At 40.3% G+C, this 128300-nt stretch overlaps 1 protein-coding gene across 3 annotated transcripts; it reads right to left on the bottom strand.

Moving 5' to 3' along the window:
* Window positions 1–32925: 32925 nt before the first annotated feature.
* On the bottom strand, window positions 32926–112544 carry PANK1 (pantothenate kinase 1). Of its 3 annotated transcripts, none has more exons than XM_036734370.1 (7): window positions 112179–112544; window positions 66191–66543; window positions 51311–51564; window positions 47351–47527; window positions 46519–46642; window positions 40581–40706; window positions 32926–35004 (listed from the first exon to the last, which is right to left on the bottom strand). In XM_036734370.1, exons 1-7 carry the CDS (start codon window positions 112240–112242, stop codon window positions 34945–34947), a joined length of 1158 nt encoding a protein of 385 aa, XP_036590265.1. In that variant the 5' UTR covers window positions 112243–112544; the 3' UTR covers window positions 32926–34944. The 3 variants fall into 3 exon arrangements, with proteins under 3 accessions (XP_036590265.1, XP_036590264.1, XP_036590266.1); XM_036734369.1 differs by lacking the exon at window positions 112179–112544 and adding an exon at window positions 104146–104638; XM_036734371.1 differs by lacking the exon at window positions 112179–112544 and adding an exon at window positions 103349–103567.
* Between the last annotated feature and the right edge of the window lie 15756 nt (window positions 112545–128300).

The raw sequence follows: 128300 nt of genomic DNA, 5'->3' as shown, positions 1-128300 counted from the left end.
CCCATCATTCTTTCTCAGTCTTCTTTGCTGGCTCCTCACCTATCATGCCCTCTAACTGCTGGTATTCCCCAAGATTCTGTCCTTAACCCTCTCCTCTTCTCTCTTCACATCCTCTGCTGGTAACTTCATCAACTCCCATACATTTACCTATCATCTCTATGCAGATGACTACCAGATCTATACATCCTACATTACCAACTACCTATTGGACATTTCAAACTGGATGCCTCAGAGATATCTTAAACTCAGTATGCCTAAAACTGAACTCTTTTATCTTTCCCCCTAAACTTTCCATTCTTCCAAACTTCCCTCTTTTTATTGAAGGCCCCACCATCCTTCCAGTGACTCAGCTTTGAAATTTTGGCATTATATTGGAGTCCTCATTCTCCTACATCTCACAAATCCAATGAGTTGCCAAATCTGGCCATTTCTACCTTCACAACATCTCACAACATCTTACCCCTTTTCTCCAATCACATGGCTACCACCTTAATTCAGGCCTTCATCACCTCTTAACTAGATTTTTGCCATAGACTCCTACTTGGTCTCCCTGTCTCAAGTCTCTCATTACTAAAGTCCATCTATACATTGCTGCCAAAGAAATATTCCTTAAGTACAGATCTAACCACGTGACTCTGCCACTCAATCAACCCCAGTGACTTCCAATTACCTCTAAGAGCAAATATAAACTCTTCTGCTTAGTGTTTAAAAGCCCTAAACAACCTGGCTCTCACCTATCTTTCCAACCTCATGGAATATGACTTCTCCTACCATACTCGGTAATCCATTCAAACTGGTCTCTTCCTCACACATAACACTCTACCTTCTGCTCCCATGCCTTTAAACTAGCTGTCCCACAAGTCTGGAATATACTCCTTTCTTTTCTCCTCATCATGGGGTCACAACGTTCTTTAAGATGCAGCTCAAACATGAAACTATGCCTGATACCCCCAAACTGCTAGTGTCCTTCCTCCCAAACTACCTTGTATTTAGCTATTTTACCTATGTTTGTATTTATTAACTTTCTACTTATGCTACATGTGTTTTTACATTTACATTTTTACATTTGTCTCCTCCATTACAAAGTGGCTTGCCACCAAGGGTTATTTCAATCTTTGTATTGTAATGTAATCCCTGTCCTCAAGGAGCTTACCAGCTAACAGGAAAGGGAAGTATTTGCAAAATGAATACAGGCATACTTCAGAGATATTGAAGGTTTGGTTCCAGACCATCCCAATAAAGTGAGTCACAAAAGTCCTTTGGTTTTCCAATGCATACAAAAGTTATATTTATACTATATTGTAGTGTATTAAGTGTACAATAGTATATGTCTAAAAAAACAATGTACATAATTTAATTAAAAAAATACTTTATTGCTAAAAAATGCTAACCATCATCTGACCCTTCAGCAAGTTGCAACCTTTTCGCTGGAGGACAGTCTTTCCTCAATGTTGACGGCTACTCAATGATCAGGGTGGTGGTTGCTACAGGTTGGAGTCACTGTGGCAACTTCTTAAAAATAAGATAACAATGAAGTTTACTGCAATGATCGACTCTTCCTTTCATGAAAGATTCCTCTGTAGCATGCAATGCTGTTTAATAGCATTTTACCCACAGCAAAAATTCTTTCAAAATTGGGGTCAGTCCTCTCAAACCCTGTTGATGCTTTGTCAAATAAGTTAATGTAATATCCCTCAATATTGTAGTGTTTCAGGGAATAGAGAGGCCTGAGGAGAGGGAGAGAGATGGGGAACAGCCAGTCTATGGAGCAGTCAGAACATACACGGCATTTATTAAGTTCACCATGTTATATGGGTGCAGTTCATGGCTCCCCAAAACAATTACATAGTAACATCAAAGATCACTGATCATAGAACACCATAAAAGATATAAAAGTAATGAAAAAGTTTGAAATATTGTGAGAATTACCAAAATGTGATATGGAGACAACATGTGAGCCCATGCTGTTGGAAAAATGGCACAGATAGACTTGCTTGAGGCAGGGTTGCCACAAACCTTCAATTTGTTAAAAAAACAAAAAAACAAAAAATGCACAATATCTGCAAAGCACAATAAAATGAGATATGTCTATATACAGCAGTTTGGAAAGGAAGGCACTAGTAAATGGTGAGATCATGAAAAGCTTCATGTAAAAGCTGGAGCCTTAGCTGTTTTCATTTATGCAACTACATTCACTCATTCATTCATTTGTTCGTTTGTTTAGATCTAAGCTGGCAGGTAGTACCTGGGTTCTTTCTAAATACTGTTGTGGGGGGTGGGGAGCAAAAGAATACCTTTTCTCTTGGGCTTTTTTTGCCTTCATTATCATCTTCCTTACTAAGGCACAGAAAGCTGTTTCTCTGGAAATAATTAAGGAAAATATGACCAAGTGGGGAGAAAATGTTAAGCGAGGACATTGTGCAAATAAACAAAATGCATTTTTAATAACCTGAATTTTAATATGATTACAGATTTTGCTGGGTAATGAGCTTTTAGGAAATATTAGGTTTCAATATGATTTTTTGAAGAAGTCTAAACTAACCCTAGGAGAATGAAAATATTGTCATATGTTCATTCCTAATTTCTATTCTCCTTGTCCAAAGGATTTCAAGACGTATTAAATGGCTCCCTCCTCCATTACCCCTGACTAAAGTACTATATAGTGTATGTTTTATTTTGTTTTTAAACTGAAGCTTGGTGGAAATAGCATGGAACTGGGAATCTGAAGACCTAATTCTTTTGTTAAGTAGTTGAATGATCTTGGGCAAGTCACTCAACTCCTTTAAAAGCCAGTTACCACACCTGTTAAAGGAAGGGGTTGGATTAAATAATCTCAACATTTCCTTTCAGATTTAACAGTCTCTGATTCTTCACCTCATCCCCTATTGCCCTCTCTAATGCTGACTATTCTTTCCTCATGTCTCCCCAAAACATTGGGCCAAGAGGACAAGTTGGAACACTTCTTGCTCACTACTGCTGTCCACAAATACTTCCTCTCCCACTATCATTCAAAATCTCTCTTTCTTTGACTTCTACTTCATCTGTCTATATCCAAATCCTTATCTTAGGCATTTACCAGTCTCTTAGGCACTTTCTTATTTCAAGGAGTTTAGTGCCTTACTCACAGCCTTCCTCTTCACCCCAAGTATTGTTCTTCCTTGGTGGCAAAAACATTTATGTTGATATCTTTTCAAATAATCTACGCTACCTCCCTGTTCACTACTCTCTTCATCTCCTCAATCTAAGGGGAAATGTGTGGTAATGGAGGGAAAACTGACTTTGAAATAGATTCAAATCCTGACTTTGTTACCAGGATACATGTGATCTTGGGCAGGACATGAATTCAAATCTCAACTCTGCTACTTACTGCCCATGTGACCTTGGACAAGTCATTTAACTTCTAGGGTCCTCAGTTTCCTCATCTTTGAAATAAGGGGGTTGGACCCAGGACCACCCAAGCTGGCTGAGACTCTTTCAGGAGATGCAGGAGGTCCACCAAGCCTTCTTCCTATGCCTTCTCTTCCCTCCTTCTGAGTCTCTCTACCCAGAACTCATCCGGGCTGTTTAAATGTTCACACCATTCAGAAGAAATGAGAGGCAGCAACTATATTCTCACCCAGTGAGAGAGACTACTACTCTTACCATCTCTACTGCCTCTGCGCCCACCTGTTCTCTTGCCTGCTAATGTGACCTAAGGACTTTTGGCAGCTGAACGTTCTTTTACATTCTCATCTCACCAAATTAGAGCTAGAGCTCCTAAAGAGCACAGACTGACTGTTTTTCTTCTGTATCCCCAGCACCTGGCACAGTATCTGGCATTTCATAAGTGCTATTTCATTCATTCATACAAAGTCTACTTTCACCTCTAGGATCACAGATTTAGAAATATGGCCTTAGAGGTAAATAAATTCAACCCCCTTTATTTTATGGATGAGGAAATGGAGTAATTCTAAATCACTTAACGTCACTGGGGCTCAGTTTCCTCATTGGTAAAATGAGAGAGCTAACTATATAATTTCTCAGGTTCATTCTAACTCATAGGCTCAGAGGTTCTCAAATATTTTGTCTCAGGATCCCTTTACATTTCTAAAAAACTACTGAGGACTCCCCCAAAGAGCTTTCGTTTATGTGAGTTACATCTATTGATGATTATGATAATAGAACTTAAAACATCTCATTAAAAAATCTTAGCATTATTATGAAAATATTTTGGACCTTTTGGACCTCCTGCAAGGGTCTCAGGGATCCCCGGGGGTCCATTCTTTTTTTTTCTTTTTTAAATTTAATTTTATTTTAGACTCAAAGGCCAGAACACAAATCCAGAATAGAGAAAAGGAACAAAACAAATCATAAGCTTAAATATTGAAACTTAAATACAAAGTAAGAAAGAAAAAAAAGCATGTAATGTGCATAGCAGAATATAAGAAATGATTCACAATATATAACAGAGTTTCACTTCAAGAAAGCCTATATGATAAATAATACACGTTGTGTTGAGAATTGTCCATCTTTGCTTCCTTGTGAGTTTTCTTTTGTTCTCTGCTGTGCACATTTTTACTTTGTTCTTTCTCCCCCCTCCCTTTACCCTCCCCAGACTATAATAAAGTTTAAATATGTTTCTCTATAGCTATAGATATATACATACACATATATATATACATACATATATAGACATATACTTTCCCAAACATACTCCACTCCTGAGCTTTGTTTTTATATTCATGCATATCTCTTATTTCCTATCCTTCCTGATTCCTCTACTTTACTTCTACAAACTACCTTGCCCTCCTATTTCTTGCCTACCCCCCTCCAAGGATCCCTCCCCTATTGTCCCATTCCCATAAATCTAGATATCCTTCTACATTGCCCTTTTGCCTATTCCCTCATTCTCCCTTCTAAAAATCCCTCCCTTCTCCTCTCCCCCCCTCTATACCCTTACCATTTTATTTCTTCTAAATTTAGAAGACTTTTATACTCTCCTAAATATATATGTATTGTTCCCTCTTAAACCCATTCCCAATGAAAGTAGGTTACCAGAACTACCAGCACTCCTCCCCCATCTAATTCCTCTGTATCCTTTCTTCCTCTTGCACCTTACTCTTTTTATCTGTTGCTAAATGGTTTTATTTTTTTAATATTTTTTTTAAATTTATTTAATATATTTAGTTTTCAGCTTTGATTTTCACAAAAGTTTGAATTACAAATTTTTTTCCCATTTCTACCCTCCCCCCACTCCAAGATGGCGTATATTCTGGTTGCCCCGTTCCCCAGTCAGCACTCCCATCTGTCACCCCACTCCCCTCCCATCCCCCTTTCCCTTCTTCTCTTGTAGGGTAAGATAGATTTCTATGCCTCATTGCCTGTGTATCTTATTTCCTAGTTGCATGCAAAAACTTTTTTGTTGTTGTTTTTGAATGTCTGCTTTTAAAACTTTGAGTTCCAAATTCTCTCCCCTCTTCCCTCCCCACCCACCCTCCCTAAGAAGGCAAGCAATTCAACATAGGCCACATGCTTATCATTATGTAAAACCCTTCCACAATACTCATGTTGTGAAGGATTAACAATGTTTTGCTCCTTCCTAACCTATCCCCCTTTATTGAATTTTCTCCCTTGACCCTGTCCCTTTTCGAAAGTGTTTGTTTTCGATTACCTCCTCCCCCCATCTGCCCTCCCTTCTATCATCCCCCCTTTTTTATCTTCTTCCTGCTTCTTTCCTGTGGGGTAAGATACCCAATTGAGTGTGTATGGTATTCCCTCATCAGGTCAAATCTGATGAGAGCGAGATTTACTCATTCCCCCTCACCTGCCCCCTCTTCCCTTCCTACAGAACCACTTATTCTTGCCACTTTTATGCGAGATAATTTACCCCATTCTATCTCTCCCTTTCTCCCTCTCTCAATATATTCGTCTCTTATCCCTTAAATTGATTTTATTTTTTTAGATATCATCCCTTCATATTCAACTCACCCTGTGCCCCTTGTGTGTGTATATATGTATATATACACACACATATATACATATATACCTACATATATACATACATAGACACACACATATGTATATATATATATATGTATACACATATATATATGCATATTCCTTTCAGCTACTATGATATTGAGGTCTCATGAATCATACACATCATCTTTCCATGTAGGAATGTAAACAAAACAGTTCAACTTTAGTAAATCCCTTATGATTTCTCTTTCTTGTTTACCTTTCCATGCTTCTCTTGATTCTTGTGTTTGAAAGTCAGATTTTCTATTCAGCTCTGGTCTTTTCACTAAGAAAGCTTGAAACTCCTCTATTTTATTGAAAATCCATATTTTGCCTTGGAGCATGATACTCAGTTTTGCTGGGTAGGTGATTCTTGGTTTTAATCCTAGCTCCATTGACCTTTGGAATATTGTATTCCAAGTCCTTCAGTCCCTTACTGTGGAAGCTGCCAGATCCTGTGTTATCCTGATTATTTTTCCACAATATTCAAATTGTTTCTTTCTGGCTGCTTGCAGTATTTTCTCCTTGACCTGGGAGCTCTGGAATTTGGCAACAATGTTCCTAGGAGTTTTCTTTTGGGGATCTATTTGAGGAGGCGATCTGTGGATTCTTTCAATTTCTATTTTACCCTCTGGCTCTAGAATATCAGGGCAATTCTCCTTGATAATTTCTTGAAAGATGATATCTAGGCTCTTTTTTTGATCATGGCTTTCAGGTAGTCCATTAATTTTTAAATTATCTCTCTTGGATCTATTTTCTAGGTCAGTGGTTTTTCCAATGAAATATTTGACATTGTCTTCCATTTTTTCATTCCTTTGGTTCTGTTTTATAATATCTTGATTTCTCAAGTCACTAGCTTCCACTTGCTCCAATCTCATTTTTAAGGTAGTATTTTCTTCAGTGGTCTTTTGGACCTCCTTTTCCATTTGGCTAATTCTACCTTTCAAGGCATTCTTCTCTTCATTGGCTTTTTGGAGCTCTTTTGCCATTTGAGTTAGTCTATTTTTTAAAGTGTTGTTTTCTTCAATTTTTTTTTCAGCATTTTTTGGGCCTCCTTTAGCAAGTCATTGACTTGTTTTTCATGGTTTTCTCGCATCCTTCTCATTTCTCTTCCCAATTTTTCCTCTACTTCTCTAACTTGCTTTTCCAACTCCTTTTTGAGCTCTTCCATGGCCTGAGACCAGTTCATGTTTTTCTTGGAGGCTTTTGGTGTAGGCTCTTGCACTTTGTTGACTTCTTCAGGCCATATGTTTTGGTCTTCTTTGTCACCAAAGAAAGATTCCAAAGTCTGAGACTGCATCTGGGTGCGTTTTCGCTGCCTGGCCATGTTCCCAGCCAACTTACTTGACCCTTGAGTTTTTCATCGGGGTATGACTGCTTGTAGAGCAAAGAGTACTTTTTTCCAAGCTGGAGGGGATGCGCCATTGATTTCAGAGCTATTTCTATATAGCCAGCTCTGCCACCCCAGCACTCCTCCTTCCTCAAGAACCACCAACCTGGACCTGACGCATATCTTCAACAGGCTCTTCATTCCTGCTCTGATCCGCCACTTAATTCCTCCCACCACGTGGGCCTGGGGCTGGAAGTAACTGCAGCTGTAGATCTGTATCTGCACCTCCCCTGCTGCCCCTGGGGCGGTGGCCGAACCATGAACTCTGTCCCCCACAGCTTTTCTCACTAACCTTCTCTGTTGTCTTTGGTGTTTGTGGGTCGAGAAGTCTGGTAACTGCCACAACTCACTGATTCAGGGCACTAGGGCCTGTTCCACCTGGCTCCTGGTCTGGCTGGTCCTGCTGCCTCCCACGCTGAGGTCCGCCCTCCACTCCATGAGCGATAGACCAAATCCAGCGACCATCCAGGCTGTCTTGGGCTGGATCCCTGCTTCCCTCTGCTATTTTGTGTGTTCTGCAGTTCTAGAATTTGTTCAGAGCCATTTTTTATAGGTTTTTGGAGGGACGTGGTGGGGAGTTCACATAAGTCCCTGCTTTCCAGCCACCATCTTGGCTCCACCCCCTGGTTTTATTTTATAAATTCATATCATACTCAGGTTTACCCCCCTCTTTCTTATGAGCTCTCCAGTTATTAATAGGAATCTTAGACATACATTTTACATTACATAAAAGGTAAACAGTCTGTCCTTATGAATCCCTTATAGTCAGTCTTTGGTATGTACCTTATGTTTCTCTTGGTTCTTGTATGTCAGATATTCTATTAAGTTCAGGATTTTTTTTTACAAAGTCTGGAAAGTCTGAGACTTTATCAAATGTCTTTTCCTCTTCAATATATTGTTCTCTAAGACCTGTGGTCCTTTAATGTCTCTGTTGCTAGGTCTTGTGTAATTCTAATTGTGGCACCATCATATTTAAATCATTTTAATCTTGATGCTTTTAATATTTTATCTCTGAGCTGAAGGTTTCAGAATTTTACTATGATATTCCTGTGAGCTTTCCTCCTAGGACCTCTTTTAAGTGGCGTTCGATGGATTTTTTCTATTTCTACTTCCCTGCCTTGTTCTAATGCTTTAAGACAATTTTCCTTAATTGTTTCTTGTATTATTATATAAAGATTTCTTTTTTTGATCATAACTTTCAGTTCGTCCAATTATTTTTATTTTTTCTCTTCTTGATCTATTCTCCAAATCTGTTGTTTTTCTTATAACATGTTTCACTTTCTCTTCTATTTTTTAATTTTCATGTTTTGTTTAATTCTTGATCTCTTATAATTTCACTGGCTTCACTTTGCCCAATTCTAATTTTCAAGGTGTCACTTTCCTCCTTTTCTGGATCTTCTTATCTAATTGATTGACTTTCCTTTCATAACCTTCTCATTTTTCTTGGATTATTTTTATTTTTTTCTTTTAGTTTTTCCTCCATCTCTGTCATTTGATTTTTAAAGTCTTTTCTAAGATCTTCCATAAAGGGAACTGAGCCAAATTTATAGGAATCCAAGTCATTCCCCAATTGATAAATGGTCAAAGTATATAAACAGAGAGTTTTCAGAGGAAGAAATTAAAGATATCTATTGTCATATGAAAAAACGCTCTGAATCACTACTGATTAGGGAAATGCAAATCAAAACAACTCTCAGGTACCACATCTCTGCTGTAAGATTGGCTAACATGTCAAAACAGGAAAATAATAAATGCTGGAGAAGATGTGGGAAAATTGGAATATGATTGCATTGTTGGCAGAGTTGCAAACTGATCCAACCATTCTGGAGAGCAATATAGCCCTCAAAGGGCTGTAAAAATGTGCATACCCTTTGACCCAGTGATACCATTTCTAGGGCTGTATCCCAAAGAGATTATACAAGGGGAGAAAAGGACCCATATGTACAAAAATATTTATAGCAGCTCCTTTTGTGGTGGCAAAGAATTGGAAATCAAGGGGATGCCCATCAAATGGGGAATGGCTAAACAAATTGTGGTATATGAATGCAATGGGATATGATTGTACTATAAGAAATGAGGAGCAGATGGACTTCATAAGAACCTGGAGAGTCTTCTATGATCTGATGATGAGTGAAGGGAGCAGAGCCAGGAGAACATTGTACACAACCACAGACACATTGCTTCTGTGATGACTAACTTTGATAGACTTGGCTCTTCTCAACAATGCAAGTTTCTAAGACAGCTCCAAAAGACTCATGATGGAAAAGGCTATCCACATTGAGAAAGAATTACAGAATCTGAGTGCAGACTGAAGCAGACTATTTGCTCTCTCAATTTTTATTTTATTTTATTTTTGGTCTTGTTATATCTTTCTCATTGTTCATTAGTTATAAGTCTTCTTTACAACTTGATTATTGGGAAATAAGTTTAATGTGAAGGTATATGTAAAACTCATATCAGATTACATGCCATCTGAGGGGGGAGGGAGAAAATTTGGAACTCAAAAACTTGTGGAACTGAGTGTTGTAAACTATAATTAATTAATTTAAAAAAAGAAAAAGAAAAGAAAATGCTCCTGGGAGGAAAAAAAAGATCTTCCATAAATTCTTTTGGGGCAGGTGACCACTTGACGTTACTCTTTGAGGGTTTCAATATCTCCCTCTGAAAAATGAACACTGGTCATCTCTATTCCCATATTAGCTTTCTATGTTTGGATTCTTTCTCCTTTGTCTGTGCATTTTTTGTGGTAATAGCTTGATTTTTGTAATCACCTCTAGTCCTGGGATATGGGAAATGGTGCCTCTTGCCCCAGATCTTCAGTTCTGCCCTCTAGCCTGGAACTAAAGCCAAACCTCCAACCTCCTGTAAGTGTCCCACAGCCAGGGGCTTTCTGCCCCACTGCTTCCACACTTGCCGGGCCTGTGCTGGTTCCCTCTGGCCCCCACCTGCTCTTCGCAGCACAACTGGGTCTGATGTCCCTCATCACCAGAGTTTCTCTTAATCTCCCTGGGTTCAAATGCCCAACTCTCCTCACTATCCCAGGGTGAAAAGTTCCTGTGGCTGGGCTGAGGCAGTCACTCATACCAACTAACCCCAGGACTTGCTGCTAGTTGTTTAAGTGGCTTGCCCGCTTGTTGTTAAAACAGAACCTAGCCTGGAGGTGTTTACTCTTCACAGGGACCAAACTTCATCCTGGGATTTTTCTTCTGATCTTCTCAAATTGTCCCAGGAAGATCCCCATTGTGCCCCTATTCTTCTTTGTCTCCACTGCACTTTGTCCGCCCTAAAGTACTATTTTATCTTTTGCGGGGGGGAAAATCTTGAGAGCTTGGAATTTTCTGACCTACTCCACCAGTCTTCCCAGAATCCTCTCCCCTGGCTCATTCTTTGAGAATTGCTGCTCTAAGTCATTGATCTCTGATCCTATTATGATCTCTGTTCTACCACAGCCATTTTGACAAGGATGGTCAGACTTTATGCTTCACCATCATCTAAACCCCACCTCCATGATCTCCAACTCTGAATTCTACTTCTCTGATTCACTTCTATGCTTCAACCTCCCCCTGCATCTCATTCCTCTTCAAACTATTCTTCACCCTCATTTCAAGCTCCAGCCTGACTATTCCTCCATTTTCTCCCAGATTATCAGTGCTCCTCTGGGCTCCCTTTTTTCCCTTCAGGGTCTTGACCTTGTATTTAACCATTTCGGCCATACATTATCCTCTACCCTTGAATCTTTTCTTCTGGTCCTATCACTTATTCTTTCTGTCCTTGAACGTGGGTCACCCCCATTTCTACTTCTAAGCTTCTGGGCACTGTTGGAAAAAGTAAAGAAACTATATGACTGGGTCCATTACAAAATCAAGTTATCTAATCTTCATTGACCTTCACTGCTAAACAGTAATCTTTTTTTTTTTTAATCATTTTCTAATTGGCTCTCTATCATGTTTCCAGAAATGGCAATCCCAAACTTTTCTTCTAGTTTTAAGCCCCCTGTATGACACTTCTTTCAGCAGAAGACCCTGTTTCCTATTTTACTGACATAATAGAGGCCATTCACCATGGCCTCCCTCTTTCTCCTACTTTGCATCTTAAAACTCTCTTATATATTAATTTCTCCTCTCTCTCTTTACACTAATATCTAAGAAAGTATTATCCCAGGAGCAGCTAGGTGGTGTAGTGGATAGAGCACCAGCCCTAGAGTCAGAAGGACCTGAGTTCAAGTCTGCCCTCAGACACTTGAATTTATTAGCTGTGTGACCTTGGGCAAGACACTTAACCCCAATTACCTTGCAAAAAAAAAGTATTGTCCCTTCTTTTTTTCTAGTTCCAGTATTACTACCTCCACCACTCTTGATTTCATCTCCTCTTATCACCTCTTGGAACATGCCCCAACAATCAACCATTTTTCTTTTCTTCAATACCTCTTTATCTACAGGTTCCTGATCTGCTCCACATAGCACATACATGTAGCCCCTGATATATCCCTTGATACATTGGTTCCCAGAATAGCTACCCCTAGTTAAAGGCATTTTGTGAACAACTCAAAACCATAGCTCACAAGACTCTACCAATGTATTTTTACTTGCTAGCCAAAAGACATATTAGTTTGGTTTTTTTTTAAAAAGTCCATAAAAAAGCACAGCAAATAAAGTGACAAGAAATTATTTTCCCTTTGCTCACACACCATACAATCTCCCACAGGTTACCACCACATCACAACTGTCCAGTCCAAAATTATATTCAGAAAAGAGGAAGAAAAGGGGGAAATGGAAGTTGTCTTATCCTTTAAAGTCTGAGTGGCCAGTTTTTTCTGTTCAGTAACCAATAGTCTTTGGTGCAGGCCCCATCATGGGGGAGAGGGTGTGGGTGGAGGGAAAAGATGGAACATAGTAACCCACCATAGAGGCCTTTGGTTGTTTATGTCTTTTATCAAAGAATCCACAAGAAAGGACCAGGGAAAATGTGTCACTGGAAGGGGACAAATTCCAGATTTGCTCCACAGAAAAGAGAGCCTCTATATACAATACTGTGAGGACATGTTATTATTCCCCATCCCTATAGTATACAAGTCCCTTGAAAAAAAGGATTGTGTCATTTTGTACATAATTAAAACTTAATAAATGTTTGTTGATGAGTACACACTGATAATTTGGGGTAACATTCTAAAAAAAATTCTTGGAACATGCCCAGATATTCCTTGCCTGGATTCCCTGCCTGGTTTTCATCCAAATGACCAGGTAGAAATTGGTAGAAGCTGATTTCTGACCATTTATGACTGAAGAGCTTATAGTTTGTGATGGCAAAAACTCTTCTAAGTGACTGCAAAGGAACTAATGATTCAGGTCTTGCTAAGCTGGACTTGAGTAGACATATAAAAGGGGCAACACAACCCTTCATCCTTCTCTTTTCCTTTGTGGCTTTGAGGAAACAGATCTTCTTGGATTAGATCCTAAGAGTTAGGTGGAAGAGAAGGGGCATACTGTCTCCCACCCTGACATAGTAGCTATGAACATGCCTCCACTTCTGTATCTTTGAGTTTCTTCTTTCTTATTCTTAGATGAATAAGTATTCTGAGACAGAAATGCCCAGGAGACTTTGTGAGTTTGGGAGTTCCAAAGTCTCCATCAGAGTTTCCATCTGGAGCTGGAGCTGGAGCTAGAGCTGGAACTGAATAGTGGCAATGGCAGTTAGAAGAGTCTGGCTATCAGTTGAGGAAAATTTCCTGAGCAGCTTTGAGGAATCACTCCTCATGTCAGAAAGAAGAGATGACTATGGACTCTATAAAGGCACAGGTCCTCAGAGGTCAGCTGAAAATTACACCTAAGAGAAGTTCATGAGGACTCCATAAGGAAGAAAAAGACTTCCAGACCCAAGAGTGAAAGATATCCCTTAGCTACATATATTCTTAACCATTATACTTTAAATCTAGGTCCATTTTCCTCATGAAAGTTGTGTGTATTTGTGGGAAAATGTGCTCTAGGTTTGGGGAGTAAATACCTCTTTAAAAATCTAATAGAGTCAAATGTTTACTAATATAATCACACCAGTGGGGGCTCATGAGTGACAGCACTAGAAACCTACCCCTTCATGGTCACCACTAGAACCCTGAGAAAGTAGTCACCTACATTCTGGGGACCCAATGAGAGGCAGTGCAGGTTGGGGGAGTACCCCCATAAGGCATGCCACATATATATCATTCTATGAATGCTTCATGTGATCTTAGCCTGAACAGACTGACAAGTGAGTGAGCATGGTGTGTATAGAGTGGTGGATTTGGAGTAGAGGACCTGAGTTCATATCCCAAATTTACCCTTACTCCCTATATGACTTTAGGCAAGCCATACTTAACCTCTCTAGGCATAAGTGTCCTCTTCTATAAAATGAGGATGTTGGACTAGATGACCTCTAAGAGCATTCCTATATCTATCATTATTCCAGGGCAGCTAGATGACACAGTGGATAGAGTGCCAGGTTTGGAGTCAGGAAGACCTGAGTTCCAATCCTGCCTCAAACACGTACTAGCTTGTCACCCTGAGCAAGTCACTTAATCCTGTTTGCCTCAGTTACCTCATCTGTAAAATGAACTGGAGAATGAAATAGCAAACCACTCCACTATTTTTGCCAAGAAAACCCCAAGTGGGGTCACAAAGAGTCAAACACAAGTAAACAACAACAAAAATGATTATTCCAAAATTTTGTTATAATGTTTCAGTGTAGGTCCAGAATATATGGCACCCTCTAGTCCTTTTTAAATACATAATAGAAAAGCCCCAAAAGACTCTTTTTTGGATAAAAATCAAATTTCAAGTATTCATACAAATAGCCAAGAAAGATTCCCCTTCTCATATAACCTTAGAGCACTTTGAAAAGGTACACTGTTTATGACAATCACCAACAAAAACTACATAAAGAAGTGCTTGCTGACTTTCGGAAAGCATCTTTATCAGTCCCTAACTTAGGAATGGGTAATGACTCACCCTAGCTGAACTCAAGATAGCCCCAAGCTGAGTTTTGATGAAGTTCATAGATTCCTTCTTCCTACAAACTGAGATCAGAACATTCTCTTCCCCACTCCAAGGGAGTTGTAAGAAAAACATGCCAAAAGCACAGAAATTGAGAGTAGATAGCAAAAAAGGGAGCACCAACTTCAAACTGTAAATATACCAAAAAAAAAAAAGCCCCTCAGTCCTATACAGTTTCCATCATCTTCGCAGCTTCTCTGTGGCTGCTGAATGGGACCCGCTCCATCTGCCTATTGGAGAGTTGGTTTCAAGAAGTGGAGGCTTTTGGAACATATGGATGGCGATCTGTGTTTCCTCTGTCAGCAGCTCCACCTCGTATGGGTCTGCTCCCCTGAAATTCAAAGGCACTCTGCCAATAATCACTAAGGTTTTTTTTAAGTATGGTTATGCTTTTTGATGCTGCCAACAACCTAACCCACAAGACAGTCAAGACGTCCGAGTGCTAATAATAGCAAAACAGTTTAAGTAAAGCCTATGCTAAGGTATTGAGTGTTACGGGCCGAGTTAGAGCTGAGCCCTGTCCTCCTCGGACCTCCAGGCCAAGGGACCTGCTGAGATAGACTCAGGGCTTTGGGATGTGGGTGGAGCCAGGAGGAGGGGTCTCGCCTTTGTTGAGTTGTGGTTATGAAGCTGAGTTGTCCGCGGAGACGACAAGATAAAGCATTTCTCGCTGAGTTGAACCTGGACCAAGGCTGTGCGTGCACGCGTAGTCTTCCCTCCTGATCGTCTCCTTCTTGTTCCCCGAAGGAGGCACCTTGGGTACCGCGGGAACACACAGGCGTGGCCAAATCTGTGTCACCATCCCGCATGGGACGCCACTTGTCACGGGCTTCCGAAGCCTCGTAACTACGCTCGGGGTTCCCCCCAAGCCCCAGGCCTCTGCCTAAGCAAAGGACCTGATCTCGCGGACAATGTACGGGGCGGGAGCCGAAAAGATGGTGAATGACTCCGTTTATTATTTCAGCAAGCAGCACATTTATACCTTTAGTGATGTAGGTACATTCTTTGGTTATGTGGGTGAAAGACAGGTAAAGCTAATACACCTGGGTCCTAGGACTGCCCTGACTCCACCTACTCTCCTCCCCTTCTCTTCCCGCACTACCCAAAGCTCCCTGCGGGCAGGCAGTCCAGGCAAAGACCGGAAACTCCACGTGGTCAGGCAGCCGGAAGTTCCACATGCTCTGCCAGAGAGCCGGAAGTTCCACGTGGTCAGGCAGGTCCGACCTGGAATCTCTAGGGAGGCAACAAAGGCGAGACCCCTCCTCCTGGCTCCACCCACATCCCAAAGCCCTGAGTCTATCTCAGCAGGCCCCTTGGCCTGGAGGTCCGAGGAGGACAGGGCTCAGCTCTAACTCAGCCCGTAACAATTGAGCATGAAGAATTATTCTGTAAAGAACATGTAACCCAACACAATTCTACAAAAACAAGTTTTTATTCTCAGGAATAAGAGGACTCCACATGAAACTTTTGCTAGCTTTGGGCAGCAAATATCTTCTTAATAGAAAAAAAAAAAGTCAAACTAATCATAGGGACATAAGATGTTAGAGCTGAAGGGACATAGAAAACACCAGATTACCTTTTTCTCATTTTAAGATATGGAAGGGACTTGATGATGTTGAATGTGAAGGCTAGATGGGACCTTTGGAATCCATCTAGTCCATCTGACAGAGGAGGAAATGAGGCCTTGAAAGGTAATGTGATTTGTCCAGTCACTTAGTGAGTCAATGGCAGATCTCCAGCATCCTTGAGTATCACCATGCTATCTCTAGTGGATCACTTTTTATTGCTATATAACTTTTATTTTGTTAATATTTAAGTTGCTGTTAAAGGGGCTGTTATTTAGCAAAGTCAAGAATTTGAACTTCTCTAAAATTATAACCTTTGAAAAATTATCCCAGTGTCTATCAATAAGGGAAAAAAATTTTAATCAAATGGGGTTAAGAAGTTACATTAGATACCAATATTCATGTAATTACATCAGCTCTTAGAAAAATAGCACATCATAGAAAGTATAATAAATTTATTTCAAATCAACATGAAACAAATTCATACAGCAATTAAAAACTTTTTCTTTTAAAAAATTGTTTGGCATTGATTTTAAATATACTTTAAAATAATTACACAGAAACTATATTTTCATTTGTACCTTGGCATAAATGAATTTCTTAATAAGAGTAAATATTTTATAAAATAAATTCTACCAATTGGTAGCCTTTCCTTTTTTATCTTAGCATCTTTTTGGACAGAAAGAAGTAGCTCATATCTTACCATATGGGATATTTCCACCTGAGGGATCAGAGTTTATAGCTTTAATAATTCCTTTATGAGACTTCAAAATCAGCCTTCACATAGCTGCCAAACTAATCTTCCTGTTGACTAAATCTTACCATTTAATTCTCCTGCTCAGGGTATCTATTTCAATAGCCTATAGAGAAGAAAAAAAATACAAACCCCTTAATCTGAAAATTTTTCTAGATTCCATCTACCTTTCCATACAGTTCCATTTCCTATCCTATACGTCTTAGTCAAATTGGACTACTATCTACTCCTTGAATTCTACAAGCTGTCTCTTCCCTGTGAATCTACTCAAATCATGCCAGAGTAATGGGAGAGGGGGAGGAAAAAAAATGAAGAAAATCCCCCATATACACCAAGGCACTGCCCCAAAGGTTCCCATGCTACCAGGGGAAGAAAGAACATACTTAGTCTGGAAAACTCAATTCCTAAGGATGTATCCCAGGCTAAAATTCTTGGAAACCCCTAGAGATTTAATAGGGGGAAAATCAAAATAATTAATATTTTAGTACAGTAGCAGGATATAAAATTAAGCCTTTCTACAATTTCACTAAGAAAACCAAGAAAGAGATAGAAAATAGGTATTTCAGATAGAAAAAGTATGTATTAAGTGAAGGCTTGAAAAGTATTTTAGCTAACAATCAATAGACAGAAATAATTTTGCCTCTTCTTAAGTTCATACTCATTCCTTCAATTTCTTTTTCTTGTCTTATACTTAACATTTAGAGCATCATGTCAAATAATAGCATTTAATAGACATCCTTTTTTTTGTAGCCTTGATCTTATTGGGAAAACTTGTAGTGCTTCTCCATTACAAATAAATCTAGTCTTGATTTTAAATAGATACTTGTGATCACATTAAGAAAATATCCTTTTATTCCTATTTTTTTTAGTGTTTTTAACATAAATGGAAGACATAAATAGCCCCTGTTAGAGGAGCTGTGAGCAGAGAAGGATACTAATATATTGTTGGTAGAATGGCACATTGGTTCAATTATTCTGAAAAAGTTTACAGTTTAACTAAACTTTTCCTACCACTTGACCCCAGTAATCCCATAATTAAGCATATATCCCCTCCCCTCCAAAAAATTAGTCCAAAGTAGAAAAAAGTTCCCAAATCTAGCAAAATATTCATAACAGTATTTTTGTTGTAAAGAAACAATGTATGAAATAGGTACCTATCAACTGTGGAATGGCTGGATAAACTGGCATGTGAATATAATGGAATATTATTGTGCCATAAAAAGTGGTAATATGAAGAATTCATTTATGAAATGATACTGAACAAAACATAGTCAAGAGAACAATATACATGACAACTACAATAATTTAAATAAAATGGGAGAAAGCATTTATATGGCTCTTATGTGCCAGGCACTATGCTAAACGAATACTAAAAGGAAGCCAAACTCTAATTTGCCATGCTCAATCTTGATCACAGGGTACAGAGGAAGAAATGTACCCCTACTCATTGCAGGAGAGAGATGAGACCACACAGATATGACATGCTGAATATCACATCAAATACAAATCAATATGTTCATTGGCATTGCTTAACTTTTTTTCTCCATTGTTAAACAGGGACATGTCAGTGAAGTCACACAGAAGTTTGAGTAGCTCCTTTTAGTGCCAGTAGGCAAGAGATGTGGGACTACTTATGACTGAGCTAAAGATATACTGAATAGTCTAAGGTTTGTGGCTTTGGTTGTCTTACCCTTAAGAACAATACAATTTCCCCAAGGAGGCTAAAACCCCCAAAGAGCAAAAGCAGAGTTGCAAAGGACATACAACAATTTAATGTTCTATGTTCTAGGACAAAGGATGGAACCCCTACCTTCACCCCTACTCAGTCCTAACGAAAGAAAGTCAAATGAGCCATGCAGTGGAGAGGCATATCGGTTGAGAGACAAGTCTGGCAAGCCAGGTTGAAAAGCAACCTTTCTTTTTAAAAAATCTTTTTGAAATTAAATACATAAACCCCCAAAAAGAATAATTCCATGTACACAGCACAACATAAAAGAAGATTCACTATAAAAATATTAATTTACATTTCACACTGTTTACTTTTCTTTTTTAACTATATAATAAGAACATCAGAGAGGCAAACCTTTGGAGCAATGCATGAGAGGTTACATTTTGCTTTAGACCTTTAGCTTCCTCTGAATGGACAGCTGAATGCTGTAACCACTGAGGAACAGATGTAGATCGGTGTTAGTCATGTTGTGTGGATTAAAACATGCTATTATAAAGACCTGTTTCTGGTCTGTCTGAATCTTTTGTGAAACTTCTCTAAGCTACTGGGTCAACCTTGAAGCTACAGAAATATGAGCTATTATTAGCGCAACAAATTTAAAAAAAAACACCTCTTGAGGTTAATTTCCAGTTATGTTACTGGGACTCTGGGTGAAGAGAAATGAAGAATCAGGAAATTCCTCCTCCAATAGTTCTCAACAATCAAGCTAGATCATTCAGAGTAACCAAAAATACTTTTTCCATTAGAAACAGAAAGCTTCATTAAATATTTCATTTGGCACACCTGCATGTAAGATGAATAACTGATAACTATTTAAATTTTTCTCAGCTACCACCTCCACCAGGAAGCCTTCCCTGATTCTCTCCTCACCTCCATCCACTAGGTAATGAACTTAAGCCAGTTTACTTTCCCTTCCTCTTTGAAACAATCAAGCTATGTTTTGTGGTGCTGAGAGTCAAGTGCTGTGGGTTCTAGTCCAGATTCTGCAACTACTTAGCTGCCCCACTCCTATCCATCCTCCAAATAGCTGCCAGTGTGACTTTGTTTACATTCAGGTCCAATGATGTCCCTTCTCTAGTCAATAAACTCTGACATCTTATTGCCTCTTTGATATTCGTGTGGCTTTTACAGCCTTTTCACAACCTAAACTTTACAGATTAGTTATATGTTGCTTCCCTTCTCACACTCAGCACTTAGCAAAGTTCCTGGCACACAGTAGACACTTAATAAATGCTTATTGACTGACTGGCTCTACGGTGCAGCCAGACTGGTCTCTCTGTTCTTTACATATGATATGCCATTTTCTATCTTTCTTGCCAGTATACTGACCATCCTTCAGGCATAAATGCACTGCCCCCTCACCTCTGTCTTGCAGTTTCCCTTACCTCACTTAACTTCTATCTACCTCAGTGTCAACCATAAAATGAGATTAATAAGAACACCTACTTTAGCAGGATTGTTAAGGGGATCAAATGAGATATTGTAAAATGCACGTAGCACGCACAGTGCCTGACACATACTAGGTGTTATAGAAATGTTTATTCCTCCTATTCAATAAACTCCAGTGGTTCCCTATTGCCTCTAGGAGCAAATACAAACTGCTATTTGGCATTCAAAGGCCTACATATCCAATTCACCTTCTACCTTTCCAGTCTCCTTACACCTTACTTCCCCATTAGGTATTCTTCAATCCAATGATACTGACCCCCTGGCTATTCCACAAACAAGATACTCCATCTCTCAGTTCCAGGAATTTTCTCTGTCTGTCCCCCATCCCTGGATGTTCTCTTCCCTCCACTCCAACCACAGACCAAACTGGCTACGAGTTCCAATTAAAATTCCTTCTTTTACTGAAAGTCTTCCCAAACCTTCTTAATTCTAATGTCTTCCCTCTGTTAATTATTTACTATTTATCTTGTATGGAGTTTGCTTTATCTATATTGTTTTCATGCTGTCTCCTCTATTAGATTATAAGCTCCTTGAGAGTAGGGTCTTTTACCGCTTTTTGTATCCCCAACAATTAGCACGGTTCCTGGCGTATAGGAAGCACTTAATAAATGTTTATTCATTGATTCCCCTATTCTGTGTATACTTGTATAATAAGTGCAAACAGGGGTGCCTCACCCTGACTGTAGCTAGAGTAAAGCCCAGTGACCGTTCCTGGAGCTGGGCCCTTTCCAATGACCCAAGAATTAGTCTCCTTGTTCTTTCTAATAGGCCATGTGCGTAGGCTCAGTGATAAAACACTTGTTACTTTGACAGGATGTAGCAAAGCCTGGGAGCTCCCTCTCCCCAGCGCTACCCAACAGAAGTAGGAACAAAACAGTAAGCCAGTTTAAAAAGGGAGACAGCTTCAGAGTTTTTCTTTCTTTCTTCCTCTCTCTGGATGTGTAGCATGTAAGATTCCCATTCTAGGATTTCCCATGAGGAGCAAAGTAATGATGAGTGCTTCCACGCCAACACAAAAGTCCCTGCTCCTGCACAGCAATTAGAATTCCTGAGGCTAGGCAAGCAGATCTGGGTCTTTTCTGTAACTTTTTCTTTTCCTGAATATAGGTGACTAAACTTCAATCCTGAAACTGATGTTTCCAGCCTTATAAACAAATTTGTGAGTTCAAGAAGTCTGAGCAACTTTGGTGTCTCAGTGAACTGTCAGCAGGAGTTTCTGTGTTAGAGATGATGACTCCTGGCAGGAAAAGGAGCAATCTCTGACTGGGCTTGCCAGAAGACATGGACCTTGAAGCACACAGTGCAGAGCCTAGGCAAAGATGAAATGCTGATTCAGTGGCCCCACAAATGCTTGATGTTTCTGTGTTTTAAGTATCACCCTCCCAGTATGGTACAACAGTCATTATAAGTTAATAACTTCTGTTGAAATCTTTATCTAGACAGCTGATGAGTCTTTTTTGCTAAGCAGTCTTTTGTGTGGATGAAATAGCTGTCCTATACTTGATTGATAGCATACATTCTATTATTCTCTTTGAAAGAGAATCTAGAGTCAAACCTATGTCAAACTTAATATTCAAGTGATTCTGTCTGGGAATCCTAAATGGGGCTATAAAGAGCCAGAAGAGAACCAGATTGAACCTGCTCTATACAAAGAGCCTTAGTAGGAAAGGAATAGGATAAATGCTCCAGCTTATTACATGCTATTCCTCACCCTACTCCCCTTCCCTGATTGAATGTAACCTCCATGAGAGCAAGAGTTATTTCTTTTTTAATCATATTTCCAATACATGCTTAATAAATATTGATTGATTGATGTATCTGAACATCAAATTTCTTACAACTGAATTGCTGCTGGGAATTAATTTGGACAGTGGTACTGGGGTATGCTTGGGATTTGAGTTGGTAATGAAAGCCAGTTGCTTTTATTGTGGTGTGGAAATGGCCCTGAGTTCTCAAAGTACAATTGTGGCAGACTCTACCAAGTTGGAAAAGCTTTGAGTTTTGACCTAGTGACAAACTCTCCATCTCGTATCTGAAGACTTAACCTGGCCACTCACAAAGAAGTCCATTATCTATAAGTTCACTACTAAGTGAGTGGCTATGGCAACTCATAAAATAAGGAAAACTACAAAGTGGTCGTAAATCCTAAATTCTGTTTCCAAAGTAATGGGGGGGGGGGGATGGTAGGAAAGGGAATTGAGGATAACTACTAAGAATCCCACAGTTTTTAGCCCATCTGTATACACATATTTAACTGTTAGAGTTCTATACATGAACCCTTTATCCAATGATGAATGATTACACCATTGGAAGAAATAAACAACATCAATACGGACGTTCTTACTTTAAACTGAAACCAGAAGATTCCAGGAAGCTATACTCAAAGGAGGAAGGTTTCACAAAGTCTCCTTAGAGAGGAAAAAAACAAGCATTGGTTTCTTCCTATATCAAAGATAATAGGAAACCTAATTTCACAGGATGCTTAGGCATCTCATCTTGCTCTTGAAGAATAAGTGAAGAGACCAATGTCAAGATAATTACACCTTCTACAACACCATCTGCTGATGCCTTGAGACTAAGGGTGTTAAGCTTGACGGAAAAAAGAAGACTTAGCAGGAAATGGTACTTGCCTTAACTATAAGAAAGACTGTCATCGGGAAGGTGAATTAGACTTCTTTGGCATAGCCCCTGGGAGAAGAATGAGGATCAGTGGATAAAAGTTGCAGAGAGGCAGACTTAGGCTTGATGTTAATATAAGTCTTGAATCAGAGGGTCCCTCTTGATACAAAAGGTCTAGGTAAACTTTGGGGATCTATCATTTCTCTGGTTCCTTGCCTCTGTGCAGGTGAAACCTGGAAATTTCTATGTGTCACCATCCCCATGGGTAGCCACTGGCTCCTCTCAAGATCACTTGATCTTACAAGGTTTCAAAATAATGATTGCCCCTACCATTTACATTGTACTTTACAGTTTGAAAAGGACTTTGCACACATTGCATTTAAGCTCTACAATAAACCTGTGAGATAAGTACACTATTATTATCATCTTTATTTTACAGAAGAGGGTTAAGTAACAGCCCCATAGTTGCCCAGCTAACACGTGATGGAAGTTACATCTAACAACAAGCTGAGTACTCTACCCACTACACCAAGCTCCATCCAGCAGCTTTCCTGATACAGTAAAGGATACAGGGCACTCACATAAGAGCCTATAGAGATACTTCCCACCTAGTAGAACAGCCTTATTCAAAGATTTGTACTCCTTCCGTGACTTACAGTGTTAGCCTGGGTGGGGCCACAATAAAGAAAGAAGCTGAGGTCCATTCCTCCATGGTGGTGCTCTCTACCTGCCACTCAATTTTGTTCTACTACTCTCTTCTATCAGCTTTCTCCCAGCAGATGGTGCTAAGCAGCAGGATGGTTTCACAATTCAGTCATTGTTTAATGACTACACTATTCTGACAGCTGATATTTAAACAAGTCTTTCACCACTCTAGGGTTAGTATCTCTGGACTATTTAAACCTTCTTCTGGTTTTACATCTGGATTCTACAGTCCTCATCCTCCACACAAAAGGTTCAGATAGCTGTGAGAATGCCTCTTTCTTGGATCACTCAAATGGGTGACCCTGTTTCCCACTCCAGGTTGTCTTGCAGTGAATCCATTGCTGTTTATCTCTTCTCTGTCCCAGTGCCAAGATTATAGACCTCCTACTAGTACCAGAATCTATGAGTCTGGGGGTTTGAACAGGTACCACCACTCTTGTTTTTCATTCTGTCTCTTGTCATTCTTCTGGGAAAGCTGGCCTAGGTTACGCAAATTGCCCTGGACTTTCTTGATGAGCAGAAGATGGATTTACAAAGGGATAAAACCAACAATTGCTAGTAGCTGCTCCCTACCCTGGTGTCCATGACTCAGAAAAAGAGAGTATCGCCCCATGACTATATAAGAAAATGCTTCTTAAAAATTAGAGCTGTTTAAGACTTTAGTTGACTATTGCAAGAGGTTGTAAGTTTTCTCTCACTGGAGGTTTTCAAACAGACTGCATGACAACTTTTTGGAGATGTTGTAAAAAGGTCAATTATGTGACCTATGAGACCCTTTCAAACTCAGATTCTGCCATAGAGGATGAAGATATAGGGAGGGTTTATGATGAACTTGAAAAGAGTTTCTGAACCAAGTCAACAATAACTTGAAAATGAGAGACTTCAATATAAAGGTTGTGCTGGGAAGGATCACAAAAAATGCATAGTAAACATGGCTCAGGATTAAAACATTGAAAGAAGCCAAAGGTGTTTAGTCTCAGAAATCTCAAGCCATCTTTCTTGCATATTACCTTCTAGGAGGAAGTTAGAAAGGACTAAAGATGATGACCACAAGATTCCTTCAACACTTTAATGGACCTGTGATCTCTTCCATGTGGGTACTCCCTTCAGTGGTACAGATGACAGATGCATCCACATTTTCTCATCCCGTGCAATTTGTATCTATGTTCCCACAGAGGATCAATCTCAAGGGCTTTGTCTAAATCTTTCAACATTCCATCGATACCAATGAAGCATTTGGAATATCCATCAGTTATCCCTTGCTCTTACTATATTACTGGCCCTCTTCCTTTTCAGATCAAAATTTCCTGAAATACGTACTACACCACTGCTTCTTAAATGAAAGTAATCTTTCATTGCACTGAAAATGTTACAGCTTATTTAGACTGCTATATATCTCTTCTTTAGACTTTGGACCCATCACAGTTTTGATTCTTCAGAGATTGTGGTGTTGTTCTGTGATTCAATCATACAGAAACACATTTATTGATGTTTAAAAGACAACGACATCATTACCAAAAAAAAATGAAATTGACTATCTTAATAGATAAGGGGGAAATGAATACTAATATGGAATGCATTTCTAAATTAGCTATGTGTGTGCAGTCAAATCAGGAACTAGTAAGTCAAAATCAATACTGAGGTAGGAGAACAGACAAGATAAAAAGACGCTACCTGGGAATACAATTCCAAGCCAACCTATTTAAATAAGATGTTGAATCTGAAAAATGAGAAGCAGATAAAAAGAAAGGACATCAACATGGATTATCATTATTTCAAATGGAAATATAACTGGCATAATGTAGGATAATAACAAAGAGGCCAAGAGACACCTCAGCATATCCTTGAATCCTTGAAGGGAAATATAGGAGCCGATAGCATATCCCTTTAGAATATAAGCAAAACATTATGGAAGATGGTAGAAGATTATGAAAAAAAATTGCCTTCTAAAACAGCTGATAAACAGAATAGAAAAAGTATCTGTGGAAAGCAAGGCTAGAAACAAATTAATCTATGTTTTCCCAAGAACATTAACAGAAAAAAAAACTGGAAGGAGGGCCACAAAAGTACAAAATAATAAAGCATTTCTGTCAGAATTTTTAAAATGAATCATTTCCATAATTGATGAGAGTAGAACCATAATATTTAGATTCCAATATCTCAGTGACCAATGTGTCATATGAGAAAGTAGAAATTACACTAAAAGAAGATAAAGCTGAGTAAGTTGAACTAGAACAACTATACGTTGAAGAAATCCACTCTAAAGGTGATAGAATTCTGAAATTATTTAGAGACTGAATTCCACAATATCTGAAAGAGGCAAAAACAGAAAACTAAAATCACAAATAGTTGAAAACAAAAGAGGTGACTAAAAGGACAACAGAATCCACATGCCTACTTTCACAACTCTATAAATTCCTTATGAAAAGCAATCTGAGGAAAAAGAAGAGATGCTTAACTCTTTTCAGGATAATGCAGAACAGGGAAGTATTACATGGAGAAGTGAGGGAAGGAAAAAGGATATATATACAATCAGAGACTAAAAACAAATATGATGATCTTCCTGAAGAGAAGAAAGTTGGTTGCTCTAAAGAAAAAGAAACATCTATTTCTCCCAAGAATGATTTAGTAAGTCATAGATATCATATTAGAGATCATCTAATGGTGGGTAGAGGAAGAGGAGTACTTTAGACGGTGATTCCATGTAAAAGTATACTGAGTCAGCTGTTTATTGGCCCGATAACATGAAAGAGATTTATTGTCTTTCTGGGGCACAAAATTAATACATAAGAGAAAATCTCGCAAGGCATATCAAAATGGAAGGCAACTTCCTTCTTCTACCTCCTTCTACTGATTTACATGGGCACAAATGACCTACTAGGACCCTAAAAAAATATTGCCAATGATTATGAAGTCTTAAGCAAGAAACTGAAGACCATATGGGCATAAGTTATGGAGGTCAGAGGGGCAGAGAGAAAAATTAACTTGTAAAGTAAATACCTAGCTAAATATAATTTAGATTTCTAGATCACAGCATATAATGCAGTGTTGACAGATACATGGCCAAAGATGGAGGGCACAATAAAAGCTGATACTTTTTTGCCAAAGAATTGGGAATTGAGGGAATGGACATCAATTGGGGAATGGCTGAACAAATTGTAGTATATGAATGGAATGGAATACTGTTGTGCTATAAGAAATGATGAGCAGAGTTCAGAAAAACCTGGAAAGACTTACATGAACTGAGGCTGAGTGAAGTAAGTAGAACCAGAGAACATTGTACATGGTAACAACAATATTGTATGATGATCAGCTGTGATAGACTTAGCTCTTCTCAGCAATACAATGATCTAAGACAATTCCAAAAGACTTATGATGGAAAATGCTATCCATATCCAGAGAAAGAACTATGGAATCTGAATGCAGATAAAAGCATACTATTTTCATCTTGGGAGGGGGTTTGTGGGTTTTTTCTCTTTTGTTCTGTTTCTTCTTTCACAACATGACTAATGTGGAAATACATTTTACATGATTGCACATGTATAATCTACATCAGATTGCCTGCTGCCTTGGGGAGTGGGGAGGGAAGAAAAGGAGGGAGAAAAATTTGGAAATCAAAATCTTATAAAAAATGAATGTTGAAAACTATCTTTACATGTAATTAGAGAAAATAAAATACTGTTTACAAAAAAAGGGAAGGTATTTGCCAAGTGTCTAGAAAATCTGATCAAAAAGGCTTTAAAATAATGATGGAGGAAAAAGAATGACTATGTATATCCTTCAATTGGATCCTATAGATAAAAGCCACAAAGAAGGAATAATAGCATTTGAGATACCCAGAAAGTAATGAGACAAAATAAAAAAGGCTTAGACAATATCTTGGCTACATTTTTTAATTTCCTGCAGAGCCTAAGGAAGTGTTCTGCAAACGACAATACTTAAGAAAGATGTTTGTAGAAATGAATTAGTGCATGAGCAGCCTGACAGAAAACTGGCTTTGCCCATTAAAAATAATATCTGAGTCATAAGAGTAATTCAAATTAATTTAAAATTTAATTTGAAAATCGAAGATTATAAATACCAATCCAATGGAAAAAAGGACAACCATCCAGTGTTTTCTGTCAAAAATTCTGTATTAAAAAAATTCATGTGGTCATTTGACTAACTCATTGACTAAATCGGTTGGAATAAAGGTTGTGATTTCTCTCTAGATTCAGCTTATATAAAATCTTGAATGCAGCCTAAGACTCAGGGGTTCTTAGCATGGGATTCATAAACTTTTTTTTAAATATTGTGAAAGTTGTATTTCAATATAACTGGCTTCCTTTATGATCCTATTTTATTTTATGCATTTAAAAACATTATAAAAAAAGTCCATAGGCTTCATCAGACTCCCAAATGCATGAAAAAAGGTAAGAGCCCCCAGTGTAATCAATGCTATTTTTCAGGGTATACTCATATACATTAAAATGCAAGCTTTTTATGACTGAAGATTAATTCATCGTATTTGTAGTAACAACACCCAGCCCAGGACTTGTTACATAGTGGATGCCTAAGAAATAAATGTTGGTTGATCGATTTCTAAAAATGGAAAGAAGCATCAAAAGATCAATGAGGAAACAAAGCAGATGTCCATCTATTGGGAAGTGTTTATATAAATTATAGTACATGAATATAATGGAATATTATCAGGTAGTACAGAGTAACAAGAAAATGACAGAGACATGGGACATGTTGCACGCATTAATGCAAAGTAAAGCAGAAAGCAGGAAAATAAGATACATAATGACTACAACAATGTAAATGGGAAGAATAGATCAAATCAGAACTGAAAAATGTGTGATTATGATGACCAAGCTTGGTCTGGAAGAAGAGATGGGAGATACCTCTCCCTTCTTTGCAAGACTAGGGTCTATGGGCATGGGAACACCTCATATACTGTTGAATTTGGTTGACATGTTAGTTAGTGATGGAGTAGCAGGAAGAAGTATCATTTAGCTTCCCTCAAACATAGTTTCTCCACAATGATCTAGAAAATGCACCAGACTGAATCCTGATAAGAAAATCCAAGAAAAAAAAAATCAGTTAATCATATTTCTAGCCCAGGTCAGTAGAAGGAAGCCAGTGGACACTGGGGAAAGGGTCTGGTCAGGGGTATACTTCACAAGGAACATTCTGGCACATAGGAATTGAAAGAGGAACAAGACTGTGCACCAGAGGAAGAGATCCCAGACTCACACAGGAGGATCTCAACCTTGTTCTGGCTGTGGGAACAGGTGCAATGGGTAGCTCTGTCATACACTATCCAATTCTGGGACACATTGAGAGTGAACTGAGAGGGGACCTGTGCCTAGGGATGGGATTCCAGGTTGAGGAGTAGTCGTTGAATTGGCTAGGAACAGGTTCAGAAATAAACAGTTGCTGTCTGGCTCTGACCCCAAGAGTGGATCAGGGTCTTAGTTCCAGCCTCCCTCCAGTCCAGACTGAAACTTGAAACAGGACAAACCAGGGCGGGAATTTGAGACCAAAGGGGACTTCACAATTCTGTCTCTCTGAACCTGTAAAGCCTTCTAGCTCGCTGATAGTAGCTGAGTCTAGAGGTTATTGGAATTTCCTACCAGAGGCAAGCCAACTGAAGTGTTACACAGACCTAAACCCAGTTAAGAAACTTGTAGAACTCAGGCCAGGAGACCAGTGATCAGACTTTGCCCTGGATCATACCACTCTTGGAGCACTGAAAGTGTTTAGCTCCCCAGGCTGAGCTATTCCTAAGATCCTAGAATAACACAACATTTGATATGTTGATGGGTTTTTCTGAACTGCCTCATCCTTTTCTTTCTTTTTTATTAAAAAGGATAAATCTTTGGGTAGAGAAGGGAGGGACATATTGGGATATGCAGGTGCCATAAAGATAAAAAGATATCCATTTTTAAAATATATATCATTCTAGCGGTACCACCCATATTTAGGGTGGCCTGTTTGGACCAACATAATAATTTAAATCAATATATATATGGTTGTAACAGCAAGTAATTATTTATAGACAAACCCTCAAGGCTAATATTTCAAAGCATATGCCATTTGCATAGTCAGATCTTAAAGTAGTGAATCAGTTTTCATCAAATTTATTTTTATGTTAGGTACATATAGGGTATGGTTCCATTATTTCCACTAATGATCTATTTTTAGCAATAACTTGGCCATGTATATAAAACATAGAATACCAGGAAAAAAATTGCTAGTGGGATGTCTGACCCACTATGGGGAAATCAGTGGAAAACTGTGGTTTCAGAATGTTGAGATAAACTGTTTAGATTACAGCCAGACCACTTGCCTCTCTTTCAATCCATTTCAATTCAACAAACTTTCAATAAGTGCCTACTATGTGCCAGGCACTGTGCTAAGAGCTGAGGACACAAAAAGAACCAAAAGACAGACCCTGCCCTCAAGGAGCTCACAATCTAACAGGGGAGATAACATGCAAACCAATATATACAAAGACAGACAGACAGAGAGAGAAAGGAAATAAGAAAGAGTAAGCACTGAATTAAAAGGTGTTATGGAAGACACCCATAGGTGGGATTTTTTTGTAACATTCTTTGTAACATACGGAAATAGCCAGCTATCTATAAATATATCATTGCCCCCACATGGCACAGATTCCTAAGAAGCTGCTTTAACTTAAAACAGAAATAGCAAATTGGATGAAATGAGGACAGTGGGAGAAGGAGGTGAACAAAAGTGCCAGATTAGTTTTGATGAATTTGTCACAACTTCAAAATAAATGAAGTCTCTTCTGAGTTTCCAAACTATGCAAATTAAAACCAAAATCTCTTCTATAATCAGTTTTCAAAGGGAGGGGGCGGAGCAACAGGGGCAGGGGTGAGATACAAGATTTCTAAGGTTCCTTCCAGGCCATAAGCCTAGGAGCAGCTAATGCTAAAGGAAATAGTAGTCATTAGGGTACAGTGTCCCCTACTGTATAATTAGGTGCACATTCCAATCATCTACAAAAATAGTCGGCGACTAAATATGTTTATGATTTGCTAAGTAATAATAAAGTTGAAATGATAAAAACAAATCATGTTACAGTTGGGATCATTTAAATTGCACCACACTGGAAGCCTGGCAAAAATGAAGATCTTGCAGACAGTACTACCAACAACGTAGTGGGAAAGAGTTCTGGATTTAGAATCAGCAGGTACTAGTAATAAATCTCAACTTCACACTTTACTACCTGTTACCTGGGATAAGTAACCTGCCCTCTCTGAGCCTCAGTTTCTTCATCTATAAAATAAGGAAGTTAGACTAAGGTTCCTTCCCACCCTAAAATGCCCCAGCCCTATGAATTATTTCCAGCCCCAAAATTCTGTGTACAAAAGCTTTGTGTACTAAATTGGCTATAGATTAGATATAGTTAATCAATTCTTGTTATTGAATCATGTCTGACTCTTTGTGACCTCATTTGGGGGTTTCTTGACAAAGATACTGGAGTGGTTTGCCATTTCCTTGTCTAGTTCATTTCATAGATGAGGAAACTAAAGCAAATAGGGTTAAGTGACTTGCCCAGGATCACACAGCTAGTAAGTGTCTGAATCCAGACTGGAACTCAGGTCTTCCTGACTCCAGGTCTGGCACTCTATCCACTGAACTACCTAACTGCCCAGCTCAATAAATATTTATTAAGCCTCTATTATGGAGAACTCACACAGGGCATGCATTCACACGGTGGTCAGAAGCGATACAAGGACACTCTCGAGGTCTATCTCAAGAACTTTGGAATTGATTGTGTGACATGGGAGACATTGGCACAGGATGGCTCAGCATGGCATGCCCACATCAGAAAAGGTGCTGTGTTCTATGAGCAAAGCAGAATTGAAACAGCTCAAAGGAAACACAGGATGCACAAGTTTAGAGTATCCACCCCAAATGTTCACACAGACTATTTGTGCCTGACCCATAGTAGAGCATTCCAAGCTCGTACTGGTTTGATCAGCCACAGCTGGACACTTTGAATCTTGACTCAAGCATCATGATGTCATTTTGGTCCTCTTCAAGAACGAAGGACAACAACCATTATGTGACAGGTACTGTGCTAAAACCTGGGGATACAAAAAGAGGCAAAAGACAAATCCCTGTCCTCAAGGACATTAGAGATTGATAGAAGTTAGAGAAAGATGATTAGGGAGGGATTACAGATGAGAGAGAGAGAAAGAGAGAGTGAGAGAGAGAGAGAGAGACAGAGAGACAGAGAAAGAGACAGAGAGGGACAGCACTGAAAAGGAAGATCAATTCTGGTTTCACTTTCCAAGGCCAAGAGTTGATATAATCTGACCACCCAAAAGTATGACCACAGTAGAAATCTAGGAGTCATAGGAAAGCAAACGCTTTGCATAATAACTCTAAGACAGATGCAAAACCCAGTGTTTGTCTGATGTGGACATGACTTCTGCCTCAGGTCAGGTGACATTTAGAGACTGCCATACTGCTTTTTATCTCAACAAAAAGAGTCGACCACATACACGCAATATCTCACTGGCAATATTTTATTATTTAATAAAATTTCCCATTAGTCAGACCTAACCAACTTAAAGGGCTCGATAAGAGTCATCAAGTAATTTCAGATGCATACTCTGGACAAGCAAGAACATTTCTTTATAGGATGCGAACTCAATGGATGATTTTACATGATAGACTTTTTGCAATGGAAAAAACAGTGGCTCTGGATTCAGAGGTCCGGGGTTCAAATCCTAACTGACACTACTTGTGTGACCTTGGACAAGTCACTTAACTTTCCTGGCCCTCAGTTCCCTTATCTGTAAAAAGAAAAAATAAGAGGGTTAGACTAGATGATCTCAGAGGTCCCTTCTAGCTCCTATGGCTTATAACAAAAATAGCACAACTGACGTGGTCACTGGACCTCACTTTGAGCTTTGTGATTGGTTCCAGGGAGGGACTCAAGGAAGCATGGTGCAGTGGGAAGAACACTGGATTTAGAGTGAGAAGAACTGGATTCAAATCCTTGTTCTGCCCCTTACGACCAGCTTGACCATGAACATCACTTTGTTCATTTATAAAAAGAGGGCACCGAACTTGATGAGTGGTCAATGCAACACTATCACTCCAAGAAAGCTTTGCTATTTCTTCATATATGGAATTGAGAATGATACACCTCTCACCCAACTTAGTCCAATGAGTATAGGAACCACAAGTGGTAAGGCCATTCAGTTAGCTGGTGCGAATTTGTACCCTTGCATAGAAGACTGACCAAGTTGACTGTATTTTTAATGGTTGCAGTGAAATCACAGGTCTGCAACAACAACAACAAAAAGTGGTTCAATACAACTGAGGCATTCATAATAATGGACATGGTGATGTCATTCTCTCAGAATGCGAAAATATTGACAGAATTATTCTGTGAGCATTTGCAATGTTAAAAAAAAAAGGGGGGCCTCCATTTCAGAAGCTGGTGAAGCTAAAAAAGAAAAAAAAATCCCACGAAATAATACAGTTTCTATTGAGAAGAGTACATATCACATGTCTCCAAGAAACTAATATAAAAGGCTCAGATTACATAATGCCTGGTGAGAAAAACATGATTTTTTTTTCAAATTCAATAAAAATTCAAATTATTAAAATAATATCCAATCAAGACAAGGAAGTTCAGAAATGAAAGCCACATATACACAAAACACATCACAACAGGAATGGGCTTTATTTCAACCAGACAAGTCAACACTTCAATTAGTATCCACTTCTTCACAACCTGAAGATATAAAAATTAATGACTGCATTCAAAAGACAAAGAGGGAAGCCAACCAATCTCTCTTTTGATCCAGACTGCCCTTCCTAACTCCCCTTCTTTAATTAGCCAAAGCAAAAAGATCAGTTCTTTCTAGTATTTTGTCCAGGGTCATCAAGACAAAGGCAAAAGGGGAGGGAATAAAACTAAAGTCAGTAATCATCAGGACATCTATTTGAAACAAAAATTATTTTTGACCAGAAAAAAAAATCAATAAAATAATTTTTTTTGTCTTTTAGAAATATTGTCTTTCTCAAATATTAAAAGTAAAAACATTTTCAAATGTCTACTGATAAGATCTCATTACAGAACTCCAGGGCACATGTACAAAAAAGATATATGGTTTGTGGACTGATTATCATTTAGTATCTCACGCCATAATTTCTTTCTTTCTCTGATATTCCAATTTGCATCAGAATTTTTATGAGGTCAGAATTCTATTGAATTCTATTCCCTTCAAATACCAAACATATTATATAAAGATTTAATATCATTTACTTTGTGGGGGTTAGAAAGTTATCTTCATAAAGGGTTTCAGGTTTCATTTAGTATTGAATTGTTGATATAAAATAAACCAAGAGGCTGAATGACCTAGTGGCTAGAGTGTTGAGCTTGGAATCAGAAAGATCTGGGTTCAAATCCTAACTTGGACACTTAGCAGCTGTGACTTCTGTGTGCCTGAGACAATTCCCTAGGACTTCTTACCTAAGTCATGGATTGGCTGTCATCTGCACCAGCAGTGAGAATTCCCACGCTGGATAGAATCCAATACTTTTGTGTATTCCCACTTAATACTGCAGATTTATACGGGGCAAGGCAAAAATGTTCATCCTTACTGCCACAGTCTGTTAACATAACGTGGAAGAGAATAAGCCTTGGTCTGGGGACAGGATGACTCAGCTCTCCACATTCTAGACCAACCCTATTTATTTAAAGTTTATCCTTCCCAGAGTCTAGAAAAATACCCTGCACCCAGCAGGCATTTAATGATTGTTGTATATATCACTGTATTATAATGCCACTTCTGTCACTAGCTATGTAAAACTAGACAATTCACTTTATTCTCTGGGTCTCTGTTTCCTTCCCTGTAAAATGAGGGAGGCTAAACTTAGGTCCCTTCTAGTTCTGACATTCTATGGTCTAAGGTTCCTTTCTAGGCCTGTGACTCTGTGATGTCTGGAGTCTTCACTGCATAGGTACTTCATGAAGCCTTAGCTCTCACTGCTAAGCCAGTAGAGTGGTCTGCTCCTTGGGTAATGTGAATGTATGTTTACAGAAAAAAATCTCTTATTGTGGAGGAAGAGGACAGAAATTGAGCTTGGGAGACAGCTCTCCTTCCATGGGACATTCACTCACAGACAAATATGAGACAAAAAAAAAAAAAAAACAACAAACTCAAAAGGAAAAAAAGCGTTCACAGTAAAACATGCTAGCTTTGTAGTTTCATTTGAAACCAACAGCAAATCATGAAACGTCATGAAAAATATAAGTCAAGATAAAAATCTCCTAGAGTGATTACTAAATGAAGTTAAAATTACCACACTGATCAGTAAACCCCAGAAGAAAAACACAGCTATTACATTTCAGGTCCTTCTGAAACATTTTTCAGCTTTTTAAAACGAATGCGTAAAACTGGGACATTTGGCCACGTTGCACATTTTGTCCTTTAAAAAAAATACAGTATACAGGAAGAAAAAAAAAAAAAACCTCTTGTATTCCCCATGTGAATTTTGAATTCTATGCTCAAAACCCAAGAGTAAAAGACCAGCTAGAAGGATTTCAGATTATTTACAAATCCAGCAGGTACGACTGCCAAATGGCTTCGTTCCCATCCTGATCCTGGCTTCCACTTTCTCCAACAGCAACCTCAGCAGGGGCATCCTTGCCATCTTAAGTCCAGGTGAGATCTTTACTGCTCCTCGGTCATCTTAAACAATTCCAGTAGGGCCCCAACAGCGCCAAAGTAGCCCTTCAAAACAAGAAAAAACATGAGAGAAGAAACAATTTTTTAAAATGTTAAAATGATCAATAACTTGAAAAACTCCTGGAAAGTTAAATCCCTAATGTTTGGGGTGGTGACAGTTAAATTATAATTCCATCATTAAATGCTTACTACATGCAATTAATCAAATACTTATTAAGCACCTAATGTATTCTAGGAACTAAGCTAGCTGCTGGGGGAGACGGACTTAAATGAGATGATCCCTGCCTTCAGGGAGCTCAGGGGAGACAGCACATATATATAAGCACATAATAAACAGGCACTGGAAATGGGAAGATAGGAACAAAAAAATATAGAAGTCATTGCCCTCAAAGAGCTTAATAATTTAACAGGTCAACTGGGAGAAATTCAACAAGGCTTCAAGAAGGAGGTGATATTTAGGCTGAGCCTAGGAGAAAAAAGGAGGGAATGAATTCCAAGTTGTTGAGTTTGAGAGGAGGGATATGTCAGGGGAGAGGAATTGGGAATACAGAAATGAACTATTTGGTCAAAATGTATAACGTGTGAAGCAGAGCCATAGGAACAAATCTGAGAAAGTCTGTAGGAGTCAGACTATGGCAGACTTTAAAAGCCAGGATCAGATTTGAATTTTACCCCAAAGGCAAGAGGGAGCCACTGTGGGTTTTAGAAGGAGGGGCTCAGCTCTCTTCTCTTCAACAAGAATCTCAGAGTTGTTTCTTAACTCCAGGTGTCTATGACCCTCTTCTCCTCTGTATGGCGTTCTTTCATCTTCTGATCTTCTCCGGCAGGCCAGGATTTCCCCAAACCTTTTTAGATCCCTCTGGATTTCTCCCCACAGTCTTTCTTCTTCTTCTTCTGTTGTTGTTTTTAAAGGAATGTTTCATTCATAACCTCGCCAACTCTTCCCGTGACCCTTAATCTTCTGCTCTTTCCTATTCAGACAATCTGTCTTCTCCTTCCCTAATATCCATCTCTTCCTTCAGCTCAGAAGCAGTGATCAAGGACCCAGAATGGCCTGGTTCAGGCAGCTGGTGGCATAGTGGACTAAGACCTGAGTTCACATCTAGCCTCAGATACTAGTTATATGACCCTGGGTGAATCACTTAACCTCTGTTTGCCTCAGCTTTCTCAACTGTAAAATGGGGATAACAACAGCACCTACATCCTAGGATCATTGTGATACTATTCATAAAACTTTTGGCACAGTGCCTGGCTCAGAGCAAGTGCTTAATAAATGCTAGTTTCCGGGGAAGAGTGTTACATTTTGCCCCAAATAAATTTAGGGACCAATGCGTACAATATTTCATTAAAAAAAATAAAAGAAATGCTTGTTCCCTCCTCCTTTTCAATGACATGGATGGCATTATTTATATCAAACTTGCAGATGACACAAAGCTGCTGGGGATAGCCAACACAGTAGATGGCAGAATCAGGATTCCTAAAGATCTTAATAGGCTAGGATGCTAAACTGTTCCTTAGCCATGAAATTTAATATAAAATTTAAAAAGCTTTACACTTGAAATTTAAAGTCTTTTACCTCCTTGGCACTTAGGTGGCACTTTGGACAATGTTGGGCTTGGATCTGGAAAGACCTGAATGAGAATTCTGCCTCAGATACTTGCTATACCATCTTGGGCAAGTCACTTATCTCTCTGAGCCTCAGTTTCCTCATCTGTAACATTAGCTACGGCTCTGATGTCCCTTCCAGCTTTAGATCTACGATTCTATGAATTTTTAAAATCAGCTTCCTGCATACGAGGTAAGAGGTATGTGCTTTGACAGCAATCTCAAGAAGACCTAGGAATTTCAGTGGCTCCAGGAGTAAATAACAAATGCAATTTTAGGCTGCATCAAGAGAGGCAGTCACTGGGACTGGGGGAATGACAGTATCTTGCTCCTGGTCAGATCACATCCAGAATAATATGCTTGGTTCTAGGTGACTCTTTAGAAAGGATAGAGATAAGCCGGAGTGTGTCCAGAGAAGGTCAATGAGTTTGAGAGGAGGGATATGTCAGGGGAGAGGAATTGGGAATACAGAAATGAACTATTTGGTCAAAATGTATAATGTGTGAAGCAGAGCCATAGGAACAAATCTGAGAAAGTCTGTAGGAGTCAGACTATGGTGGACTTTAAAAGCCTGTTTAGCCTGGAGAGAAGAGGCCCCAAAGAGTACACAGCACTAGTCTTCAAATATTTGAAGGGCTGTCATGTGGAAGAGCAATCACACCTGTTCTGAAGGGGCCCAGAGGGCAGGACAAGTAGTAACGGATGGAAGATGCAGAGAGGCATTTTAAGTTTGATGTAAAGAAAAACACTGTAAAAGTCCAGAGCGATCTAAAATTGGAGTGAGATACTCTGAAACGTAACAGGATCCCTGCTACCTGAATATCTCCAAGTCTGATGACCATTTAGATTATATATATGAGAAATTTGTTTAGATGCCAGTGTCACTAGGTGGCCTCTGAAATTCCTTCCAACTCTGAGACTGTGATTCAGTGTGACAAGTCCCAAGGGTCTCCTCTTTCGGTTGATTATAGTTAGAGTCATAGGATTTATAGCTGGAAGGGAGCCTCATTTGATAACCAAGATGGGGTGAAGCAGCTTTTCCATAGCAACAGGGCAGCAGAGCAGTCATCTTAGCCCAGATTCTCTGACTCCAAGGACAAGAAATATCAAAGGTCATGGAAATCCATTGATGAGAAGAGACCCGCTGCCCTCTCTCCACCCAGAAATGGCCTGGTGCCTTCCTCCCCCAGCAGCCAAGAGGCCATGAGACTCCAGTGCAAGCATGATGAGAATGACACCTCAAAAGCTATCGTAGCATTGTAAAGGACCATGATGCCTGAGGATGAGAGGAAACAGTGAGAGCAAAGGTAGAAGTTCAGCAAAGCTTAAGATTCCAGAAAAATGTCATTATTAAAGATATAAGCTCCTTTGAGGGCAGGGAATGATTTCACATTTCTTTACATTTCTAGGGCTCAGCACAGAGGCAGGTCTAGAGGAAGTGCCTACTGGAGGATCATTAGGAAGGCAGCACAGTATAGTGAAGGAACATTGAACGGGGAGGTCAGGGGGCCTGGGCTATGACCTTGGCTCTCTGTGCAAGTCATCTAGCCTTCTGTCTTAGCTTTCTCAAGCATGGGCTAAAGGGATTAAACAGTCTCTAAAGTCCTTCGAGTTCTAAACATCTAATTGATGATGACATGATTCTTCTCTCAGGCAAATGTTGCTGACAGAGTTCATCTTCTAAAGGACAACCTTGCCCTTCAGTCAGAGAGCAACCTTAAGTATAAGAAAAATTAGAGACAGTCAACTTGGTGATATGAAAGATTACAGGGGGAGAAGAGCATGGAGGGAAGGTCCTCAATTCTTCTGGTAACTGAAAGTTCTTCTGCCCAATGGGCACAACTGGACAGAAGAAAACAGATCCTGGTATCCTGAGAATTCTAAGAAAACAGCCCATTATCCTACAGAGTAGTACATCATACTAAACATTTAGCTAGGGGAAGAGTCCCTGGATGTTCTTTTGGAATCCAATCCAATCCAATGAGCAGCATGGTAGAATGGAAAATGTCCTGCATTTCGAAAGGGCCTGTGTTCAAATCCTGAGTCCTAAATAAGTTGCTTTCTAGTCCTCAGCTTCCTCCCCTGTAAAATGAAGGGGCTTGAATTAGGTAGCCTTTAAGGTTCCTGCCAACTCTAAATCTCTGATTTTCTGAAAGAAAGACAAAACAAACAAGAACAAAACCTGCCCTCAAAGAGTATACATTCTACTTGGTGGGTTACAACATGTAAACAGACACACACACACACACACACACACACACACACACACACACACACGATTACGATTATTGGAACAGAGAAAGAGAGCGTCAGCACATGAGCTTCCTTGAAAGAAGCCAGAGTATCTAAGAGGTGGAACAAAGGAAGATATGTGCAAAGATAGGGAAGGATGACCTGTGCAAAGAGATGAAGGCAGAAGATGGAATACCAAGTTCAGAGAACAGCCAATTTCTCTGGAACAATTAGGATAAGAAGGGGAATGCTATGAAATGAGCCTGGAAAGGAAGCTGAAGCCAGATGGTGAAGGTCTTTAAATGCCAAGCCTCTCTGTGCCTCAGTTTGCTCATCTATAAAATGGGGTAACTAGACTGGGTCCTTTACATCACTAAATTCTGAATATGTGACCCTAGGCCACTTCCTAGTAGCAAAAAAAAAAAAAAAAAAAAAATACCATCCTATTTCCAGCATTCATTTTCACCAATGGGTATCATAGATGAGTTGTGATTGGTAATGCCCCTACAGAAGAGAAACACAGAAGTCCTAATGAACTAGACCACAAGCTTTCATGTACTTCAAGAAAATCAAATGTGATTTATCTGTCTCTTTATTCTTTAAAAAAACAAAATAAATTATTCTACACATGATTCATTGTTGTTCATTTGTTTTCAGTCATGTCTGACTCTTTCTGACCCCGTTGGGGGTTTTCTTGGCAAAAATACAGGACTGGTTTGCCATTTCCTTCTCCAGCTCATTTTAAGATGAGGAACTGACGCAAACAGGGCAAAGCAACTCGCCCGGGGTCACACAGCTAGTAAGTGTCTGAGGCTGCATTTGAATTCAAGTCCTCCTGACTCAAGGGCCAGCATTCTGTCCACTGTGCCACCTAGCTGTCTCCATACATGATTGAGTTGGCCTTAAAGATAGAGCACAAAGCCTCACAATAGCTGCTCAATATGACACTCATACAAAATAAATTCCAAAGAGGAAAAAAAAAGTCTTCAATTTCTCTTGAGCTGAATGCCAAATATAATCTTCCTCTACCTTCCAGATTGTCAGACTAAGGAAACAAATCCATCAATTAACAAAGAAAATAAAAACAGATCTCTAAAAGTATTCTTTATTTGGAGAAGGGAGTACAGTGTGGTAGAGACAGACAGAAAGACAAATAGAGGGGGATGACAAGATGAAAGTCTATAACCTGACTCTGATGCTTCCCAGGTGTATGTAACCACAGGTAAATCATTTAATTTCTCTGACACCTGGTTTCCCCATGATCATATTTAAGCCAGTGACACTCCATAAGGCTGTTGGAATGAAATCACTTTTTAAATTACAAAGCTCCACTAATGTGAGAGGAAGCTATGGGCAAGTAGAGAGCTCGCCTGGGAACCCAGAAGATCCAGTTATGTGATCCTGGCCAAGTTACTTACCCCCTTAGAGCCTAAAACAGATTAAAATATAAATGGGAAATATTTAACAAAATCAATACAAATACAATAGAATAGAGATAACTTCAATATGTGGTATTCTAAGTCAATATGCAGCCAGCAGGGATCCTTATGTATGGTCCAATGGCCTCCATCTCTATTTGAATTTGACACCACTGCTCTAGATAACTCTTTAAGACTACAGACTACAGGTTGCAGAAAAGGTGATGACCTGTATTGGGAAAGGGAGCTTCCTCATGTAGACATTCCCTATATCCATTAAATTACAAATCCAATCTCTGTTCCTTCATCCCAACATAAATGTGGGTGTTTATTTCAGGCAAACAATTCCATACATATCATACCTACCTCATGTTCCAAGAACAGAGCTTTTAGCTGTCCTTTGGACCAAAAATCCATGGCATATGCTAGCAGCTTCATAGAGACCATATTGATTCTAAGGAAATTCCCAACAAACACCACTCTGTCAATGTTCTGCCAGGAAAAAAATAATTTTTTTTTACATTAGAGAGCTATAGAAACAATAAGTAGAACAGGTTTCTTCTACAATATTTATTTTAAATATCAATTTCTCAGCATTCTCTGTCTTAATGCCAAGAGTTACACTATAGCATGGGAATACCGGAAGGTACATGGACAGAAAAGAAGCCGCTATCTTCCCTGGCTCTGAGAGAATAGTTTCGTGGCAGTCTGAAGATGGAGGCAGCATGAAATCTAGGTCCCCACTGATGTTCTAACTACACCTTGCAGCGCTTCTTGCTCCCATCCACATATCAAAAGGCTGCATCAACCCTCGGTTACGTGCCTTTGCCCAAACAGGTCCCCATGCTTAGGAGAGAGTCCCTTTACCACCGTGCTGAGACAACATCAATAATAATCAATAATAACAGGTGGCATTTCTACAGCCCTTTCACCTTCACAAAATGCTTTATACACATCCACTCGATTGATTTTCAAAATAATCTTGTAATGCAGGCATGAACGTATTCTTGCTCCCATTTTTACAGATGAGGAAACTGAGGCTCAAAAAGGTGAACGGGCTTGCCCAGTCACCCAGGCAGTGTCAAAGGCAGGCCTCTTCCTAACTCCAAGACCAGCATTCTAGCTACTACCTTACAAAACCTCTGAGAAGCCCCTCCCTTCTATAAAGATTATCCTGAGTCCCCCAGATGAAAACAATGTCTCCCTCACCAAATTTCAGATAGCAATTTACCTGACCCCACCTTTACCTCCCAATCACGTTTTACCTTTGTGATATGCTCATATGTAGCCTTATTATATCTCCATTATCAGACTGTAGGCTCCTTAATGGCAGAGACTGTGTCATTTTTCTGTCTTTGAATCCCTAGTGAGAATACCTTGCACACAGTGGGTAATTAATATTTGTTTGTTTGTTGCTTGAATCTGAATTGTTCCACATTCCGTGAGCACACAGTAACCAATGGTGGGTGAAATGAGCCCCAAAGCACAAAAGGGCAGTAGAAGCAAGCCAGCTTAGGGTTTCTAGAAATGTCTATGGGTAATTAAAAATGGGCACAAATGAACAATAATTGGTACCACTTTCACAACCCAGATGTTGCTGGGGACCCGACTCTTGCAGGTTGGTCATACCTCTGGGTTATAGAAGACTTCCAAAGGGATAGTAAGGAGAAAAGCAAATTAGGTTCTCACGGTAAACCTTACCTGCATGGCAGCGCTCTGAATTGGAAGGTTGTGGGGAGGGAAGGAGTTAGAGGTTTAACCTGAAAATGACACTTGCCAAAATAAACTCTATTTTCATATTATCCTGAGCCTCTAGAAATGCAATGAAGAGGCCTGATCATGGCTCTCAAACCAAGAGATAAAAAACAAACAAAAAAAACACCTGTTCAACTCAGATAGATCAAAGCCTAAGGTGGCATTCCTTCCAAGCACAGGATCTATGTAACTCAGGAAATAGGCTACTGTACTTAGCAGTTTTATTTAAAATTAACTAGAAACAAAAGGGAAAAAAACTCATGCTTCTACTGTCCAATCTTTTAAATCCTGGGAAGGCAGCATGGTATGTTGAAAGGTGTGCTAGAGGTGGCATCGAAGGCCTTGGGTTCAAATCCTAGTTCTGCCACCTAACTACCTAGGTGACAGGCAAGTTGGTTAAACATCCTAGATTTCAGAACCTTCTCTTTAAGATAAAGGTTGGATTAATTGGCCTCTGAGGTCTCTTTCAACTCTCAACCTATCATCCTACAACTAGATTAGCAATTAAAGACCTGTCATCCTTGGGGAATGAAGTTACACTCGAAAAAATAACTATAATTTATGCAGGGTATCCCAAAAGACTTAATGCATTTGGGGTTTTAATAGGTTTAAATTGCGTTAAGACTTCTGTAACAGCCTGGATGGTACTGTTTTACAAGCATGACCTCTTTGTGGTAGAGTGGGAAAGGCGTGTGTTCTATAGTCAAATAACGTAGTCAAACTTCTAATGCTTACTGCCCATGGGACCTTGGTCAAGTCCTTTCTACCCCCTGGGTCTTAGTTTCCTTGTTTGTCAAATGAATGGGTTGGACTAAGATGGCCTTTGAATGATGATCCTATATTTCTCACAACCATTCCATATAGTACAGAGATACAGGTATTTGTATCCCCATTTTACAGATGAGGAAACTAAAGCTCAGATGTTCAATGAACTGTCCAAAGTTGCACAGCTAGTGAGCTTCAGAGGTAGGATTTGAAGCCATATTTCCCTGTCTTCAAGTCCATCCCCTCGCTGTTATTCTACTCTATGGATTCCCTATTCACATTTGCATTACTATGCTATCCCTACTTGCATTACCATGCTATACATGTAGACTAACACCAACTCCCCCACACTTGGAAATAGAAGCAAGCTAACGGCTTTTCCCACTCCCCAGACCTCCCAGGTTGCTTGGACTCCAGCTCAGCCATCACCAACCACCCTGACCTGCTGACAGACCCTGCCCTCTGAACAAGAGCTCTGTTACTATGGAAACATCTCAGAGAAGGGGAGTCCAGCCTTGGAAACCAGCATTACTTTCCCTATCCGGTATATCAAGAGCATGTAGAACCTAGTGGGAACCTCCATTTCCAATGGCTTGAATTTCTAACCATGTAAAACTCAGAGGATCTGATTTATACGGAAGATTCCATTCTGACCCTGGGTTTCAAAGAGTCTTGCTTCTTAGAATAGGGCAGCAACCACCACATGGGATTTTGAAAGAGAAAGGCCATGTGGGAACAGGCAAACTGCCTTCAACAGAGAAGGAGGTGGCAGTGAATATTAAAAAGGAAGAGGAGGCCTGGGAAGAGACCAATTAAATTTAGAAAAAAGGTTTTTCCCTTTTCCTCCTTCCCAGCACAATGTTGCCAGAGAAAGAAGCTTCTCCTTGCACTGAAGAAAAATATCAGTCTCCACAGCCTTGGGACAGGACTGGTGAAGAGCCTGAGAAAAAGAGGATGTTAAAAGCTGACAGTAAATGAAGCAGTCTGTCATGGAAGCCAAACTTCTAAAGGGACAGAACCTCTCAATAAGAATATAAAATTAAAGACTGAACAGATAAGAAAAAAAATTAAACAAGACCCTTCCCTCTAAACAACCTTCCCTCTCTAGAAAAGTGTCTGGGGAATTCATCCTATGGGGCCTATAGGAAAATCCCACTCTGTGAGAGAACACTCCCATAAGCTGGCAAAAACACAAGGCCATGGAATCCAACCCATGATCCTCTACTAGAGCCCTTTTCTTCTACTGCTCCTGCCTGGGATATCCTCAGCCCTGAGGCAGTAAAACCGATTCCGTAAGTCTTGCACTCCATCCCATGGCTGTAGGAACATTGAAGACATGTTTAGTATGGCTAAGCCTCTCATGGACATCCCAGTGCAATGTAGCCATAACAAGGAAATGGAGGTCAAAAAAGAAAACACATTGGGATACTAACCCAACCAACCCATAAATAGCAAGGAACACTTTAACAAGATAGAAATGGGGGGAAAGGGAAGGCAATCAATGCTCTGGGGAGAGGAGGCAGGTGTCGATTGGCCTTTGGGAGATCACGAGCATGGTCCACTCTATGCATATTATTCTGAGGACATATTTGGCAGTTGGGGGTGAGGGGTGGAGAGGATCCTTTGGAAGATAATGTTAAAAAAACAAAACACCAAAGCCTTCTAGCACAGGGTGTTCCAAAGGCAGGAGAGGATGAACTTTGAAAAGGAACATCTCTGGAATGTGTTCATTTAATTTTCTGTTAAAACAGCTCCAAGGTTAAAGGCTACATTTCAACCTGATTTTCGAATTCATACTTACATACAGATTGTCAAGGCTCACAAATACACTTTCCTATATGAAATAAAATATAGTGGAAGGCCACTGGAATTGTAGAATTTGGAGACTGGACTAATGCCTTCATAGATTGATCTCATGCAAGGCCTCAGCTGTATTGCAGGCATGTTTTGGGGTGAGGTGATTTGCATAATACGGTGTTAGCTCTGCAAAGGCTTTCAAGGTCATCTGTTTCGACCCCTTTGTTTTAAAGATGGGGAAATCAAAGTACAAAGCAGTTAAGTGACTTGCTTGAAGTTGCACAAGTTTTCTAAGTTCAATATGGTTTTTCCCCTGTCCCTTCTTGCTTTTCTAATAATAAGCCAAATTACTCCCAGCAATCACATGCTTTGTTGAGAAGCTAATTTCACTCCCTCTATTGTCTCTCCTACTCAAGGATCAGAGATCATAGGAGCTCAGAGCTTGAAGGACCTTAGAAAATCATATCCTCCAACTCTCCCTCCTCTCCTCCTATCCAAGCTCTCTTCTCCCTCATCAAGTCAGACACTTTGCATTTCAGAAAGCAACTATGTCAAAAGGTTATCTTTGCAAAAGTTCAAATGAGGCATCACAGCAAGTTTACAATTTTCTGTAACTGGGGGTGGGGAAGGGGTGCGAGGGGGGCTCCTGCTGGCCTCCGCTGTAGCTCTCTGTGCTTTGATAGCCCTGTACAATGCTGCTTGAACTCCACGCCACAAGGCAACACTGTAGAGAAGCCGAAAGCAGAAAGAAGAAAGGGTGAAGATGAAGCAAGGATTCCCATTGAGTTTCTGGCAGTGAAATTGGGTTGGACTGCTTCAGAGTCTCATCCTACCAATAACTCTTTGCATGCAGATACAAGGAAACAAACAAAAGAAAAAGTGCAAAGAATTGCATGTCCCACTTCATTAGGCATGTGATGAATGATGATGGCTTATAAGGGGTTTACCTTGGATTTGAAATTTACAATGCTGCCATTTCCAAATGAACTGACTTGGCATTGGGGACCATGCAGGACCAAAGAGGGTGGTGGTGTAGTGGAAAGAACACAGGCTTTGGACTCAGGAGAACTGGGTTCGAGCCTTAGCTCTGCCACTTCTTGGCTATGAAGCCCTGGTTAAGCCGATGAAGTTCTTTGAGACCTTCTTAGGATTTCCTACTGGCAAGAATAATACTTGCAGTTACATATCCCAAGGGTCTTTAGAGGGATCAAACCAGGCTGTGCATATCCAGTGCTTTGTAATCCATAAAGTACCCTAGAGGTGGACACTCTTCTTGTTGTTGTTACTACCATTGCTAAAAGACCCTATAACCACCGACTGCTAACACTGGAAGTGACCTGAAAAATCACAAGATGACAGACCTAGATCATAGGTCATGGATTTGGCAGGAATCTCAGAATCCTGAGGCCTAGGTAGGTTAAGTGATTTGCTCAAGGTCACCCAGGGAGAAGCCATTGTTGTCAGAGGTGAAATTTGAACCCAGGAACTCTGATTCCAAAGCCAATGATGCTCTGTCTACTCTACTACACTGCCCCCCACAATCATGTAGTCCAGCCACACTTAAAAAATGAGATGGCTGAGGCCCGTTGAGGTGAAGTGACTTGTCCCAAGTCAGAAAGCCAGGGAAGGGTGGGAGGCAGGACTCTCCACCCTCCTGTCCTAGGCTTTTTCTAATTGGAAATAATTTTCTTTTTCCTCCTCAAAAAGTAGTACTATATATAAAACATTTTTATTTCAGTAGACTAATTGAAAGCATGTTTTTTTTTTCTTTTTCTTCCTTGAAGAATACTGGCCTTTTTCTATTATAGCACCTGGTCCCCTTTGGGAGTCCACATTTTATGACATGGGTACAGACTGAAGAAGGAGGGGATTTCACTGAAACATTAACAAAGATCAAAAAAGCTACTGAATAAAAAAAAAAAAAGGCCAAAATGCAAGAAGAAAGGAGCATGCACTGTATAGGCAGATGGCGGGTTTGTAACCTTACCTCATTCTGGGCACACATCCGAGCAATGGAACCGATGTTATTTGTAATGGTGACCAAAGTCGCTCTGGCTAGGTCCTCTTTGCTGATGGCATCTCGTTTTTCTTTACTCATCATGTTGCCAAAGCTATGTTGGAAATATTAGCAAAGGGGTTCAAATCATCCCACAACAAGGACCACATTTTAGCCACATCACTGTGGCAAAACTCTTCCATAACTTTTGCCTGTGACTTAAAAGCCCTAATTTTGCTACCATGGTTTGTATTCAGAAAATATTTTGATATCAATGGTTGATTTCTTTTTTCTTTTCTTTTCTTTTCGAGACGGACCACTGATGAGGAAGGGGGTGGTGATGGTGGTGGTAGTGGTGGTGGTAAAAACGCCCCCAAGTAAGTACTTAACAAGGGGAAATGGTAGTAATTGTCAAAACCTTCCAAAGTTGCCCTATTTAGAACACATGCTTCAATAGCATGATCATTTCTGTGCTTGCTAAGATGTCAAAATCAGGTCCGAGCTCTTCTACAATATGTACTACGCTAGTCTATGTCAGCAGGGGTATGGCCACCTCAGAAAACATTCAGGGCACTGGCAGCCATGTTTGCAGTTGTTACTGTACCTGCCTAGGACAAGAGTACCATAGGCTTTGGAGCTGGAAGGGGCCTTAGAGATCATCTAGTCCAACCCTCTCATTTTGCAGATGAGGAAACTGAGGCCCAAAGAGCTTAGGTGACTTGCCCAAGGTCACACAGTAGCAGAGTTGGGATTCAAACCCAAGACCTCTGACTCCAAATCCAGTGCACTCTTTCCACTACACCACTCTCTACTTAGTCTCTACCTTGATGCTACAGCAGATCCTTGAAGGCCAAATCGTTCATAGTCTCCTCCATAAATATCCTTCACCAGCTTATCAACATTGGTGCTGTCTCCTTTAGCTGCCATTTCCAGAGCTTCTTCAAAGGTCTCACAACCAGTCAGCAAACAGCACAGGCCTAGGAATGTTCCACCTCCAAGACTAAAGGAACAATAAGGTTTATTTTTTTTAAGACTTATTTTAAAAAGTGCCCACCGAGGTACCCAAAGAGGCACATTCAGAACATTAGCACAGCAATGAGGCAGGAGGAGAAAAACAATGGATAGTTCACATCAAATGGACCAGAGCTTGGAGAAGCTCAGGGTTAAAGGCTGGACCAGGAAGTGGGAGCAGAGTTGGCTGGGATTAAAAACAAACACTTTAGGAAAATGTCATGCCCTTGGCCTTGGGATGAAAGCCATATCAACAAGAATGTTTCCACAAGTTACAGTTGTGAGACCTTGGGCTAGCCCATTAACTGGACAGCCTCAGTTACTGAACATGGTACAGGAAGCTGCAGGTAACTTTCCTCTCTGGATGGTTTGTGTGTGGGAAATTAGTAACTAGAGTCATATAATAAACGTAAAAAATACATGTAGTCGATATGCAGCTAGAAATAAATTTTGCATGCATTAAATATGGAAACCATAAATGGAGTCTTCAACCCTCCAACAAATGTATTGACTTTGGCTTCTCCTGCCTGGAGAATTCTTCCTCCTTTCCTCTGATCTCATTCTGCTCAGGCACACAATCCCATTTATTTAGGTATATTTCTTAACTGAGATTTCTGAAAGGAAGTAACTCATCTGAGATCCTGGCCAACTGCATCTGAGAAAAGATGATTAACATTCTGCAATCCCTCAACAGCATAAAATGGCAAGGATGTTTGACTTGTTATCTGAGCTGGACATATTCTCTGATCCCTCAGATAAATGTGTCTTTGAAACACACACAGAGAGAGAAACCACTTGAATGTCTCCATCTAAAATTTGTCTTGTCATCTGTTTAAGTACAGTTAAATTGTCCTGGAAAAGAGGGAATGGCTCCTTCAAAAAACATTTTGGGAACAAAAGTAAAAGAAGCTAAAAGTCTGATGCTAAGGAAGTCAGCTGCATGGTGATTACCTGAGAGAAGAGGAGCCAGGTTAAGTGAAGAGTAAAGCTAACAACTAGAGAAGCCCCTGACAGGGCCAAGGTCATCACATGGTGCAGACGTCTGCACAGTGTCACGATTTCTTTTGCTTTTGCAGAAGCGGTGAGGTAGGAGCTTGAAAGGGCAAAAACAATCCTTTGTGGGGAGGAATTTGAAGCAGATAGTCAAAGGTCTATATAAATAGGTGAGGCTTATGAGGGCTTCTTACACCAAGCTGCTCTGAAACCCCAAAGTGCCGAAAACATGAGCTTTGAAGACTAACAAAAGATGTTGTTTTCCATGTTGGATTGGGAGGAAAAAACAGAGGTGGATTAAGTAGTGATCCCTAGTAGGAAAGAGTTGATGAGAAGGGAACTATATTATACTTATTATGCCATTTGCAGTTCTTCAAATCTGGCTTTAAATATTAGCTAGTGTTTAAGTAGCAACAGTTTATATTTTAATAAAAAGTTATTTTTTTTTAAATCCTATTGGGCAGGAATCACATAATCTGTGTTCCTCAGTTAACCACTGCCTATGGAAAGATTGGCCATTTGGACTCCATGGCCATAACACTTTCTCTCAAGATCTGATTAACTGGGCACATATTTAGGATGTGATTAGAAATGTATTAGCTTTTCAGTAATAAAGCCAAAACATATCACTGAAAATTCTCATGGCAAATGGCAAGCCTTCTAGGCCTTAACTGATGGTCTTTTGTGAGGTGCTCTCAATCTAAAAATATTCAGCCCCTGGTAGTCAACTTTCTGGTGGTAGAATCCTACGGAACTTAGAAAGACAGACACATGCCCATCCCCAAGGGTTTACACTATTCATTACAAAAATTTTGTGGTGCTAGGTATCTTTTAAAAGGAAGTCTTTGTTTAAGAGGGACTCTTGAGAAACTTAAGCTCATAAGAGAAAGAGAAGGAATTCTCCATCTCTTGCCTTGATTTTCCATGCTCATTCCAGCTCTTAGAATTCCTATCTCCATTCAGAGACCCAATTCAAGTGTTGTCTTATTACAGGCCTCTCCTGATCTCCACAGTAAAACCATCTTCCTCCTCCCTCCTCTGACACACCCCGACTCGCAAATTATTTTGCATTTACTTGGTGTCTCTTTTATATTTACACATCAATTTACATATTATTTCCACCTAGCAGAAGGTAAGCTCCTCAAGAGCAGGAACTGATTTCATGGGTTTTTTTCTTTGAATCTCCCATACCTACCACAGACAAATACTGGTGGAAATGAATTGATTCATAAAAAAAAAAAAAAACCCACCAGTATTACCCCTGTCTGGGATTCTAAATTTTCTTCAAAAAAAAAAAAAAAAAAAAAAAAGGATTTGTCTCTCTTAAAAAGATTTCTTTAAAAAGGTAAGCCCCTCACTTAAGTCCAGATGCATTCCAGCAAAGTTCACTTGTAATGTTAATTAATCTAACTGAATCCAGTTTTTCAATTGATTTCCATAATAAATTTAGAGACATTTTGCCAGAAAAATTGTTGGTCCCCAAACATTTTTAAAATCCCATTTAAAAAAAATACAAACCTTTATTTAAAAAAAACAAAACATTTCAAGGTAAATGAGAACCTCCTATAACACTGTTAGTCTACTCAAAGAAAATGAAAAACACACCATTAAAATGGAATATAGTATAAAGCAGCCCAAGCAATGCAAGCATCTTTCTCACTGTCTTTTAAAAGAATCAACAGGCCCTGAACAGTCCGGAGATTGGCTAAGTTTTTAGACAGGTATGGCTAGAGGAAGGATGGGCAGGGATAGAAGGGGATAGAGGGAAGGACAGGAAATAATTTTCAAGTTTCTTAACTTGAATCTGCAATTCACTTTTAACTTGGGGACCATCTCCAATAACTCTATTAGTGATCCCTCAGAGAAAATTTCTATTTTCTCAGTCACTGAACCTTTAACAGAAAACAAGTTCTGAAACAATTCAATATGTTCACAAATTTTTCATTAAGCTGCAAAGTTCATTTGGGTCTTCATAGCTCCTTCCCAGCAGTTCTAAAGAGTTACGGTATAAAGTTGACATCATACATTGCAGTGAGTCTCAGAGTACATTCTAGGCAGACCCTTCTACCTACTGAACAGGACCCAAGTTCTCTTGTCTTAATACCTTGGCAAAGGCTGATACTCCCTGGTCCTAGAATGGTTTCTGTAACACCCCACCCTGCCCCCCAATTAAAATACACACACTTAATTTGCACCAATCTTTAAAGTCCGATTCAAATGCCACCTCTCTGTGAAGCCACCCTCGTATCATCTTGAATGACCTTCTCCCTCAGAGTTCTCATAGTAATTTGGCTTCTAGCTAATGCAATTATTTTATAATCCTATTACTAAAGTAATCTGTATGGAATGTTTTGTTTCTGCAGTAGTCTATAAACTCTATGAAGTCAGGATTTATCTAAATTTTTTATATGCCTTAATTCCTAACATAGCACAGTAAACACAGTTGGTAGGTCATTAATGTCACTTGGATTAATAGAACAATTTTATATAAAAATCAATGCATCAGGAACCCAGCCCAAATATTACTTATTTCCATATCATCATAATGTAAACAGAATCAGAATTTAGAGCTAGAAGGAATCTTAAAGAGATCAGATGATCCAATCACTCATTTAACAGACAAGGAAGCTGAGGACCAGAGAGACAGGAAATGACTTGCCCCAAGATCATATCTGTAATAAGTAGCAGTGTGAGGCCCTCCAGCATCTTTAAAAACCTAGGGAAGGAAGATTGTTATACTGCAGCTGCAGAAGGTTCTCCTTAAGGAAGATCTATTTACCTGGTCCCTGTAACTCTTTTATAGTTGTCCTTGGAATATACTGCTAGGATGCTAACACCTGAGCCCATGTTAACCAGCAACATGGGGTATGGATTATCAAGGCAGTAAGGCTTTTTTTGACACTGTTCAGGATCTGTGGGTTTTTCAAAATAGTAACACTCAGGTTTGCCATTGAAGCCGATGGAATCAACATAGAGCAGCCCTTGTATCAAACAGTCCAATTCATCCAGCTTGTGGAGCTGCAGATCAGCGATCTGAAAGAGAACAAGAAATCAAGGAGAAAGGCACGGTTAGGGTGTAAAAGGAGACCAGAGAGGCTCAAGTGTGGCCCTTTGATCTATTTGCAGAGCTACCCAGCATTAAAGGAGTCCAGCTACCATTCTGAACAGGGAGTTCCAAAGACATTTAGAGGAAGAAAAAAAGGGATCTAGAAAGGCAAAAGTTGAAAGGCAGATTTGTTTTTTAGTTCAATAAAAGAAAAGGTTCTCTTAACTTGAGTTCTCCAATAACAGATGCAGCTGAATGATGCAGAACAGTATCTTGGAGAATGTGGGTCAACTCCCTTTTCTTCTCAAATAATCACTGTCATTGCAGGTGATAATAATAATCACAACGGCATACTTGACTGTAGCACTTTGCAGTTTATACAACGCTTTCTCGACAATGAGCCCTTAAGGCAGACAGGGTCAGGCCAGCAGTAGTCTGCCCTGTGACATGAGCTGAGTCTGTGGGTTCTAGGCAGGGCAAAGAATGCTGCTGCATGTGGAAGGCTTGCATTTTGGGAGAAGGGGGACCTCTGACTTAAGAGTCTCTAATTCTCATCTACAGACCACCACATCATATATCTACACTATAAGACACAGGCTCATCTTATTTCTAAGAAACTATTCTTTAGCATGTGGTGAAGAGGGCTCTTCTGGGGGAAGTCTGAACAGAGTAACCAGGCAGCAACACAAAACTCCACATTTATTGCTCTGCCTCAGAAACAAATGCAAAATTACTATTTTTATTATTAACAACTCCTACTCACATTTGGATAGAGCTTAGGATCATTTAGAGCTATATAGATGTAGAGCTATATAGAAATTATCTAGTCTAACCACCTCCTTTTAAACATGAAGAAATTGAGTCCTAGAGAGGTTTAAGTGACTGCCTAAGGTGGTAGAGTCAGGATTCAAACAGAGATCCTTTGATCCCACATCCAGGAATCTGTCCACTGAATCACACTGCCAGTTCTCTCATAATAACCCTGAGACATAGGTAGTATATGTGTTATTATCCCCATTTTATAGATGAAGAAATTGAGGCTTGGAGACACTGAGGATTTTGCTCATCGTTGTACAACTAGTCAAGGCTAGAGGCAGGATTCGAATCCAAACATCCTGATCTTAAACCCAAGGTTCTTTCCAGTAGACCTACCTCTCATGAGAAATCTGATGCAAGAAGGTGACAACTGGAAATCGAGGTGCTGGGAGTTTGGGTATTATGCCTACGTACTGAAGATACAATCTACCATTAAACTTAGTGGTGCTAAGCTAGAAAACTGTTTCTCTCTTGCCGGGGAGGAAGCCCTGATTATCTGAGGTTCAGAAAGGAAGTAAGAGGGAAAGAAAGACAAGAAAGTATTGACAGCAGCCTCCAAAGTCAGATCAAATATGATTAAATTCATATTTTTAGACTATCAAGTAATATTCAAAAAGGGAGTTCTATCTATGTTACTCTTACCATAAACACAAGCTCACAGATTTATCGGAAGGGACCTCAGAGGTCCCTGAGTCTAACACCTCCTCATTTTGCCAATGAGGAAATTGAGTTACAAAGAGGTTTTGGTGTCATACAGCTACTAAGTATCTGGGGCAGGATTTGAACCCAGGTCTTCTTGTCTCCTAAGTTCATCATAGTTTAACTTTCCGAAAGGTAGGCTTCCAAAAAGTAGTACTCATTTCAGACAAAAAGCTGAAGGGGAAAAAACTGCTGACCTCCTGGCCCCACCAAAAGTTCCCCCAACAAGACACAAGTACAGCTTTATACAACAACAGGGAGATAAGTAGAAAGAACACAGGACCCGTGGAAGGCAGATGACCTGGGCCATCCAGTTTCACTCCTTTCGAGCTGTGTCACACATCGAGTTCTGTTACCTCTCTGGGATCATAGTGGTGGAGCGTGGGTGTCGCACTAGATGAGCTCTAAGGAGCCATGACGCAAGCGCAAAGATTTTATGAATTCTATGATTCTCTGAAAATATTCCCCTCGCAACCACAGCCGATTATTTCAAAAAGGCCTCCAGAAAGATCATGCAAAGAGCCAACACAAAATATCTAACCTGTTCTTCCCTACCTGGGGGAGAGGAAAGGCCTTGAGAGGCCTTGTGAGGTCTTTGATAAGGAAGATCGGGAAAATATTCCCCTGAAGGAAGTGGTTTGGTTTTGTTTTACCCAGTCAAAAACCTGCCATTACCTCAGATACATGAAATGTTAGGCCTTGAAGAGCACTTAAGAAATCATCTAGTCAGGCCACCTGATAGATATTAGGAAAGGCAAGTTCCTAAAGGTGGGGAAAATGGCCCAAAATTATAAAGCTACTAGGTAGAAGGAGTAGGACCCAAACTTGAGTCCCAGATCCCCAAATTCCAAATCCATTGTTCTTCCCCTTACATACTTAGTTGAAGTATGACCTTAGACAAGTCATAAGCTGGTCAAGCCTTAAATTTCTCATCAGAATAATACTATCTGACACTAGTACTGCCTCCCAGGGTTTTTGTGAAAGTCAAGTGAGATCATGAGAAATCAATACAGGACTCACACATGCAAATGAGTAACAGACATATACAGAACTCATTTTTATAGAGAATACTCATGGAAAGTGGGGGAACCATGGCAGGGAGAATGACAAAGAAAATGGCACAAAGGTCAGTGTGTAAAAGACTCAAGTGATAAAGAGATAGCACTCTTAGAAACTCATCTTGTCCATGATCTAACTGGACAGCAGTTTTTCATCAACCTTTCCTGGTATCATAGGTTAACCTGCTTAAAAATTAATCTGGGATAATAAATAATACTGAAGGCCATACCCAGACAAGTGCTGTCAACAAAAGACAGGCCATGAAACAGACTGGTGAATGTCCTGAAAGAAAATCAGAAAATAAATAGCCAAAGCAAAGAAATTTAAAACAAGGCAGAGTGCATGTGAGTGTACACACACACACACACACACACACACACACTCACACACACACAGATATTCTAAAGGAATAGGTTTCTCACCACTTTTTCCCAAACCATTCTAAAAATAAATCATAGAATGAGATTAAAAGGACCTCAATTCATATGTAGACAAAAATCCCCTTTGCAGCAGGATCTCCAACAAGAAATCACACAGATCTCACTTGATTCTTCCTCCTAGAGGCAGCCTGTTCATTTTTGGAGAGTTCAAATTATGGGAAGCTTTTTTCTTACATTAAACCTAAATCTGCTTCTCAGAAACTCCTAACTATTGTTCCAGGTCTGCCCTTTAGGGTCAATCAGGACAAGTCTTCTCCCTCTTTCAAAGGACAACCTTCAAAGAACCTTGTTCTGCTCTCCAGGTTAAATGTCTCCCTTTAAATGTCTCCCGTTCCTTCCACCAATCATTTCACAGCACAGTCTTGAGGACCTTCGCTGTCTTGGTTGACCTCCTCTGTATACTTTCCAGCTTGCCAATGTCCTTCCTAAAATTTGATGCCCACTGGGTAAATTCAGTACTTCAGGTCTGGAAAGGGCAGAGCAGAATAATACCACCTAGTCATAATTGACCAGCCTAAGACCACATTAGCTTTTGCTGTTAGTTATACCGCACTACAAACTCTCAGAGCTTCAGAACAATAAATGCCCCAAGAGCTTCTTTTTCCCCCAGACAAACTGCTCTCTACCCACATCTCACCCACCCCCTCACAGTTGTAAAGATTATTTCTTTTTTGCCCAAAGTGTAGAAATTTCTATTTATCTCCATTCAATTTCTTCTTATTAAATTTGTTCCCATTAAGCTCTTTCTCAATCCCAACACTTTCAAACAAAGTGTAAGCTATCCCTCCCAGCTTTGGATCATTGACTGATGGATTCATTGATTCATTGATTCATTCATTCATTCATTCATTCAACAAGCATTTACCCAATATATACTACAGTGAAAGACAAAACATGCGGGATCTGCCTTCAGCCAGTCATTGATCAAAACGTTGAAAAGCAAAAAGCCAAGGATGGATCTCTGAGGCACTGTGCTAGAGATTTTTCTCTATGGTAACAAGTCACTAGTGAGGATTCTCTGTATCCAGTCATTCAACTAGTTCTGAGTGTACCTATTGCCAAGCCTACATCTCTCCTTCTCAGCTCCAATTAGCAGTCTAATGCTTTGTTTTGCATAAATGAGATGGAATAAATCCATCTTTGTTCTGAAACCAGGGAAACCTGGTCCATTTAGCAAATGTGGAATAATCTTTAAAGTAATTCACTTCACTTTTACTACTTTAAAATATTCTAAAACTTCAATGTTTACTTGCTGTTCCTCATAAACAATAGAGGAACTAACCTTTTCCTAGCCCACTTCTGCCTGGCTGTCCGCAAAGCCAGGATTGCTCTCTCTCTCTCCCTCTTACTGTCTGACTTCCTTCAAGACTCAACCCAAATCCACATTCTACAAAAGGCTTTTCCTTCCCTTCAATGCTAGGGGTCTTCCTTTGAGATGACCTCTCATTTATGCTGGGTATAGAGATACATTGGGTACGCATGTGGTTGTTTGCATGCTTTCTGTTTGAATAACAGAGCATTTGGTGCTCCCCCCTTTTACTAAGTAATTACTGTAGTAGTGCAGATCTTTAAAGGAGGTTTTATAGAAGTGACTAATGTCGGTATTTCTTTTTATGTGATTGTATGTCCCCTGGGCTTAAAAACACCTTTCCCTTAGTCACTTCAACAGACTTTTGTTGTGCTAACTACTGATGATTCCAAGATGAAAAATGATAGCCCTTGCCCTCAGACAGCTTTACCATGAACAGTGTGTGTGTTGAGGGATGGGGTGTAGAGCGTATATATACAAAGCTAAATATAATACAGGGAGTACCAAAATGCTTTTGGTATACTCTATCTGTATACGATAGGATATGATAGACTATCATAGATCCAGAAAAAATGCTCTGTGGAAAGGGGTGAACAGTTTCAGCTGAGAAAATCAGGGTAGCATGGAAAAGCAGGCACCCAAGCTGAGTCTTCATGTAAAAGAGGGATTCTGAAGGGAGGAGATGAAGAAGGGAGTATATTTCCACTCCACTATTTGGAGGAAAAATCAGTAAGCAGCCCATCTCTGCTTCAGTGAACACTTGAAAACTTGGGACTGCAGAACTATACACTTAAGAATCAATCATGTACTGCTGGCTAATTTTCTTTCAAAGGAAAGCGTTTCTTTCAAAGGAAAACAAGTTCAGAAACATTTTACTGATACTAATTTGGAACTGTATCAATTGGGTTTCTATACTTCTTAGCCAAAAAAAAAAAAAATGCGAAATCAATGATAGGACTTTGGTGTCTTTCACATGATACAAAGTGTTATATCAAACATTAGAAAAGTATCAGAAGTACCAACTGTGTATCGGAAGCATCAGTAAATAGACACTGAGTAAAACAAAGTCAACATTCAGTCAGTCATCAAGCATTTTAGTGTTTGGTATATGCCAGGCATTGTGCTGAGGAAGCACTGGGGATACGAAAAAGGAGCAAAAACAGTCCCTGCCTTCAAAGAAATTAGGAAGTGAATTCCTCACACAAAAAAAAAACTAAAAAAAAAAACTAGGACCAGTCACCATAATAATATAGTGTACTGGACCTGGAATCAGGAAGACCTCAGTTCAAATGTGACCACATGATAATTTACTTACAAGTTATGTGACCCCAGACTCTGCCTCAGTTTCCTCATCTATAAAATGGGGGTGATGAAAACACAGCATCTACCTTCCAGGATTGTTATGAAGATGAGTTAATATTTATATAATACTTTGCAAATATTAAAGCAGTCTATAAATGCTAGCTATTATAATAATTAATACTGTGAATAGTCTTATGGGCAAAATAATTGGTCACTTCACCTCTTCGCCTCAGTTTCTTCATCTATAAAAATAAGGCACTGGACTGGGTTATCTCTCAGGTCCTATTCAGCTCTGAATCTTATGATCCTAATAGAATTGCTTTGTTCACCAGAATAATCAGTCTGATCTAATTTATTTCCATGATTACTAATATTGTTGTCCATTTCATGAGCTGACCTCCTCCCTAACAAAAAAAAAAAATCATTTGGTGGTATAGTGGCAGAAAAAAAAAAACTGGCTGTGCAGAGGAAAAAAGTTCAAACTCTATCTCTGATATCTATTACCTGGGCTTCCATTTCTTCAGTTCTGGCTATAGATTTATGATGGTCCAGTCTTGGGACCTGGACCTTAGGCCTTAGCAACTCTTGGTCAGCATTCTGGAGTACCAGATCCTCTGCCTGGAACCAGCCCAGGAAATGTTGCCTTTGGCACATCACCACTTTCTAAACCTCAGTTGAGTCCTAAATCCCAACTGAAGGTGTCCTGGCCCTCTCTTGGCTACTAAGTTAGAGATCTGCTACACTTCAATCCAAATTAGCTGCCTCCCTTCCTTGGCCACTGCCACCTTACATTGGTCCTAGAAATGAACATGTATTACATGGTAAGCATGTATGGTCTATGGCTTGTTTCTTTAATTGGGGAAAGAGGCTGGGGAGGGAGAGAGGGAAAGAGGAAGAGAGAGAGGGAGAGAGGGAAAGAGAGAATACTGCATTCTGAAATAATCAACAAGGAAAAAGTAATCAGAAGAATGAAAAGAAATTCTACCAAGTCTTCCATTTGGGGTGGTCTTTATACTTTCCAGTCAGTCTGTCTCTTTGTTATAGTTCCTCAGGCCTGAGATGGACCATAAGATGCCATGATTTGGTTCTCAGTTGAAAAAGGGGAAAATATTTTATCTTTCTTTTTATCTTGATTATTCTTTACTTTCCTTCTCTGGGCTTAGCTTCCTATAAATAATCTTGATACCTTATCTAAACAACTGGAATCATCAAATCATGATATATCTGAAATCTCAGATCCAATGAAAACTCAGATGATACTGATTAAACAAGTCTATCCATGCCCTTGTAACATACCCTCAAGTCCTGGCTCAATGTTCTCTCTTGGAAGAAAATAAATGATGGAGGGAAGAGAAGGGGAGAGGTGTTATTATTAGCTTTGACAAAGGCACATAGCTAATAAGTCTGCAGAGAAGAGGTAAGTGAATTAGGGAAATTTCTATCCCACGACTTGTGAAAATTGTTCTGCTTAAAATGATGTGGGGGAAAGGGGAGGTAGAATGAAAAATTCTAGTCACTTACAGCTTTCTTCAATTGGATTTTTCTTTGGAATCACTATTTTAAACAGGAGATTTGGGCATTTCTATAAGGGATTTAATGATGACATTTTAAAAGTCAAAACCTTGGACCATGAGATACACATACAATGTTTGAGCCGGCTAGGCTTCCTATTAAAAGCAGACTGATAAGAAAATCTAACAAAAATACCCCCAAAAGCTTTCCAATCTAAAATTAGAGAGGAAAAAAAACAGCCAAACGCCAAAGCAGTGGCAGGAGTGTTGGTTCACAAGAGAGCTGGAGAGGACCTTGGGAGACTGAGGACCTTGTACAAACCCTTATTTTGCCTGAGGAAAGTGAGATCCAGAGAAGGTAAGTGACTTATTTAAGGCAATGCTGTGAATGAATGGAAGCATCTAGACTAAAACCTCAGCCCCCTGATGCCTAGGCTGACCCACCTTGGCTCTTCCCAAGCCCAGGCTACCTACCATCATGTGCTCTCTCTGCCCACTCCTGCTCTTCTTTGGTCTGGATCTGCTATTTCATCAGCATAGGGAGCTCCCAGGAAGGAAATCTCCTCAACTGAAGTGAGGAAACACTACCGATGACAATTTAGAGTCTCAATGGGTTGCCAGGGGACACTGAAAGGTTAAATGACCTATCCAGGTCACCTAGCCAGTATGGTGAGACTGGAACCTCGGGTCCTCCAGACTTCAGAGATGAGTTGACTGCTCAGGAAGGAGTTGAACTCAAGTCAAATTGCAAGCAACAGAAAAGCCTGTCTTGCTAAATCAAAAAGAAAGGGGGGAAGGGAACAAGTATTTATTAAGTACCTACTATGTTCCAGGCATTGTGCTAAAAGCTTTATGAATATTACTTCACTTGATCCTCACAACAACCCTAGGAGGTAAGTGCTATTATTATCCCCACTTGATAAATGAGGAAACTGAGATAGAGCTTAAGTAACTTGCCCAGGGTCACACAGCCAGTTAAGTGTGTGAATTGAGAGTTGAACTCAAGTCTTCCTGACTCCTGGCCCAGCACTCTGTGCACTATGGTGCCACCTAGCTCGCTAAGGTAAATACTGTGATGTGTAAAATGGTACACAGACGCTGATTATGAATGATAACCATGAAAAGAACACTGAAAGACATTAGAACTCTGACAAAGGCAGTGACCAGTAATGACTCCAGAGAACTGATGGTGGAGCATGCCTCAGGTCTCTTGGCAGAGAGGTAGGGGAGAATGGGTATGGATTAAGGTATATATTTTCTAACATGTTTTGCTTGGCTATACTTATTTGTTACAAGAGGTAGGGAAATTGTCGGAATTTATAGTGATGTTAAAATAAAAGTGTATCAATAAAAAATTGGGTTTTTCTTTTTAAACAACTAAAAATTTTAACCATGGTTCCTTCCTTCTTGCTGATAGAAAAGGAAAGAACTCTTTTTTTCCCCCAAGGATGAAAAAAATTTTCCAAACTGCTCATAAAGTGAGAATGATTATAAAAGCAACCCTCAAAAGAACATCTCTTCCCCTCAGGCAGGGCATGCTTGAGAAGCACATAAATTCAAGTATATAACGTAAGAAATCAACAGGAAGTATTGGTATTATTCATCTCTCAGATCAACATAACCTCACGGTTCAATCAAATGCCCTTGAAAATATCAGATTCAAGTTTATTCACATTCTGGGAGTCAGCAAAGCACAGGAGAAGTAATGCAGGCCTTGGAGTCCAGCTGTTCTGGGTGTGGATTCTACCTCGGACACATAATAGCTGTGTGACACTGAATAAGTCACTAAATTGTACTCAGCTTCAGCTTTCTTGCCTAGAAAATACAGATAACAACAATTGTACCCTATCTCCCAGGCTTGTTATAAAGCTCAACAAAAAACATTTATGTGCAGAGGTTGCTGGAAATTTTAGAGACCTATGTAAATGCCTGCTACTTTGGCATTCTGATTTTAACCAGCCACAGGTCTACAGTTACCTAACCCCCTACCCCTTTCTAATATGTTTTTTTTTTTAAGTAAGAAGTTTTGACTTTTACTCTTCAGTTAGCCAAGTATGAGTTCAGAAATGACAGTGACTGAGGTCCCCTTAAGAAATAATTTCCTGATATCCTACTGGCCTCTTTCCACTGGAGAGGTGTGTACATGCACAGGGGTTATGGGTCTGAAATATTGTTTACATTGTCTGAGGGGTCCTTGGATTGATGTGTTCTGCTTAGCTGATTGTTTTTCTTTATTACAAGAGAAGGTTCACTGGAGAGAGAGAGAGAAAGACTATCAGGGGACATGACTGTGGTGCTATGTGAAAGTTATCAAAACTTTTTTTAAAAAACTTTTTATTATAATTGAGCACAGTAGGAATTACTTCGTTAGGACTCACTCCCTCACCATGTTTTTGGCTGCCCCTTTGTTTGCTTAGTGTGGAGTTCTTAAGGTCTCCTAACTAGTATCATCAGTGTTGCAATATATACCATGCTGATCCTGTTGGACTTTGGTGTTGATCTTTTTGGAGGGAAAGGGTAAAGGGAAAAGGAATCAAAGGGAAAATATCTATAATTGTGGCTGAATATGTGGGCAGGAAGAATGACTCTGCCTACCCAACCAATACTCTGAAAAACTTCACAGAAACCTAAGCCTCACTTGATAAGCAAAGAGAGAAGCTACAGGAGGCTCCAATCTCTCACTGTCAACATTCACATTGGCCAGGATTGAACACACAGAAAGCAAAGGGGTCTAATGATCACTGACAATGTACAAGCAGCCTCAAAAGGCTACTTTGCAAATGTGTTAGATAGATTCCCTCCCAAATCTGTTCACTCCAATATTTTACAGGGAGAAATGGGCTATGTTTCTTTCCTAAGCATTCTGTGTATGTGAATCCCCTTAACATTCAAACACTAAACAGACTTATTCACACTTAAACCATAATGAGTAAGATACTTCTAGCATATAAACTATGTCCTGAGAGCAGTATGTCTTGGGCATTTTTGGAAACTACATTAATGTCACCAGGAGAGAGGTTTCAACAGGCAGACACATGCAAAGGGGTAGTGATTCAGGCACAAAGAATGGTGTGGGCAAACAGAAGCAGGAAAGGGCAGGACAAGCACCTAGCAGTTCAGCTAGCCTAGAATGTCCAGATAGTGAAAGAGAATATAAGAAGACTAGAAGGGCACCTGGGAGCCATATTGGAAAAGTCCTCCACTGTCAAGCATTTGTATTTAGTTCTATGGAGAGTTGCTGAAGGTTTCTGGACAGGGGAAGGATCTAATCAGATATGGGATCTGCTTAATCCCAGAAGGCAGAACTAGGTGCAAGATGGAAAAGGCAGAGGTCAACTTTCTAGGAGGTCAAAATTTCACAAAAATTAGAGCTTTCTTAAAGCAGAATGGCCTTCTTCGGGAGGTAGTAGGAGGGCCTTAGGGACAGCTCTACAAATATTTGTCAAGAACTTTGTGAATAAGATTCCTGCTCAGGGAAAAACTAGACTAGAAGATCTCTGAGGTACCTTCCTACTTGATTCTGACTCACCAGGAGAGATAAACCAAAAGAGACCTAAGTCATTCAGAATATTGTCCTAGTCAGTAGAGGACTCATTTCTCCTCAGTCAGGACTAGATCATTGCCCTGATAGTGATATTAAGACTAGGAAGCTCTGTCTATACTAAATCATCTCAAAGGTCCCAAGGAAATACCAGTTGACCCCTGTATCCTGACCATAATCTAAATTCAGATGACTGTCTCAGGCATGGCCTATGAATCCCTCTCCACAGACATAAATAAAGTGGCCTGTGCTCCATCAGGTCTCACAAAAGGAACTTTATGAAACAGAATTATTTCCCTATAAATGAAGATGATATTGCTCACACCATTCTCTACAGACAAGTGCTAGACAGCTCTCCATTCTTATTTGAACTTGAGAGGAATCACAGAATGTTAGCAATAGAAGAGATAAGAACCTATGATTGCAGTGACATAAGGACCCCCATATGAGGAAGTTCCTCTACCAATACAGGTAGACACCTCTGCAACTTAAAGTCTTAGTGTTGCCTAGACCACTGAGGCGTTAAATGTCTTTCCCAAAGTCATACAGCCAGCTGATATGTCAGAGGCAAGAGTTGAACCTCCTGACTTCAATGCCAACTTTTATCACTACTGCCTCCACCAAGAAACGGGAGACACCTACATAATTATCCAGTCCAGATGGAGTGGACATTCCTTTTATTCACAAGTAAATGGAATGGATGCCTGAGGAGGTAAAATGTCATACCCAAAGTCTCACATAGAGTGAAAGGCAGAACCAGGTTACCTGACTAAATCCGATACCATGATTTTTCCTCTACATCAGTCTGCCTCCAAAGTGGTTTCCGGACTTGATAAAGCCCATGAGCATTTTTAGCAAGTAAAAGTCTTCTTGGACAACCTCCCTCACTTGCTTTTACTTCCTGCCACCAACCTGTCCATTCTCTACTCCCTCCCCTAAATAAGGTTTGCCAAAATTAATAGGAAGAAGAATAATTGCTTTTGACAAGATACCAAGGCAAGGACTCCTGATCTGTGTTAAATACCATAAAATGATTAAGACATGCCATAAACAAAAGCAGAACTTTGGCCATATTATAAGCATGCTTACTAGAATACAATTGAAGATAGACTGTTAGAAATGAAAGGGACCTTAAAGATCGTATATTCCAGCAGTCTCAAACTAAACTTGTAAACCGAATTTTAGGTTTAGATCACTACTTTAGGTTTCCTGATAAAAAGGTATGCAACATAAGCTAGAATTTTCCCAGCCCCTCTCCTAACTCTTGCTCTTATCCATTTCTATGGTTCTTTTATTCCTCAAAGCACTTTCTTAGCTCTTATTCCCTCTTATCCTAGAGAATGTCATGCGAGAGAGAAGAGGCTGCACAGGGCAAGATAGATTGTGACTGTAACAATGAGGAAGATGAGGAAATTAGGACACAGGTTCAATTTCCTCTTCCCCAAGGCAACAGAACTGGTTTAATAAGACAACTGTGATTAAAGCCTCAGTCCCTTGATTCCTAGCCCAGCATTCTTTCCACTAGACCCAACTAAAGTTCATTTAAGCAATGAATTAATGCTATATATCAGCTATATTATGGAGTAAAGATGCTGACAGGGACTGGCTTGGAGGTTTAACCAATGTTTGTAACATTAAGTTCAAAGAAACATATTTACAAAGTTTTGGAACCCAACCTATTTGAAAATTGGTTTCAGCCTACAAGGTTGAAGTCTATAAATATCTTCCCAGAAGGACAATAATCTCATCATAGCACAAATTTAGTACTAGAAGACACGTTAGAAGTTATCTGGGGCAAACACTTCATTTTATATATATGAGGGAACTGACTTTGATGCCAATTTTTATCACCATTGCTCCTACCATCTTTAAAAAGATGAACTAATTTGCTCAAAATCCCACAGGGAGTAATTGGCATTGTGAAGATTCAAACCCAGATCCTCCATCTACAAGTCTAGCATTCATTTCAGGACACCATAATGGTTCCTCAAAAGCAAACTGACTGCTGAACTAATGGAGATTTATGGATACCTTTGTCCTACACCTCACAAATTCTCATTTGATAGAACATTTTGCATCCAGATGGGCAAAGAAGTATTAGTCTAGGATGAGGGGTCAGCAGACTAGGCCTGAGGTCCAAATCCTGCCTGCTACTACTTTTGTACAGCCTCTAGAGCTAAGAATTTTTTTAACATTTTTTAGATAAAATTTTATTGTATTTTAAAAATGTAACAGCTTGCAGTTTGTTAAAAAAAAAAAATATGTCTGCCCCTGGTCTCAGTTACTAAATAGAACATGGAATTTTCTATTCACAGGGAATCAGGTATTATTCAAGAATCCCGACAACCAACAAGCAGACCTGTAAATAACTCTTAAGTATTTTATTTTAATGCAGGAATGACATTCATGGATGAAATTTAATGTAATAAGAATAAGAACAAGTCTAGAAGTCAGAAGACCTGGGTTCTAGTCTTGGTTCTTTATAATAACTAGCTGTGTGACTTTATTCTTTTTTAAGCCTCAGTTTTTTCATCTTTAAAATGAAGACAGTTGGACTAGAGCAGGGGTTCTTAACCTGTTTTGGGTGACAGACTCTTTTAGGAGTATTCTGGGGAAGTTTAAGTACTCCTTCTCAGAATACTATTTCTAAATGCATATAATAAAATATATAAGAATACAAAGGAAATGAATCATATTGAAAATATAGCTATCAAAATATTTTTAAATGAAGTTCACGACTCCTAAGTTAAGAACTCCTGAATAAAATGGTCTCAAAAAGTGCTCTCAGTCTCCAGAATACCATGAGCCTGTGAGAAATTATGGGAAACCACTTGGCCTTCTTCTAGCAGCTTGTAATGGGATCATCATAAGACCTGTGGACCTCACCTGGACAACCTATAAAGTTCACACAGCAGCTACCTTTAATAATGTGCAATGATGTGTGTGAGATGCAACACTAAAATATGCTCTGAAAAAAAAACCTTTTTTTTAGCAAAAGATTAATTTGATGAGTAGTCTAGTTTACTGAACTGCCATTCACATTTTAAAAAGATGAAGTGTCTCTAGGGCTGTATCCCAAAGAGATCATAAAAATGGGAAAAGGAACCACATGTACAAAACTATTTATAGCAGCTCTTTTTGTGGTGGCAAAGAATTGGAATGCACATCAATTAGGGAATGACTGAACAAGCTGTGGTACATGAATGTAATGGAATGCTGTTGTACTATAAGAAATGATGAGCAGGCAGACTTTAGAAAAACCTAGAAAGACTTACATTAACTGATGCTGAGTGAAATGAACAGAACCAGGAGAACATTGTACACAGTAACAGCAACATTGTATGATGAATGACTTTGATAGTCTTAGCTCTTCTCAGCAATGCAAGGATCTAAGACAACTCCAAAAGGCTCATGATAGAAAATGCTATCCCCATCCTGAGAAAGAACTATGGAGTCTGAATGCAGAACAAAACATACTATTTGTCTCTCTCTTTTTTTGTTTTGTTTTGTTTCTTCTTCCTCATAATTCATCCCATTGGTGCTAATTCTTCTTTACAACATGACTAATGTGAAAATAAAAAAATAAAAAGATAAAGTGTTGAGATCACTAATGCTTTTTCCTTTTTTAAAAAAAATAAGAATAAATAAGAGTGGTAATTAAAGCTGGCCTCAGAGATAGAAAGACCTGAGTTTAATTCTACCTCAGATATAGGCTGCCTGTGTGACCCAAAACAAGTCACCCACCTCTCTCTGGGATGTCTGGGGCAATTCCCTAAGATCAGAAGCTATGAAAGGGTTTTTAAAAATAGCAATAGAAATGCCTATTTGCATTTTCAGAAGGTATTTTTTTTCTCCCCAGGAGTTCCCTACACCACTGAAATCACAGTTCAGGGTTAAAAAAACAAATACTTTTTTAAAAAAGCAACCACCACATACCATTCTAAAATCCTCTTCAAATTTGAAAGCCCCACCTCCTGTGGCACAGAGGGTCGTATGAAGACTGGAGAAGTTCTTTTCACTCCCCATCTGAATGAACCTGTGCATGGCACAGCTAGGGAATCGGATGAAGTGCAAGTTGCCTTTCCGCCCACACATGGTCAGGTTCTTCAGCTCCAGGTGCACATCTCGGATCCCAGTTTTCCCATAAGCTGTGTTAGAAGTCAAGTACTTCCTTATGCTCTTCAAATTCTCCACTTCCTCTTGCTCTTCCTCTGCTGTAATGTCTTTTGGTTCAAAGTAGACCAATTTAACCAGTGTTCCACCAATGTCCATGCCAAACCATGGGAAGGCTAGAGGAAACAAGGGGGGACAGATAAAAAAGAATTCATAAGGTACCAAATGTCCCCAAATGGAACTCTGACCACCCCAATTAAACATGTTATGCATGTACAAATACAGGTGAGCCAAAGTCAAGAATGGCACATGAAGGTCTCAAAAGGCGGAGGTTAAGATTCTTGAGGCTGAATGCTATATTCAATCAACAAGCATATATTAAGCCCCTACTATATTCCAAGTATTGTGCTAGCTCCTAGGGATACAAGGACAAAGATGAAGCAGTCTACCCTAAAGGAGTTCATATTCTATTGGGGAAGACAACATGTATACATACAGCATCCAAAGAAACACAAAATAAACACAAGGAAAATTTAGGAGAGATAACAGCTAGAGAAATGGGGGGTAGGGAAGATATGTTAGGAGAGCTGTTTGAGCTGAGTTCTGTTGGAAATCAGATTTGTCTAAGAGGCAGAAGAAGTTCATAGATCACAAGAAAACTAAAAATGAACATGTCACTATGATGAGGTAGCATGCACACTAGGGCTTACTTCTCTGCTTGGAAAACATTTCATCCACACTTGCTCCTCTTGGAATCTCTGGTTTTCTTCAAGACTCAGCTCACTTACCACCTACTTTTGCATGAGGTCTCACTCGTCACCCTCCATCTTCTCCATCCTTAAGCACAAAACCAGTTTGGCTTCTGAGTTTCTGTTCCCAGTGCTTAGCAGCAGTAGGAACTTATAAATGCTTGTTGATTGATTTATTGATAGTATCTGAACTGACGTTCTGATTTAATAAGCCTAGTACATTTAGGCACAGGTGTAGCTCCCACTCAGGGGAGTGCCAGAACCAACCTAAACATACTCTCAACTTTTGATTGTGAGTGTTTACCCCTCTGAAATCCTCAAATGCTACAAACCAGGGCTTTATTTATTGTCTTGTTGATTGTCTAGACTCAAGAAGGTGATAGAAAAAATGTTAACAATGCAAATTAAATTTAAAAGAGTATCCTCCATACGTTTACCAGCACATACTGCCCCAACCCAAACCACTAAAGTGAACCAATCAGTCTTGGACAAGGACTACTGATGAGGAAGACCATCTTCTCATTCTCAGCCTCATCAGAAGAGTAAAGCTTTCCCACTGACTAGAATAATCTAAAAATTGAGATTTTTCCCAAGGCAAAAGGAACAGAAAACATAAAACAAACAACAAACAATAACAGTCACCACAAAGACACAGCACTACATCATACTGTCTCTCTTTTACATAGACCACTTTCAGTACAGGATAATTACAAATCTGAAACCAACATTCTCCTAGTTCTTCATCTGTAATTATCACCAGCATTAGCCACTCACAATTGTATAGTATTTTATAGTACAAACCATTTTGCATAAATTCTCATTTGATCCTCCCAATAGCCTTTTTAGGGGGTATAAATAGAACAAACATTTATTCCTATGGTTGGTACTTGGGGCAGGGGACAGGCTAGAATGATGTCCCCAATTTAAATAAGACTGACTCTCTGACCTCATGGAGTTTACAGTCTAGTACTTGTCATACATGGCCCAGTCTGAGGAAGTATAGGGACCCTTCTCAGGATAATGTTTTTAATGCATGAAATAAAATACATAGAATTACAAAGGAAACCAATTATGTTGAAATACAATTGTAAAAGTGTTTCTTTTTAGTCCACAGACCCTAAGTTATGAATCTCTAGTTAGTAGGAAGACATCAATACAGATCACCACAATATACAAGATTTTAGAAGCACATTAGATGAATCTCCCTTTGCAGAGGCAGGGAACATTACAGGGAATAAGGGTGAGGAACACTCCCTCTGCTGTCAGACTCAACAGATATATTGGCTAGTTTTGATAAAATGCTTCATTTTTTCTTTCTTTTTTAAAAAATTCTTTGTTGCAAGCAATAAAACTTTAAGTAGAAGAAGGGGGGGTGGATATATTAAAAACAAAGATGAATGTAAAAACTAAAAATATTAAAGATTTTTTTAAAGTGCTATAAAACCTAGTGCTATGATAAAGGGGTGGGCAGGGGAATACATATCACTGACTGGGAAAAACTGGGAAATGTTCCCCAAGAAGATGGCATTTGAGTTAGGCTTTAAGGTATGAATAAGAATTCAACAGATTACGGGGAAGAAAAGGGCACTAATACATAGGGAATAAATAGCCTCAGCAAAGACATGGAACATCAATCAATTTAATGCTAGCTCTAGGGAGAAATCTCTGGATAAGAACTTTGTCCTGATGTCTTGTCCATGGCAAATGCAGAATCCAACACAAATGACACCCAGTTTTTTCATCTGTACTGCTAGATTTGATTGAATGGCAAACTGGTCCTTGGCCAGGTGAAAGAAGGCACCAATATCATGGAAGCCATGGAACACTTCAGATCCCAGGATGGCAAAGCCAGCAAATCCCTACTGCTATCAGTAGACGAATCTCATCAGTTTTTTGGTTTTGTTTTGGCTTAACCACCAAATCATTCATCTATAGCTGGGGAGATTATCCCTCTGCCTCCATTCCAGTCTGCTCTCATACCCTGTAAAACCCCTTGTGCTTTCACTGGCTGCAGTACTCTTTGGATTTCATTTCCCTCTTCCTTTCACAAGTCTGTCTAGACTGCAGAGGTAAGCCTATGATTAGAAAATAAAATTGCCCAAAAAAGCAAAATGAGGGAGTAGATATGAAAGATGTCATATAGGTAGTATCTATGGTATCTTGTAACTGATTGGATATGAAGCAAGGGAAAGGGAAGAGTGAAAGAAAACCTCAAGATTCTGAACATGGGAGAGCAGGTGAATGGCGGTACCACAAATCAGTCTGAGGTGGAGATAATGAGTTCCAGTTTGGACTAAAGTTTGAGGTGCCAGAAGCATATTCAGGTAAATCTGGCCTAGAAGCAGCTGGTAATGAGGGTCTTTATCAGCAGCTAGGTGACATAATAGATAGTGACCTGGACTTGGAATCAAGAAGACTCATCTTTATGAGTTCAAATCCATCCTCAGACAGTTACTAGCTACATGACCCTGGGCAAGTCACTTAACTCTGTTCGCCTCAGTTCTTCATCTATAAAATGATCTGTAAGAGAAAATGGCAAACCACTCCAGCACCTTTGCCAAGAAAATGCCAAAATGAGGTCACAAAGAGTTGTACACGACTTAGAGACTCTTTTACCCAGAGGCGGTTATTTAAACCACGGAGTGAATAAGATTTCCAAGGGAGGCAGGGTAAACAGAGAAAATAAGAGTGCCAACGTCAGGCCCTTGAGAATGCCCACATTACAAGGAAAAGCAGAAGATGAGGAGTCAACAAAGGAACAGTGTCCGCACTTCCATCCCTTCTCTAAGTGTTGGCAGAGGGAAGACTAGGAGATTCTCTGTCTTCAAAAAAAAAAAAAAACAGACAAAAATAGACTGACCCCCCAAGAGAAAAGACAGCAAAGTCAAAAGTTCGAAACAGGTTAAGGGGATAGAATCCTGATGAAAAAGAAGAGGCCAAAGATGAGATTAGGGATCAGAGACTCATCACCAACCTTAGAGAGAGGTGGTAGAGTGGTGGATAGAATCCAGATTCAACAGGTTGAAGAAAAAGTAGACAGCAAGGAAGCTTTAAAACAACATTTTACAAGGAATGTAGCACTGAAAGGAAGGAGAAAGACTGGGCAGTAGTTGGAGAAAATATAAGGGAAAAGGGAAGGCTTTTGTAGGATTGAGGATGATAGATTTAGAGTTAGAAGATCATCAAGTCCAACCCCCTCATTTTACTTCTGGGGAAACTAAGACACAGAAAAGTTAAGTGGTCCCACAGGGTCACATAGCTAGTAAGCGACAGAAGCAGTGTTTGACCCCAAGTCACCTTGGCTGAAAGTCCGGTGTCCTATCCACTATAACCTGCTACCAGGACATGTTTGTAGGCAGACAAGAAAAAGCCAATGGCAAAAGATTTAAGACAGATTAAGAATACATAATAGAGAGATGACTAACAGAACAATGTTCTAGAAGAAGCTTGAAGATATAGGTCAAGGGTGCAGGTAGAAGCATAGGCCTTGGTGAGGAGTAAAGATCTCTCTTCTGTCACCACAGGAAAAGTGGTGAGAAAATAATAATTCTGACAAAGTTGAAGGACTTGGAGGAGAGCTGAGAGGGTTCACACCAGATGGCTTCAATCTACTCCATGAAGTAGAAAGCTAGGTCACAAGATTACAGATTTAGGTATGGAAGGGACCTTAGATGCCATTCAGTCCTACCCTGACCCCCATCCCCCCCTCACACTGTTGTTTTAGAGATGAGGAAACTAAGACTTGCATTTGATTGTGAAATCGCTTGATCATGGTCACCCAACTAGGAAACATCAAGGGCAGGGTATGAAACCAGTTCTTCCTGACTCCAGGTCTAGAATTCTGTCCGGTACATAATATAGCCTCTTTTGTAAGTAAATGTTAATAGTAGGGGCATGCAGGTTGGGAAGATACAAGAAGAGGACATGAAGAAGTTAAGAGCAATCAGGTGACCCAGAAATCAAGTCCCATGAATTTGTAGTGAGTAAAATAAGTCAGTTGCTGGAAAAGAAGCAGTAAGATCAGTTGGGGGTTATGCAAGGATGGGGATTCCCAAGTTCCCTGCAAAGAACCCCATGACATGGGACTCTACATTAGCATCTATTTTAACATTAAAGGGAGTAGTGGTGTCCAGGCTGGATCTAGAGCAGGGATTCTTAACTTTTTTTGTGCCACAGACCCTCCTACCTTCCCTACCACCATAGAGGGTAACACCGTCTTCCCAGACCCTCAGGTTCCCAACCTAAGAGTCTTCCTCTTCTCACTATCTCTCAGCTTCCCACATCCAAGATCCAAAGGCCTATAAACTTCACTTCTGCAACATCTCTCATACAAGCCCTCTTCTTTCCTCTGATACTTCCACTACCCTGGTACAGACCCTCATTACCTCACAACTAGACTATTCCAATAGCCTCTTGGTGGGTCTGCCTATCTCAAGTCTCTCCTCTCCCCAGCCCAGCCTCCCATTCAGCTACCAAAGTTATTTTCCTAAAGTGCAAGTCTAACAATGTCACCTGCACACACACACACACACTCACTCATTGCCACCAACTGGCTGCCTTTATGGCCCAACTAAAATCCCACCTTCTACAGGAAGGCTCTCCCAACCCCTCCTAATTCCAGTGCCCTCTCTCTCTTTTAATTTTTTTTTTCTATTTATTCTGTATATAATTTGTTTGTATATATTTGCTGGCTTATTCTTTCCTCCATTAGACTGTAAGTTCTTTGAGGGCAGGGACTATCTTTTGCCTCTTTTTGTAACCCCAGTACTTGGCACAGTACCTGGCAGTAAGAATTTAATAAATATTTATTCACTGACTGACTTTTGACAGTCTGGAGAAGCCTATGGACCTTTCTCACAAATAGTGAGGGGAAATATTAAATTTTAGATGTTAGTGAACATAAAAATGTAATTTTTCCCATCCAAGTTCACAGAGCCCCTAAAATCTGTGGACCTCAGCTTAAGAAGCCTTGGGGGAGTGGCGGGGCAAAGCCAAGATGGCAGCTGGAAAGCAGGGACTTGCCTAAAGCTCTCCCCCAGGACCCTCCAAACACCTATAAAAATGGCACTGAACAAATTCTAGAACTGCAGAACCCACAAAACAGCAGAGGGAAGCAGGGTTCCAGCCCAGGACAGCCTGGATGGTCGCTGGGAAGGGTCTATCGCATGGAGCAGGGAGCAGAGCAGAGTCCAGTGTGGGCTGCGCCAGGACCAACCAGACCAGGAGCTGGGTTGAACAAGCTGTAGTGCCCTGAATCAGTGAGCTGTGGCAGTTATCAGACTTCTCAACCCACAAACACCAAAGACAACAGAGAAGGTTAGTGGGAAAAACTGCAGGGACAGAGTGAAAGGAGTTCAAGGTTGGCTACCTCCCTGGGGGCAGCAGAGGTAGTGCAGCTCTGAGGCTGCTTACAGAGCTATGGTTGCAGTTGCTTCCAGCCCCAGGCCCACCTGGTGGGAGGAATTAAGTGGCAGATAAGAGCAGGAGTGCAGAGCCTGCTTAGATCGGAGTTGAGGTCCAGGTTGGCGCTTCTTGGGGGAGAAGGAGTGCTGGTGTGGCACAGTTTGCTGTGTAGAAATAACTCTGAAAACAACAGCACAGCCCCTCAAGCTTGGGACAAAGTGCTCTCTACTCTACAAGCAGTCATACCCCGACGAAAAGCTCAAGGGTCAAGCAGTTGGTTGGGAACATGAACAGGCAGCAAAAACGGACTCAGATTCAGACTCAGATTTTGGAATCTTACTTTGGTGACAAAGAAGACCAAAACATACAGCCAGAAGAACTCAACAAAGTCAAAGAGCCTACATCAAAAGCCTCCAAGAAAAACATGAACCAGTTTCAGGTCATGGAAGAGCTCAAAAAGGATTTGGAAAAGCAAGTTGGAGAAGCAGAGGAAAAATTGGGAAGAGAAATGAGAAGGATGCAAGAAAACCATGAAAAACAAGTCAATGACTTGCTAAAGGAGACCCTAAAAAAATACAGAAGAAAATAACACCTTAAAAAACAGACTAACAAATGTCAAAAGAGCTCCAAAAAGCCAATGAAGAGAAGAATGCCTTGAAAGGCAGAATTAGCCAAACGGAAAAGGAGGTCCAAAAGACCACTGAAGAAAATACTACCTTAAAAATTAGATTACAGCAAGTGGAAGCCAGTGACTTTATGAGAAATCAAGATATTATAAAACAGAACCAAAGGAATGAAAAAATGGAAGACAATGTGAAGTATCTCATTGGAAAAACCACTGACCTGGAAAATAGATTCAGGAGAGATAATTTAAAAATTATTGGACTACCTGAAAGCCATGATCAAAAAAAGAGCCTAGATATCATCTTTCAAGAAATTATCAAGGAGAACTGCCCTGATATTCTAGAGCCAGAGGGTAAAACAGAAATTGAAAGAATCTACATATTGCCTCCTGAAAAAGATCCCAAAAAGAAGACTCCTAGGAATATTGTTGCCAAATTTCAGAGTTTCCGGATCAAGGAGAAAATACTGCAAGCAGCCAGAAAGAAACAATTTAAGTACTGTGGAAACACAATCAGGATAACAAAAGATCTAGCAGCTTCTACATTAAGGGATCAAAGGGCTTGGAATGTGACATTCCAGAGGCCAATGGAGCTAGGACTAAAACCTAGAATCACCTACCCAGCAAAACTGAGTATCATGCTCCAAGGCAAAATATAGATTTTCAATAAAATAGAGGACTTTCAAGCTTTCTCAGTGAAAAGACCAGAGCTGAATAGAAAATTTGACTTTCAAACACAAGAATCAAGAGAAGCATGAAAAGGTACACAAGAAAGAGAAATCATAAGGGACTTACTAAAGTTGAACTGCTTTGTTTACATTCCTACAGGGAAAAATGATGTGTATAATTCATGAGACCTCAGTATTAGGATAGCTGAAAAGAATATACATATATATAGACAGAGGGCACAGGGTGAGTTGAATATGAAGAGATGATATCTAACAAACTAAAATCAAATTAAGGGATGAGAGAGGAATATATTGAGACAGGGAGAAAAGAAGAGATAGAATGGGGTAAATTATCTCACATAAAACTGGCAAGAAAAAACAGTTCATTGGAAGGGAAGGGGGGCAGATGAAGGGGAATGAGTGAATCTTGCTGTCATCAGATTTGACTTGAGGAGGGAATAACATACACACTCAGTTGGGTATCTTACCCTACAGGAAAGAAAGAGGAAGGAGATAAAAAAGGGGGGATGATAGAAGGGAGGGCAGATAGAGGGAGGAGGTAATCAAAAGCAAACACTTTCGAAAAGGAACAGGGTCAAGGGAGAAAATTCAATAAAGGGGGACAGGATAAGAAGGAGCAAAATATAGTTAGTCTTTCATAACATGAGTATTGTGGAAGGGTTTTGCACAATGATACACATGTGGCCTATGTTGAATTGCTTGCCTTCTTGGGGAGGGTGGGTGGGGAGGGAAGAGGGGAGAGAATTTGGAACTCAAAGTTTTAAAAGCAGATGTTCAAAAAAAAAGTTTTTACATGCAACTAGAAAATAAGATATACAGGCAATGGGGCATAGAAATCTACCTTGCCCTACAAGAAAGTAAGGGAAAAGGGGATGAGGGGGAGTAGGATGACAGAAGGGAGGGCTGACTGGGGAATGGGGCAATCAGAATATATGCCATCTTGGAGTGGGGGGGAGGGTAGAAATGGGGAGAAAATTTGTAATTCAAACTCTTGTGGAAATCAATGCTGAAAACTAAAAAATACTAAATAAATGAATAATAATTAAAATTTAAAAAAAAAAAGAAAGCTACCAGTGGGAGGCGGGTGGGGGGGGCAGGGAGAAGAAGCCTTCTAGGTTACTAGAAGAAACCAAAAACAAGATTAGAAGAGAGAGAACTGGAGTGAGTCGAGGGACTGAAGATCAAAAGAAGGGGAGATTTAGTGGATTGACTGAGGGTCGTAAGTGGGATAAGATGTTGTAATCAAAGAATGGAATTTAAAACTTAGAGTTCTCAGCAGTGCAAGTACATTTCTTGGAGATGGTGTGGTCTAAGGCATGTTCATGGTGTTCATCTGAAGTAGTGTCAGAGAAAGGATGTTAGAGTGAAGAAGAACCGCAAGGAATTTTGTGGTCACACTTAGCAACAGAATACTTGAGTCTGCACTGATGACAGCAGGGAATAGGATTGAAAAGAAGACAATCAGTCAGGCATTAAAGTCAGGATGGCAAATGAAAGCAACAAGGATGGTGACAGGTTAGTATGGGCAGATGGTATGAAAGATGATATGCTCAAAAGAGCAAAGGTGATTGACGACGGTAGAGAAATTACCTAAAATTACCAGTCAAGAGCAAGAAATGTACCCACCCCACTTTAATTCACCAGTAGGAGTAAGAGAAGAAGCAGCTACCAATGGAAGAGGTTACAAAATATGTAAGAGGGTTTATGGACCATCGCAATTCCAAAAGGCACAAAGGAATAGGCTAAGCAATGAGTAAAGTGGGCTGGAATGGGACTGTGGAGGTGTAGGGGTCATCAGAAGGAGGGGAGGGTTTTGGGAGGGGATAGTCTGAACATGCCACTTAGACCTAAGGCTATGAGCTTAGATGCCCAAAATGGAGAATGGATACAATAAAGGGCACTGATTGCCCTGGCCTGCTCCCTCGCAGCAGAAAAGAGGATTTATGCAGTGAATTTACACAGCTAAACCAAGAGAAGAAGACAGAATTAACCTTAGTTCCTGCTCCTAAGGTCTGCTTCAGTTCTTGGATTGATGGCACAATCTTTGGGATTCTAAACTTCCCTAACCCTGGGAAGGAAAAGAAGAAAGGGCTGCTGAGGGTTGGAGTTCAAGTCATCCAAGTAGTCCATGGCTCATTGACCAAGAGGGCCACTGGGCTCTGGGATGGATATGTATCATTACACCCATTTTAGCAAAGAAGAAAGTGGGGATCAGGGAGTTTAAGCTACTTGCTAGGAAATCAGAGAGCTGATACAAAGCAAGAGAGACGATTCTGTAGCCAGTGCTTTATTTCCCTACACTACTCTGTGACTCGGTGAAAAAAAAAAAAATTCGCAAACTCTTATACTAACACAGAAAATTCATGATGCTAGATTGGCCTCCTCAAGAAAAGTTCCATTTCATTTAACACCATGGTCTCCACATGACTGCCTTCCGTTTGTCATGAATATAATACATGGAGAGGCCACCAGAAAGGAGAAGCATCTGAAGCTACTGATACATCCTTTTGCTACATTACTAGCACGCACGCACGCGCGCGCACACACACACACACGCTCACTGCTATAGGCTAACACTGCACATCAATCTCTTTCAAGCAATTTCTAAAAAAATAGGAAAAGTCCCCCCAAAATAATGCCTCTCCTGCCCAAAATCAGCAGGAGAACCTGCTATAATTTAATGCTGATCCTAACTAGGTGCTCAAGATCATGGGAATAACTCTGAAAAGGGACATGGAGGGGGGCGGGGCGCGGCAGGGGAAGGCCCACATAAGAAACACAGCTACAAAAGAACTTTCTCCCCCACGCCCACCTTTAATAAGTGTTCTTTCTGTTTATCAAGATTTCAATGTAAATCCTACCCAGTCCTTATGATAGTCTAAACATAGTTTTTCTAGATCTCTGACCTGATATAGCCCTGTTCTAGAAAAAATATGGAAACTGAAGATCTTTCATCCTTCCTAAAATCATACTTCACTCCTCTAAAACCCAACAATACACCATTGTACCTTTGCATTGCATTTCACCTTAGATACAAATAAAAACCCACCATCGTGAAAAGGCCAAAGCAGTCCTTACAGTGGCTGGGCATGTAATATTGCCCCATTAGGATTCAAGAGACCAGGGTGCTAATCCTATCTCAATTACCACTGTTGTGAGTCACTTCCCCTCACTGGGGCCTCAGTTTCCTCACCTGTAGAATGAAGCAGGTTGGACTTTACAGTGTTTTCATATTCTTTCCAGATCTATGATTCTATGAAAGCCCAGTCCAGAGGTTCTTAACCATTTTTTGTGTTTTGGGACCCTTTGGGAGTCTAGTGAAGTGATGCCTTCTCACAATAATGTTTTAAATGCATAAAATAAAATACAAAAGATTACCAAGCAAACCAATCTTATTGATATAAAGATGTAATTTTTCCCCCATTCAAGTTCAAGGACCCCTTGAAATCTATTGATGGACTCTCCTTTAGGGTCTGCTAGGTGGCGTACTGGATAGAGTGCTGGACTTGGAGGCAGAAAGAGCAAATCCAGCTTCAAATATTTACTAGCTATATGATTTCCAGGCAAGCTACAGCCTCTAAGCTTCAGTTTCCTCATCTTTAAAATGGAGATTATAATAGATCTACCCCATAAAATTGTTTTGAGAATCAAATGACATAACAAAGGTAAAGAGCTTTGCAAATCCTTAGAGCTCTACATAAATATTATCTATTATAATTATTAGAGAGGAACAAAAGGAAAGCTAAGCACCTCTAACAAAATGGGCTGAACTGTGCTCTACTTTGTAGCTCAATCTCAATATTATGTAACACCCACCTGTGAAGTGCAATAGGTATTGCAATCAGCAACTTTGCACGGATTATCTACACAATTTGTAGGCCACCTGGGTCCCTGGCTGCTTCTTTCCATTGCTACTCAATTTGGGGGTGATTTCACAGCTTCCAATTAGCAAATCAGGAAGCAGAGTAAGACAAAGTAATTGAATTTCTGAGACTCATAACTGTTTACCTTAATCAAAGCTGCTAAAGTTAATAGGAATGAAAGTAGAAACGTCTATTCATTATAGTCAAGATACTTTAATATCCACAGATTTAATTTAATCCATGTTCTCACATGAAAGATTTCAGACTTTGGAGTCCCCTTGTCTAACTCTCTCACTTTATGGACAATGAAACGAAACAGAGGTCCAGAGAAACAAAGGGACTGACAGGATCCACAACAGATTATCCTTAATCAGGGATGCTGGAGCCAGCTCGAACCACCAACCCATGGTAAAATTTTCACTGTGGGCATTTACATCTTGGAAATCAGCAAACGCTACAAAACCAGGGTTTGACTTATTGTTCTGCTGGTTGTCTGGACTTAAAGTCATTGGGGCAGGTAGTGAGGGGGAGTTAATAACGGAGATTAAACTTTAAAGATGTACCTTGTGTACATTCCCTTTTCTCTCCCTGAGAGCTGGTTGTTAAACATTTTTATTAAACAATCTTCTATTTATGATTTTAGAAGTTTAAGCATCTGTGTGGAGCTAAACCTAGTTGTTCTTATAGACAAGCAAAGGGGAAGAAAATGTCATTGTCATCCCTAATAAAATGCTCCCTCTCCTCAGGAAAACAAAGAGTAAATCCAATTTAGTCACCACAAAGAAAGCACCACCATTCTGTGTTTTCAAGGTGTCCAAATGGATGGTTCTAGAAACAGAATGCTATTCCATAGTGGTATTCTCCTTCCTTAATCCGCATCCAGTTTCTGAATTTCCAAAGAATGGAACAGCAGCAACACCACTTTTAGGGTTGTATCCCAAAGAGATAACACAAGTGGAAAAAGGACCCATATGTACAAAAATATTTATAGCAGCTCTTTTTGTAGTAGCAAAGAATTGGAAATCAAGGGGATGCCCATCAATTGGGGAATGGCTGAACAAGTTGTGGTATATGAAGGTAATGGAATACTATTGTGCTATATAAGAAATGGGGATGATACAGACTTCACAACAACCTGGAAAAATCTACACGATACAATGCTGAGTGATTGGAGCAGAATGAGGAGAGCATTATACACAACCACAGATACATGGATTCTGTGATGACTAACCCTGATAGACTTCGCTCTGCTCAGCAACACAAGGTGCAAAGACAATGCCAAAGAACTCATGATGGAGAGGGCTATCTACATCCAGAGAAGGAACTATGGAGTCTGAATGCAGATTGAGGCACAGTCTATGCTCACCTTTTTTTTCCCTTTTGTTTTTGTTTTTTTTTTGGTTTTGTTTGTTCTTTCTCATGATTCATTCCATTGGTCATAATTCTTCTTTACAACTTGACTATTGTGTAAATAAGTTGAACGTGAAGTTATATGTAGAATATATATCAGATTCCATGCCATCTTGGGGGCGGGGAGGGGCAGGGGGGCGAAAATTTGGAACTCAAAATTACGTGGAACTGAGTGTTGCAAACTAAAAATAAAAAATCTTAATTATTAAAAATAAATAAACTTCCAGTGGGAAAGTTTGCAGCCACCGTTGGTCACAAAAAAAAAAAAAAAGAATGGAACAGTTTTCTGCCAGACACCAGGTGCAATTACAAAAGAGTTGACTCACCTACGCATTCAGAATTACAACCACCCACAATGGATTGCATGCAAATAAAAAAAAAAATACAAACTGCTCCACTGTAGCTCTAAGCCCATAGGCAGTTGCCTAATTTTGCTTGAATCACATAATATCGGAGGTGGAAGGGACCTCTGAGACCTAGTCCAACTTGCATTCGAATAGGGATTCCATCTAAATCATATGATCCAAAAAGAATGGGTTCTATAGATTTGTGAGATGTATAGTTTTGTAGATCTCGCTTTATCCACCCTATACTCTCGAATTCTTAAGGGTCCTGACCCTGCTTCCTAATTTCTATGCCTTAAAAAAATGACATTTCTACATATGAAAAATAAGTATAAAAAAATCAGGTTTACAGTACTCTGAGTACTAGAAACTTAGAGCAGGTAAAAAGAGTATTTGGTCCAAAAACAAAACAAAAAATATTTCCTAATTATCTGTTGACAGAAGTAATAGACAGAGATATAGAAAAAGATATGCATTCTCAAACATGGCCAATGTATTAATTTGTTTTACTGGACAATTTATATTTCTTGCAAGGGAGGGCTAGGGTATAGTAATAATTTTTGCCCTCTAAAAAAGCATCAATTAAAAAATTATAAGCAAAAAAAGGTGTAAAAGGGGGACATAAGCAGAGTAATTTTGTTGCTATCTTGTTAAATTGCACATGTGGTATATATATGTGCACACATATATGCATATATGAAACTTTTAAAACAGGCTAAATAACAGTTCAGTTTTTTTAATTTAAATTTTATTTCTTTATAATTAACAAGAATTTATTTTCTCTTCTTTTGTACTCTTCCCATCCCCCTATTCAACAATAAAAAAAAGCCTTATAACAAATACACAGTCAAGCAAAATAAATTCCCACATTGGCCACATCCAAAAAAATGTATCTTTCATCTGGCATTTGAAGTCTATCACTTCTCTGGCAGGAGGTGGAGTGGTGCACTTCATCACTGAGAAATGAAGAAAAACAAGAAATATGGAGAAAATAAAAAAGGAACGAACTTTTTCAATGATTAAGGCCAACCTGCACAACTTGGCAGTAGGTAGGGGCCAAAATTAAAATAGGCTAACCTTCTTCCAGCCACAGATAGGTTTTTAGCAGCTCATTTTCCAAGTAAAGGTATCACTGATGATTAAACTATTTTGCAAATAAACCATATTTTTAAAAAGGGAAATTCAATTAATACCAATTAATTACCCTTATTACTTAAGATTTTCATTTATCATGAAATCACATCAATATTTTAAAAATTACTTTGCTAAGCAGTACAAGTTTTAATATGTTTTTCAGGGTTTTTTTATTGTTTACATTTAGTTAATGGGACATATTACACTTCTTGTCAGCAGTTTATCGTATTCCAGAATCATGTTTGAAATCAATTTTGTTAGAAATATGAAAACTAACCTTAGTAGCCACCTCATTTTCTGAGTTTTCTTTCTTGAAAAACCATTGTTCCCCACTGAGATTTTTTCTTTTGACAATTTGGACCCTTTAATTTGTTTTGCATTGGAGTCCAATTTGCTTAAGTCAGGATGTTTTGATTCACAGTGGCAATGACGATTGTATTCCTTCAGAACAACTATTATTTCTTAACAAACGAGGCACAATATTTTGTCTCTCGTGTAAGTAAACAAGTATCTATTTGTCCACTCTGGGTTAAACACTGTGTTCTGATTCAATCTTCCCTTCCTTTTTATCACTCATTTTCAGTCACCCCAAAAACTTTAATGTTAGAACCAAAAAAAATCTCCACAGCAACTGCTCACATACAAAGAAAAACTGAATGTAACTTGGAGGGTGACTGTGCAGACAGGGAGGGGAAGAAGCCCTCGAATTGTTGCCACTTATGGCATATGGGGTGTCAGCTGCATTGGCACATGACTGCACTCACTTTGTCCCTGTTCAATCCCAGTAATGACCGAAAACACGGCAAAAAGGTACCATTCTCGCTCCTCTCAGACTAGAGATAGACTGACAATGGTGGTCGCCACAGATTGTGTGACAAAGTGGCAACCCACCAGTCAAGTTACATGATGGGCACAATAGCGACTAATAGAAGGCGGGTTAGGTGGGGCATGGACAAAGCCCTCATTACATCTTTACTTTCTTTTATATCCTCTACATTTTTCATGGGCCACCCAAAATCCTTTGGTGGGCCACAAGCTGACCACGGGCTATATGTTGTACAGGCCAGGACTAAGGTAACTTCCCATAAACTAGCTGAGGAATTTGCAGAGTTTTAGCAGACTACAGGCTCAGTAAGTCAAGTATGATATGGAAGCTAAAAATGCTAATGCAATCTTAGGCATTAAAAAAGGGATAGCAGCCAGCATTAAAGAAGTGAAAATCTCCTTGTACTCTGCCCCAGTTGAACCACATCTGGGTTACTACAACAGTGGATTCTGGGTACAACATTTTAGGAAGGATAGCTTATATAAGCTGGAGATCACCCAGAGAGGGGTAACCAGGATGGTGAAAGTCCTTGAGATCATGTCATTCAAGGACTGGCTAAAGAAAATGAGGACATTTGGTGTGGAGAAAAGAAGACCTAAGGAAGACATCATAGGTATCTTCTAACCATCAGAAGGGCTACCCTACGGCAGAGAAGTTAGACTCGTTCTGCCTGGCCCCAGAGGGCAGAACTAGGCAGAAGTTGCAAAGAGGCACCTTTAGGCTAGCTCTGAGAAAAGAATTACTAAGAAGTAGTGGAGATATCCAAAAGTGGATGGGCTGCATTTGCACACACTGGATTCCTTCACCAGTGGTCTTCCTGCAAAGACCATTTATTGTATGGTGTTGGACACAGCATTTTTGTTTGTGTATAAGTTGAACTAGATGGCCTCAGGGGGCCCTTCCAACTCTTATTCTTTGACACTTTATGATATCATGCTTTGGTTCAGAAGGCTTTAATGCCTATTATCTCATTTCATTCCTGAGACATTCTTATGAGAAAGAATATGAGCCAGGTATGGTGGCACACAGAGGCAGCTAGATGGCTCAGTGGATAGAGTGCTGGGTCTAGAGTTAGAAAGACCTGAATTCAAATCCAGCTTCAGACCCTTACTGACTGTGTGACCCTGGGCAAGTCACTTAATCTCTATTTCCCTTAATCCACTAGAGAAGGTAATGACAAACCATTCCAGTATCTTACCAAGAAAACCCCATGGACGGTTCTAGCATGCTATGGTCCATGGAGTCACAAAGAGTCAGACATGACTGAATGACTGAAGAACAACATGGTGGTACACATCTACTGAGGCTCAGGCTGGTAGAATGTTTGAGTTTGGCAGTGCTGGGCTACAGTTGAGTTAAGCTGCTTGGGTGTCTAACACCAATAATGCCAGGCCCCAAAATGGGGGGCCCCCCACAAGGCCCCAAAGGAGGAGTAAACCAACCCAAGTCAGAAATGGAGTATGAAGGTCAAAGCTCCCACAATGATAAGTAGCAGGATGGAGCCTGTAAATGGCCACTACAGCCTGTGCAACATAGGAAGACTCAGTTTAAAAAAAAATGTATGGAACAGGGTTCTCCTACTTCTCCACAAACCAAAGCCATCCCCTTCAAAGCTCTGATCAAATTCACCTCCCTGAACTAGGCTTTAAATTCCTCATAACCACAGGCATCCTCCTATCTCTCAATTGGAAGAGTCCTATTTCCAAGAAGCTGACCAACCTGGAATCTCCCTAGTTTCATATATGCAATGGGCACCCAATAAACACAAATGCCCAGTTTGACTGTTTACAGTTTTCATCTTTGTCCTTTCATCAGATTGCAAGCTCAAAGACATCTCTACACTTCGCTTTGCTATGTATATACAGTGCACACTGTGCTGTCAAAATTGATCTTCCTTAAACATCTACGTGGCTATGAGCCCTTTTGCTATGGAAAGCATTACCTTTGGTGGTAAGAGTCCCTCACAAGCCAGAGTTGCAATTCACACCATGGCTGCCATGCTATTTACCAAATCTCTTAGGGACATTTGAGGTTTTGGGGGGAGATACCAGGAGGAATGACAAGGCTTTTGTGGCTTTTTTGAATAAGGTTTATGTTACCATCTTGTTCAAAGTACCTTCATAATTGCTGAAATTAAATGACGGTGGAGATTTCATTAATAGGATTAAGCAGTTTCATGAAGCTAAAAATGTCTCCAGATGATAAGTACACAAATAACTGAGATGAAGAAAAAGGGCCTGATTGATAGTGGGAGAGCTCTGAGGAGGGAGAGGTCCCATTATAGGCATCCAGGAACACTTCATGGAGGAAGCAGCACCTGAGTTGGGCTTTGAAGGATAAATAAAATTTCAACTGTAAGAGGGGTTGGGGAGGCTCCCTTTTCCCAGAGTAGTTCCACCAGGAGACTACTAACTAGGTCTAGCTGCCTATCCCACCTGTATTTCTACCATCTCCCGTTTACAGAGGTCAAATTAAGGCCCTCCACTCAATTCCCAGCAGGAATTTCTCCTGGCCCTGCTATTTCCTACCTCCTTCCTTCCTTCCACCCTTCCCTCCCTTCCTTCCCATTTCTCCCTCTTCTTTTCCTTCTTCTCCCACCTTTCCCTCTTCTCCCTTCCCCCCACCTCCTGCCTTTCCCTCTGTCCACATAGGGAATCATACCCTTACCTGCTGATGCTCTGCTCAAAAGAAAATAAATTTCAATTGCTGAAACCTAGCAAGATATTTTGGGGTTTACAAGCTAGATTCTTTTTTATGGGCCATACCCTAAAGCCAGATCACTCTGGCTCTCATTGATTGGCCAACAATAGGTCCCAGCCCAAGCTTCCCTTGGTCATGGATTGGATTTTTGTCTCAGAGTGAGTTTAAATAGCCAGAAACCCTGAGGGTCTTCATCTCTCAGATTGATTTTTTTTTAATTAGGTGAAAGAGGTCATTCTTTGCCTCATTTCTTATCTAGCCTTAATCAATGAATGGACATTGCCTCAGATAAATTGAGACCTGGGAAAGACCTTGACTTAAAAAGGCCAAGGTCTCCCACTGCATCCAGGGCCATCTCCAGTTGCCCTGATCTATACCTAGCCACTGGATGCAGATGACTCCGGAGGAGAAAGTGAAGCTGGTGACTTTGCACTGCCCTCCCTCACTTAAATCCAGTTTATTTGCAAGTCATGGCATCACCTTCCTGATGTCATGATCCTCTTTGACCAAACTCAAAACAACCCACACCTCCCAACCCCTAAGTGTCCAAGAGTCAAAAAGGCAGGCAGGTAGTCTGCTGATCTCCCAGCTATGCTCCCTAAAAGAATAATTGTGTAATAAACATTACTCCTGACCCCCTAATAGGTGGAAGCAGAAGCCAAAGCACAATTTCCATATATTCCACTGAGATTCTTGAAGGATATGTGAGTTATGACAGAGATACTTTATAGCCAGACAGATCATGGATAGAAATCTAAGACAACGTGGGAAGGCCGCTTATGGCTTCCCCTGGTACACAGGTCCAGGGCAGAAATGTTTCTCCTGATCCTGTGCCAACTATCTCCATACCAATGCAAGTATCTATGTCATTTCAGGGCCTATGATGTCTCTGGCAACAATTCCATTTACACTGGGATTGCTTCTGCTAATACAGTACCAAAGGTACTCTTTGGAAAGTAATTCTTGTCAAACGAGGCCCCGCCTTTTACAAATGACCTCAAACATATGCCAGCCTCCATTGACTAGAAGGTGTCTGCCTAAGCTAAGGGCAGTCTTTCTAGAGTAGACAATCCTTCCTGTGCTCAGGACTAATCTCTCAAGACCCCTCAGGGACCTCAGATATAGGTGCCTTTTTTTTTCTGGGGGAAACCCCAAATGGACTGGTTTGCATAATTAGCGTAAGGTCGATATAAGGTCAGAGACATTGGGAGCTTGGGTAATCTCTGGATGGACAGTCTGCTCAGTTTGTTTATTAACAAATACCCTGATAATAGCTACTATCATTACCTTCATGGGGATGGGGCACAAAAGCTTTGTGAAAGTTAAAAGAAAAAAAAACTTGCTGTACATCGGACAAATTTACAAAGCTACAAGTAGCTATGCTTCAAGAAAACTTAACCCTTAACAATAAAAAAGGATTAAAATAAACCAAAACAAATGCAAATGTTTCTACAACTTAATAATAATAGCTAATATTTATATAATAGTTAAGGTTTACAAAATGCTTTATACATGGTATCTTCAGTTGACTTTGTTTTCCCCACCAATCCTGTGAAGAAGATGCTCCTATTATACCCATTTTCAGATGAGAAAATAGAGGCTGAGAAAGGTAAAAATGATTTGCCTGGAGTCACCCAGCTAGTAAGTATCTGAGGCAGGATCTGAATTCAGGTCCTCCTGCCCCCAGGTCTAGCACTCTATCCTCTCCCCTGCTGTACTTTTCAGCCTTAAGACTACTTAGGAAAGGAGATTCCCAAAATGAGGGTTCTTGCAATCACAGTAATTACAACAGACTTGATCCATTGCTTTGTCTCACTTCTATTGATAGAAAGTCATTCATCCTTAACACCTCAAACCATGAGGGTGGGTCACAGCCCTCAAAAGAAAGCAATGGAGGCCACCCAATACACCATGAAGATAAAACTGCTTTGGCTCTCTATGGCCTCCAACTCGAGTGTTCTGTTGGCTTTTTCTCCTTGGTTGAAATGCAGATGAAGAGAACTCTCCCCTGTGAATGGATAGAGGGTAACCCCACCTTCAAATCTAAAAATGTGCACTCTGCTCATAACAGAGTTTTAGAATGGAATGTAAATCAGGAATGTTGTCCTGGACTTATTTATTTAAATTACATTTGTCAAAAGCCAGAATTAAGAAATATGTCAATATTCCAAATTCAACACAAGCAAAAGAATGTAACAGATTCATTACCACTGGATAATTACACCACCTAGTACCATTTCTAGAAGACCTTGGGGCAAACCAGGACTACCACTGGGGCAAGGCTGCTTCCTGTAGCAAATGCTGATGGTGTAGAATGCAATCCAAGATGCATAAAACATATAAAGGTAACCAAAAAAAACCCTCAAAAAGTATGATTAACTATCCCCAGCAGAAAACGTTATCTTTCAGGGATAACCAGCTCAGTGCTCATGGGCACATGGCATAAAGGATTCTCAGTTGAATGTCTGATTGTCCTATCTAACAAAGATGACGAGAACTATAGCTAGATCATAGGGTCATGGTGCTGGAGCTAGAAAAGAGCCGAGAGGCCATCTAATCCAAGCACTTCTTTTTATAGGTGAGGAAAATTTGGCCCAGAGGGATTAAGTAATTTGTCCAAGGTCACACAGATTGGAGGAGGCTACTTTCCAATGCATAATACAGCCTTTGGTCTTCTCCAGTCCAGATCTCTCATTTTTACAGCTGAAGACACAGAGGTCCTGAGAGGCTGAAACGGTTCGCTAGTCAGGGGCAGAGCAGGGTCTAAAACCCAGGTGTCCCAATGGAAAGCCTGAATTTAGAATCACTTACTCTGGCTTCCAATTCCAGCTTAGGGATGGAGAAAGTTTTAGGAGGGCTTGGAGAGAGTTTGGTCCAACATTGCTTCAGTTGGATGCCCTACTCTGATACACATACTAACCTTCCACCCCCAACCAGAGCACAGAAATGAATCCACTTACATGTGAGCAAGACTATCAGCAAGCAATGTGTCATGCAAGTACCCCAAACCATTTTTAAATTCATTTTGAAACACAGTTTAAGTTACAGGTATCTCAAGGCTTAGAAAAAAATGCATTCCTAAAGCAATCTGTGTATAATTAAGTTCAGTACACTGAATCCTTTTTTTTTCTCCTAGGTCTAGCTGAATTTTTTTATATTTATTTTATTTTAAGTTAAGCAGGTGTTATTACATTTTAAAAAAAGGCCTCTGGGAACAAAGTCCATCAATCTGTGTCCTGTTAGCATCCTGTAAAACCATGTATGTTGCCAGACACAACTGCACATAAAGCAAAGATGACAAACATCACTAAATGGTCTGGGTCACCTTTCCCCTTCTCCTTTTTAGGGAGACAAAGAAAGTGAAACAGAGACAGTGAGAAATAGAAAAGGAAACAGGCAGAGATCTTAAGTGTTCCCTATACATAGAACACCATCTTCTGTCTCAGTGCTTTTGCACTAGCTGTGCCCCATGCCTGGAATGCCCTCTCCTCATCTCTGCCTCGTAGAATAACTAGCTTCTTCAAGGACCACCTTCTACATGAACCTCTTCTGTTCCTCCCAGCTGCTGGTGGTATTCCCTCAAAATTATCTTGTCTCTATTTGGTACAAACCTATATATGTTGTCTCCCTCTAATATTCCCAACCTCACCCCTAGATTGTAATTTCCTTGAGAACAGGGATCTCTTAGAAGGGATTTTTAGATCTTTTTGTCTTTGTCTCCCCAACTCCTGGCAAATAATAGGTGCTTAATAAAGGAATGGTGAGAGACAGAAAAGGAGAAAGCTAATGAAAAGGTTACCCAAAGACCCAGAGGCAAGCTCCCCCAGCCCTTTCACAGTGCTGAGGCTGGGGGGAGCTGTCACTTTGAAATAGTGCCCTCTCAGCTTATTCTTAAAGCAAGGATCCTCTCTCAGAACATTAGAGGGCTACCTGGCTTGCATTTTCTCCCAAACAGAAGAGGGATGTGCCAGCTAATTACCCTGGCTTCCCAAGGCATATGTCACCCTACAGAATTCATTACTTTCCAGGTGGCCACATGTCCCCCTCCCCCTCCACACTTTCCCCCATTGGCTCCCAGCCTTTGTGTCCAGTAGGCAATGGATGAGGCTCTCCACTTCTCTGGCAGATCCTTTAGCCCCCACCCACTTCCTACCCTGCCTCCATCTTCCACCTGGCAGCTGAAATCAGAAACACACAGGGCTGCTAAGTTTGGAGCTGTCAGAGGCTACTGCTGTGCACTTGGGGGTGGGGGGATGGAAATACTCCATTTCCTTATGTCTTTCCGAAGAGGCTCTGATAGGCAAAGGAAATACATTTATGGCACTTACGAAAGTTAAAACCACCCTCCTCCACCCCAACCTTCAGACTGCATTTTTTAAAGAAAAAAAAAATCTGAAAATTAACAGAGAAAAGCCTTCAGTGATGATACCTCTTTTTATTCACATGTCTGGAGCATTTGACTTCTACCTTCTCATTTGTTCCTGACAATTCAATTCATTGTGATCATTTAAGTACCTATAATATAAAGGACGTTAGGGATAAAAAAAATCAGTCAAGAAACATTTATTAAGAGCCTACTATGTACCAGGCACTGTGAAGTGCTGGTGATACAAATACAAAAAAAAGAAAGTCCCTGCCCTCAACAAGTTTGCAATCTAATGGGATAAGACAAAACCCGAAAAGGAAGCCGGCCCAGTAGCCCTCTTTAAATGGAGGCTTTGGGAAGAGTTCCTTCCAAGCCTTCCAAGGAGAGAGAAACTGACGAGGTAAGAGCACCAAGCTGATGCAGTCTCAAAGAATGATGCAGTGTCCTGATGATGAGGTATTTAGGGGCCAGATGGAGTCCATTCCAAAGGAGTACAGCCAGGTGGGAAATTTTTAAAATGGCTGGCCTGGGGGCCTCTCAATTGGAAACTTTGGCAAGAGTTCTTGGCTGTGCACTACAGCTCTCCAAGTTGCTAACTTTTTTTTTTTTTACCAGCTGTAAGACATAACACCGAGCAAGTCATTTAAACCTCTTGGTACTTTCCTCATCTATGAAATGGTGATGATAACTCTACTAAACTCACAGAGTTGTGAGGATCCAATGAGATATGCTAAGAAAATGTGCATCAAGTATTTTGGAAACCTTAAAGTCTACATAGATGTGAACTATTATTAGTAAATACCACACACCCACCCACACCCACACCCACACTGGAGAGCATAACTACAGGGAGGGGAGAGGAGAGGTAGGGACCAAAAGCTGAAGGGGGAGGGGTGCCATTCATAAAAGGCAATCCATAGAAGATGACCCAAGCTGAGAACTGAAGGAAATTAGGGATTTCAAAGGGCAGAGATGAGGGAAAAGAATATTCAAGACATAGGAGACAGAGTCTGTAGAGGTCTATAAGTGGGAGACTGAATGTCCTTTATAGGGAGTAAGTAGGCCATTTGGGCTGAAATACAGAGTTCCTGAGGGGGAATGAGCAACATCAGTTAAGGAAAATCAATGAGAGTCAGTTTGTGATGAGCTTTAAATGCCAAACAAAGAAGGCTGTAATTTATTCTAGAGGCAAGTGGGAGCCCCAGAAGCTTTTTGAGCTGAGGTATGGCCCATTCAGACCTGAGCACAGAGAGGAGAATGGATTTCTGAGGTCACCTGGTCCAAACCCTTCCTTTTAAGGAGGAGGACACAGAGGCACAGAGACATTAAGTGACCTGCCCCAGGTCATACGGTAAGTGGCAGAGCCAGGATTTTAGCCCAGGTCCTGACTCCAAATCAAACACCCTTTCTACTGTACCATACAGTCTCCTGTGAAGTAAACAGAACAGGCACTATTCCCCATTTTACCAGTCAGGAAAAAGAAGCTAAGAAATTAAGTGACTTGTCCAAGTCCATACTAGTTAGCAGGAGTGGTGATCTTGGTCTTTTCCCTCTAAGCCTAAATTCTCCATGTTTTTATTCTTCCTCAGTTGGCACAATGTTCTCAATTTTGTGGTCAACCCAAAATTCTCCATCACAAATATCTCAATGCAGTAAAAAAAAAAAAAAAAAAAGAGTGTGGTTGTTTTTGTTTTTATTAAACTTAACTGTTTTAAACATAGGCATGTTTAAGCAGGTAATTGAAATTATAGCATTGGGCATGATGAGCTGGGTAACACCCTATTAGCATTTCCTCCTGTGACCCTTAAAGTCAAAAAGATTGGACCCTGGATTTCTTTGTTATTTTTGAAGTTTTCATTTGGAAGGTATGACTTCAGTTATTAACAAGCAAAGCTGGAAGTTCTCATTTAATCATTTCACTAAATAGCTCCTAAGGTGTTACCCAGCATAAGCTCACAAAGGTATAATCTCATTACCTTCTTAAGCAAATCCCAGTTTAAGCAATGGAGAGGCTTAATTTTAGATCTTGACTGGATACCAGAATCTTCATACTCCAGGGAAGCCACTGATAACTAACCACCTGGGAGTGGCTCATTAAATCACCTCTCAAGGGAGCAACACAGCCATATGAGTGCTGGGCTGAACAGGCTTGCCAGCATCAGGTTCCATTTCATACCAGGCTTTAATCATTCCATTTCTCCCAGACAATCAAGTCCTAGCTTCTGAAGCAGGCCAGGTGTAGGCTAAGGAAAGGCAGAAAACCATCTTGTACAGTAGGTTCAACATGTGAACGAGGGCCAGTCCAGTATGCACACCCTTATAATACCTTCCCGGATTAACCACAAGTCTGCATGGAACAGCTTAAAAAGGTTTGAAATAGGTTAGCAGGAGGGAGAACATTGCCCAGGGTGAAATCAACTGTATTATTAGTCCTGCACAAACTTTTTTTCATGAATTCAACTAACAGATATTCAATTGAGCTACTGAGATAGGAGGAGTCTTGAAACCAGGAGATGCAGACTTGGGGCCTCACTCACCAGTTTACTGTGTCATCCTGGGACGAGCTTACCTGCTCACTCACTCCGGGCGCCTGGCTCCTCACCTATACAACTTGCACTACTTAAGAGTTCTTGTGGGGATCAAGTGAAATAGTGCACAAAGAGAAGTGTAACCAGAATGTGTTATATGATCACCAGCAAGTTGTTACTGGGGAACACGTGAGCTCGTTTGCAGGCTGCAGAGAAGGAGCCAGTAGATAGGGACCAACAGAAGATAAAAGTGAGAAGGGAGATAAAAGAAACAATGATCAACTGTGAAAGACTTAGCTGCTTTTATCAATACAATGACTGGAAAACAATTTCAAAGGATTTATGATGAAAAATGCTATCTACCTCTGAGGGCAGACTGAAGCATATTGGTTTTCATTGTCTTTATTTTTCTTGCTTTTTTTTTTTTTGCAACATGACTAATATAGAAATTTTTTGCATGATTTCACAGGTATAATGGGTTATCATATTGCTTCCCTTCTCAATGGGAGGGAGAGGATTTAGAAATCAAAATATTTAAAGTGAATGTTAAATTTTTAAAAAATTTAAAAAAGAGAATGAGGGTGAGAATGGAGGCGATTTGGTAGAGAAGTCAGGAGCAGATGGTACCAAGGGCATATGTAATGAGGTTGTCTTGGCACCTCTTCATCTGAGACTGGAGTGAAGGAGATAGTGAAGTGACGTGCCTGAGCAATATAAAATGAGAAAGGGGCACTTTCAGGGAATGGTCTCAATTTTTGCAGGGAAGCATGGGACGTGGTCCTCTGCTAAGGGAGCTGGGGGAAGGGTGCTGTGGCAGGCACCTTGATCATGCTTCTAATATGCAGGTTCTAATGACTGTGGTCTAGCCATGGCATGCAAAATGCCCCACTCCACCTTACTCCCCCACCCCAAAAATGCATGCGCTTCAGTAGACTTGGTGACATTAAAAATCTAATCTAGGCTGAGGGAAAGCGAGAGACAAAATTAATTACTGTGGTATTTCCAGAAGTCAGTCGATATTCCATTTATAAAGCATCCAGTACATACCTGGCACACTGCTAACTGCTGGGAATACAAGGAAAGGCAAAAGACAGTCCCTGCCCTCGAGGAGCTCATCATCTAACGAGGGAGATAACTTCAAAACAACTGAGCAGAAATAAGATACAGACAGGAGAAACTGGAGATTACCAACAGGAGGAAGGAACAAGCATTAAAGGGAACCAAGAAAGGCTTCTTGTAAAAGGTGAAATTTTACCTGAGACTTGAAAAAAGCCAGGGAAGCCAGGAGGCAGATATGAGGAAGGAGAGTGTTGCAGGCATGGGGAACAAACGGAAGGCCAGTGTTGTTCAAATCTCAGAGTATGTGGAAGGAAGGAAGGTATAAGAAGTGAGCAAAGGTGGGTGGGGAGAGGCCAGCTGGTGAAGGGCTTTGAACACCAAAATCTCTCCTTCTATCATCTGAATTCATTTACAAACAAATCCTGTATGTGAGAGAGTACTCATTTCAAGTCCAAGGATTTGGGTGCACTTGCAGATGCACCGTGTAAGACACCATAAAGTGGTTGGTTCAAAATCCTCCTGCATCAGGATCCCAGTAGACTGTGTAGAGCTCAATGCTCAGGGGAGGAGGGCTCAAGAACTGGGGAATCCCAGATCCCCCTGTTGTAAGGCCGAACAACCTGAGACTTCATGCTCAACATGAGGCCAAGATTTATGGACTTCCTGCTGGAACAAAAATTCTCATTCTGCTATAAACTTTCTCTAGGAGAATAAGTACAGTGCAAATATACATAAAATTGTAGACTACATACCAGAAAGTGGTAGGTGCCAAATATTTAATAATATCTATGTAAGTATGTGTAGACACACAAGTAGATAGCTACGTATAAATACACATATAATGCACATATATACACATTATGTATTATTTCTATACTGTGTGTGTGTGTGTGTGTGTGTGTGTGTGTGTGTATAGAAACAGAAACAGAGAGAAACAGAATGGGCTGTTAGGAGGAGGAAGGCAGGGTGTTGAATAAACTTCTCAGCATCCAAAGTGCCAAATGTTCCCAAAACACACCGGCAATAGAAATGAATTCAAGATGTTCTGGGTGTCCTCTCATTAGAGAGGTGAGAGCTTGAGTCTGGAAAGTGGTAGGTACAGTCAGCAGTAATTGCTTTTTGGTCAGTTTTGTTTGGACAGGTCAGGGAAATGGATGCCTGTGCAGAAGCATGGAGATGGCATGTCAAGTAAGGAAAATGTCAAAGAGGCTAATATTGCTGGAATGGGAAGTACGTGAAGGTTGTAAGGTGGAATAAGCCTCAAAAGGAAGAGTTAACGTGGAATATGCCTGGAAAAGTAGGCTGGAGCCAAATTGGGAATGGCTTCAAATGCCAAATAGGAATTTGTATTTTATCCTATTTGTATTTTATCCAATGTAAGGGAAAATAACTATTGTAAAAAACAAAAGGCATTAATGAAACTTTTAAAACACACAGACACACAAACTCTTATATAATGTGTAGCCCCACTGATTTTGAATCTCCATTCCCATAAGAAAGACTCAAGAACATACCCATACAATATCCCCACTGGGACCAGAATATCCTAATACATATCATATCCTTTCTGCCAATCATTGGTGAGACCCAACATTCTGATGAGATTGGCAGAAGTAAAAGTGGGTAAAGAGCCTTTACTAGGCTTTTCTGAGCTAGTCACAAAGGTCTTGACCCAGATCCTGAGAGATAAGCCCCTTATGGGACTGCTGCAAGAGTGTGTCTGAACCAGACCAGGCCAAGGGGCTTTCCATAGGCTCAAGAATCCATCTGAGAAAATGGATGAGAATTGAAGAATGTGAAGTCTTCTGTGATCTTGAGAATAAGCTGCTTTCCAAGAAACTACAGAGCTCTAATTGGATCTTTGCCTTGCCAGAAATGCTCCAAATGCTTCATTGTAAGCTTTGAGTTGGAAGAGCTATCAGAGGTCATCTAGACCAATACCCTCATTGTTCAGATGAAAGATTGTGTTGTTAGTATCCTAGGGTGCCATGTTCAGTTCTACACACACAGGTTTTAGAAGGCCATTGATGGTTGGAGAGGGGGTGGGGAGCAGCAAGAGAATGAACATACCATAGAATGAACAATTCCAAGAACTAGGGATGTATGTTAGCCCAGGGAAGGAAAGACTCAGATGGGAAGTGAAAGTTATCTTCAAATATCTGATGGATGGTGTAAAAGACAAAGAATATAAGGAAGACAGGGTGAACAAAGGGTCCTCATGATTTTAGCTGTAGCAAGTACCCCTGTTAGAAAAAGCAACACTTAGGTGCTCAACCAGGGCAGTGACCAGAACATCCCTTATCTGAAGACCTACGTGACTCTCTACATTGCATAACAAAAGGGCCATCTGAATGATAATTGCCCACAAAGCACTTGGGACAGTGACTGGCCCATAGTAAGCACTAACTAAATGCTCATTAACCCTTTCCCCTTGAAGTTTCCATCCTGATAGAGTCTGTGACGCCTAAAGGATCTCCTTTGTAGGGTCTTTACCTACACACGGTAAAACATCCACTAGCCCAAGTAACCTCCCTAGACTAACCTAGAACTAAGTAAAATGTTCCAGATCGGTTTTGATTAGTGGGTGATCAAGCTCATCTGAGCATGGTCATTGTGGCTGCCATCAAACACAGTTCCAACATACTTGGGTTAGCTGGGTCCATGCTTTCTTCATGACTGTTTGTACTTACATCCAGAACTCCTTTCTTAGCCTCCAAACCAATGCTAGGTGGAAGGTTCAAGGCAGAGACGCTAATTAGATGCAAGATCCAGGGGCTTACCAAAAGGGCACATACATGTTCATTTGAACTGGTTCAGGGAAAAAAAAAATACTGGACTGCTTTTGCAAGGCTTAAGAGTAGATTACCAAAGAACCATGCTCTAAAAACACTGGGGACACAAGCATCTAGAATCCTAAAAAAGTAAATAAAAGTTCTTTCTTCTTCAGTGCCTCAGGTTTTCTTTATGTAAAATTCACCAATTTACATCCCTTGAGAATAGAACTATCCAGCAGTCAATCATTTATGGAATGCTTACAATGTGCCAGGCACATTGCTACATACAGGAGACACAAAGAAAGAGTCTCTCTTTTCAAGGGGCTCACAGTCCAATGGGGGAAATAACATGCAAACTTTGCTTAGATATACATAAGGCCAACTGAAGGTAATCTCAGAGGAAAGGCACTAGCAGTGGGAGGCAGAGGTGGAGAGGGGTACGCAAGTCCTTCTGCAGAAGATGAATTTTGAGCTGAGCCTTGAAGAAAGCCAGGAATGTCAGGAGATAGAGGCAGTTAGTGACAGCATTGCCTTTACCAAGGGAAAAGGCATGGAAGTTGAAAAATGAATTGTCAATTGTCCATTCTTGTATGAGGAATAGCCAAAGGGTCAATATCATTGAATCCTAGAGTGCTTGATGGGGAATAAAGTGTCAGAAGACACTGTACTTTGGGAAAATCCCTTAAGCAGCTGAACAGAAGATAGACTGGAATGGGGAGAGACTTGAAGCAAGGAAAACAACCAGAAGGTTAGTGCAATAGTCCAAACACAGGAAAAAATGGAATAGAGATACTGCCTCGCTCAGAAATAACTATCTTAAAAGTGAAACAGATCATAGAGTCTTCCACTTTGTACATTATTCCCACTGTGGTACACAGAGTAACAGACTAATTTTAAGGCACCACTGGCTTTAGAGTTGGAAGAGTTCTTAGATATCTAATGCAACCTCCTCATTTATAAAAGAGGAAACCATTGCCCAAAAAGAAGTTACTTGCCCAAAGCCACACAGCCAGTAAAATCATGCAGAGTCAGAATTTGAACCCAAGTCCAGTATTCTTTAGAGTATATCATGCCTCTAGCCACAAGTGGCTAGTTACCCATTAGGTATTAAAATTAGGATAGGGACCTGGTGGGTTCCAGACATGGTGACAAAGGATATGTGTCCCCTCTTCCAGAAGTTTTAGGAAATGGAGGCCTGACTCCAGCCAGATTGGGGTAGATAGGCTCTCCAGTAAGATCTGGTAGATCTGGAAAACTCTATGGTTTCAGGGACCTTCTGAAGGCCTTATACTTACTCCACAATCCTACCAAGTGCTTAGCAGTGACTTATCTTTTAAAAAAACCTGTGAAGCCCACTAAGATAGGGTCAAAAGATTACCTGGCAGATCACCCTGCTGCCAGAAGTATTCTGGGCACAGAAGGAGGGAAAGAGTGTCTTAATGGCCCATTGCTCTGAATGAGGGTTGGGAGTCACGTGGTTGGCATATCTCTAGTGGCTAAAGGGTCTCAAGGCTTGCTATAGCAGTGATGAACGATATCATCCCTTGGAGTGCACATTTATTTACAGAAGCTCCAGAAATTTGCCCTGGTACACAGTCAGCCTCTTGGCCCATATAGCAGGAAGATCCTTGAAAGTTTTTGCAGATGTATTTTATCTTTCCAATAAAGAATAAGACCCTTAGCTTCAGCCCCATCTCTTCTCTATGGAGAGAGACCTTACCTACCACCCTCCTAAAAGACTGGTTCAAGTTCCAGCTCATCTCCTCTTTCTGGATCTCAGACTTTTCTATAAAGTGAGGGGGATGGATGAGATGATCTTGAAGGTCTTTCCCAGCTCTAACATTTGTCAGTCTAATAACATCATTAGTCATTCCAGGCTCTTCTCTAACAATATATATGCATTTTCTGTTATAACTATTTGACTATTATTTTGCTCTGACTCCCTATAAAAATTCTTTCTTCTTGAAATCACCTGATTTTTTTTAAACACACACATACACACACACACACACACACACACACACCCCATGTGATAAGCCAACATAAGCATCTAAAAGATGTCATGAATCAAGTAACTGGACACCTCCCCTGAAAGCTCAGTGATGTGGGGCAAAGGTTCAACAAGCAGCTCCGTGCACTTTCACCCAATCCAGTGTACATGCCTTTGACATCTGACTTTAGAGCATGTCGTTCCAAGGTGAAAAATTGGCCTAGGTATTAAAGGTAGGAAACTACATTCATTCGCAATCTAAACTAAAATTACATTCTTATGAGATCTGGCTATTTGCAAAATGACACATGCCCTGAAAACAAAACAAAAAGCACCCACCAGCACCCTTTTAGGCCTTTTTGGCAATCTAGTTCCCAAGACACAACCAGGTTTCATTTTACACTTGTACTCTACTCTCTTCTATCACATGTTCAGCAAGTTTAGTGCTAAGCAACACCATTTCCACACATTTGGTGGCCACAGGAAACAAAGCATGCTTTGCAGTAGCTGCTGAGTTTCATACCTACAGATAGGATTACTACTGGAAGAGATACGGTGCTCAGGAGAAGGGTCTATCAGAGATCCAGGCTCCTAACTTAACCACGTAAATGACAGACATTTAAAACATTATGAATCCCCATCCATGTGGGTGATGTGTTCATTTCAGTGGAATTTCCGTGAATAGTAACAGCTCACACTTAAATATAGGACCTTAAAGCTTGCAAAGGATATTCCTCTCAATAACCTGAAAAGTAGGTAACGAAATATTCCTATACTCAATTTATAGTCAGTGAAATTGTGGCTCAAAAAGTTTGAGCGATTGGTATGATTAAAACAGACAGGTACTGTTCCGACCAGGATTTTCTGCAGATACATCACTTTGTACTTAAAAAAAAAAAAGTTAAAGAAACTGATTAGTATGATAAAGGTCAATTTCTGTTGGTTTTTTTTAAAGTTTTAAAAAAAAGCAATATAGCTAGTATTAGAGCTGGGATTGGAACTTGGATCTCCTGATTCTAAATTCAATACTCTTTTTCCTAAACCCTAATTCTTATTAGCAAAAAGCTAACAAAAACTAACCCACTCATTAAATTTAATTACTACTACATGCAAGGCAATGTATGTTAAGTCCTTATATAACAACCTGAGCTCCAAAACAAAAAGGCACCATGTGCCCAAATATGACTACAGGTGTACAACCAGGGCCAGTGCCAATAATCAATCTAAAGATAGAATTTAGATTTGCACTGCATGTTTCCATTGAGCTAGAACCAACTATGTTTTACATAATCATTGAACAAAACAAATCTAAACACACACGATCACTTCAGGAGATCCATCATGTATTCTAATGAGTACCCAGCTGTATATTTCATGATACTAAAATACCAGAAACAAAGTGAATGTGCAATGATTGGGAAGGGGCTGAAAAAATTTTGATAGATGGATACGATGGCATACTATTGTGCCAATAAACAATAACAAATGATGAATTCAGAGAAACACAGGAAGACCTAAAAGAACTGATGAATAGTGATATAAGCACAGCTAGGACCACAAACACCATGACTATAATTATGCAAATGAAAATGACTGGAAAGGCAGACAAACTGATTAATGATAACATTCAACTTTAGTCTCAGAGACCAGATGATGAAACATGGTTTCCTCCTCTTGATAGAAAAGTGGAAGAACAGGGTAGTGAAATATTGAATACTGTTTGACCCCTTTTTTTTTTTCTATAACAAAGAAGAGTTCAGTTGGTAAGGAGATAGATTAGGTCAAGGACATAATATAAATACTAAGGGAACCAATGACTGGAATAAAAGAATGGGCTTGAATAAATCACTTTCCCTCTTTAGGACTCATCCTATAAAGAAGAGCAATTACACTAGATGATCCCAGGGGCAGTGTGGCACCAGAGAGAGGATGCCAGATTTGGAGCCAGGAGTCCTGAGTTTGAATCTTGTCTCTATTTACTAACTGACTCTAGGTAAGAAACTGCAGCACTCTAGGCCTTGAGAGCCTCGTTTATGAAATAAAGAGGTCAAAGTAGATGGCCTCTGAGGACCCTCTCAACTTTAGATTTTGTTATCCTGTTCTGAGGACCCTAATAGCTCTGAAATTCTCTGATTCTATGACCATATCATCTAAAAGGTTCACAGCACTAGGTACCTGCAATCCCAATGAGAGGGGAAAAAAAGATTTGTTCCCTGTTATGAATGGAAAAACTAAGGCTAGAATGTTTGAAATGTAAATCAGTTCATAGAATACAGTACTACCCAGTAAGGGAGAGCTCAGCAGTTCTTTGAACAAAGTGAGATAATATTTGTAAATATCTTACCAAGCCTGACATATAGTAGGTGCTTAATAAATGTTTATTTCCTTTGTTTTTAATTCTAAATCCTCTAGCCACTAAGCTAAAGCTAGGATGCTTCCCCTCTCTCAATTACTAATTATGCCGGGGAAAAAATGCCTACCTATTTGTCCCATGCAAAGAATTCTAGGGGGATTCCAGAATTGGCATTATATAGCTTCCCCACCTACCAAGCAACTGCAAATCCTCCTTTCTCTCCAATTATCCTGATTCAGAAATAATGGAGAATCCAAATCCTGAATGCTGAAATTAGCCCAGGCCTAAACTTCATCTTTTTGAAAAGGTTGAAGTCTTTCATTTTCAAAAACGTGATTTACAAAATTGGTTACAGATTTCAGCCTTTCCAATTCCAGCATTCAAGTAAATCAAGTCTGGACATCATGAACTTTCTCCCAGTTCCCCTAAACACTCTCTACCCAGATAGATTTGGGAACAAGTTCCACAATTCAGAGAGCTGGTGGGCAGGTCCCAGGCATTAATAATCAAGTATATTTCAGAAGGAAAAAAAAAGATGATAAAGGGTGACGGAAACCCTTCAACCTCTTCCCAATGTGTTCTTTTCTATAGCTTGACTTGGTATTTGTATTTTGCATTTCTCACGTATTTCCACTGCTTTTGCTGTCCATCTGTAACAGTACCCTTAAGGGTTTAAAAGTTCAGAATTTCAAGGCAACTCTCATAAGGTACATTGTGTCCTTTTTCTTGTCTTTTAAAAAAGAACGTATTCATCATTTTCATAAAAAAAGATAACTTGGGGGATGTGAGAGCACATAGCATAGTTTTATCTCATTCTAGTCAGACAAGCATTTCAAGAGCCAAGTCTTAGTGGAAGGTATATAGAGTGTAGTGGAAAGAGGATTGGATTTGGAATTCAAGGTCTTCATTGCTAATCCCAGGCTCAACTACTCACTGCATATGTATGACCTTGGGGAAGTCATTTTAATTTTGTGACTTTAATTTCCTCATTTGTAAAATGAAGCAAATGGACATTTAACTTTCTCCAACTCTTATGAACTACATTGTTCAATGAAATCAATCAATCATTTATTAAGCCCCTACTAAGTATCAGGCACTGTTCTAGGCCCTGGGGATGCAAAGCAAAAGCAATCCCTGTCTTTAAGGACTTTATATCTTGATAGGCAGACAATATATATAAAAATTGGTATATCAGGATAAATTAAGACTAGATAGAAGATACTCAGTAACACATAACTATTTTTTTTCTTAAAGTCTATAAAGTTACACCTACAAATCAACCGTCTGGACCAGTGAATTAAGAATGGCATCCAAATAGCAATACATTTAAATATTTCTAGATTGGCCCCATATGATCACATTAGGGTTTAAAGGTATAACCTGAAGAAGTTTCTGAATCTTTGGCAATCAAGTGAAGAGAAACCTAACCAGCAAAAACTCCAAAGCAGAAAGTCCATTTTTGCCTATGAAACCCCAAACCATGGATTCATAGAATTCAGTCTCAGCTTTTGGTCAAGCCTGTAGCTGGAAAATTCACTAAAAATAATAGCAGTTATTTGAGTTTGTTTTTTCCCTGTTGCTGGTCGGCTGTATCAATAAGCCAACAAAAGATTTATATGTTCAGTACTCTCTGCTGGTACACAGGACTCCTTCTTAAGTATTGGTTACACTAGATAACCTCTGGGGTTCATGTTAGTCCTAAGATTGTACAATTCTACTGTGACAATAGACACTCCTGACCTGGGAGCTTATAGTCTAATTGAGGTTACGTGAAATAATTAACTCACAATGTAAAATGGGATACAATTAGGAGATTTGGTTGTGTAGTATAGATGTTCAGAGAAGGAAGAATGAATGGAATGTGGATTAGAAAATCTTAGAATTTCAGAGTTAGAAGGGCTTTCCAAGATCTAGTCCAACCTGAGGACTAGACCTGAGTCCAACCTAACACACCACTGAACTCAGGAGAGAACTAAGTTCCAAAAAAGTAATTTGGTCAAGGTCCTATGGCTCTTCAGTGGTATGGTCAAGTCTGGTAGGTGGAGAAGGTATCATTAAAGAAATGGAACTAGATTGGGCCAAGTGCAGGAAAGAGGTAAAATACATTTCAGGTGAAAGGACTGTATGTTCTCTCCACAGAGGAGAACAATTTATTGTAATTGCTAAAGATCAGATCAACCCCACCTCCAACACTCCCTTGCACTGAAATGCAGATAGATTCTATTCTTCCCTTCCCTTCTTTATTTTTAAGCCAAAAGATTCTTACTCAGACTCTGACTTGCCTCTAGCAGGTTTGAACATTAAATGCCTTCAAGTACCTTACATTCTGACAAAACAAACAAATGCCACCCACCAAGAAACATAAAGACAGCCCTGCAGAAAGACACTGGCCTACCTACATACTAGCTACAGGTGCCCATCTAATAGAACTGAGGCAGACAGAAGGGCTCCTGCCTGTCCTGCCATATCCTGCCCCATTTTTAGAATGGAGGTAAGCAAACAGCAGAACATAGAACTACAAACCAGTAAATAGAAAGTAATTATTTGTAAGGCTGTAAGGCCTCTACCTACCTTCAAGGAAAGAAGTGTGCACAATTTTAGTAGTTACTCATATTTCTCTTAATAAGTTAAAATTCTGTACACACACACACACACACAAACATGAATATAGTATTTAACAAAAAGATTCCCCTTCTCCTTCTTAAATATCTGTTGATAAGGAAGCTTCTTCTCTTCCATCACTGAAAGCTTACTCTATTAACATTTATGCAAGGATCACAGGGATACTGTAAAAAGTATCCCAAAAGTTTTAGTTCTAAGTTTTTGAAGCTTATAACTGCATTAAGGCTTTTGGTGCATCCTCTCTATTTGGCAAGATTCTTCTTCCATTCTCCACTTCCCTCACTCAAGATTTACTTTATTAACCTTTATCCAAAAATAAGAGGATCATGGATTTAGAGCTGTAAGTCCAATTCCTTCATTTCATAACTGAGGAAACAGGCTCTGAGTGATGTGTCACAAGGTGACACAATGGTAGACTTGGGATTCCAATGTAGGTCCTCCATCAAACTGGATACCAAGTAGTCTATTCAAACTTCAGAGAAGAAAATATGGATGAATGACAAACACCCAATTCGTATTTGCAGTTTTATGTTCAAATGACTTTAATGTCATATTTAATGCCTTATAAACCATAAGGGTTTTGCTTTTTCCTAAGAAGGCAAATCATTCATTTTTCTTAAATTAAGAGGACAGGTTTTAAAGAAATAAAAAAGTCACTGTTTATCTTGTTTAAAAAAAATTTTCTGGAGGTTATTACTTCACTTCTTTCTGCATACACAAAGTTGTTAAAGAAATTGCTACAAAGTGTCTTTTTTTCTTTAAAAAAAAAAAACAACAAACGTTATTTTCACCAGACAGCTTAACTGAACATCAAGCCAAACAAATTGCCAACGTTGAACAAAAACATTTTAGTGTATTCAATTATTCACTACATTTCAGCATAGACTAGGTGTCTGACTATAGTACTACTTACAGTTCAACAAACATTTGTTTTAAATATGGTGTGCAAAACACATTGCTAGGTTTCAGGGGAAAGATTCAAGTTGAGGTTCCTGAATTCATGACGAATGTAGTTCAATAGGAGGAAGATTAAAAAAAAAAATACAGGCAAATGTAACACACAGTAATTCATGGTAAGTGCATTACACTTCTAAATACAAACTGGACACTTTAAAAGTTTCCAAAGCGGTCAACCAGGCTAATAAACCACAATAGCAATGAGCATTGTAATTAGTCACCACCAAATGCATAAGTTTTCCAGCCAGTGTAAAAGAAAAATTTTAAAACCATGCACTGAAGAACTTTCAGCAAAAAAAAAAAAAAAAAAAAAAAAAAAATATTTCACAATTCTAAGTAAAACAAGAGACTTTTGTGCCAAAATTTCAGCCCCACAGAAATTAAAGTCGTGGAGTACTTTAAGTGCCGCGAGTAACAGTGTCAATGTGATTCTAAAAGACTTAGGAAACAACAGAAAATTTCAATTAAGAGAGGGAAAGCAAAGTGTCCAGAGAGAAGAAACTTAAACTGAGAAGTCTTGTGGTTCTTGAATGCATTACTCGCCCCCCTCCCAGAGTGCTTAATTTGGATATTAAACCTACAGTTTACTTACACTGTTTCTTGCCATTTATCAGCTTCATTAAAGATACACAGGAGCAGGTCACCAGCAGAATAAATAAGGTTTAGTTCGGATACAAGTGGTAAACACGACCCGCAAATTTACATCCCAGAAAGTCTAGTTTAGAGACACCCTTTAGAACCTAACATTATATAACACAGGCTGCGTATTGTGAAATAACTCATTTTAGCCTTCTAAACACTGTAAATTACAATCAAGCCACAAACTCCCAACCAGACCAAATAAAAAAAAATGAGGCTTTTCATTGGTCTGTATTGTCCCAGCCCACATGGTATCAGTGGGTGTGTCCCCTCGGGTAGGCCCTCTGATTGGTTGCATGGAAACACCACTTAATAGGCTGTGATTTGGGGGTTGTCAAACTACACACCTCCTGACTAGACGTTCACCAATAGACCAGTGAGGTTGGAGGCTACTCTGCAATTCAAAGGGCAAGAACGTCAGAGGAGCGAAGGGAGTAAGAGGCTGCAGCCTCGGGGAGTCCAGGGAGCCGGCCGAAGGCGTCCCTTCTCCCAGCCGTGGTTCCCCGTAATGCATTCTTCCCAGCCGCAAATAAGACGGCGCGAGCCCTTACCGAGGGTAAATGCCCCACTGCCCATCCCTCCGGAGAAGCGTCAGGCTGTCACGAGCAGTACCCACACCGATGGCCGCCCGGTGCAGTCCGGGGGGTGTGAGTTGGAGGCGCACCGTAGGCAGTGCCGGACGGTGTGACACCCCTAGCCCCCCGCCCGGGCTCCGCCGCCCTCGGCTTCCCCTCCCCCGGCACCACTTACGCGGCCTGTTCTTCCTCCCCGAGTCCATCCTCCTCCGGAGTCTGCATTTCTTGGCCGGGGAGTCGTGGAGAGGCGGCGGCCCGTCGGGCTGCGACTGGGGCCGGGGGTCCGCGCTGCTGCTGCTGCCGCCCGCGGGACCCCGGCCGCAGGGTCGCGGCTGCAGCTGCGGGGGCGCGGGTGGCGCCGAGGGGTGAAAGCCGTTGTGTAAGACGCCGTTCACCAAGGCCGCCGAGCCACCGGGGCCCCCCTGGGGGTGAGGGTGCGGACGCGGGGCTGAGCGCTCGGGAGGTTGCCCCCGGTCTCCCATTCCGGAGCCGGAGCGGGCGGGGGCTGGACGGAGTAGCGCGGGAGGACTGGGCCCAGCTCAAGCTCGTTTGCTGGAGGTCATTCTCGGTCGTTTTTATTTCCCTGGATCCTCCTCCCTGCGGCTTCCGATCCAGCCGCCGCAGAGCCGGCCCCGGAGGACGCCGCCGAGCCCTCCGCTCCTCCCCTCTCCTCCCTTCTCCTCCCCCCTCTTCCCTCTCCTCCTCTCCCCCTCCTCCCTCTCCTCCTCCTCCTTCTTCTCCTCCTCCCCCCAGCCCCTCGGCCCCACTGCGCCTGCTTCGTACATGCCAGCCCACCCCCGGGCTGGGCGCTCGGACTCTGGCAGGCCAGGGGCCACCAGATCCCCACACCGGAGTGGCGCGAGTTCAAAAGCTTCCTCTGGCTCCCCAGACCTGTTCCCGAAACTGAGCATGCCCGGGCCTTCTCCGATTTGCCCCACTGGCGGCTTAAGTGGTCGGGGTTCTCGCCCCTGCATTCCTGGGGGCACGAGCTGGGGAGCTGTGTGGGTGCGGAGAAGGAGCTGGTCTAGAAGGAAGGTGGGAAGAATCCTTTAATTTCAAAGCAGGAAAGGACACTTCTTTTACTCATCTAGTTCAACTGAGTCAAAAAGTGGGGAAGTGACTTGTCTAATATCACACAGGCACACACACACTAGGGTAGGTGAGAAATCCAAGATTCTGAGCTTTTCTCCACATTAGCAAAATTTCGCCCCACCAAAAACACGATATATCCTTTGCAAAACCAATCCCTCCGGTCCCTGGGTTCTCAAAGAGTAGTTTTTATTTGTGGGGTGACTGGTTGATTGAATTCCCCCTGAGATTTCCAACATAACAACAATAAATAGCATATAGAGAGAGAGCTTTAAGGTTTGCAAAGCGTTTTACATATAACTCATTTAATCCCCACAACAACTCTGGGAGGCTAAGTGACTTGCCCAAGGTCACACAGCTGGTCTCTGAGGCAGGATTTTCTCTCAGGTCTCCCAGATTCCCAACTCCAGCACTCTTTCAACTGCTCCACCTAGGTGCCTTACACTTAACTCGGTACATAATTGTTTGCTTCTAATTTCTCCACCTCCCACCCGCTTTGGAGTGTGAGCTGACTGCATTTTTGCCTATCTTTGTATCTCCAGCACTTAGTTCAGTGTGTGACAGTAGTAAGCCTTAACAAATGCTTGTTGACTGACTGACAGTGAAGGGGCAGACTGGGTGGGGGTGGAGGTGGTGAAGAAGGAGAAGGACATTTATTTATAGAAAGGTAGGCAGACATGGTACAGAGGGAGGGAAGTTTCTGGGCTGGCAGTCACACACCATGAGGTCACTATGAGTTTTCTTTCCAGAGAGAAAACTTAGGAACGCAGTGAAAGGGGAAGCAAAGGACACAGTGGGGGATAGGGTTACCTGAAAATAGAAAAGCAGAAATACAGAGAATTTAAGGGAATTCCATCCCTCTGGAACTGAGACCCTAGACCCCACCAGGGCTATAGAAACACTGGTCTAATCCCCAGAGGACACCACTAGTATAAGGTGACCTTGATCTAGAAGACCCATCAGTACTGGTGTCCAGAAGTGGAAGTAAAAGGCAAAACCTCCCTTTAATTCCCTCTGGGCTGTGAACAATCCCCAAAAGCCCTGGGTTTAAAATGCAACCTTGACTGTGGCTCCAGAACACCTAGACACAGCCTTGTTTCTGTTTCAAAAGCCTGCTCTTATTTGTGGATGAATGGCACTGCCACAAGCTGCCGTTTGTCTTTTACAATTTAATCATTGTAATAATAGGTTGTTATGCCACAAAGGGAGCCTCTACTCTGTGCTTAGCCTGTGTGAACAGACTCATAAGGGTAATGAAGCTGTTTAATTTGGTAAAGTATCATCTATTGGTCATACTTTTCTCAGGAGCCCTCTCACTTTCTACAGCTTCCTGCTAAAACTTTTTTTTTGGCGGGGGTGGTGGGGAGAGGTTAATGAAATCTATCCTTGCAAGCGCCTACAATTTTCAAAATCCTGCCTGGGTAAGCTGTGCAGCCTTTAATTGGCAAGGTAAATTTGGAATGCAAATAGGAAGTTTTTGCATTACAGTATCTACCAGGATACATTACTCTTTCCTTGTCCTCATGTGTCCCCCAAGCCTTGTGCTTCATTTGCAGCCAGATGGCCCAGACCCAGGGCAAAAGTGACTGCCCTCAGGACAGAACATCCTCCACCTTGTTAATTTCTTATACCTCTTGAATTGTGGGTCTTCTGGTTCTGTGCCTTCCACCCTCTGCCTCCAATGACCAGTGGAAAAGAGCCAGGTTGTAGCTCACAGGCTTAACCAAGGGGGTGTGAGAGAGGGTGTGTTGTGGGTGTAACTTGACCAAAGGAATGTGTGGAAGGAGAAGGAGGCTTTTAGTGTATGGACCGAAGAGGAGGGGAGACTTCTCATCTCCAGTAGTTCTCATTGGGGGCAAAGGAACCTATATATAGGGTCCCAAAACACATAACAGCCCTGGTGATATTGATGAGGGCCCAATCTCTGGGAACCCCCTTGAATCTGGAATACAGTCTCTGGGAGCCCCCTTGAACTGTTCTTGAATCTTCCAACTGGATCTGGCCTTCCCCTAAGGCCACAAGCCTCACATTATCATTAGGCCCAAATCTCTACCTAGCCTCGCCCTTTGTTGTTCAGCTACTTCCCACCCTTAATCCCATTACCTCACCTTGCCCTCCTAGGACTTCCCCTCAAGACCCTCCCTAAACCCCTCCTCTGCTAACCCCAGACCACCCCTCAATCCCTCCTACAGTCTTTGTGTATATAATCTCCATCTTGCCTCCATGAAGGGGCTCAAATTCAATCTAATTCAGTAGGTTGAATCTGGCCCGCTTGTGGAAACAGGCGTCACAAAGGGGGGAATTTCTTAAGATAGCCCATTGTGGTGAATCCCTAATAAACTTTGTCTTTTCCCTTGGCTAAGAAGGCTTGAGTCGAATTCTTTCGGCAGGACCCGGTGTGTGAATATTTTGGGGCGTCAAGCACCCCTCAACCTTTTACCTCTTCAATATCTGCCAGGGTCCCAAGAAAATGCTGTTACAGATGCTAGTCACAACCCTTGGAGACAAATAGGGCGGCACTATAGCAATGACCTTGAACGCTAAAGGAAAGTTTATATCCATCCTAGCCCCACGCCCCCTCATACACACACACACACACACACACACACACACACACCCACACACCTCTTCCTTTTGTGCCGCCACCAAAATCTGATTCAAAATTCCTAGGCCTGGAAAGAAAGAGCTTTCTTCAGAATTTCACTTCAAGTGCCCAAGCCCCTTTAAGAAAAGATTACTTGTCATTTCTCCCTTCTCAACCCCAAGGCCTAAGTAGAGCTGTTTAGATAGTCCTAGGTTGTCAAAAATAGCCATAAATTGAAAGCTTCTGTTTCCATAACTTGCCCTCCTGGAAAAGGTTCTAGTTATTATCTTCAACCCAACCCCTGCCTCACTACCGCTAGTTTCTCTCATTTTTACTGTGATGCCATGAAATGCCTGCTCCTTCAGTCATCCTTCCTCTGAACCTTTGACCTGTCTTGTTCCAATTCAGCTCAGACTTCCCAGTTCTGCCCGACCCCCAGCTTACCTTGTTCCTAGGTATTATCTACAATATGTGCCTGCCCATCTTCACTGCTCACAAGATTGGTCCTATCTCTCAGGAAGCCACCTAGGTCTCCAAGTCACACTATTAACACAGCCTGGCACTGGATAGAGCACATGGTATGTGTTCGATGGTCCTTAAATGGATGAATATTTTGATTAATTGAGGATCTTATCTCATTAACAGTATTAAATCTTCCATGAAAAAATGAATGAATATTAAGGACTATCAGGCATTATAGTAAACACTGAGGATACAATGTTTGAAAAAGAGATAGGCCTAGCCCCTTAAGGAGCTTACATTTAATACAGAAAGAGATCACCTGTAGGGCCGAGGTAACCAAGGAAAGCAATTTTGTTCTGAGGAAGTGGAAAGTGAAATAAGCAGGAAGGAATGAGATATTACAGGCAAATGGATGACTGGACAGGATGTGAAACTGAAAAGTATGGCATCTGGATTTTCTTAGGCTCTATCTTCTGAGAATTCTTTCCTTCTCCAAGGAGTAGGGGAAGGGGTTGCTCTTAGAGGCACCGTAGTCTGTCAAGAATTAGTAACATTCACAGAGAAGGCTATGTAGTTTATCCAGGAGAAGTGAAGACACCTGGACCCTTCTCAGAAGTACAGGAGAATGATAGGAACAGAGAGTTTACAAACCAAATGAGAGCTCCCAGTCTAAAGAAGAGGAAACTCCTTGGATATAAGAGGAAAAAAATCCTGAGAAATACCTGTACCTTGCCTATCGGACCGTGCTATATGTAACCCTTTCGGGGAGTGGGATCACAGATCTCAGTGGCTCATGATAGCGACAAGGTCACACCAAGTTTTACTTTACTCTCCAATTGTCTGCCTGAAAGCTGCACTGCTCACTTCTTTATCCTACTTCCCTGTCTAACTCCTGTCTTCCACCCTACTTACTTCTGGAATCATAACCAAATCAATACTGCCTCAGGTGCAATTGGAAAGGATGTGTCAAGCCACTGTCCCTAGGACTGCACTCACAATCCTTTTGGCTTTCTGAACAGAAAATACTCCCTCCCTGATCATTAATCTCATATAATTGTTGTTTCTCCATATTAGAATATAAACTTCATGAGGGCAGGACTGTCTTCACTTCTGTATGGTACTTTATGGGTAGCTAGGTGGCACTCTGGAGTCAGGAAGATCTGAGTTCAAATTCAACCTCAGACTAGTGTGACTGTGAGCAAGTTACTTCACCTCTGTTTTCCTCAGTTTCTTCATCTATAAAACAGGATAATAACAGCACCTACCTCCCAGGGCTGTTGTGAAGAGCCAATGAAATAATAATTGGAAAGCACTTAGCACAGTGTAGTACTTGAGCATTCAGCTATTGCTAAGAAGACCCTGCCCCCAGCCCCTGATTAAAACCCCCAGTCTGCAGAAGAAAGTATGGACTAAGACCCTGCCATTTGGCGTTCAGCAAATGTCCCTGGGGCCCCGTGACTGCTCAAGACTCAGAGCCTGAACTAATTAACTAGAAGAAAAGCCTAACCCTAACAGTCTCTTTGTTCCCTGAGTAGGCTCAGAGATGTCTCTATCTTATGTCAACAGACCCAGATGGAGCATCCCTTGGTCTGTCCATGGCCATTAAGGGTGAAAACCTTAGCCCCAGACATTATCTTGAATGAATGTGACTTTTCCTTATCCTGATATTTTATGAACATATACCATGTTGTGGAATGTTAATGGCAAATTGGACACAGAGATCCTGGGTTATAATTTCAGTTGACACTTTGTCAGCTATCTGATTTGTTGTATTTACAATCTATTCCATTAAGGAAGTTCCTCTTCTTGTATCATGGCCATAAAAGTGAGGTAACGTAGGCTTGCCGGGTCTGCTAAAATAACATAAGTAAGTTTCAAGAAATAATTAACCACTGCACCTTGATTTCTGTATAAATATGACTCCTTCAGCCGAATTCGTGGCCATTCTGATTTGGGCTGCTAATGCCCCAGGACGGACACCAGCTAATAAATTCTCTATTTAAAACTTATACTCTGTGGCATGTCTTACTCGCTCTCGGTACAACAACAGTACCTGGCACATAGTAAGTGCTATATGTTGGTTATTATTAGCTATTGTTCCTTAATACAATCTGTGGCTATCATATCTCTCTCTCTCTCTCTCTCTCTCACACACTCTCTCTCTCTCTCTCTTCATATATATAGATACACACACACATACACACACACACACACATATGTCTATACATACACATAAACACAACCATAATGAGACAGTATCAGTAGCATGGTGAAGTAGAAAAGATGTTCAAATCCCAGTTGTGCCACCAGTATGACCTTGGGTAAGTCACAGCCTCCATGAGATTCAATTTAATTAACTGTAAAATGAAGGGATGATATTGAGGTTCCACCAAATATATGCTCCTATGACGAACCAGGAAAATATTGACAATAAAAAGATGAATTTTGTAGCAAAAAGCAGATTCAGATCATTGAAACTACTGAACAATTTCCTCTCCTCCTCCTAAAACCCCAAATGCGACTCTCATCTCTCACTATCCATTTGTATGCCCAAGTAGGTAGGTATATAGACACACATACATACATAGATGCACATGTATGTATGTCTGTGTGTATGTGCATATCTAGACACATGTGTGCATGTATACCATCGCTAACATTTAGATAGTGCTTATTGTGTTCCAGGCACCGAGCTAAGCACTTTACAAATATTGTCTCATTTGATCCTCACAATAACCCTGCTATTATTATCCTTGTTTTACAGATGAGGAAACGGAGACAAACAAAGGTGAAGTGACTTGCCCAGAGATTTTAACTCGGGTTTTCCTGTCTCCAGGCCCAGTGCTATTCACTGCATTATGCATAATTTATATGTATATACCTAAATATATGTATATGAACAAATATATGTAAATTTATACATATGCTGTGGCATAAAACAGGGAGCACAGTCTTTAAAAAAACAAATACTTTCATATATTAATATATAATTCCATAAGCTACTATATATAATTTATTTTCATCCAGTGATATGGCATAATCTGAAAAATATGCATTCTTCATCCACTTTGTTTTTCTCACATGGAAATCAATAGAAACAAAAAGAGTAGAATCATATTTCCTACACCTAATATATCTAATGTGTGACTTTATTACCACCTTGATAACTGCTATCATTGAAGGTTTGGAAAGCACTTTTATAAATATTATTTGATCCTTATAACCACCTTGGAAGCTAGGTGCTATTATTATCCTCATTTTCCAGATAAGGAAATTGAAACACATTAAGTAACTTGCTCAAGGTTACACTGCTAGTAAATATCTGAAGCAAGATTTGAACTCAGGTCTTCCTGACTCCAGTTGCTCCATCTACTAACCTGTATGACCTGTAGCAGCTCACTTAACCTTCCTGGGGCTCAGTTTTCTCTGTAAAATGAAAATGTTGACCAGATGGGCTCTGAGATCCTTTCTAAGTCTGACTCCATGATCCTACAATGAAAGCCCAGGTCCTAAACTTCTATAAGGGATGTAGATCCAGGAGGAAAGAGATGCCTTCAAGAATGAAATCCTGAAGACACAAAGAGAAACAATCCTAAGGTCATGGCCATATCTTTACTTTCAAATTCAACCAACTATTTAAAAGCACTTTCTATTTTCAAAGCAGTTTGCTACAGGATTATACTCTCTGACCTCAAAGAGCTTATGTTCTAATAGGAGGATGAGGTCTCTGAATAAGGGCTACAATATAGAGAAGAGTATATAAGAGATTTGTAAAGAAAGTGTTAGAAAAAGTCAGGGGAAGGAAAGCCCATTTTTAGGTGGGGAAGGATTGGAGGGTGGAGCAGGGTTTCATGAAACCTTTATGAAGGAGAGGTATTTTATGGAGGAGAGAGTTGACTTACAATGTAGTAAGGCCTGCCTTTGACTTATAATGACTCTATGACTGGACAAGTCACTCTCTGTGCCCCAATTAAATTTCTAACACTATAAATAGCAGATGTAAGTTTAGAGGGGGCTGGACAGTAAGGCATCCTCTCCAGGCAATGAAGAAGCATTCTGAAGCACGTACTTACCCCTCCTATCAGCCACTGTTGCTCCAGGGGACACCACAGCTACTTCCTTGGGAGATGTTGTCATTCTTAGAACAGGTCTTCAGGCGGTTTAAGTAACTATAAGAACCTCTACCAAAGAAATGAACACCTGAAGACCGGAAAGGGAGGCAGCTCCCTCAGGCATCTGCTTGCCTAGGCCACACATTAGTCACATCTTGTGGCCAGGTGAGGAGAAGGTCGTCTCCTGCTTAAACCTCTAAACAGCTCAGAGAATCACATCCATGCTTGAAGCTGGAAAGAAGAGAGTGCTGGGTCTCCATGGACAGGTAGTTCAGTTGGGTTTGTTCCTCTTAGGATATGGTCTCAGCTGAGAAAGGTCAATCTAGGCACATCCAACTGAACGTTTCTGTCCAATCACCTCCAGACTCATGTGGCTGCAGTTTCCAGCTCTGGAGGACTATGGCCTCTAAAATTCCCAAGTGTGGCCAAAACCAGATTAAAGTGTAATTGGGAAATGTTTAACAAAATAAATAACCATATGATACAATGTTGCTGTTGAGTTGTTTTCAGTGTCCTCTGATTCTTCATGGCCCCAAATGGGGTTTTCTTGATACAATATAGTTAATGTTAATTTGTGGTTTTCCAAGACAGTATAAAGCCCGCAGGGATCCATTCTTCTTTGAGTTTGATGCCACTGGACTATATATACCCTCATGTCCAGTCGCCAGTGGGATTTCTGATGGATCCTCTACATTTCCCCAAGTCACCAAGTCACTTAGACACTCACACTCAGAGTAGTTGTTTGCCTAAGATCAGGAAGGAGTTTGTGGTTGTTATTTGTTGTTGTGGTATCCACTTCATGACTCCATTTGGGGTTTTCCTGGCAAAGATACTGAAATGGTTTGCTATTTCCTTTTCCAACTCATTTTACAGATGAAGAAGCAAAGCAAACAGGGTTAAGTGACTTGCCCAGGGTCACACAGCTAGCAAGTGTCTGAGGCCAGATTTGAACTCAGGAAGGTGAATCTTCCTCACTTCAAGGCCAGTGCTCCATCCACCTTGCCACCTAGCTTCCCCTCAGGAAGGATTAAGCATGCAAAAAAAAAAACCCAGAGGTGTTATGTATTCACAGACATATGGTAATCAGGCAGGGGAATTTCTCCAGCTCTTCCTCCCGCATCAGAGAGCTCAAAGTATCCCTCATCATTCAAAGTTACCAAGGAAAGAGAACAATAGATGGACATATCACCCCTTTTGTATGCATACTTGGTTCTGGCTGAACAACTTCTGAGTCATTAGTTCATCCAGCCAATTAGAAAATATTTTTTGCCATTACAGAGTCTGAGCACCAGTGGCCAAAAATAGGCTCACAAGCAGGCAAAGATGCCTGTGCATGAGCTAAGATCTGAGACCAGTCAGGGATATCTGCATATGCTTTAAGGATGGGGCTTTAATGGAGAGGCCTCCCTATTATACTACCTTTTTCTACCCTTACCCCCATTTTAAAATACTGTCCTCACAAAATCTGCTGAGACATACTTTGCATCTCCCTTATATAGAACAGTTCTCTGGGGTCCCAGGGAGGTACAATCACTATCTTTTTTTTTCTTTTTTTTTGATGCCTTATTGGCACAAATCTTATTTATACTGGCAAAAATCACAATTTGCTCCCAAACACAAAGTTATGCAGATTTAACCCAAAATGAGTCTTTTTCAAATCAGAGGTTAAACTGCTTTTCCAGAACTTATAAAACCCCTGTCTTGGCATTTGCAAAGACCTTCCCTGACCTAAAGGTAAAAAGAAAAGAAAAAGGAAAAGAAAACCAAGCTCCCTTTCACAAAAGAAATGTTCTGCCCTGGTATTTATCTAGCAGGGAAAAGTTGGGGCACTCTATTTCTCCCCTATCCACTGAGAGGGTCCCTCTTCTCTGGATTTAGTTGGGTACCAAGTGCTATAGTAAATAGGCACTGGGTCCAGGGGAAGGGTTGAGGTACTTTCCCACTTCCTTTTCTCCTAAGAGGCCCTCTCATACTCTAGAGTATACACCCAAACTCACTTACCTGATTTAATCACACAAAATGCCTCATGGTTCCTGCAACACTATGGGGGCAACCAAGATTTCTCTAAGGATCTCTGGAAGATATAGAGAATTCAGCTGGAGGTCCAGACAAAACATCTCTAGCTGTCAAATCACACATGGTAAACACCCAAATCCTCTGTGTTCCTGAAACAACACAGGGCCCCCAGAATATCTCCAGGGATCTTTGCAACACATTGGGAGTTTCAGCTGGAAGTCTGGACTCATCCCTCACAGACCCAGTTCAAGAAGAAAAAAGAAAACTGGGTCAGGTAAGCCCTGAACATATGTGGAGAACCCAAAAGGAATTAAACACTTGCTATTGGTTACTAGCGGTTTCTAGGCCAACAGACAAATCTTAACCTATGGGCCTGTATCCACAATGATCTCACAATAAGAAAAGCAACTTAAATAGGTCTGCTTACAAATGGTAGGCACCAATATTTTAGGGATGCAAAACCCACACTGTTCATAATAGTTGTAATCAGTGATTAAGTAATTGGTGGAAGATCTTAAACAAATGAATACATTTATACCATAAACAAGCAAAAGTTATTTCAATAAAACTGGTCTGACATGTAAAGGAACACATTGGAAAATAATGTCCAATTACAGCCTAAATAAAAAAAAAAGCTTTAAGTTTTCCCCTTTCCCTCTTCTACATGGATCCCCTTTGGTTTTTCACATGGTTATTTACATGTGGTCTTTACCAGAGATACTTTATCTGGCCCTAATCAACTTTTACCTGACAGTAGGGCATTATATCTTGAAGTAACAATTTTTTTGAAATAATCTACTGATTTTCAAGAATTACCAAGATGCAGATATGTGTACATGTTTATTGTTTTTGTTTATTTAAAAATAAATGAAATTTTAGAAGTTGATCACCAATCTGTATATTTCCTTATATTTGTAGAAATGAGGTGGCACAGTAGATAAGAGCACAGGGCTTGCAAGAAGGCCTGAATTTAAATCTCGTCTCAGACACTGACTAGCTGAGTCACCCGAGCAAGCTGCTGGGTTTGGCTCAGCTGCAAATTTCTCACCTGAAAAATGGGAACAAAAATAGCCTTGACTTCACAGAATTGTTGTGAGGATCAGATGAGATAATATATGGATAATGCTTTGAAAACCTTATGGCACTATATAAATGCTGGCAAAGCCCACTGCAATAATAAAAATGCCAGCTTTTATATATAAATTGTAGTACTTCATGGTTTGCCAAATGCTATACATATACACACACAATATATATATATATATATACATACATACATATATTATTTATAATATAATATAATGGAGAACAAATGAGATTGTGTATATATGCATATGTTCATATATACCCAGGTATGTATGTATACATATATAAATATTATACTTATCTACATATACAAATGTAATTATTAATATATGTATATAAATGTTGTTTAGTTACGTCTGACTCTTTGTGACCCTGTTTGAGGTTTTCTTGGCAGAGATACTGGAGTGGTTTGCCATTTCCTTCTCCAGCTCATTTTACAGATGAGGAAACTAGTGCAAACAAGGTTAAGTGACTAGCATAGGGTCACATAGCAAGGAGGTATCTGAGGTCAGATTTGAACTCAGGTGTTCCTGACTCCACCTAGCTGCCCCAAAGTATAGATACTGGACACTTTTTTTGTCTAGTAGACTGGAAAGAACAAACCAGTTATCTTTCTTTCTCTTTCTCCTCCTTACCTTACTGCACAGAAAGGCAACAGAGAATACTCACTCCACATTTGTGCTAGGGAGGTAAGATCCCTGTATCAGTCAAGCAGGATGAGCAAATAGCTCAAACTGTCCCAGATGTTCAACCTCACCCAACATCTGCCTCCAGAAGACTCTGGCTCATCTTCTTAGTTCTTACTCTACTTCATCATTCAAAGTGTCTTAGGCAGGTGGGGTAGAGTATGGGAGCCTGGAGAGAGTGGGTTCAGATATAATACATTTTCTAGATAGCATTCACTCTGCCCAGTTCACTTCTAAATGTGTCATGGAGGATGGATGTCTGTATCTGTTCTACTCTGGGCTAGATAAAAAAGTCCCTTGGAATTTCATTCCTTTCCATCTGGCTTCCAGCAAATGCTGGCACAGACTCCAGAGCACTTAGCAGAGTGCCTGGCACATAGTAGGTGCTTGATAAATATTGACTGATTGATTGGAATGACATTCTGAACTTTGGAAGCTCAAAAGACTATAGCCATCTCCAATCGATCTGGCTCTGATTAAGAGAGGGTGCCAGATCCCTTCCCCACCTAGAGGCTCACAGAAACTTGTCCTACTCCAGCGGCAGCCAGGCCAGAAAGAGCCAAAGTAAGACATTCTCTTTGGCTGGTTCTTACCTTTTGAAAAAACCCAAATTCTGGCTCCACAGTCAATCTAAAAGGCTCCTCAACCCCTAGGGATTAGGAGGTGGAGTCAGTTACAAAAATGTCTGCATATGCTCCCAAGTCCACATAGAAACTGCATCAGTCCACTGCACATGCTCACCAACCTCCTGTTATATCGGGTCCTACCTTTTCTCCCTGATGCTGTAATGTTAATGCAATAGGAAGATCTTCCCCATCCATTAATAAGCCTATATGTGACCTGCTTTGAACCCTGGCCCAGCTCACAGCTGTGATACATCCTGAGTCACAGAGCTCATTGGGGGAGGGAAGCTTGCTTAGGGGAGGCTTGCTTGTAGGAAGGCTTTCATGCCTTTTGCTAATTTTTTAATTAGGCACTGAGTCTTGAGAGTGGTGATGCCTTTTGGCTCTGAGAAGTGTATATATAGTTGATCTTTTGCTTTGGGGGCTTGCTTATGAGAAGGATCTTGTGATTTCCTGGTCGAAACTCTGAGTAGCCATATGTTCAGACCCCCAACTGTTCAGATGTAAAAGCTCTCTCAATCCAGTGGTATATGTAAGTGAATAGCAATATTGCTTTGATTCAGGCTGTTAAGAGCCCTGTCTATTGGTCTTCATGCTAGTTTCTCTGCTTGTATTTTCTCTGACATTCAGGGTGTTGACCCTTCCCCTGAACTAGTGAATGTAATTAAAAGTAGGATTGTTAACCCCTTTTTGAGCAGTCTTTACTAGTATAGCAGATTAAAGAACCTGTGCTAGCAGAACATCCTGGGTATGCTAGGGTGCTTGCTGCTACAGATGCCAAGGTAGATTCTGTTCATTTCTTTTTATTTCAGCTACACATTGTTTATGGTCTATCCTGAGGACTGGTGGTCAACAAACAATCACCTACTACATGCCAGATATTATGCCAAAGTGGTTGGAAGACAAAAGCAGGTAAAAGACAATCCTTGCTCTCAAGGAACTGATGAGAAATAACATGCAAAAAACAATTTATGTACAAGCTGCAAAGAGGATAAATTGGAAATAATCAACAGATTGAAGGCACTAATACTAAAGGGTATTGGGAAAGACTTCTAAAAGCTGGGATTTTGTCTGGGACTGGAAGGAAGCTAGGAGGTGGAGATGAGAAAAGAGAGCATTCCAGATATGGGGAACAGCCAGGAAAAATGCTAAGAGTCTAGAGATGGAGAGTCTTGTTTGAGGAGGGGGTGCTGGAATAGTTGGGGGGTAATCTGGAGAAGATATAAGATGTAACAAAACTGGGAAGGGGTTGGGGACAGGTTATAAAACACTTTGAATATCAGAGGATTTGATATTTGATCCTAGAGGGGATAGGGAGCCTTTGGAATTTATTGCATAGGCGAGTGGCAATAGTATGGTCTTTCCTTTCTCTTTTTATTTCTTTTTAAAATTTTTTTGGTGATAAGGGATGGCTAATTGGGAAGGATATAGAAGGAAATTTGGGCAATGTAAAAAGCAGAAGATAGCAATGAAAACCAACTTTTAAAAAGCTGTCATAGTATCATAGCATTTTTAATGGTAAGAAACTTTAAAGATAATCTAGTTCAACTCCTTTATTTTACAGAAGAAAAAACAGAGGGTCAGAGAAGTTAAAGTATAATCTTTCTCAAGATTACAGAGGGAATAAGTAAAGAAGGGAAAGACTCAAACCTTAGTTCTCTGATTCAAAATCTAGGCAGCTCATTTTAATGTGTTTCTCAATACTCCTTCTACTACTTCCAGGTTGTCTTTGGAAATCAAAAAAAAAAAAAAAAACAAACCAAAACACTATACTTATTCTCTCTGTCTTTGTCTCTCTGTTTCTGTCTCTCCCTCCTCCCATCTCTCTCTCTCTCTCTCTCTCTCTCTCTCTCTCTCTCTCTCTCTCTCTCTCTCTCTCTCCCTCCCTCCCTCCCTCCTCTCTTTCTTTCTTTTCTCTCCTCTTACCACACTCTCTCCTCTCACTCTCTCTCCTATCTCTTCTCTCTCTCTTCTCCTCTTTCTCTACTATCTCTTCTCTCTACTCTCTTCCTCTCTCATCTCTTCTCTTCCTTTCTTTCTCTCTCCTTTCCATTCCTCTCCTTCTCCCCCTTTTCTCCGCTCCCCCCCCACCCCCGCCCTCTGCCACTTCTCTCCATCTCCTTCCCTCTCTGCTTCAATGTCACGACTCTTAAGGACAAAATTAAGAGGGTGGAGGAAGTCACGGAGACAGATTTAAAGAAATACAAGTATTTCAGGTAGGGCAGTGTTTGTACATGTTCATTTTCAAATGTTTGTCAGGTTTATTTCAGAAGGCAGTGTGTAGATACCATATTTAAGTCTCAAAATAGAAAATTTATCTCATATAAGTCTCTTAAAGGATCTAGAGTGAAGATAAGACACTCCAGCCTCAAATCAAGATAAGTATTACAGGCTTATTAAAAAAAATAAAAAGCAAGCCATGCTGGGCTATCATTTCCAATGGGCTTTGATGGATTGTTATCTTTGATGTTAACACTCTTTTTAAGCCTCACATCAGAGCTTTGACCTTAGTTGTCACAGAAGGAAGTATCCAGTGAGTTTTTAACAAGTTCTACAAAAATGTTCCATTTTATTTGCAATGATTGAGCCCTTAGTGATGCCTGAAAATAGTTTGGAAGATTTTCGACATTTTACTTTGTCATCAAAATTGCAGTTCATCCAAAGAACAGTGGAGAGACACAAGGTGAGTGTAAATAGGATACAAGTTATTAAAAATTACACAATGTACATAAAAGTATAGGAAATACTATCAGAAATGTTTGAATATGTAAATTAGGTGATGTTATAGATCCAGGGGAAGGACCTACACATGGACAGTTCAAATGCCACATTGGTATACATACAATGTCAAAGGATCTAATGGGTAGGCCACTAGCACACTGGATGTGTAGAATTTATGAGAGGCTGTGGACAAGAGCTACATAGAATAAAAATGCATGGATAGGTTGCAATATATATCACTGGAGGCTAATACATACTTCAGTGAGATTGCAGATCCATCGAACCATTGAAAAAGGATCCCTGTTGGAGGCAACTAGGTGGCACAGTGGATAGAGCATTGGACTCGGACAGAGGAACACTTGGGTTCAAATGTGGCCTTGGATATTTACTAGCTGTGTGACCTTGGGCATCTAGGTGGCACAGTGGATAGAGTTCCAGGCTTGGAGTTAGGAAGACCTGAGTTCAAATCCAGACTCTTACTAGCTAGGTGACCCTGGGCAAGTCATTTAACCCTGTTTGCCTCGGTTTCTTCATCTATAACAGGGCTGTCCAAAATACAACCTGCGGGCAGCCCACCTGTGGGTTTTAATTTTCACAAGTGAAAAAATAAAATAATAATTTGCATGGAAAGCATATTAGATTTTTTAATTCCATCACTAATAAATAGTCTCGATGTTAATTTTCTTTGGGGTTTTTAAGCGGTATTATGGACAGAACATATCGCACAGAATTTTCAATCAATCTGTGGGATGTGTTCTGTCTGCATGATGCAGACTAGTCAGTATGTACCTACCTTTACGCTGTTGTGTTGTCGCTTTGTTGTTTTGTGCTTGCTTTCATGCTTTGTGCCTTCACCTGTCGTATTGATGACGCACATTCCCCCACTTTGTATTAGTGTACTGTATTTTTTATTCTGGGTGCGGCCCTTGAATAATTATTTTATTTTAATGCGGCCCCAAGATAACCTAAGGCTGAACAGCCCTGATCTATAAAATGAGCTGGAAAAGAATATGGCAAACCACTTCAATATCTTTGCCAAGAAAACCCCAAATGGGGTCACAAAGAGTTGGACACAACTGAACAACAACAAGAAGATTCTGAGCAAGTCATTTAACTTTTCTATCTGTCTCAGTTACTTTATTTACAAAATAAGGATAATGATGGCACCTACCTCTGATAATTATAGTGAGGATAAAATAAGAAACCACTTTGCAAACCTTAAAGTGCTGCGTAAATGCTAGCTATTATTATTATTATTATTATTAGGTTCATACCACGGGCATCCTGAGACTGGTTTCAACATCCGTATGGTTGAAATAATGTATTTAATAGGTCTAGAATATCTCTAACACACAAGGCTCTTCTGCTTCATCATTTGATGAATGCTCTCTCTTTCAAGATTACTCTTGAGTTGCTTGAAGCAGAAAGTTTAAATTTCCCACATTTCTAGTTTCTCTCTGGGAGTGATACATTTTTCTTTAGTATTTTCTGTACTGAATGAATATGAGTTCTGAAAGATTATAGTTAGACTTCTTCATTAAAATGATAATCATTCAACTAAATAGGCATTCATTAAGTGCCTACTATATACACCAAATACAGACTGTATTATTGCATATAATGGATGAGGACTGATTGGAGTAGAATGAAGTAAGGCCACATCTCCTGTAAAAAAGATTTCTGTTAGCCTTACTGGCAAAGGGATATGGGATCACATTCAGAGTACAATGGCTCTTGGACCTCATCTGGATTATTTTCTATGCAGAAAAGAAAAGCTCTCTATAAATTAGAATCTATCACAGGAGAAATATCTTTCCTTTCTAAACTTCAATTATATTGAGCACCTCTAAATATAGTAAATAGGGCAGCTAGAGGCAAGGTGGATAGAGCACCATGCCTAGGGTTAGGAAGACCTGAATTCAAATCTAGCCTCAGATACTCACTAGCTATGTGACCCTAGGCAAGTCACTTAACCCTGTTTGCTTTAGTTTCCTCATCTGTAAAATGAGTTGGAGAAGGAAATGGCAAACCACACTAGTAGTATCTTTGCCAAGAAAAGCCCAAATGGGGCTATAAAGAGTTGGACATGACTAAAACAACTGAACAACAACAACAAAACCCAGTTGCCATAGGCATAAGCCTTTTCAAATAAAATTGTTGGGGAGAAAAGTAGAAGTAGGGAATACAGAGTGGAGAATAGGAAAGGCTAGTGATTTAAAGATAACTAAATATCTATAAAGGATCTCTAGAAAGAACCTTATAACCCTCTGCTAACTATAAAGCAGGGCATCTCTAAGACTACTATAAATATAGAGATTATGTTGGTAATTTTCCAAAAGGGGAGGAGGGTATGAGTGGAGGAAAAGCAGGTGGTTTCCCCTCTTTCTCCTTGGCTCTCACTTGCTCTGGGCAGCATTCTACAGGTAAACATGAGCCAAGCAGAAAGTTAGCATGATATACTTAAAAACTGTTTTTCAACAAGAGGGTACTATGATTTAGGGGATCTGTCTTTCAAAGTTCCTTAAATCTCAAAGTTCTTGTGTCCTACAGGGGAAGCTGGATCAGAGGCTACACTTATGGGGTGATAATCAGATCATTTTCTGAAACCTCTTAACTGAAAGATAAAGAAGAGGGTGGCCTTGCCATTTTCTCTAATAATACTAGAGTTGCAACTAGGAGACAGAGGAAGGCAATGAACATTTGAAGCTGTGATAATCAAAGCCATTTGGATGTATTTACCCATCACTTTACCTAAACTGTCTAAAAAAAAAAGATTTCCAAAAGCACTTAAGGCATGTTGTAACACCTCTTGCACCTCCTCTATTCAATATCCCTTCCAAATTTGAATTTTAGTGTTAGAAGATGATCCAGGTTTGGGTCTAACCCAGATCAACTAAAGACAAACTCAAGAAATAAGATGAAAGGAGTTTACTGTCACACCAAAGCATCAAGCCCCAGGAGTAGTGCTGACCTATAATAAATCAACTAGTTGTAGTGGGGCCAAGGAAGGGATGTGAATTCTTTTATTAGATGGGAGGTAAACAATTTACATATGAGGGTAAAACAATCCTTATTGGTAGACCTTTCAATGAGGGGGTGGGATTATTCCCTTAACAGCTAGATGGCACAGTGAATGGAGGTGCTGGGCCTGGAGTTAGAAGACTTATCTCCATGAGTTAAAATCTGGCCTCAGACATTAGCTGTGTGAACCTGGGCAAATCACTTAACCATGTTTGTCTCAGTTTCCTCATCTGTAAAATGAGCTGGAGGAAGACATGGCGAACTACTCCAGTACCTTTGCCAAGAAAACCCCAAATGGAGAGAGTCAGACATGACTGATAAATGACTGAATATCTCCTCCCTATTACAGCATCATTGGGAGATGCGATTAGCCCTCAGGTGATGGGAGAAGTCCTAAGGAAACTTTCTCCAGCAGGCTGGCTGAGCGGAGCACCCAACAGTTGAGCAAGGTTAAAACATGGTGGGGAGGAGGCATCACTTAGACTGACTCTATCCCAGTAGCTGACTTTGTACAGTAGCTCCCCACTTGGCTAGCCTAGGTTCAGCATGGTGTTTTGGATTGATAGTAATTCCCAATTTTAGTCAGAGCCCTCAACTGGTGTGTAACTGTATTGCAAGGCCTACCAGAGACACAAAAATCCTACATAAAAAACATTGAATGAAAACTTAAACAACAAAGAAGTGAATCAATAAAAAAAAAAAATTCATGGCACTCATATGCAAAAGCTCATATGCCTTCAGGGAAGTTATAGTCTACTTTTACTTTATTCCCTCTGATTTCCCAAGGGTAAGTCACTTCGCATTAAAAAGTCTAGAGTTGAATGCTCTATTTGTTTTCTATATGCTTAGAAATCTTTCCCACTGAGCCTGGAAACCCTCTGCCTCTTAGAAACCCTTCAGAGATCAGCTTTAGGAATACCTCCTACATAAGGCCTGTCATGAGTCCCCCAGAGGTTGGTGTATTCCCCAACAAAAAAATAAATTTCTACTTAATGTGAGTTCCTTAAGGGTTGGGATTATTTCATTTTTAGTTTTGTATCACCAGCACTTACATAGTAGGCATTTAATATATACTTGTTAGTCTATCAATTGATGAAGAATCAAAAAGCTTCTTGCTTTGGCTCTGTAGTCATCCCCACGTTCTAGAGGCAGAGTGCGGGATGTTAAGTGTGTGGACATCTTCCTGACAACCAAAAGCCTGTTCTATTGCTCCTATTTATCCTATGTCTACCACTTGCACAATTACCTTTTAAACCTTCCCCCTTGCAGAAGAAACTGCCAAAGTACTCTTCTGGTGACATCACTCATAGCCTTCTTAGAAATGTAGCCTAGAGAATTTGCCCCAATGAGTGAAACTTTGCTCTAAACATTAAAGGAAAGGTGCTCCCTAGTACCATAGTATGGCAAGGACTAGGGGTATAATTTATTAAATCTGGTATCTTGCCTATTTAAGAAACAAGATTTTTCTTATTAGAGTCTTATTTAAGTCTAGAACGGAGTATTCTTCATATCAGTAACTATGGCAGAGGGGTAGTGTGGCCTTCCTTGAAAATTGCACACTAATTGGTAATGTGCCCACCTGGAATTGAAGGGCAAAATCTAATATTTAAAATTACCCTGAAACCAAAGTACCAATGGTCCAGTCTCATTTTATGTTGTTTTATCAAGACAATTCAGATTTGGGTTGTTTTTTTTTTTCCTCTCCTCAGTCACAGAAATAAACACTAACAGTGAAAGTTTTGCTGACATGGACAGAACTGTTACTAGGAGGTTGTGAATGAGGCTTCTGATCTCATAATTTTGCTTCTGCCCTAGGAATTAGGCAACTGGCAGTTTGACCAGTGATGCAGAGAGGCAGCAGGTGTAAAAGATCTGAGGAAGCACACATGAGCAGTTGCTCCACGAAATCCCACGTAGTCCCTGAAGTGAAGGGGTCAAATGCATGGTCCCTTCTGTGATACCTCTCTTCCCCCTTCAAGGTTCTATCTGTTGATCATCTGAACAAGATTTCACCTTCATTAAAAAGGTGAAGGTGAAGAGGAGCATAACCTGTCCCACTTATCCCTCAAGAAGAATGTTGGGTGTGGTCACAGAGAAGACTGACACTTCTGTAGCTGTTTAAGGCTGGCAAAGAACTTTATATATATTTATTTCATTTGCTCTCATGTGTACACATGTACATCTCATAGCATTTGTGAGGAATAGTCAGTCCCATTCAGGTTGTGACCCTTTTCAGTGTTTGGTCAGTTTGTCTCCTGAAGCTTCAGATTGCTCATCTGGAACCTGGTAAGAAAACCTACACAAATACATCTTCATTTCTGTCCATGATTGAAAAAAAAGGGAATTAAATTTAAATTTATCATTGCAGTAAATAATGTTCTTAATGATCCACACTTCCAGATTAACGAAGTGGTGAGAGGCCTCCTAAATTCTCTATGCTCTATAGACTAAGCCCCCATGAGGCAGGGGAGCTGTACAAGTTCAGCCCTAATCTACAATACCATTTTCCTCTGGTAACACCAATGGAATAGAATCATATTATCAATAAAACCCATCCCAGAAATATCAATTTGCATTTTTCTGTAAGTTCATACAATCCCCAAGTTCCTGATCCCTATAACTAATTCAGTAGCATTGTCATATGGAAACATGATAAATTAAAAAAAAATAAGAGAAAAGCAGTGTGGTTCATTGGAAAGAATGCCGGGCTAGAAAATCAGGAGGCCTAAACTCTAGCCCCTGGCATGCCTCTAACTCACAGGGTAACCCTGAAGAAGTAATTTCCTTTCTCCAGACCTCAGTTACTTCAGCTATAAAATGAAGAGGTTAAGCTAGGTGAATTCTAGGGTTCTTTCCAGCTCTAACATTCCATGTACCTCTGTGAGCAAAGACTAGTAGGATCTAACCTATGTACTTTCAGATAGAATTGTAGTTCATATGATAGTCAAAATCAATGGTGGATTTGATGAGAAGGAAGGTCAGAAGACAATACGGATAGTCAAAACTGGATAAGCTACTGGCTACTTGCCTAAAAATCTCTGATTCCCTTCTTTCTGTTATAGACACATTTCTTTAGCGAATGGTGCTGTATCCTCTGCAATCTGCAAAATGCATCAGGGTTGTTGAGGAAGAGGTTCATCTTGGAGTGGGAGGCCATATTTGTTGCCCTCTAGTGTTCTGACTTTAAAGTCTTTCTTTCTAAATATCAAACAACAGTTTAAAATCATAACACCTTAGCAGGATTATTCCAGTGGAGGCAGACTAGGAGCACCCAAAAAGCAGCCAGAAGGCATTTGGAGAGGGCAAAAATAAAAAAGGTAAGGATGGGAAAGATTTTGTGGAGAAGAGTTTGTTTTTGGATATGTTGAAATTCAGCACCAGGAGAAAATTAAAATGAAGAGGTCAAGCAGACAGTTGAAAAGGTGGAAATGGAACTCAAGGAGAGACAGAAGCTGAGTAAGTAGATTTGGGAGTGATCTGCTCAGAGCTAATTATAAGAGAGAACAGCTAGGAGGCGAAGTATATGTAGTGATAGGCAGGGAGTTAAGAAGACTCATCTTCATGAGTTCAAATCTTGCCTCAGGCACTTATTAGCTGTGTGACCCTGGACCAATCACTTTAACCCTGTTTGCTTCAGTTTCTTCATCTGTAAAATGAGCTGGAGAAGGAAATGGCAAACCACTCCAGTATCTTTGCCAAGAAAACTCCAAATAGGGTCATGTAGAGTCAAATATGACTGAAAAATCTTAAGAGTGGATTAAATCACTAATGATAGAATTTAGAGATGAATAAAAGAGCATGAAGGACAGAATCCATAATGGAAGATAGATTCCTAGAGAAATCATACGTAGAGCACAAGAGAAGGGAGATGAACAAGGGAAGGAACCTAAAAAAGAGGAGTCAGATTGTGTAGGAGAACCAGGAGAGATCTTTTTCACATTTCTGTCCAAAGGGAGGACAGAATACACAGAAGGAGGGGTGAGCCAAATGCTGTAGAACAGTCAAGGAGATTGAGTCCTCAAAGAAGGCCACTGAATTAGGTAAATGAGAGCTCCTTGATAATGATGCAGAGGGAAGATATGACAGCACTCTACTGTACAGGCACTGAAGAATGAGTGGGGCACTGAAGAATGAGTGAATCACTGAAAGCAACAATAGAAAACTATTCTTTTTAGAGGTTTGGCAGTAAAGAGACATATTATAATAGCTTGAGGAGACCCCAAGGTCAAAGAAAGGGGGTGTTGGATTTTGACTGCTGACAGTTTTGTTTTTTTTTTTTTTTAGATTAGAATTTACCTGAGCGAATAGGTAGAGAAAAAGGAGCTGGCAATAAGGGAGGCATTGGATACCAAAGAGACAGTGAGAGAGAAGGAATTATTAATGGAGCAAGAAACTGGAAAAGAGAGGGAATGAGATTAGAAGCATGACGAAAGCATTAGCCTAGAAGGAAGGAGAGGAGAGTGAGTAAAATCATAGAGAGGTTTTGAAGTGGGGAAAATGGGAGACGAAGGAGGTCAAATATTATATGGCCTCCATCTTCTTAATAAAGCAGGAATCAAGGTCATCCACCGATGAAGGGTAAGGGTCTAAGGTAGAGGGACTAAGATTCTACATGTAAAGTTTTTGTACAAATGAAAAGAAGGACATAAAGTCAGTCTTTGTTATAAGGGCAAAAATTAGCTCCTTTCTCTAGGGTTTATTTTTGGTCATTTTGTAGCCTTGTCACAAGGTACCCAAGGGTGTAACATATTTCACCCCACCTCTTCTTAAAATACTTCAAAAGCTCTCTGAAGTCTTTTGGGTGAGGATTCACAGAGTCTGTTGCTGACTTTCTAGCTTAGTAGAACCCGCCAGTGCCCATGCTCTTTCCTGGAGTAGCCACTGAGTTCTCCTGTCAATTCCAAATCGAGAAGAGGAATGCAAGTAAGATTTTAATGGAGGTCTACTTAAAATAACTTTTTATAAAACAAAAACAAAAGGTATTTTATAAAAGTAAATGCATTTTAATTTTATAATGAGATATAATAATACATTTTCATTCAGCTGCACCAGAAGCTCTACTCATAAGAAGGTTTTTATAATGGAGAAAACAGCTCATTTGTTAATTGAATTTTGCTTCATTTTATTTGAAAGACTTTTGTTCCATGGGTAATTTTTTTCTCATTGAAAGACAGAGTGCACATAAGCATATTTTATTTCAAATAAGACTAAAAACAATAACAATTGAAACTGCAATGACACTATTTATCTAACACCACTAGAGAATGAGGTATAATTCCACAAGAACAGATTTCTTCTACACTTTAAGCTTGCCCTTCCAAATGTCAAAACTTACTTATTTTTAACGATTTTGATATAAATCTTTCCAGAACTAATTATGTGCTTCCCTGCCTTCTTAAACAGAGTATAATTTAGCTTTTTCTGAGATTTCATGGATATCATTCTAACATTTAATATTGCTGTTTCAGCTATTTGTCCCAACTAAATGGTCCTAGACTGCTATGCTTTTTGAGATTTTTTAAAAAGTCTTTTAAAAATTTTATTATGCTTTAGTTTTGATCTTCTACCTTGCTGTCATCTGTCTCTTACTGTTGTCAATGTGCCTTCTTCCATCTAGTAGCTATCACCCTCCCCTCCCAAATTGGGAAAATTAATTACAAAGCTTAAAATTATAAAATCAGGAACCTTAGTGATTAATCTAGTTTAGCATCCCCATTTTACAGATGAAAAAATATGAGACCCCAGAGAAGGGAAGTTACTTACCCAAGGTGACAAACCTGGCTAGTAACATAACTAGAACTAGGACGGAGAAAGGGAATAGGCACCCAGATTTTAGGCGTGTCACTCAACTTTATCCTCCTGAGTAGCACATGATAAAGAACCAACCCTCTTCTTCAGGTTTCTCTTTCCTGGAATTCTTCAGGACACAG

The sequence above is a fragment of the Trichosurus vulpecula genome, chromosome 8, assembly GCF_011100635.1.
Source record: "Trichosurus vulpecula isolate mTriVul1 chromosome 8, mTriVul1.pri, whole genome shotgun sequence".
NCBI lineage: Eukaryota > Metazoa > Chordata > Mammalia > Diprotodontia > Phalangeridae > Trichosurus > Trichosurus vulpecula.
Note: the sequence above shows the minus strand (reverse complement) of the source record. Positions and strands in the feature narration are given on the sequence as shown.

Excerpts from the sequence above, each read along its gene's own strand:
- PANK1 (XM_036734369.1), bottom strand. The coding sequence starts at position 104,452 with ATGGGAGACCGGGGGCAACCTCCCGAGCGCTCAGCCCCGCGTCCGCAC. Across the intron at positions 47,528-51,310 it reads AAAAGAGTTACAGGGACCAG|TCTTGGAGGTGGAACATTCC; the intron begins GTAAATAGATCT and ends TTGTTCCTTTAG. Across the intron at positions 35,005-40,580 it reads CTCTGTTCTTGGAACATGAG|GGCTACTTTGGCGCTGTTGG; the intron begins GTAGGTATGATA and ends CTTGTTTTGAAG.